At 40.5% G+C, this 133661-nt stretch overlaps 5 protein-coding genes across 7 annotated transcripts in view; 1 reads left to right on the top strand and 4 right to left on the bottom strand.

Annotated features, from left to right (window-relative positions):
* Window positions 1–5083, bottom strand: part of si:dkey-215k6.1 (transmembrane protein 132C) — a 234560-nt gene extending 229477 nt beyond the window's left edge. The window contains exon 1 of the mRNA XM_054610157.1: window positions 5014–5083. Coding sequence (XP_054466132.1) covers window positions 5014–5083 — 70 coding nt within the window. The remainder of the gene's footprint in view (window positions 1–5013) is intronic.
* Window positions 5084–36070: 30987 nt separating this feature from the next.
* aacs (acetoacetyl-CoA synthetase) lies at window positions 36071–72870 on the bottom strand. The gene is made up of 18 exons (XM_054611195.1): window positions 72514–72870; window positions 71176–71279; window positions 69518–69638; window positions 68089–68202; window positions 62522–62619; window positions 60702–60816; window positions 60187–60268; window positions 59779–59932; window positions 56734–56814; window positions 55684–55808; window positions 47692–47756; window positions 45355–45477; window positions 41644–41757; window positions 40674–40799; window positions 40395–40464; window positions 39589–39647; window positions 38925–39127; window positions 36071–38797 (listed from the first exon to the last, which is right to left on the bottom strand). The coding sequence occupies exons 1-18, from the start codon at window positions 72650–72652 to the stop codon at window positions 38660–38662; spliced, it is 2031 nt and encodes a 676-aa protein (XP_054467170.1). The 5' UTR covers window positions 72653–72870; the 3' UTR covers window positions 36071–38659.
* A 7674-nt stretch (window positions 72871–80544) lies between these two features.
* Window positions 80545–105388, top strand: gak (cyclin G associated kinase). Its single transcript, XM_054610808.1, has 29 exons — window positions 80545–80859; window positions 86395–86456; window positions 86907–86966; window positions 87873–87987; window positions 88547–88689; window positions 88913–89038; window positions 90095–90184; window positions 90461–90596; window positions 91183–91295; window positions 93297–93375; window positions 94602–94719; window positions 97349–97398; window positions 97722–97870; window positions 98125–98247; window positions 98422–98555; window positions 98652–98846; window positions 98954–99071; window positions 99164–99243; window positions 99429–99622; window positions 99804–99965; window positions 100187–100353; window positions 100487–100739; window positions 100839–101012; window positions 101118–101255; window positions 101347–101433; window positions 101585–101854; window positions 102083–102231; window positions 102676–102852; window positions 102943–105388. Exons 1-29 carry the CDS (start codon window positions 80718–80720, stop codon window positions 103042–103044), a joined length of 3906 nt encoding a protein of 1301 aa, XP_054466783.1. The 5' UTR covers window positions 80545–80717; the 3' UTR covers window positions 103045–105388.
* Window positions 105389–106349: 961 nt separating this feature from the next.
* LOC129101394 (calphotin-like) lies at window positions 106350–117542 on the bottom strand. 2 transcript variants are annotated; one of them, XM_054611197.1, is made up of 12 exons: window positions 117394–117542; window positions 114655–115266; window positions 110579–110626; window positions 109654–109698; window positions 109130–109435; window positions 108777–108809; window positions 108523–108588; window positions 108123–108215; window positions 107831–107920; window positions 107545–107661; window positions 107363–107444; window positions 106350–107147 (listed from the first exon to the last, which is right to left on the bottom strand). In XM_054611197.1, exons 1-11 carry the CDS (start codon window positions 117436–117438, stop codon window positions 107382–107384), a joined length of 1518 nt encoding a protein of 505 aa, XP_054467172.1. In that variant the 5' UTR covers window positions 117439–117542; the 3' UTR covers window positions 106350–107147; window positions 107363–107381. The 2 variants fall into 2 exon arrangements, with proteins under 2 accessions (XP_054467172.1, XP_054467171.1); XM_054611196.1 differs by having other exon boundaries at window positions 106350–107208; window positions 117394–117539.
* A 14049-nt stretch (window positions 117543–131591) lies between these two features.
* Window positions 131592–133661, bottom strand: part of si:dkey-283b1.6 (uncharacterized) — a 4911-nt gene continuing 2841 nt past the window's right edge. For both annotated transcript variants that reach the window (XM_054611346.1, XM_054611347.1), the window contains exons 3-4: window positions 133647–133661; window positions 131592–133488 (exon numbers count right to left, since the gene is read on the bottom strand). The exon at window positions 133647–133661 is cut by the window's right edge and continues 268 nt beyond it. In XM_054611346.1, the coding sequence (XP_054467321.1) occupies window positions 133369–133488; window positions 133647–133661 (135 nt within the window). In that variant the 3' untranslated portion in view covers window positions 131592–133368. The remainder of the gene's footprint in view (window positions 133489–133646) is intronic.

The following is a 133661-nucleotide window of genomic DNA, read 5'->3' as shown; positions in this document are numbered from 1 at the left end:
GCGGCGACTTCTACCTGCTCAGTGGGCCGAGAGTGACCGGAGCTGATTAAAAACACATATCAGTAAACAGAAAAAACGGGAGAGTGTGACACTACCGCTGAAGGACTGTCATGTCTGTGGAGAACGGAGGCGTAAATGTGCGCACTGAAGAGGACTCCAAACCCAAAATATCTCTCAGACTCCTTCATCTTATGCTGCTTCTTTGGGGTTTTTTTTTTTTTTTGTGTTTTTTTTCTTCCTCTCCCAGGAATAAGTGGGTGGTGGTGTTGCCCGACCTGAATTCAGAATATCTCAGCCCTGTTTAAGTGCTCTTGAGCAAGACAGTGAATCGCATGCGCAGACTGGAACAAAAATGATGTTTTGGCTTCAATCGAGCTTAAAAACAGACACCTTAAAATGTGGTTGTTTGTTTTTTTTCCCCCAAAGACATGAGAACGAATCATGCATTGTATTGGTTGGGATCTGTTTCTCTATACAAAGCCTGCAAATTGTGTAGATGATACATTTTCTCATGGTAATTTCACTTCTATTACTTCCCATATTGGGGGGGAAGCGAGTGAGGCTTCATGAGGACATCCTGGTGAGAGATGGGAGGGGGACAGACGTGTTTTCTTTCCATTTAAAAAAAAAAAAAAAAAAAAGGACCTCATCATCATATAAAAACCTTCAGATCCTCCTCTTACAGGAGACATTCATCTCTGAACCGGATCTCAGGAGCGCAGAAGAGGTATTGCGCACAGATCAGACCGAACAAGAAGAAGTTTGAATATTAAAATCTATGTTTCGTGTGTGTGTCTCAGATGTGCCATCTCTCTCTCTCTCTCTCTCTCTTAGTATACGCGTATGTGTCATTTTGAGGTAATTACTTATTGCTCCACACGGTGTCACGGATACAGCAGGTGTAAAGATGAATTAAAAGATGAATAAAAGCTAAATCTATCGTCGTTTTTGTAACTTATTTGAATATTCCAAAGTGTTACCATGTTGGAGGAAAGACCCGATCAGACTGTGACCACCACATGGCGATCACACATCTCTCAGTTTTGGAGAAAGGCGTCATGACTTCATGCTACTTGTTCCAGTTCTGACACTTCCAGTGATGAGTAGTTGTCCCGTGATTGATCGACGGGAGGACGGAGAGCAAACTTGAGTTTTTCTCCGACATCTCCCTGTTCTAACAAGCACTCATCTCCAAAAGCGCACAATGACGCGCCATTAAAAAGCCAAGGACAATGGAACGATTGCATTAAATATGAAAAAAAAAAAAGTTGAAAAACAAAACTGAAACACATACTGATTTCCTGATTTCCAGCCCCCTTAAGAAATGAAAACGACTGTGTGTTTCAAACAGACAGCAAGTTTGTCCGGCTGCCTCCGCGTGCCTTACCTTTCCACAGGCAGAGAAGCAGCGTCGTCTCCCAGAGGCGACGTCCCAGCGCGCCTCCCCTCCTCCAGACCGGCTGCATCCCTCTTGTCGTTTAAAACAAAAAATAACAAAAAAAATAACAAAAAAAACTCCGCAACTGTTCACAAAAACGGACAGAGGAGGAGAGAGGATCTATTTAATTATAACTTATCTCTTTCCTCCCAGCAGACAGATCACTACCGCATCGGTGCCATCAATGATGAGCTTTGGAATAATAAACTATAAATCCTTCTGGAGTCAGTCATAGGCAATTCCTGTGCAGGCTGGTTTTTTTTTTTTTTTTTTTTTTTTAAATCCTCCCCGAAATAAATGAAAAAATAAAAAATAAAAAGTCTACGATGTGTCTCCTTCAAGACAGAGCCGAGGAATGAGAGCGTGTTCCTCCTCCTCTTTATTTATCCAAACGGGACAGCTTTAAGATGAGGACGCATCACTGTCTCTCCTCTTCATCACACTTTCTCTTTTTCCTCCAAAGTTTAAACCGACCAGCAGAGTTGATGAAGAATGAAAGAAAAAAAAAAAAAAAAAAAAAAAAGTCCACTCAAAAGGCGGGTTTGAGACAACTAAACCCAAGAAAACTCTTAATCACTTCAGATATTTCATAAAAATCCAAATTCCGCTCGCCCGGCAGCAGCTCCGTCCGCTCTCCCTCTTTCCTTCCTTCCTTCCTCTCTCTCTCTCTCTCTCTCTCTTCTATCCTCCGACTATCCTCCTCCTCCTCTTGCCGTGCATGTGTGTGCGCGTCTGGGTTCAACTTGAGAGGCTGTGTACACTCGTCCCCGGGATGGAGGGAGGAGAGGAGCGGAGAGGACAGGAGAGGAGGAGGTCTGACGCTTCCAACCAGCCGGCAGAGGAGGAGGAGGAGGAGGAGGAAGAGGAGAGGGAGGAGGAGGAGGAGGGCCAGCGGAGGCTGAGGGGGCTGGGGCTGGGGGGGGGGGGGGTGGGGGGGCGGGATTTGGGGAGGTGAGTGACAGTTAAGCAGCCAATGGAGGGTTTGGGAATTTATTTGGGCTTTTTTTCTTTCTATATTTGTTTTTAATTTCTCAAGATTTGTTTAGATAGTTAATCATTTATCACTTCATTATGTTATTATTTATTTATTTATTTATTTATGTATTCATTCATTCAAATGTGTGTGTGTGTGTGGGGGGGGGGGGTCAAAAACTCCATACACACACCAGAAGGAATGTTAAAATATGTGTATTTATTTATTTATTTATATGTGATTATTTTCTAAAAGAAAAAAGATACAAAGAGTGAAGAACGCTAAAAAACACGCACACACACACACACACACACACACACACACACACGTTCCTGTTCACGGCAGCTTCTGATGCTGAAACGCCTCAAACAGAAGTTTTAGAAACACCAGCCCAACTCTCTCTGCTCTGCACGGGTCTGCTGCTGTCAGGTGCGTGTGTGCGTGTGTGCGCGTACACACCCACGTGTTGTTGATCCTTCCCCAGCTTCTCTCTGCATTATTCATATCAAGACACACGCTACACCTGTTCTCTCTGTAATCGATAGACGCCACGCACGCACACACGCACACACACACACACACACACACACACACACACACACACACACACACACACACACACACACACACACACACACACACACCAGCTTTCCAGTGGCGTGTGCCAGGCTTGTACAAGTGCACAATGTGATACACCAGGCACCTTGTAATAAAACTCATCCACTTTCTATTGATAGGACGCGTGTGTGTGTGTGTGTGTGTGTGTGTGTGTGTGTGTGTGTGTGTGTGTTGGGGACAGGAGGAGGGGGGGAATAAGCAGGAGAGAGAACATTAAGGTCTTCTTTGAGTCCGAGGCCATATTTCATGCCCGCTCCCCTTTGTCAGCTGAACGTGTGGAAGCTGCAGAGATGACATTGTGACTTATTGAATTGCAAATCAGTCCGTCGGCGGAGGGATGGGAGGATTTCCGGAGACGGAGAGATCCGTGAGCCCGGCCGTCTGTCTGACTCCGCGGCCTCTGGGAGGAGCGACAGCGCCCCCTAGTGTCCCGTCCGCAGAAGAGACGCCAAGTGCTGGCTTTCATCCTTCATCAGCAGCTTAATTAGCAGTATATACAGTACCAGTCAATTTTTTTTTATTTTTTTTTCTACATTGTAGATTAATATTGAAGACATCCAAACTATGAAGGAACACATATGGAATTATGTGGTAAACAAACAAATGCTCAACAAACCAGAATATGTTTTATATTTTACATTCTTCTAAGTAGTGTGAATGAGAAGGTGTGTCCAAACTTTTGACTGGCACTGTAAGTTGTAAAACCCTTGAAAAAAAAAAACCTATAAAACCTCACCATTCCCACTGTAATACATAATATATGAATCTAAAACATGATACAGTACCAGTCAAAAGTTTGGACACACCTTCTCATTCAATGTTTTTTCTTTCTTTTTTTATTTTATTAATATTGAAGACATCCAAACTATGAAGGAACACATATGGAATTATGTGGTAAACAAACAAATGCTCAACAAACCAGAATATGTTTTATATTTTACATTCTTCTAAGGTGTGTCCAAACTTTTGACTGGTACTGTATACTTAATAATCAAGTTGATGTGTTGCTGTTTCCTTGTATTTTTACACTCCAAAACTAACTAGTGTAAACAATAACCCTTGACTGTCATATTTTATATAAGAGGTAATTTATTTATTTAAAATTAAGCCTGATGCTCATAATATACAGTACCAGTCAAAAGTTTGGACACACCTTCTCATTCAATGGTTTTTCTTTCTTTCTTTTTATTTTTTTCTACATTGTAGATTAATATTGAAGACATCCAAACTATGAAGGAACACATATGGAATTATGTGGTAAACAAACAAATGCTCAACAAACCAGAATATGTTTTAGATTTTAGATTCTTCAAAGTAGTTGAATGAGAAGGTGTGTCCAAACTTTTGTCTGGTACTGTAGGTTCAAACTTACATGCCAGGGGGAGAGAAGGAAAGAGAGAAACAAAATAATACAAAATGAAAATAGAAAAACATAAATAAATTGTGATTGTATAATTACAAATATATATCGAGGGCAATGCATGACATCTTTGTTTTTATAGCTTTTTTGTTGTGACAGTAGTTGATGGTTTTTAAATATAATTCAAACTCTTTGTAAAAAACACAAACAATAGGCCTTTGGCTTGTACATTTACATCTATGTACAGTACCAGTCAAAAGTTTGGACACACCTTCTCACGCGTTTTTTGTTTTTTTTTCTACATTGTAGATTAATATTGAAGACATCCAAACTATGAAGGAACACATCTGGAATTATGTGGTAAACAAACAAATGCTCAACAAACCAGAACATGTTTTATATTTTAGATTCTTCAAAGTAGTTGAATGAGAAGGTGTGTCCTAACTTTTGACTGGTACTGTATATGTGTGATCGTCACTGAGGAAGGCCCACGCCGCAGTGTGTTCATCTATGACGCATCCCACATTATTCCTCTGTTCCCTTCACCGTGATTCCACCGTGTGAACCTGACTGAGCCTGCATGCTCGGTTTTTTTCCACCTGTCCTGTTTCGTTGTTCACTCACTTTCCCCAAACACATTTTTCTGGCCCTCCCGGTCCCGAGCCGACTGCTTGGATAACGTCTGGGCAACCATCCGTCCACGTTATGGAGCTCAACCAAATCAGTGCATATTTAAAATAAATATTATTCTAATTTCCCACGATGACACACCCCCCCCCCACACTCCTCAGCCAGCCGAAGCATCCCTGTGACTTAAGCTTAAAAGATCTTTATTTTTTTATTTCACTGCACTATTCCTCTTGGGGCTGCAACCGAAGCAAGGCATTAGTTCAGCAAGCATGTGGTATAAAGTAATGTTTGTAGAAATACTGTGTCTGTATACCAATGAGGCCCCACTGGCTGTTTGGAGGAAATTTGACATATAAAAAGAATTCCCCGTAGGGACAAAAAAACAAAGACTTTCAAAGTAGGAGTGAAAACATTCTGCTGGAAAAGCTATAGTAAGCTTCTATATCTATATCCGTTCTAAACATTTTCAGCTTATGACCCCCCCAAAAGAAAATATCTGAACAAAACACACTCGGGACAAAAAAATGAATTGGGCAATTTGATTGCCAACTACTATTTTTCTTTTTCCACTTTGAGGTTATTTCACTAGTCATTATTAGAGGAAGGCTGGAGGCAGCAAATATTCATTATATCACAAAAACGAAGGCATTCATCACAAAGATTGCAATGTCAGTAACTCTTCATATTCAAAATGTAATTGATGGTATGTGATAAATGGAGAATGATGTGCTTTCTTAAAACTGGTTCTCCGTGTCTTATGGCTGGCTGGCTGCTGTGCTTTTTAACTACCACACTGACACCAGACCAGTGACCTTTCAACCTGTTCTACTTTTTGCTATTCTGTAATGCTTTGAATTCATTCCCAAGAGGAATTATTCAAAAGTAGTGCTCTCATGTTTAAGGTCAGTTGAAAAGCTAGTGGACTGAGTTTGAGTCTTGAGGAAAAATAAGGGTGCAAGTAAGATGGGGGGGGGAAGCCCAACCTCCCTTTGATGCAATTTTTTATTTTCAGTTTTATGAATCATGTGCTGAAAAACTGATCAGTTTCTGGGTGATAAAATTTTCCCTCCTTAATGTGAATTTAAGATAGTAATTAATTAAATTATTGCCAAAATCAAGCAAAACACGAGAGATTTTGGTTTACTTTAAAATCCTCTCGACTGCAAAAATGATTACAATTATGAAGCAAAAGTTCAGGCAGATCGCCGTATGAGTGACAGGAAGGAAGAAAGAGTGGATCCAGCATGATCAGATGAAAAGACAGCAGCTTTTTACTCCTCACCTTTAGACGTGTCGAGTTCTAGTCGTCCCACTTCAGCCATGAGCACAAACACATCACAACAAGTGGAAGAACCCGTCTCTCTCTCATCACTGTCTGTCTACTGCTGTGCTGCACCCACCCTGAGGTGGTGGTGCTCATCCCTGCAGCCGTCTCAGCTTCTCTCCCCATGGCTTCTCAGCAGTGAGATGACCTTTGCACCGCAAGTCACACTGCATCTTCTGTCGCAGGCTGAAAACTCATCTTTTAAACGAAAACACTGCATATCACACTTGTCGTTGCTGAAACACACCCTCTGTCAACAGGATTATGTATTTATATATATTTCTCCTTAATGCTTGTCTTATAGCAGAGGTACATTCCTTCCAAAATCATCTCATTATTCAGTGATAAGGTGATACGAATCATCAAAGTTTAACCTTCTTGGACCTTGACGGTAATAATTGCCAAAATGCTAATTTTGATAATCAAAGGGAAAAAAATTCCAGATGTATTAAAGAACATCTTTGTAGGGGGCAGAGAAGAATCACTTTTTAAGATCACTGACTCAGAAACCAGAAATCATCTACTCTCTCCAAGAAAATGTTGGGGGGAAAAAAGTAGAGAACTTCTATCAAAGAGGCCAGGCCCAGTCAAGCTTAATTTTACACAAATCATGCAGTGACCCACCAGAAGCAGATCTGCAAACCTTATTCCAGCCCAAAGGTCCAGCCAGATGTGTATCACATTTTCAATTTCACACTATTGTTTAGCAAAAGGCCATGGCCACATTGAGTTCCCCATCTGTCAGTGTAGCAAAAGTCTTACCTCTCTGATTGTTCAACTAAAACCATTTGAGATAGAAAATGTTCTCTCAGTTATCACAGATTTGAATGGTCTCACTGGTCAACAGTATTTGTAGAGTTTTGGGCTGATTTATAGGCTTTTTATTAGCTTAGGGAAAACAAAATATTCAATGCGTGAACCCCAGCACCCATCAGCAACCATAAGGGGTGTGATTACTCTGGTCAATATTAAAATATTGTTATGAAGTGGAAGAACTTTGATTTCTTCATACGCAAGAGTAATGTTGAAAGGATGCAGGGGATGTGTGCTGAATCTATTAAGAGAGAGGTCAATTGAACCCAGTTGGTCTAATTCAACTTTCGATATGATTGTCAAGAGAGGAATGTTGCCAACTTCTCATACAAGCCAGAATGATTTACTCAGGGTGTAAGCAGGCTCTTTAAACTAAATGGGAATGACATATGAAGCTTATTTTCAGCTGAAATGCCCAAAATCATTACACTGGATCTTTAAGATGCCTGACATTGCAGACTACTGCTATAAGCTGCCAAGTGGACTGTTCCACAGCGCTGAAAATGCTTACCAAGGGATTTTTTAAACTCAGCAGTTTCTCCTACATCATGGTTAGCACATACACATTTTCTATGGAAACAAAAACTGAAAGTTATTCATCTCAGCTCGGCCAATATATGCCAAAATATCATTATCCGCCTATATGTTTGCCAACAAGAAACGCAAAAGCATGGTCCTGCTCAATTTTTATCTTGATCACAATTTTTTATTAACCAAATATAAAGGATCCTTTCAGGAACGTTTGTTTGTGTTACATGTTTATGTAAAAAGGAACGAATGTAAGTCGATGCATGGTGTGAATAAGTAATGGTTTCCAACTCTAACATACCTCATACCTGTTTAGTTTTAACAGCCGTTTGTATCAACTTCCCAAAATATGAAACATGAACAATAAAGGAATGGTGGAATGAATGAGGATAGACAACATAGGTGTGCGTTTAGACAATAATAAATCATTTTATTGTTGTTCATATGGGATTTGGGTAACTGTGAATAAAAGCATTTACTATTTCTTTGTCAGCCGAGTCCAAACCTTGACAGCAGTGCATTATTTAAAGTGGCCCTATTATGCTTTTCCACTTTTTCCCTCTCCTTTAGTGTGTTATATATATATGTTTGTACATGTAAAAGGTCTGTAGAGTGTAAAACCTGAAGTCCACGCCTAAAAGGAGTTACCCTCCCCTCAGAAACTCCTGAGCTCCTGAAATGTCTCCATTGAATTCTCTCCTTCAGTTCTGTAACTTTATGAGGTCACAATGTTACAGAAGTGACATAAAACGCCTTCTTGCTAGTTTGGCCCTAGCTGACCAATCAGAGCAGACTTTGCTTTCTGGAGGGAGGAGCAAGCGCTACAATGGAGCGTTTCAGAGAGAAGGTGAGAAGAAATGCTGCAGGACAGCCAGGATGAGAAAAACAAGGAGGATTATGAGCATTAACGCATGTAAACATGTTGTAACTGTAACTTGAAATAAACAGCATAATAGGGCCTGTTTAAATGATCGCGTTATCGATAAATGGATGTGATGAAGGCTAAGCTTAGCTCATAATTAGCTTGCCTTTTAGTGCTGCTAATGGAGTCCAAGTAAACATCATGAGGTTGATGTGTAGCTACAATTAGACCTCCACTTCACTGGGAGAAAGTGAATGTGTTGCTTTATGATTATCTCTGACTGGAGGTCAGCACTCAGCTATCTATATACCCCTCCACCAGAGTGTACATACAGTCATTTTCGTAGCACACAGAACTGCAAGGTGAAGTGGTCAGACTGAGAGAAGACACACTCAAATTGGGATCCTTAGATACTGATCTTGGGTCGAGATGGTGTTTGTGTATGAGCGGATGATGGAAAGAGGTTTGTCTGCCGCAGTTGATACGACTTCCATCCTTGTATTTAAGTGCTGAGACGGAGACGATGAGAGAGAGAGAGGAGAGCGATACAGACGGTGCTCCTCTCTCTCAGGTCAAACAGCTCTTGTAGAAATTCTGCCGACACCTTGTTCAGACAGTAGACTCCACTCGGAGGGTGGAGGAAGATGACCGCCACTGACAAACCTCCCAATGTACTTCAAATTCCCTCTCTCTTTCTCTTTCTCTCTCTCTCTCTCTCCCTACTCCTTGCTCCCTCTCTCACCAGTCGAAAAACCAGAGCCATCTCTTTGCTCAGTGGAGCAAACTGAATACATTAGAATCCAATTATGGCGGGTAAAGAGAACTGCTCAGGCTTAGAATGTGTGTGAGGCTGTGTGTGTGTGTGTGTGTGTGTGTGTGTGTGTGTGTGTGTGTGTGTGTGTGTGTGTGTGTGTGTGTGTGTGTGTGTGTGTGTGTGTGTGTGTGTGTGTTGATCACAAATATGACAGCTTATGTCCAGCCAATGTGAGGAAGGGTTAGCATGTGTTTGTTATTTCTTTTTTTGGGTGACACAGCTTGTGCTTCTATGAAAACCATATTGCACATGTGCATCTTGTGTATGTGTGTGTCCATGTTTGTGTTGTGTGTGCGTGTGTCGAGATATATATATATATATATATATATATATATATATATATATGTGTGTGTGTTGCTATTACACAAGTTTTCATGGTGCAATAAGTCATGTGACATATAGGACACCTTTCTGTCTCACCCCAAGTGGTTTCTGTTGCGGTACATCAAGACCACTGTCTGGCTCTGTAAATCAGAGTAGTAGTAGCGCGTGTGTGTGTGTGTGTGTGTGTGTGTGTGTGTGTGTGTGTGTGTGTGCGTGTGTGTGTGTGTGCGTGTGCGTGAGCGAGTGTGTAAGGGAATCAATAACTCTGTGTTGCATTACGTACTGCCCTTGTTCAATTTGAAATTGGGGACGGCCACAGAACTACACTGTCTCTCTCACACAATATAAAAACTGAAACACAGAGAGGAAGAAATGGACCACTTCTGAAGATATCACAGATGGATACACACATCTGGAGAGAGAACACGTTAAAACACACACACACACACACACACACACACACACACACACACACACAACACACACACACACACACACACACACACACACACACACACACACACACACACACACACACACACACACACACACACACACACACACACACACACACACACACACACACACACACAATCCATAAACATGGGTGCATACATACACCATGTTTAGTCTCACTGATGCTCCAGACACACACATGCACACACCAAGATGTATCTTCTTTATTTTCAGTCCGTTTCTTTGTTTCCCTATTTTTCTTCTTTTCTTCTCTCTCCTTTAACCTCTTCCTCTTATCTCTCTTCCCCTACACCTGCCTCCTCCTCCTCTTCCCAACTCGTATTTTTCTCAACCAATAACTTGCCTCTTTACTGGGCTTTATGGAGAGGTCTGAATAGGAAGGAATTTTACACAGTGGACTCAACTACCACACGCACATTGTTTGTAGTAAATTCCTCAAACAATCCCATTCCTTATGAAAATGTTGCAGTTTTAAGGGATTTGCCACTGTTATTATTATGTAGACTAGTACATAATAAGTACTGAAAGCTAAATGCAGGACATTGTATTCACAAAAGCAGAGTATAATTGTACACTGTCTTTATAAATGGCTTGCTGTATCTATTTTCTGCCTTTTTGGAGAATGGAGGTCGAGATGGAAGTTGAATCTCTTTTGTGCATTTTTTTGAAAATGACATTGTGCAGACAAGCTGAGAATTTGGACAAAAAAACCTTTGGTTCTAGGTTAACTTCTAACCTCCTGACTATCATTACCTCTTAATGTGTGCAGTGTTGGTGCCAGTGCCAGTTATAATCATTATCTTGAAGCATAAGAAAATGGTTCAACAGAACTGTGGTTTCTATCTGTACCTAACTTACTGTTGTTCACGGAATACTTAAACTATATAAAAAGATCTTTCTTATAATACTAATAATACCATGATGACAACGCGGTCCTCTTGTCTCCCCTGTACATTCTCTGTCACCATGAACACGCACCAACAGCGAGCTGAGATCAATTACAGAGAAACTCGAACCCCTCCCCACTTCTCCTCTCCCACTACAGAAGCAATTTACTCGCCCACCGTAAATCAATGGAGACAAGTGGGGCTAATTTAGACCATTTGATGTCAATTTGGCCTTGACCCCTCCCCGGCACACACACACACACACACACGGGCTCACTCACACACACACTCGCATTCCACTTAATGACTAGCTGCACTAGAGTTTATTAGGCGGAACCGAGAATCACCTCTCAGTCTCAATGGCAAACACACAGACACTCACACTTATGAACATTCACGGACAAAAGCACTCCTTACACTGTTTTACACACACACACACACACACACACACACACACACACACACACACACACACACACACACACACACACACACACACACACACACACACACACACACACACACACACACACACACACACACACACACACACACACACACACACACACACACACACACACACACACACACACAATGTTGCAAGCCATAACTCGTAGCCCCACTGCCTGAGATTTCCATATTGGTTCTGTCAGAGACGATTTTGTTTACAGTACCCTTTGGATGAAATAACAGCACTGGGCGCTATCAATTACTGTGAGAGAGGGGAGGGAGGGAGATGGAGGGAGGAGAGGAAGGGGACAGGGGAGGAAAAGGGGAGGGTAAAGTAGGAGAGAGTGTAGAAGATCAAGAAACGATGAAAGGTAGGATGGGAAGGGAGGAAAAAGAGCGAGAGGTGAGGACAGAGAGGATGTGGAGTGAGGAAAGGAGGGAGGACATGGGAGGAGGAAGACAGAAGAACAGAGCCAGAGTGAGAGATGGATTTATTTTCTGTACATAAGTTGCCAAAAGTGAGACTAACTTATCTCTGGCCTGACCAAGGTCTGTGAACCAAGGTCCGGAAACAATTCAGTGGAGAAAAGTCACCAAAAACAATAATTCATGCTCACAGGCACACGCAGAGCTGTTCACTCTGAGCTAGAGATGTTGCCAAATTGAATAAGAATGACAGCCAGGTCCAAAATGTGCCCAAAAAATGTCTTTCCCACATTATTCTGTTTGTATATGCAGATGATCATGTATTAAACCTATTCTATTAATTGCTGTTGTCTTTATTTTCTTAAAAAGGTGCAATCCATTATCAATATTTAAACAAAAGGGCTAAAGAAAAGCCCAAATATGAACAAAAGACTGAATATTTATATCAAAGCAAAGTTGATTGTCACGTCACAACTAAATCCAAGTAATGATTTCTGAAAGTCAAAATTAATAATACATTCAGTATCTGATATGCTTTTGTCCAAGGCGAGTTACAATAAATGCATTTGCAGTCTCGATGGAAGCAAAATATAGATGCTATTCAAAAAAATGCATCCCTCCAAGCCAAACAGCAGAGTGTCGAGTGCTACAGTACAAAGGTTGGTTTTTCAGCCTCTGGCAGAAGACGGGCTGTGACTCTGCTGTCCTGACTACCACTGAAAGTTCAATATCAGAACCACTTCCAAACAAATAAAACCCACACTAAAACAAACACCTGTTACTGTGCTCAAGCTGAACATTGGTATATAGGTATAGCAGGAAGGCAATCCAGGCACTCCAAAGAACAAGATACACAAAAGGAAGGAAATCTCAAAAAGCATTTATTGTAGTGGCTCAATTATTTAAAAAGCCAACAAGTTTTGACCACTTCAGGTCTTTGTTAGGGCATTTAATAAACACTTGTGTGGCCTCACCAATGAGGGACTATCACATCATAGAAAAATATGTTCATATTTTCTTCCTTTGTGTTACTTGTTCTTTGGAGTGGATTTATTGCTTGTCTTCTTCACAGGCATAGCTATGCTGGGAATTCTACAAGTCCTTCAAATGAAACAACAAAATATGTTCTGAAACTGCGAGCTCCTGTGTTCCAGTCCAACCTTTTGTTTACAAGATTCAAAGTCACAACTGCTATGGGGGCTAGAGGGCTTTGTCACTTAAATATATATATAAACCTGTGTTGTTTTGGGGAATTTTGCTGTTGTTATTCTTATGGTCCGTCTTCAAGCATTTCAAGATATCACCAAACTGTACGTCGTGATTAAGATTTGTCACCCATTCATTTCAATAAAGAATGTGGTGAGACATATTCTCTTCCAGATGGAATTTGACCACCGCCACACAAGAAATTTGGCTTTGCAAACCTAGCCTCACCACACCTTCAATGCGAACTGATAAAAACACGACTAACAGTCAGATTTAGAGGGATGTCCATCGGTCTTAGTCTGGACTTTTCCACACAGGGCTGTGAGGAAGACTAATGGGGCAAACATAATTACAATTTTATTTATTCTACATGGGTGTGTACAGCATTTTATTTGTCTAATGTACTGAAGCGACCCATTACGCTACTTGACTGGACACCAAAGCCTTGACCTTTTACACGGAGGTCTCAAACCAACAGGCCGTCCCTCCAGCTTGAATGCCAGCGCAGTTCACACACAGCATGCTTTATGCATTTTTGTTGCCAGATTTTGACAGCACCACAGAGAGGCAGAGCAGTGCACCACTGTGAGAAGCTTTTCAACACTTCAATGAACAATCCCTCCAGATTCATGATATCGTTTTACAGATATTTCTGTGCTTAAAGTCTAAGATAATGCTCGCAGGCCCTGCTGTCGGCAAATGTTGATATTCCCCGTAAACCCTGTGGGTGTTTGATTTCAATCTGTGCGTGCTTGTCTTTAAACCACTCGGAATGTCCGCTCAACTGTATGGTTATGGTTAATTTCAGCACAGATTGTGCTTCTGATGATTACTCAAACAATCTTCATCCCACCTCTCCACATAAACCTCTTCGCCCTCTACATGTCTTACTTGTGCTATATGAGCTTTCAGAAATGCTGACACCGACAGAGGGATGGATATAAAGCAATATTTTCAATGTGTGTCCTTCTTGAATCTTGTTTATTTGTTGGAATAACAGAAACCCCTAAAACCACTTTCCAATACAGAATTAGTCATTTTAACATTGCCTTCCTTATGTTGAAATATACAAAAAAGTATCAAACTTGATTAAAGATTTTTTTCCGAACCATCAGCGTCCGCTATTAAATTCTGCAATTGTCTGATACAACAACTGGGACTTACTTCAAGAAATATTAAACATTTGTTTCTACTTTGCCTGTTATTTCCTGCTGTCTGCCTTCAACAAAACACAGTTGAGGGCAATGGCAGGAGTTGTAGTTTTCCATAATTTACCGTATTTTTAACCTACAGTTAACACAAACGCAAAGTTAACACAAACACAAAAAAAAAAAAATCAAATTATCTCTCTGCAGAACAAAAATATAAAAAATATCTCTTAATGCAAGTGAAGAAGACAGTGCACGGGAGTTTTTTTGTTCTATATTGTCCTCCTCCTACGCACCTGTCGACCTACTGGTGTGCAAAAGTTTGCTCTTTTTAAATGATCTCTCTGCAAAATACAGCATGCAATCTCAAAGTATAAATGGGTAAAAAGGGTTGAATTGCATTTTTAAGCCCAAAATACTCATTAAACCAAGATTTTGTGAGGCTTATTTAGTTTTGCAAGACTTGTATTGAAGCTCACACTGGTCTGCACCTCATTGTGTGTAGATTCTCAATATTTAAAATAGCCTAAGCACTACAGTGTCCAGGACAGCTACAGTCATTTCTGCTTCACACGTTGGTGTCTGTCAACAGCATTGATGAATTAGCTTTGGACACGTCATATGTGTCATTTCAAACAGGTTATACAATAGCTGATTGACAGTTCCCTCCTTCACTGGAACATCAACATGAACTCTTCCTTCATGTGACTAAACGAAGATGTCACACACTAAGTTGTCACCGGGGGTTTATTGACGATTTTCCAGCCAGCAAACAATAAGCCAAGCAGTTGCAGGATTGTGCGCCATTGTATATCTACAGCATCAGCTTTAAATCCTCATTAATGCGCTTTGAGAGTTCTTTCAGGTAGTCAGTCATGTGATCGGCCAACTGTTGAAAATGAGCTAAATTAATGCTCAAGTGGTTGTTCCTTGATTGGAATTGTATAGTGATAGCTGAGCTTGAGGTCTGGCTGTGTACTGAAGATTTATGATTGAAAGATTGTGTTTACTATATTGATATAACAGCTAAGTTTGACTTGTTCTATATGGTGAAAGGGGAGATAGAGTTTCTGTCAGTTACAGTACAAATAATTGTTATAATGAAAGCTTCCTCTGTGCGTTAATTATCAAAACTTTCTGGCAATTAATGCACCCATTTAGAAAAAACAAGAACAAAAAAAAAACTACAGACAAAAAGGGACATCGGGACAAATGTAGAGAATAAGTCTGAGAGAGACATATCACACATTTCAGCATATCACAGATATACACACATTCAGCCGGAGAGCTTTCTCACATACACACACACACAATGTCCTGAACTGGATAGCGATTCGAACAAACATCCAATTTGCTGGGCAGATTACCCAGGGGGCCTCGCTGTTTGCCACCTGAAAGGGGGTGGGAGGTGACTCATCAGCAAGATGCTAATATCAATTTTTACACACACGCGGCCGGTAAATATTAATTCTCGACATAAACCCGCCGCGACTGGCAACTTAATTACACTCATTTCAGTGTGATTGTCCCCCACAGGAGCACAAAAACACACACCCACACACACACACACACACACACACGCACTCACACACACGCTCAGCTAAGACAATTTGGCCCTAACACTCTGAATTAAGGATATTGTCATATTGGATAATTTCCCCTGCGTGAGTGAGTGTGTGTGTGTGTGTGTGTGTGTGTGTGTGTGTGTGTGTGTGTGTGTGTGTGTGTGTGTGTGTGTGTGTGTGTGTGTGTGTGTGTGTGTGTGTGTGTGTGTGTGTGTGTGGAAACAAAGACAATTAGTCGCCGCAGCAACACAATGTTATTCTAACAGATATTCTTGCTTCGTGTTTGCAGTGATTCAGGTCACATTTTACACATTTAAGTTCTAATTTCCCCTTCAATGATGTACATTGTCTGACTGCGACAATAGATTAAATACGGAATTGCTGCAGCAATCACAGAATGATAATGTAGCATAAAATTGAGATTCCCAATAAAAAGAATGAAACACTTGTTGAGCAAACTCAGAAAAGGTTTAATGTGAAGTCATTTGAGGAAGATTGCAGGGAAATGGCTTTCTACTTGTGTGAAGTTCCAGCTCCAATTATTGAAATCTTTGATAACCAGTTTGAGTAAAATTCTGTTTAAGTTCCATTTAGTGGATACTTTCCAAAACAAATTACTCTTTAAAATGTATTCTCTGATCGACTTTGAGGTCCACATAAAAAAGGGGAAGGAAGACACTTCACTAAAAAAGACCAAGGGATTCCTAGGAAGAAACCCAAAAGCGTAAACCCCATGTGAGTGAAAATAGGTGCCAGTGGGTAAATGAGAAGGGTGAGAGTCTCATGTGGGATTCTTGCAACCCTTTTGCCGGACAGAGTGTTGATACTGGACGATACTGCAAAGTGTAGGTATCATGTCAAAGCCTAAAATAACTTATATCTACAGCGTGTGCATTGCAACAACAGTAATGTTTGTAAAGGTGAGTTAAAGTTTATGGGAAATAATAAGTAGGCAAAAACCCTGACGTATACATGGTTAAGGTTATTAGTGAATGTCACAGTGACATGGTGTCATATGTCCTATTGAGTGGTGACGAATGTCAAGACAGACTCCTAAAAAGACAGAAACAGAGAATAATAATAATAATAATAATAATAATAATAACTTTATTTATATAGCACCTTTTAAAAACAAGGTTTACAAAGTGCTTCGACAGACAAGCCAGCAAAACAGTGCAATAGAAGAAACATTAAGAACAATCGTTAGGATAAAAAACTAACGCATCCATCCATCCATCCAGAAGTAGGAATTGTAAAAAGAGAAGTTAGACAGACAACCACTCACACTCACATTCACACCTACGGGCAATTTCAGAGTGCATGTCTTTGGAAAAAAAAAAAACGCTGACAAGGGAGAACATGCAAACTCCACACAAAAGTTGGTGTGCTGCACAATAGCAATAGACCATAATGGACAATGAATGATAACCCTCAACCTGTAAGTTGTTTTGGTTTAGTTTCTGTCTGTGTTTAATTGTCAGGTAGGAACTGTGTCCTTTCTCTGTAGTCAGCAACAATTGGCACCATGCTAGTAGCTGGTTTAGCCAAACATAAGGCCATATCATCACTTCTACTCTAAAGGTGTCACACTCAAAGTGTATAATATAGATCCTGATCAAAGTTAAGTCATGAAATCTAACCATCATCCACTACCTCGATAGATAAAGGGTACACTACTCTTCTTGACCTTGGATCTAAATTCTGCATTGCCTAATCGTCCGATATGGAAGCATCACGGTAGCCGACTGGTTGCAGCACAAGCCCAGCCTGATCCAACAGCACATTACCTGGTGGTGGCACGTAATGGAACCAGAAGCAACCAGGAGACCTGCGTTCTTGTCCCAAAGTGTTTTAGACTTTTTGGGACGTTACTTTTGTGACAATCGTGACATGTTTACGTATTTTAGATAGTTGACGTTCTTACGTTTAGCCCAACCATTATGTTTTTCCTCAACATAACTAACCACAGATCCCAGCTGATACTGTGAAATTGTTGAAAAGTGCTGTAAAATTATGAATAGTCAAAACAAGTCTGTGCCGTTTGACATAGAGGGCAGACAAGAAAAGATCAGCGGCGTTTCACATTTATATATGAATCTGCTTTTTCTGGTTTCTGTCATCAGTTCACACCTGTGATAGAAAATGTCACTGCGTTATATTTTCGGTCTCCGCTTGGCCAGTTATTCAGAGTTTGTGGAGCACACTGACCCATCACAAGTCAGGAAAAGGGCCAAGCTATTTAGTTTCAGTTCAGTGTTTTAGATAAAGTTGTTTTGGATCCAAACAGAGAAAGATGAAAGATAAAGCAAACGAATAAGCCAGAAAGAAGAAAGGGTAAAGGGACAAGGAGACACAGTGAGACGTAGGGTATTTAAATATATATAGATACAGAGGCAGACAGGCAGATGGAGAGAAGAGCGAGCAAATCCGAGAGAGTTAGCGATGGATGGGTGCTGTGATAGCAGTGAAAGTGAGCAGGACAGGAGTTGTTTTGAGCTGGTTGTTTGGACAGATGGCTGTCTGTGTGCTAATTACAGACTGAGTGCTTGACACTGAACACAATCAAAGTGGAAACTAGCTTTATTTGTTCAGCTTCACCCACACAGGCCCGCACACAAAAAAAGACAAGAGACACTCTCATACGCACAACAAACACTAATGAAAACAGTTTGCCAATGCCACAAAAGAGGCACAAGCAAACAGATACAGAAACACACGTTTATACACACAACGGGGCGCAAACAGAGTCCTGCACTGAGGCAAATCTCCGTGTGTGCACAAATGCTAGAGGACAACCAGATCACACGGACCTTCTTGTGTAATTTCTCCTGTAAAACTTAATTTTAGATCCTTTTAAAAAGACGCTTCATTGAAGGATTACATTACCTCCTGGCTGGTCACTGTTCTCTAATTGCCCTCTCTTAACTTCTGTTAATGCAGAGTCTTTTAATCGTTTCAGCTGCATGCTGGGTAAAAGAAAACGCCTTGGCAACACTAGCTGGCTTACTGAAAGGATCCACTTTTTATCTAACGAGTATGTTTCAGCACAGGGCTGGGTAAAAGGGTTATATAATCCAAAATGTCAGATTTTTGGTCAATAATCCAATGAGAATGAAAGACATGATTTGCCAACCTCTAAAAAGGTGCTGTACATCAGACATAAGCTTTAAAACAGCACACATACTGAACACACATTTTGAGAATTCCTTAAAACACAATTACCTTCATTAGCAAGTTAATAAACAGCAGTTTTGATTATCTATCAATTGTTGAATTAGTCAAGCAATGGGCCTCTCTACGCAAACTTATCACCAGGCCAAGCATCATAAACAAACTCGCACACATGTAACATGAATTATACAATGTGTTTTTGATCACATTTGAATGTTAAAGGTGTGACGAAAATGACAACACGCCACTCCGACATACAGATATGGCCCTAGTCATGTGCGGTATATGAGAGTGCTCGGGGCACCATACAATCTTTTAATACTTTTATTTTGAAATATTACAAAAAAGCCCACAACAACATAAGTAACCTATTCAATAGTTCTTATTATCGATTATTATTTGTATTATGGCACCCGCAGCATCTCCCGGCACATCACACTATGTGACAGCTAATAAATAGCTAGAGGTGACGTCAGTTATTCCCAATTTTAAATTCATGAGGGTAAATTGGAAAGACTATTCAGGTGTTCGGGGAATGGCCTACAACATAATTTTAAGAAATACCATTTTTAAGTTTGATCTACATAGCTTGAACTAAAAGACTAAAACCTTGCCTACAGGCCACCACATTCGTCAGGGCCGGTTCTTGCCGACAGAGCACTATGTTAGTGTTGTGCACAGTTTGATCATGTTAAGCAATGTCCCCTCTGTGAAAGATGTGGCACTAAATTTAACACTTGTCTTTTTCATATATGCCATCCCCCAAGCCTTATAATAGGCATGTCCAATGTTTGAGCCTTATACATCCCTATCCATCCTGTTGAATCTTGTTAACAGCAAATGTATTCTTCATAAATCGTTGAATAAAAGACAATAATTCAAAATGGCAACGCTCAATAACATTTGATACATACACATGCAGCGTTCATTCACTAAAATGGCTGCTGAGCTGGCCCAAATAGACAGCTAGGCAGACTGATACATTAAGGGATTTATTGCCAAAGTGAAGAACAGTATAAACTTACAGGCAGGTAGGTATGGGAATCATGAGGCAGGCAAAGGGTCAGGAAGTCAGTCCAAACAGGAACACAGGAAATCCAAAGTCCAAAAGATCAGGTTCAGGTTCAGACAGGCAGGTAACAATTAACAGATTCCAAGTGTCAGGTAACAAACTGCAGAAAAAAAAAAAGCAAGAAGCACATGGCAACTTTGACAATCCGAAAGGGAATTCATGGAAATGGGCTGGTTAAATAGATGCAGGGCGAATAAGAAAAGTGGGAAGAGGTAAGCAGGTGGGTTATTACAGATCAGGGGGGAGTGGCTAAATGTGGGAGTGGGGTGACTGGGACAGGAGAAAAAGTCAGAGGGCATCTGGTGGACGGTAATAAAATGGCTCACATACACATTTAGAGTCTTAATGTAACAAATGGTTATTTTCTATAAAAAGTTGATTTCAGAAAAGACACTAAAATTTTAAACAAAAAAAAAAACATATAAAAGAGCAGTTTATACCCCAAAACTGCAACCCAATCCAAAATCCAACACTGATTGTGCTACAGGTATTTCCCCCTTTGACCAATTTCATAAAAATGGATGATTCAAACGCTGATAGATATTTCATGTGTACAGCACAAACCATCATTGCACAAAATATTTCAGACTCCCAACTACAACAAGCCATGGAACTATGAACCCTTGACCAATTCCTTCCTTCACCAAGACTGATAAGAAGATGCACTAAGAGCAACCTGAGGGCCGATTACCATGCTGCCAAGCGCTAGAGTCCCAAATACAGGACAGAAAAGCCCAAAACAATTTATTCACTCACCCCCTTGCAGCTTTTGTAAGACAACATCGATATTCCACCACAAATAATAGGACGATGAAGAACCATAACTGTCTGAAGAGGTTGTGAAAATGATTGACAGCTCTTACTGTCAGAAGAAAAATGTTTTTTTTAATCTTGAAACTGTCAATAACCTGTACAACCCTAATACACTCGCACAGGTGTATTCAGTCCTGGTTTATTAATCCTCTGCTCAGGTTGAAGTTAGCTGGAGCCATAAAGAGATGGCTCTGGGTGGAGCTATACTGAGGATTTGAAGAGGAGGGCTCCAACTGAATATACTCAAAAGAAGTACCTATAGGTGAAAAGGGAATTTTAACTTTCAAATGAAAGAAACTTTATAAGGTTGTTTGAGGTTAAAATGATCAAAAACATACAAACTGCATTTTCTTCCTCCTCTCTTTTTCATCTGTCCTCTCTCTCTTCCCTCTAGCTCTATCTATATCTCACTTCCTCTCTCCCCGCCTCCCCCTTTTCTTTTCCCCTCCGCCTATCCTTCCAAGGCCATGTGTAAGCTTGTTGAAATTGCAACCTACACAACACATTCCCACATCGCTCCACGGCTCAGTCACCTCCAAGCAGCCTCATTATGAGACAACATAACGAGCTGGGCCTTAACGAGCTTAACGAGGACCTAACGAGGTGTTGGTGTCTGTTGTTACCGTGACGTCTGGTCACACCTCGTCAGGCAGGCCTACAATACATGGTGCCAGACACCAGATGTTGGGTTAGTTTTTGTTTTGTTTTGGTTTTTCCAATTGTAATATAGATTTAGATTAAATATTTATTTAATTGAAAAAGTGAATTTATCTTTAACTGTTGGTCTGAACTTTTTGTATTTACTGATTTCACATTTGTTTGTTTGATTGTATTGAATCAGAATGTTTTGGTTGAATTGGGTTTTTAAATATGAGTCATTCGCACTTGCTAAGTGAGTTATTGCAATTCCCAAGGACTGTTTGCATACGAGATTAATTATCGTGTTACCTGGAGCTAGATAATCGCTGCCAGATGATTTCACATAAATATTTGATTTTTCTGGGCTGCAAAATGATGGGCTTCAATGAATCAAACCAGATTCAAATGTTTACAAAAAAGAAGAAAAAAAGACTTCATACTCTCAAATATCAGGTGCCATGTCAGGTCCAAATCTTAAACTTCTTAACTAAAACTTTCAAATCAGAAGCAAGTCTTTACTTGCATCTGTTCAATTCTGTTCAATTCAACTCATTTTGATTTGATTCTATTCGACTCAGGGGATCTAAAGGTTAAAAGCACTCAGTCATCGTCAACAGTACAGTAACCTGAGGACTTTTGCTCTTTTCTGTGACCTGTTTAAAAAAGCCCAACGCACACAAATAAAAAAAAATCATATTACTTACGTACTTTGTTGCATTATGTCATCAAGAGTAACATACCTCAGCAATTAGATGCAGGCAACGATAGAAAAAATGACTCAACAACCCTCACGTGGCTTTAGGGATTACTGCTGTTGAGAGAATACTATCAGGAAGATTTCAAGTTGATGGAATTGAGAATAAGGAACCATTTAAAAAAAATAATCATACTGTATGTTTTTGTATTCTGGCGTACTGATGGTGCTCCTAGTAAGATAATATCTATCTCTAAAAGGAATCTCTCACTGTGTCTTAGTGTAATAAAATAGATCTTTTTTACGGCTTGAGTTATTTAATGGGCTTTCGGTTCTTTTGGTTATCACAGCATTGCACTCACCAAGGTAATCACTGAAATCTAGGAAAACAGCAACAACATTACAAGAAGTCTGATGAGGCAAGAAACACGAGCAGTCAGGCCAACAAACAGGTTGAATCCAGATTAAGTAAAACCAAATGAGAGCACTCTGGAAATGTTGGAAATAAACACTGATTGTACAGGAAATGATGCACAGTGGAGAGCACGCTAGGTCAAAGTTAAGAACACATATTTATGTAATTATCAACACATACGTGGCAAACAGAAAGACAAGAATGAAATACAGAAAACGCTAACAAACACAGGAACGATGCAAGTCATACAACAACAAAAGTCTCCAACGATTGCAACTAAATACCCCTTTGCTCACTCCTTCCTTTCCAACACTGTGGTAACATGAAGTGCCGAGGGAAAAACCAGTCAGACGGTGGCCCTGAGGTAAAACGTAAAAGGCTTTTGCTAAAGCCAGTGTTTGGTTTGTCCTTTCGGGGCTACAGTAGAAACATGGAGGTGCAACATGGCAGACTCCTTGAAGGGTAGACACTAAGGGCTGATTCTAAGCTAATGAAAATATAAATATTCTGTTTCAGGTGATAATACACTAATGAAAACATAGCTATGAATGGTATGATCCATATCCCCAAAATATTACACACACTGGTCCTTTAATTTGTAGAGTTCAGCTCTTTGGCCATTTAAAATGAAGCCAAAATTACAAAAACTGGAAGTGAAATTAAGTTAAGATGTCTTAAAATGAAGTTATCCAATCAGCATCTCCAGTGGATATGCCTTTAGAAATAACTAGAAACACCCATAAAGCACCATATTTCATAAGTGCTCAGTTTCTGTTTCCTTAAATTCTTTATGACAGCCGGTCAAAGAAGTTGGTCATGTTCAAAACTTTTCTGCCAGCCCGTTTTATTCGTTATTTGTTTTTGTTTTTTAGTGAATGTTTACTGGAGTAAGACAGACCGTTCTGTCACCGCTGACAAGCCCGCGAGCCTGGCTCAGACTGAGCCGGTAATCCTCCTGTAAGAGCCGTTAAACCACCACAGCTGCGACAGGCAAGCTGCCACCTGAAGCCAACTGGACTGTCTCATGCCACACACATGGAAATCACACACACACACACACACACACACACACACACACACACACACACACACACACACACACAGATATACATCCTATAGAAAGACAAACAAACACACTGCTCTCTTTTCGCTCTCATCCAGCGTCTTCTGCTTCCGAGTGTGTATTTGTATCGTTCACGCACACAGGATCAGCCTCATGATACACATTTAAGTGTGTGAGAGAGCAAAAGTAAAACAGAGCAGAACAGAGTTCACGGTTCATGATTTCTGTTGTGTTTTATGTGATAAAAACGCCCATGAGGGAACACACTCTCTGTCCTAATTGTGTGTGAGTGTGTGCACGCGTGTGTCTGAGCATATGTGTGTGTGTGTGTGTGTGTGTGTGTGTGTGTGTGTGTGTGTGTGTGTGTGTGTGTGTGTGTGTGTGTGTGTGTGTGTGTGTGTGTTTATGAGGGCAGTTTAAAGAAACACAGAGAGAGAAAGCAAAAGCCAAATAAAAGGGTAGAGGGGTGAGATTAGGGGGATAAGGGTTTACCTGTTTATTTATTCATTTGTGTTAAAACACACACACACACACACACACACACACACACACACTTGGATCCAGTCCAGGAGTGCCAGCTTGCTATGAATAATCAGTGAATGATATTGTTCGAGTGTGTGTGTGTGTGTGTGTGTGTGTGTGTGTGTGTGTGTGTGTGTGTGTGTGTGTGTGTGTGTGTGTGTGTGTGTGTGTGTGTGTGTGTGTGTGTGTGTGATAGAGAGAGGAAGATACAGAGCGAGAGAGAAGGATGGTTACCGCCTCGTGTAATCCCACTCAACAGGAAACATACACTCCTGGGACGGGACATTTTGGCTGTGTGTGTGTGTGTGTGTGTGTGTGTGTGTGTGTGTGTGTGTGTGTGTGTGTGTGTGTGTGTGTGTGTGTGTGTGTGTGTGTGTGTGTGTGTGTGTGTGTCAGCATGTGTGTGCCCTCCCTCCTAGTGAAGTGGGGACACAGAGGATTCTTGTTTCTGAGTAAAGGAGAATTTAGCGGTATAAATAAAAGGTTATGTTTAGCAGAACCCACACACAAACACATAACGTCAGCTTTCAGCTCCTTTCATTTCTTTTTATTAAAGCCAAATATTTCTGCATTGTGTGTCCTTTTATCATAATTACAAACTGTGTAAGCCAATTTTCACACTGGTTGGAACAGTGTTATGAAGCTTGAATATGAACTGGTTGGATCTGAAAGCAGGAATAAACTAAATAATGACTCCGTTTTGAGCTCAGCTGAATTTTTGTGAATCAAATTGCTAATTATGATTTCAATACAGGGGCCAAAAGCATAATGTGCCCCTTAATAGCCCACGCCATGTTGTCACTTTGTCTAACATCTACACAGCTGAGGAAAACAGACAGACATACAGAGAGGCTGCATGCATGCAAACATGCAAGACGAGTTCATCAGTCTTTGTTAGGAGACTTCTGGTCGCATTTGTGTCTCTGATTAGATGTGCCTATTTTCAGGGCTTGTTTGGAGCAGTTAGCGGATTAGTTGATTAATGAGCTGGTGAGACGAGATTGGATAAATTGACAGCTGTATAATGTGTGATCATTTTATCAGCCAGCTAGCTGATCGTCTGGTCTGTTATTCAGATGTCATTGCAAGATCAGATCAGAGTCAGTGAATCAGTTGATTCGTCAACCAACCAGTAACTCTTCATGTTTTCTGTTCACCACACAGGTTTACTGAAACCAACTGGCATCAGTGAATTGGAGTTTTAATCAGGATACTGTAGTTGCATGAGGAATCATTTTAGAATTAGACATTTGTACCTGTGGGCATCTGTAGTTAGCTTAGTCATACAATAAAAGCAGTAAGATTTGGCTACAACATTCAAGTTTTAATCATAAATATGTTCAATACATAACCCTTCTTTCATACTATTTGTGGCATTATGTATTTGCATTCTGGACATGAGGCAGATGACCAAAGTCGATGCATATGCGAATGGCACATAAAGCATGCAACATGCAATCATGGGTTCAATATTATCAACTTATGAAGCCATTGAAACTCAAGTATGACATTCAACATGTTTTGATAATGTATTTTATACAATTGGTCTACCTGCAGCAGTAGGGAACTGGATCACCAGCTCCAGATTCTGGATCTAAGAAGGGTACAACTCTGCCTATAAAACGACTGAATGGGAGGAAATCAGTATCTTATATGTCATGCTATGGACAACGTATATGTCAATAACGAGTAGAATACCTCTAAGATGCTCACGCACACATTTTAATGTCAGGGTGGTGTTTATTAGATAACTGCAACAGCCAACTTAATAATGGGTCCAACCTTAAATCAGCACTAAAATGAAAATGACCAAACCACCTTGTTGTAAACAGACACATTACAAACACTTACAAAAAGTAACATTTTAAAATCTAGAAAGGAAAATTGAGAAAGGCTTCAGGGATCATCTTGTCCTGAACATGAGCGAGACACTTAGCCGTCCTGGTTTACAATGCTGTTGGTTCATACGCCCAACCGACCCAACTGCATATTTCATTTCATTTTGCATGTATAATGGAAGTTAGGAGGCACCTGGAATATGAATCTGTACACTTATCATGCAGTCCCAAATCTATTGTGAAAACTAAATATATTTTAAATCATAAACTAATGAAAATGGCATGCATTTTAACTGCTCCTTGATATTTACAGAATTAACACTGAAAGAATGGAACTGTAAAAGGACAGTTTAATGACTGGAAGTGCAATTTAAAAATATACAATTCAAGAGATGAGCGTGCTTTAAAATAAATGGAATATCACTTTTCATAGTTTTCTGATAGTAACAGCACCACTTGGGTTTATTTCGTGACTTGATAAAAATGTATCAGCAATGAACATCTACGTCCCCTAACAATAATAATACACATAATTCATGACACCCAGAAGGGCAAGTGAGACCGGCAGAGCCCACTACCTCCTTCAGGCATGGGAACATCATTGTTAAACATTAAAATCCTAGAAACACCTTAAACCCTCCCTTCATGCTCCTCCTAGCCCTTCTCCTTTCCTTGCCCTTCTAGATCCTGCCTAGTCTCCTTGGCTATTTCGGAGCCAATTAAAGTTGTTCCTCTGCCCGGTTTTCGGATGGCCGAATGAAGTGGATGGCCTTCAGAATAATCCCAGAGAGAGGAGGGTAAGGATAAATTCACAACAGGTCATGGACGAAAAGAGGTGGGGAGATGTGTGAGGTGTGTCTGAGAGAGGCATGAAGAGAAACAGAAAGAGACAAATAGATATAACTTAGTTTCTTCTTTTAGGATCCTCCTAAAATAATAGAAACTGTTCAGAAGTTTTGCATCTGCCTACAGATATGATGGGAAAACATGCTGAAGTTTAAAGATATACGTAAATCCAATCTGGAAATATTAGGATTTACTGTGGATTAAGACTTACTGTGAAAAAAGAGTCATTTCTACGGACATGTTTCTGAAGCACCACACAAGACTGGAGACATTTTTTTAAGGGCATTTTCTTGTAATTCTGAGTGTTTGGTGAAGCATAATAAATGCTGCTATACATGTGTTCCATTGCAAAACTGTGGGCAGTGCAATTTTGTGTTCTGGTTCCCTGGACTCCAATCTCTCCACAAAATGTGGATTTACTTGTCATATTTACATCATGATTTGAAACAGACTTAGGTATGACATATTGCATTGCTTTTGATATGGTGCCTGATTCAGTATATAAGGATTAGTTGTCTATCTAGCAATGATTGAAGAAATGATCCTCGGACCGAATTCAGGTATCTTGGCTTAGTTTGGAAATGTCTCTCTGGGGCATGCAACCATATTCAATAAAATCTAGCTTTTTCTTTAACCTGAACTTTGGATCTTGAGGGGCTCAGAAGATATTATTGGTTTTTTTATGGCAGTCTCATGTAGATCTACCTGAGAGGGAGAATAGCCAATATACTTGTCACATTCAGCATGTGCATGGTATTATTGTCCCAGTTTCTGTTTTCCTCGTGGTTTCAGAGAGGATGTTTGTAGGCAGTAGGATTCACTAACACCTGTCTTCAGAGGGTCTGATGTCTTGAAACTTCATCAGAAAGGTAGGCCTGCAAAATTGAAATCTAACAATAGATTATAAAATTTAGTGGTGACAACAGTGTCATCGCTCAAACGCAGGCTCTGAATCAATAACAGAGCTGTCGCTAGCCAACTGTTTGCTGAGCCTTTAATTCGTTTCTGTCAGCAGCACACTTATTAGCATCAGTCAAGATATTAGAGGCCCATAAAAATATTTGGTTTCTAGGGAGAGAGCAACCAAAGCACTCCCAGGTTATGATTCTTTAGCCCTCTTTAATATCTTACATGGAGATGCAATCGATCCCGCTCGGAGTGCTGAGGTGAGGCTCTTCCCACAGTGAGACCACGATGTGTTATATAAAGCAGATTAATATCGCCGCCATATTCAGACTTCCAATAATGATTTCTCAACCTAATTTAGAAATCCCTCTGCTGCACTAAATGTGTTTTGGTCGCTACAGTGGCATAAAGTTTGTGCGTCTGACTGCCTCCGGGATGTCTGTGTTTATGTAGTCAGAGGGTAAAGTATGTGATTGTGTGTGTGTGTGTGTGTGTGTGTGTGTGTGTGTGTGTGTGTGTGTGTGTGTGTGTGTGTGTGTGTGTGTGTGTGTGTGTGAGTTTGTAAGGAAGACAGAAAAAGAGAGACAGACAGCTTCACATAGAAAAATCATAATAGATGACAAACCGCGTATGCATGTGGGTCTGTGTTCACAATGTCAGAATGTATTGCTGACACAAAAGTCATTTGATTCAATGTCAAACACATCAGCATGAAATAAGTCAAGTGATGATGTAAAACAAGACAGAAAAGAACAGATATCATGTTAAAAGTAAATTCACCACATGCTAATGCTAATTACATGCATCAGGGGCCGATAATGTTTTTTTTGTATCTTTTGCCATATCTGCATTTTGCGTGCTGGTTCAAGCAGAAGCAGGCCTGTGAAAAAAATCACGTTTCTCATCGGTGCTGTTCAGTCACTTCAATTTCATGCAAATATGCACATCCTGTTCAACTCAGTAGGTGACCAAATGTGGATGCAGCCACCATGTGCACCGGTGTGTGTGTGTGTGTGTGTGTGTGTGTGTGTGTGTGTGTGTGTGTGTGTGTGTGTGTGTGTGTGTGTGTGTGTACCATGTAGAATGCCCACATAAAACACACTTAAGATAAGATAAGATAAGATAACAGGCACAAGGATACAAATGCATGCACCTTCATGTTACAGCAGTTAGCTTTGGTTTGCAAAAAATCACCTGTTTTACTTGCTGAAGCTGTCTGGAATGTCAAAATTAAGGACTTACAAATAATGGGACACAATTGCTGTGGTATGCTAATTAACTTCATCAAATTAGCTGTAAAAAAGTGAGCATGAACAGGAAGTATTGTCAAATTCTTTAAATAGCCTCTAGTGACTTTAAGCTTGACTCTAACAAATCAGACCCAGGACAGTTGGAGACAGCAAAGGACAGAGTAGGTGAGAGTAGAACACAATAGGAGAGAAAGTGCATGTGTGTCCATACCGGATATACAAACTGGGTGTGTGGAGTATACACACCCGGTTCTATATGTGGTAATGTGTTTGTGAATGTACACAGGGTGAGCAAATGTAGAGTGTGTGTACTGTATGTGTGTGTTTAGTCAGTGGGTCAATATCAAGAGTCGAGCTTTATCCCTGTGTAATCCAGCTACCTTGATAAAGGTGTTCTGTTTGTGTGTGTGTGTGTGTGTGTGTGTGTGTGTGTGTGTGTGTGTATGTGTCTGTGTGTGTGTGTGTGTGTGTGTATGCAATGATCAAGTGTGTACACGCACATGTGTTAAGTACACACACTTTATCCCAGTGTAATCCACTGACCCTGATGAGCAGAGATGGGAGAGGGGTATCTCACGTAGGTTTGCGTGCGTTATGAAAACATTTCCCACTTACATCTTCTTGTGAAATAGATTGCAATCAAGGACACAGATCGATGCTGATGTGGGCTAACGGACTAAACCGTGGGAAAAATCAACACGACTCCTCCACTCACTTCACTCTTATTAACGAACACATTCACAGACTACTGCCAAATACGACTTATAGGAAGTGAAGGTCATCTTGAAAGTCTTCAGGGACAATTTTTTTTTTTGTTTTGGGTTAAATTTTTTATGAAGATTATTGGGTTACAGTTAAAGATTACTCATTAATATTTTGTTGTTGCAATACACCAATATGGAAAATCTTCTTGTGTTTAAAGACACAAATATAGACAATGTTGGCTCCTTTTATGGTCAATTGTTAAACCATTTACCTCAACGATTTAAACCCAATCACAAGTTGGCAAAATATGGTCTCTCTTTGTGGAACTCAAATCGTGACTGCAGAAACCAGGTGCTCTCTCTCTCTCTCTCTCTCTCTCTCTCTCTCTCTCTCTCTCTCTCTCTCTCTCTCTCTCTCTCTCTCTCTCTCTCTCTCTCTCTCTCTCTCTCTCTCTCTCTCTCTCTCTCTCTCTCTCTCTCTCTCTTCTGCCTGCTGATTGAGTTTTTTGGGGTCTTGGTGTGTTTGTCACCTAAAGTTATTGTTTTGGATTGGTCTTGGTCATTATTGTGATTTTAGATCGATCTTTGGTTGTTGCCTACACTACACAACGCAGTTCTGGCATCATGTGGTTGTGGTTAAATTATACTTAACAGCTGACGTCAGTGAAAAACTACAAAGTTATATATTCAGGTTATTGTTGACATCTTCTTTTAAAGTGTAAAGGGCACAAACAAGCCTGATCCATGCCACTGCAGACATGTGAATTTCATTTTTTTGTATTAAAACATTGCAAATTTTCCGTCATTATTAAGACGGTGCACTACTTTTTCTGGGTAACTTTTGTTAACAAAACTATATTTCTCTCAAGGGAACTGACTGTAGCTCTGCTGTAGTTCTTCCATTGTGAAGTAACTGGCAGCTTAGAAAAGCTATACTTTCAAAGTTTCTTCTTCAACGCCGCCTTCTCTACTTCCCTACCACTCCTCCCATGCCATTCATTCATCCAACCATCTATCCCCCTGTCTGTCTGTTTCCATCTGTATCCCTTTGGATGGATCCAGCTGTATCCATCTGTCAATCAAATGGGAAATCTCAGAAGCCATTGATCCGATTTTGACAAAACTGGAAGGGCACCATATTATTTTGTTGAAATTCCAGGTGTGAAATGTACTGAAAACAGCTGGTGAGGTGCAAAAAGACAGTTATACATTTATTTTAATTGTACTGTATTCTACATCTAACAGCCTTGTCAAGCTAACTGTATCACATGGATCAGTGGAAATAGATTCTAATGAAAGTATATTCCAAATGTTGAAACATTGAAAAAGTTTTTATCAAGAGCCCAATTTAGTAGACAGAGCGTGCAAATTTGTAGGAAAAAGCCCGAAATAAGATATTATATAAGCCGTTGTGTGACACACACACACACACACACACACACACACACACACACACACACACACACACACACACACACACACACACACACACACACACACACACACACACACACACACACACACACACACACACAAACTGATAGGAAAAGAATGAAGGTGTTTGTCTTGTAAAATTGCCAATATGCCTCCCACTCATTAACCTTTTTTCATAAAAAATAATCCCAACATGTGAGGAAAAAAACGGTATCACATTTGAACCAATCGGTCTGTCACTTAACACTCACACTGAGAGTCTGCTGTCACTTGTGAGAGCCAGGATTTTTAGGGAGTTAAACTGACGCACTTAGAAAGTCAATGATGTCTTCAGAAGCCAGGAAGGAGACTCGCTACAGACACACACACACACACACACACACACACACACACACACACACACACACACACACACACACACACACACACACACACACACACACACACACACTGCACTCAAAAGAACACAAATCAAGCTGTGACTGTGAGGGAGTGAACGTCGGTAGTCTCGACAAAGCAGGGAGCCACCTACAGCTGAACAATCCCACAAAAAAAGACTGAGGAGATTGACGGGTGGAATTGGAGAAAAATCAAAACGCTCATGGCGTTCAGCCCATACGGCTTATATTTGTGACTTCAAATATGATTCATCTCATTCTCATTTTGTCTCCCTTTTCCTTTACCTTCTCTTCAGTTGGTTCTCCCTTTTTGTCTCTCAGCGGCGCCATCTTGCTTCACTTGTCTCCAATTGTTTGTTAGACCGATAAAAATATCCTGCGTGATCTACTTAAAAATAAGGCAGCTTTTTGCACCATTTCATTATGAAGATCAAGAAAGACTAGTTTTATTATAAACGACTCCATTTTTGTATGTAAAAAATATATTGGCAATACAGTCAACTTCATTTTATTACCAAAATAAAGCTTGTTTTTTGCAACAAATTAAAACCATCCCTTGAAAAGTGTTACCAAAGTAGACTAGCATTTCCAACTACTCACCTCAATTTTCTGCTGATAGAGTTACTTTCTCCGTGTGGACAATTTTAGTAATTTAGTGACATACTTAACGTTCCGTCGGTGGTTCAAGTCTTAACTTCTTAGTCACTTAGTCAGAGGCCTCATTCGCATTTATGAACTGATTTGTGCACAAATGACGGAATCAGGACTGCTATAGTCAAACCCAACCCACAACACACATGGTGTAACTTATGGCTTACTTCCCATGGCTCCTCCTATTTTGCAATTAAATTGGAACTGAGAAAAAATTGCAAACATTTTTGTGTTTTGAACAAATACAGATCAACTTCAAACAAGATATTTCCATGTGAAAATACAAAAGACATTTCTTAATGTTAATATCACAGATTTGTTTATGCTACATTTACATCCGCTCAGCGTTATTTCTTTCTTTCTCGCACTGTTTTTTTTACTATTCTCCTGATTCTCCCTTCCAAGCCTTCGACTCACCTCGTCTCTCTCACTGCGGCAGTTTGAGGAAAGCAGACACAAACATGGAGACGGAGAATTTAAGTACATCAGATGGTGCTCTTTCCATGTGCAATTTTGTTTTCTGTCTAAAAGTGCAGAATTATGACTCAAGTATTTATTGAAAAAAACAAAAAGGAGAACCCAATTTAAATCCATTTGCGATTTGTTTCAGTATCAACTCTAAATGATACCTAAAGACAGAGGAAATAAAAAAGCATCATAAAGATCTGAGCAAATGGTGCAGTTACGATTGTACTTTTCTTTACATTATGCACTGAACATCATTTATTTAATGGAACAAATGACTGAAGGTTGTTTCAGTTTACAAAGTAGGTCAGACTGACTCCTGCCGACTCTTTCAGTTCTCTGGGAGGTTTTTCATACAGGCAAGCAAGTGGAAATGTGACTTATTTCATATCAGAGCATTAAGAATTGGTAATTTGCACAAAACCTGACAGTAGGTCTGGATATGGGTGGTACGAAAAGTGACAGAGAACAACTGCAGAAACCCCAGAATAATAACAGTGTTCCACATGCAACTAGAATAACTAAAAGTAATGCAAGCTTCCTCCACTCGTCGCATCTTCAGAGAGCTGAATAGAAACTCTTGAAAAACTGTAGTGAAGCATCAGGAAGTCTGACAGTGCTGCTTGAGAGCCCTTGTGGGGATACGTTGATGTTTTGTACTTAAATTGAATACTTTACTCTGTCTCTGTCAGTTATTGTTCAGATTCAATGAAATGTTTTTCTAAATGAAACTAAATGAATGTAGGAGGTTTTCACATGTTGAGAGTATTGAATCCTTTGCTCGGTATTGGAGAAGAATTCAATTACCCTCAAGGTTATCACTTCTTTGGATTTTTGTATTTTATTATGTGTTTATCGGTAAAATAATGGAACTAAAAACATTTTTGTGTGGAATAAAATAATATTTTTTAGCTTAAATTTGGAGTAAATGGGCACAAAAACAATCTGAAACGTATCTTCAACCTACATAATGCTTCAAACTAATGTGTTAGTGATGTGTCATGGTCTACTTATTCAATTCTGTTAATTCTGGACAAAATTCTGAGAAATGAATTTACAAAATAGTAGCTTCAAATGACACATACCAATTTAATGCACTTCAGTTGAACCCGTTGCTACCAAATGTTCCCCTTCCCTCTGCTGTCGTGTACAGAGGTTAAAGTTATTGATTCGTTGCATAACTCAGGAATGTTCCATAAGTCGCTCTGATCCATAAGACCCAGCAGGCATCACTCCATCAATATCTGCATCTACCTCCTCTCCTGTCTTTTCTTCAACCTGTTTCCTGTACACTTTATATTTACACATTGACATTCTGCACAAAGGCATTGACACATAAAGAGGGTTAAACCAAATGTACTGTGTGTGGAGTCTGACCCCTTTATTGCAGCTTGATGTAGGACTCTCTCTTTTAGCAAAGTGACACCACACACTCCGTCATATTTACTTACATCTGGGGGCTCTCTGGCACAAAATAAATCTTGTTTAGTTGGCTTTTGAACAGTTTGAGGTCAGAGACCTTATCAAAACCTTTCATAGGATGAACAAAGAAACACCAACTCCTGAACCCCAGGTTGGGAGTGTACTGTACCACTGTACATGTGCAATCAATGGACTTTGATAACCAGAGATTTTTTATTTCTTATTAACACTGCTAAAATCTTCATTTTATCAATTCATATCTGTTGATAATTCATAGCCTAAAAGAAACATTGAGATCATTTCGATCCAGCTCTGCACTATGGCCTGCCGGTAGTCGCCCTGACTTCACACATTGGTCGGTGGACAGTAGTTTGAAGCCTTGAGTTGGGCTTTTCTGGCCTGCGCCATCTTGGTTTTTTGGAACCAGAAGTGAGACGAGAAGGTGGAGCTAATACAACCGCATGCTGAATAAGACATTTTTTATGCAACAAAAATGTAAAAATAACTTTCATGAACCGAAATCACACTGTGAAGGGATTATAGTTATAAGACAAAAACACGGACAACCCCCAGACCAGACAACGCAATGATAGCGGCCTGTCAGTAACACAGCCACACCCTAAAGCATACCCTACTTTGTCATAATTTAAATTGGATTATAATTGACTAAATGAACATCATGATGCATTGAAGAGAAACAGGCAATTGAGACCATAAACTTGTTTTTACCATGTTTACTGAGGTAATAAATCAAGTAAGAAGAAGTGTCATTTTCTCATAGACTTCTATACAATCGGACATCTTTATGCAACCAGAGGAGTCGCCCCCTGCTGGCCAGTGGAAATACCGCACGTTTAAGGCACATCCACAATGGCTTCACTTTTCAGAAGGACGTCCCTTGCTCAAAACATCGCTTTGGAAAGAAACAGAAACTATGTCCAATGTATTTCGATTGTGTGAGTAAACTTCCATGCTTGTACTGGCACAGTGTTTTTAATTACATAATATATTCACCTGGGAAGGCCGAGTCAATCACCTTCCAAGCCAGTCAGTTTATGCATTTAATTTTCCTCAGTTTGGAAGAAAAACATTAACATAAGCACCACAGGTCAGTTTATAACATAATAACTTAGAATAAAAAGTCCATCATTAGTCTGTGCAGTCTCAATTTACATTTCAAATTGATTGCACCGGGAGTGAATTAACCGCCAACCCCTGTAAGTACAGTGTACAATCGAGACAAATTCAAAGCCATTTTCTGGTTTGTGATATTCTCTGTTATGAGATTACTGGGATGAATCACACAACAACAGACAGCCTCTCTGAGGGACTGCATGGCACTTACCATTCACGTTCATCAGATGGTAATTATTTGTGAATTTGGTAAACACTTCAGCTTTTCATTTGACAACATTCCTACATTCAACCCACACCGGTAATCTCTGCAGCCCTCCCGTCTCTCCCTCTCTCTCCTCACCCTCCTATCTCCTCTACTGAGCCGACAGCATGCCAACTAAACTTTCTCTCATGTTTGAATGACTGAAGGTAGGAATAAAAAATAAAAAAAATAGTTAGTGAGACTTTTTACACTGAGGGACTGGACTCTAACCAAGTCTCGCTGTTTTTCTATTTTAATATTTTCCTCACGGTTGCATTTTGAGGTTTGGCTGACTGTCAGGTCTGAGCGTTCACACTTATAAAGGTTACAGGGAGTTTTCAAACTGCCGAGTTTATTCGCAAAGGAGCTGTCTGCCAAAATGACTGACTTTGATGCACTCACCAAACATATATATATATATATATATATAGTATATATACACACACAATTACTCAAACACAAATGATAACGTGATACTATGTTAATGGTTAACTTTTGATGGGTTTGTGTCATAAGTAAAAATTTCAGTTAAGCTGTAAAAAATAAAAAAAGTTGCCTCTGTCTCCGGTGTACACCTTATATGTGTTCTGCGTCTAGGAAGTATGGAATAAAGAGTCTCCCAGTTTATCTTAAGAAAACAGTGGGGATTCACTTCCTCTGTGTTAATCTGCAACACGTATTAAAGGCTGAAGGTTTTGGAACAGAAAATTGTTTGTTTGAGCTTTTGTTCCCAGACTGGCTTTTACTTTATTGGGTAGCTGACAGAAGTCAACCAGGAGATGCATTCCTGCACGCAACAAAACCTCCCTTGATACACGACTTCAGTGGTGTCTTGTGCAAATATTCCCCTGAAAAGCTCTGACTGAATATAGCCAAGGCGTGCAGATGAGAGGAGTTCACATCTATTCACGACTCTGTCAACTTCCAACATGAACTAGACCTGTAAACAATGAACATTCTCATGATGTTGTGAGAAAAGAGCAAAGCGACTGTAGAAAGACACGCGTCACATCGGATTCAATCAACTTTATCGCAACACCAATATAAGTAAAAATTACATTGATTCTCTAAAGGCAGTAATGAAAGAAACACATACAATTAACTTATTTACATGTGACACACCCAGGACTATTTTTTGCAGACTGACAGAAGCATTTGATGAAAAACCGGTAAACCTGCATGAATGCTACAGAACAAAACAGTAAATCTGCCATTTTACCCAGATTTCATAATGACCAGATACAGTAGAGACAGTACTAAAGTGCAGAGTGGACAGTATGATCCCTGTCCCTATAAGAAAGAGCCTATGCATCTTTGGGATTTTAAAAAGGTACCCTGTGGAATTTCCTATGTTTTCTTTACATTATTTTTGCCCAAAATCAATTGTATCTGCATCCTTGAGGCCTATAAAAAAATCTCAGCATTAGAAAAGCTGATTTACATTATTGCCACCTGTTAATCAGTGGAATAGTGTGGCATCATTGGAGAAATATATATCTTGTCGCCTGCCAACTCATGCAAAAGTCTCAAACTTAATGGGGACCCAATCATCAAAAAGGCCACAGGGTACCTTTTACAGAAGACATTAATTCAATCTGTGGGCATGACATTAGAGATGAACTGCAGACTTTTCCAGTTTGTTTTTTTACATTCGTATCTGTAAATGTTTCAAATAATCTGGCAACAAGACTGAATAAAAAATCAAATAAGAAAAAAACAGTCCAGTTAAAAATATGTTACCCCTGTATCAGTATAAAATGCTTCCTCCAGCTTCATTTTCCTTCAAAGATCAAATGGTCCAAACAGGAAATGAAACCCAAGTGATTTTCCGTGCTACTAGTGACCAAAAGCACTGCAGTTCATCTTTAATAGCATGAATTCACCTTTTAGGCTTTTGCCACACAGCTTTAGGACATTTTTATATAAATTATTTAGCTTTCCGATACAAACCAAAAACAGGCTGTACCGTAGTTATTAGGAAACATTTTTTTCTTAGTTATGACAGACATGGAACATAGGTACGGATTTAATAAATATAGGCTTTTGTGGTGAAATAAACCTTTGCTCACATTCCGATCGCACACTTGACCTTGGCTGGCTTGACCTTGACAAATGAGGCCCAATGTGACTTCAAACGTTCAGCTGTAGAGAGCTTCATTAACACATGCCTTAATGGCTTGGGCGGAATGAAACAGAGTCAATTGTTACAAAGTCAAAACATTGATAGGATTTGAAAAACGTGTAATATCCAACAGGTCAATAACCTTTTGAGGTTGGGAAAAGTTCAGTAAGTTTAGTTTTATCTTGAAAACCTCCATTTTATTTATTCAAACCACATCTCCTGACGTGTTACGACTTACCTCTTAATCTGAGACTCACTTTGTTTAACAGGTTTGGGTCACTCTACTCAAATTCATAATTATTATGTTATCATCATTTCACAGTCCAAAATATATATATATTCATATATACATACATTTGATGAAGCAATATGCACCACGTAACAATGATATGGTGATATGAGCTGAAGCTGAGATGTTAATCCCAGGTGTTTGTGTGTGGTTTTGGTTTTTTTATCAGTCTGGGACCCACTCAGAACCAACACTGTGATTAAAGCAGGTGACACACACACACACACACACACACACACACACACACAGAGAGATATGGTTCCTCACTGGCTCATAGCAATCACAATGTGAAGCCAAAGCAAAGCGGCGATAAATTACACTTCTCTATTATGGGGTGGCTTCAGAGCATGAACTTATTAACAGTTGGTGCTGTGAACATCATATCATATCCAGAGCAGAATGGAGCATCCCACAAATGACTTGAACAACATGGCAGACTACGAGCAGCTGCTTGATCGCTTGATTGAAAGCTAGCCAATGGAGCAGTACGGCTCTCGTCTGCCTGATACCATAGACCTATTATTATTTTTTAAACATAATATTTGTACCATTGTTTTACTTTAACGTAGGCTTTTAAGCCACAAGGTGCCTCTGTAAACTATCCCAGTGCATCTCTCCCTGTCCCCTGTTAATTTGAATTAAGTTAAATTAAAAACTACGCTGAATTCTTGTCAGTTGGTTCTCTCTTTGCAGATCCTCTCTCCAGCTCAGCGGAGCCTCATCTCTAATAGTTTTGCAGTTCAGGAATGTTCTTGTAGAGGTCCAGTGAATCGGGGTTGGAGAAAGCTCCTCTTTGCGCCACCTCCCGTCCAGCAACCACCTGCTTCACAGCCACCTCCACCTTCTTGCCGCTGATGGTGTACTGCAGAAGGGGATGAAGAAAAAGGGCTGTCATTCAAGCCGGAGCTGACTTTTACAGTTGTAACCATCGGGGCTGGATAATCTGACAGCTGTGTTCCTATCTGATTGATATTCATATTTCCTCTTACTGGAATGTCTCTGGTCTCCAGCAGCAGAGCGGGGATGTGCCGGGCGGAGAGAGCTTTTCTAATGGCTCCTTTTATCTTCGCCACCAACTCCGGACAGAAGGGCTTACCAGGTGCCATCTTTAAGAAGAGAATAACTCGCTCTTCTCCGTCGGCATTGTACTGAGGAACGCAAAGGCTGTCCGTCACTTCCTCGAACGCCTCCACTGCAGAGAGGAAAAGGGAAGAACGGAAAGGGCAGAGCAGAGGACAAGGAGACAAAACGCAACATGAGGAGAGCATGTGAGAGGCAAGCAGGGAAGAGGAGGTGAGAGGTTAAGGGAGTGAGGGAGCAAAGATTAGAGGAGAGGAGAGAGGAGGAAAAGGGAGAGAACGGAGAAAAATGTTTCACCACTTACAGCTACCAAAGTAAGCACAGACATTATATATTCATTTTGTCAACAAGAAGAAATTGGGCTTTTACCACATTCTGTTATCTGAACAAATAATGATAAGTGAACAAAACTTTAAAACGGGATGGAATATTTTTTTTTTCCCCAACAACATAAAGAGGACCGTGTTTCAATTTAAGCTCCCAAAAATGCTACTCCTTTCCATTTCCTTTCATCGTTTTCAACCTGTCTTACACCCACACCCTGCACCTCCGTCTGTAACGCTCAACACTCACCAATGTTGTAGAGCTCTGAGCTGCCAAACCGGACTCCGTTGGGGTTCAATGTGCCGTCACTGCAGAACAAAACACAAGTTCAAGATCCAAAAACTCTAGGTTCTGTCTTTGAGAAGCTGTCTTGCCACACGTGGAGAAAAGAAAAAAAAAATTATACCAGCATACGGAAACAATTTCAGTTTCTGAAAACTTGTGATTCTTTCTTTCTTCATACATATGCAATATGGAAACTTTATGTTTGTTAAGTTATTTGTTTCCTTTCATGAATATTTACATATCTTCAGTTTATCTCCATTTACCCTGAAAGAATTTAATCCTGTTTATGTGTTTTTTTAAATAAAGCAACCTACATTTTTGCCATAAAGGAGCTTAAAGGTCAAGTGTTTAAGATTTGGTGGCACTCAGCAGTTAGGATGCAGTTTGCAACCAACTTAAACGTCCCCTGTTTGCCAAGTGTGTAGGAGAACTATAGTGGCTGAAGCAAAAACACAATAACATGCATGGATCAATCTAGGTCCAAAGTTTTGTTTTTCTGTTCCCGGCCGGCTCTGTGAATAGAACCGACTCCCCGTGTAGATACAAACGACTCATTCTCAGGCAAATAAACCACACTTATTATTATTTTCCATTTCTGCCAATAGATCCCACTAAATCCTACACGCCAACAAACTTTCTGAACAATATCATTTATTACTTATTTTTAACCAGTCTACTGGCACAGTATGTGCGCATGTGTAAATAAATGAATCAATTAAAACTACAGTGATTCAGAAGCTCTCCTCTGAGAAGAACAGTTATTAGCTGACCTTCTGCCCAGCATGACAACTCCTCCTGTCTTTGGGTTGATTTTGCAGTAATCTCCGTGAGCCCACACGCCTAGAGTAAAAGAATGTGGTAATAGAAAAACACACGTATAAAAGAAACGTAAAACCATTATTAAAAACATGCAATGATAAATAATAGCAGCTGAGGAAATAGAAAGTCAAGATTTGTATGCAGTATAATAATATAAAATATGTTGGATTATTTTTATATATGTATACAGTATGTACGTTTGTATTTTCATAAGATGTTTCTGTACTAACCGGGATATGCAGAAAAGTACGCTTTGTGGTATTTGCTGCCGTTCTCGTCGTTCCAGAAGTGTGTTGGCTGACAGGGGATCGGTTTCAAGCAGACAAGCTCCCCGCTCTCTCCCCATACGGGCTTACCTGTCCACACACACATTTCACAAGAACAAAAGATAAAGTTAGAGGCTTCGGAAACACACACAAAATCTCTTTGACACACACACATTCTCAGATATAAAAAAAAAAAAACACCTGCTAATGTATCCCACACTCAGAGAACCTGATACACGTTATTGTGTGGTTTCACACAGACTTCACCTCCTCCCTCAGGAAGGTGTTATAGGCTTAGAGAGCGACTAAAATAATCCCAAACTCTTCCTACAAAACTGCCTTTAAATTATCCCTCAATCCACTCTCCTTTGAGGTGGTGGAGACACGCCAGTACAGCCTGCAGCTGGGATCGGGAGCTGGGGAACAAGGGACTCAAATCAATGAGAAAAAACAAAGAGGGCTTTGAAAACTCCCAGCAAGATAAAAAAATCTCTCATTTTTTGGTTTGGATTGTTAATGAAAAAAAAAAAAAAAAAAAAAAAGTAATTCCCTTTGGTTGTTACCTGCATTCACCCAGGGAAAGTTCACTAATTACTCTCCGAAGCAATGGCTAGCTTTGAATGAGTGCCAATGCATAACGGTACATCAACATATGGGAGCAACCAAGCATTACCACAGTCTCGTTCTGTTAGCTACCAAGCAGATGGGAAGTTTGCTCAAGGTTTGTTAATTGGCTTCCGATTAATTTTACTAATTAATATTTTCTAGTCCCTCCTTGGATTCAAACTAGCAACTTCCTTACATCTTCTACATGATCCCTGTGTCAATATAGAATGTAGAATGCTCAATAAATCTCTTGATGAGAGTTCTGAATGGAGATAAAAAAGCAACGATAATCCATTCATAAGCAACACACACACACACACACTCTTACCTTCAAGGTTCCAGGCTTCCACAGCAATGCCGAGGTTTCTTGTTTGGATCTCACCCCGATACACTGGAACTGTTGGGTTCTGACCCATGAAACAGGACACTATGTCAGTGCCGCCTGAGCCGAGAGATGGGAGGAGGAAAAAAACAGACACAGAGGGAGAGATTTAGTTGGTTGATAGTCTGAAATAAAACAATTTTACAGAGGTTTCTGGTCTCTTTTAGCAGGCTGTATTCACACAGTACTTTTATCCAAAGCGCCCTTACAATTTGCCTCTCATTCACCTATTCACATGCTCACACACAGATGGCAGAGAGATCCATTGCAAGGAACAATTTTTATATTACAGAGCCAGGGACTGAGACACCGACTCTTCAACTAATGGCTAAAACAAACATATACATATATCAATATAATGGCTAAAACATACATATATACATATATATATATATATATATACATATATATATATATAAACATATATATATATATATATATATATATATATATATATATATATATATATATATATATATATATATACATACATATATATATATATATATATATATATATATACATATATATATATATATATATATATATATATATATATATATATATATATACATATATATATATATATATACATATATATATATACATATACATATATATATATATATATATATATATATATATATATATATATATATATATATATATATATATATATATATATACATACATATGTATATATATATATATCCCATTTTAAAGGCCGTACCCAGCAATTGTTTGGCAAATTGGTTCGATCAATTACTTAAATGATGAATCTGTCATCAAAATTAGAAATAAGTAATCATTTCTGCACTAATAAGGTAATGATATGTTGTCTGTGGGGTTATTCTGTACCTTAGTGGAAAAAAAAGGTCAATTAAAGTTTTGATAAAGCTGAAGTTATAACAAAAAAACCACTTCCCAAAAATCCGGTGCAAATGTTATAGTTTGTTTATAAACCTGTGGAATAAGGTACCTATGTAAAGTATCTCAGTGACCACACATCTGAGACATTACTAAACTTAGTATTGGTATCAATCTTGCATTACGACAACACAAACTGGCAGTGTTAATGCCCTGCTCCACCTACATTGACCTATATAGGAACTGAACACACAGTCTCTCTCTCTCTCTCTTCCTCTGGCGCACCATCCATTTGTCTCTTCCTACCTTCCAATCATCTACTATTTCTGACACGTTCTATTCATCTCCCTTCCGATTGTTTCAACTCTACCTCCCCGTTTCGTTCCATCTCTGTATCACAGACTCCATCCATCCATCTTGTTTGCTTCCTCCCAACTGCTCTCTGCCCTTCTACCACTCCTTCTCTCTCTCACACTTTTATTTCTGTTCTCTCTCTCTCTCTTTATTGGGCTTTAATTGGCTCCCAGGAGGAAGTGGAAACTTTGTCTTGTGATTAAACACGCACACTTATAGAGGGAAGACACGCAATTATTTTATTATAACACTCGTTTTAATGGGTGGGTTCCCACACACAGACACAAGTATATTTTAAGCCAAAAGCCAGTATAGCTTTCTTAAGAAGCCTTCCGTCATCAGCTATTTAGTGTGAGTGTGTGTGTATTGTGTGTGCATACACAACAGGGTAACTTGTCACACTGATCTCATGTTTCAAAACAGAACTGACTACACTGAACACTGAGGAAAAATATTTTTTTGAACTCCCCACTTTGTGTGTATATATATATATATATTTGTGTGCATGTGTGTGTTCAAGTCTGCTTTCATTTTTGTAGGTGAGAGTACTTTGAACATCCCCTGGCACAGTTTTCACAAAGCCACCAACTGAGACAGAAAAAAAACAACCAGTTAACCTACGCATGGATTCATGAATTCCAAAAAAAAATGAAGTCTTAAAAGAATACACATGATAAAAGTCACAGGTAGACTTCAGAAACACAAATTCAATATTTGTGCAGACGCATGTGCATACGCAAACACAGTAAACTCAACCATGCAGCGTAAATTAAAAACAAAAGATGAGGGGTATTTCACTTTTTCTTCTCATTACTGAGAAGGGAAGAGAGGAGAAGAGGGGAGAAGAGAAACGAAAAGGGAGTAGAGGAGTGACATATGGGCTGTCAGAAGGAGGTGTATTAGGATGGAGGAGATCCAGCAGTGAAAGTGTTAAAGTCCCCCAATGAGGAGCAACGGGGGGTCGACATCCCTGCTGACAGGATACACACACACACACACACACACACACACACACACACACACACACACACACACACACACACACACACACACACACACACACACACACACACACACACACACAGAAATCTTACATAAAATGAAAAAAATGTGTACACTGTATAAAAATGTACGCATCAACTCACACACGTTTGCAGACACACACACACACACAGTCACACAGGGTGAAATCGGCAAACGGGTCTATCACATATGCCACCGTGACCAGCAGTCAGTCCCATATGCTGTGATAAATCCCAAGAACACACTCACGCACACACACGCACAGCGAGTGTTGAACTCGGGGGTCAAGGTTAGGTCGGTTGGCAGCCAACAGAGTTGAAGCCTGGCTGTTGCCCTTGGCGACAAGGAGGAAACTGATGGGGCACGACCTGCTGTTCCCAAGAATATACGCAAGGACTCATGAAGTCTCTAAGAAAATGATTCTACTCCTCTATTGATTTATTACCTCAATAAACATTGAAAACATTTGTTATTTGTCTCAAACGCTAGTTTCAAGTCCTCTTTAATACAGCAGGATGTAAATTAAATAAGTTATGATCCTATTTAGAGTAAAATAGACATGCTTTAGGGTGTGGCTACTTCTCAACTGACTGTACCTCTCAGTGATGATGCAAAGTGAAGATGATTGTCTGAAATTGCTGTTTTAATTAATTATAGAGTGAAATATTAAGTGTTTAATATGTAGAGAATGAGTGAATGAGGAAGCGACAAGACACACTGGTCATTACTATTGACATAATCACTTGGTTTCTACAAAGGTTGTCAGCATAAAAAAGACAGACAAGGGGAGACATTTTAAAACTAAAAATGAAAAACGTAAAGAAAAATATATAAATGTAAATAAATCAGTAAGCGTACTGTGCCTCTTTTTTTGTCCCCAGATTTCTGGTTGTCATTCACAGTGTGTGCGTGGTGCAGAGCTGCCGTTAGTCCGTGCATCTGTGACACTCCAAGCTGCTACTAAGTGTGTGTGTGTGTGTGTGTGTGTGTGTGTGTGTGTGTGTGTGTGTGTGTGTGTGTGTGTGTGTGTCTCCATAATACGTCAGTCACCCAGGCTGTGCTAAATGTTAAACGTTTCAGGACTCGCATAGAGAGACAGATAGCATTCTACTGTCCTGTCAACATAACAATGGGCTGAGAGGGCCTGTGTTTGTGTGTGTGGTGGCGTTGTGGGTGGTGTGGAAAATGTACAGTTCTATGAAATGTATTCTGTTCCAATTTCCTTTGTATCCTCCAGTCCCCTTTGTGTCGCAGATGCTTTGCTGCTCTATTTTGCATTTGTGTGTGTATCTGCAAGTTAATGGAGTACACGCCAACAGCATTTGGAAAAGCTGCTGCTATTTTATACCCATATATTGAATTTCTTTGGAAAATAATGATAAATTGTGTCACGGCAGAGTCATTATCAGTCACCTGAGATGGAGCCCAGCAGCACGTTGCTCTTGATGCAGCGGTAGACGTAGTCGTAGCTCTGAGGTTTGAGAGGAGATCCAGTAGACAGGATGGTGTGGAGAGACTGGAGGTTGTGCGATTCCGCTGGGGGAGGAAGATAAAGGGACAAAAGATTAATCAAAAATGGCATAATTGACTGCATATTTGAAAACACCAAAAAGTTAAGAATCAAATATTGAAAATGGACAATTACAGTTGACATTGTCAGTTTTTATAATTCAGTATTTCAACCAAATTAAAAATCCACACACACACACACACACAATGTCAACCTGTTCACAGCTGTGGCTCCATGAACCCCTACGTGTTTTGGGAAAGCAGTTTGCCACCCTGATGTGACACAGCACACGAGCTTGCATGTAATACCACACACACACACACACACACACACACACACACACACACACACACACACACACACACACACACACACACACACACACACACACACACACACACACACACACACACACCTTTAGCCTTCGTCCCCAAGCATGTGCTCTGTCACACACATATGCCCAATACACAAGCCAATAGCCCCCTGCAAACAAAGAAGCTTCCAGCAACCGACCCTCACCCCATAAAAACACACACACACACACACACACACACACACACACACACACACACACACACACACACAGTGGGAACTCTTGCTACCCCCACTATGCCTCCAGGTGTCCGGTCCAAATGTCAGCCCAGGGAAAAGGGCCCCTCCGCTGGGGCAGCTAGTGAAGAAGCTCCCCCTACCCTTCCCAGCCCACTGGAGGCATGCTTGCGCATAGACACACACACACACACACACACACACACACACACACACACACACACACACACACACACACACACACACACACACACACACACACACACACACACACACACACACACACACACACACACACACACACACACACACACACACACCTCCCTCTGCCATGCCCTCTTTCTCTAATAAGCATCCAAACATACACACACACAGTGCCAAACGGATCAAGTGGCTGGCTGACTGAAGGGGATGGAGCAGAGAGAGAGAGAGAGAGAGAGAGAGAGAGAGAGAGAGAGACACAGACACATTTTGTTTTTCGTGCCTTCCTGTTTAGCAACAAAATTGGAAATGTGTGTGGTTAATTTACAAGTTGCAGACAGAGAGACACACAAAGCAGGCGCCATGAATAAAGATTTGTGGTGATTATAACAGTGCACTGGGAACTGAGACACACAGCAACTGTTTATGCAATAAACATCGGTTGTAAGTGCTAATTTAATTTAGGAGAGGAGAGGAAATAGGAGAGGAGAGGAGAGAGGAGAGAGGAGAGGAGAGAGGAAAGGAGATGAGAGGAGAGGAGAAATGGAAAATACAGAGAATGTAGAAAGTAAAGAAATGTAAGGACAAGTAGGAAACAGCTAAGCCTTTTGAATTAGTTATAAGTGGTAATTTACATGAAGATGAGGAGAACAGGAGGATACTTTGAGACTTTAGATGAAGGGATGAGGAGAAGCACACAAAGAAGATGAGAAACAAAAGAGCAAAATGTTTGATATATAATTATGGAAACTAAATGCCAGCTTATGTAATTCAATATAAGTGGTATTTCTTTGTCTTTTTACCCAGAGAAATAGCTGCATTGTCGTTAGCGTGAATCAGGTATAAAAGTTGAGTTATCATTACAATTTACAACAAATTGAGGCTGGAGCCTTACAATTATTTAAACTAATCTTGTGCTTTTTTTTTTCTATCACAATATCATGTGTGTAACTTTGCAAGAGAACATAGCAAAGCAGCAATCATTTTGACCTGCACTCCTGAAGGGTCATAGAAATAGCGAAGAGAGAACGGAGCGTCTGAAGGTTAGCAGGGAGGCTAATAAGCACTGGCACAACTCTGATTATGTGTGGAGACCTGGTTCTCTCTCTGGAGAGCAGTGACACTAAAAGCAATTAGTCGGTCCTATCCATGACTCGTATGAATTATCACAACAGCGCTTTTATCCATTCGGTTCAGTGTCAAACACCAGAACACGGCGCAAGCTGTTGATTTATGCCGAAAATGGCATAAAGGACATTTCGAGTCAAACAGCACTATTATAATGATTATTGTGTCCATCTGCTCTTATTGTTCCACGTTCTATTCTCATATAATAGATGTGAGTTTATGTATGTGTGTGTGTGACAGTGAATACATTCCTCTCTGGATTTCTGCTTGTTATCTGTGTGCGTCCATGTGTGTCTCTGGATGTCTGTGTGTGCATGCTCATGTAGGGGTGTACATGTTTGTAGTCTGGGACCTCGACTCACCGGGTTTCAGGTTCCTCTCCTGCAGCACGGACAGCCACTTGGCCCCGGTACCAAAGATAGTGATGCTGGAGGAGAGAAAAAGATGGACAAAGCCAGAAGAAAAAGATGGAAATTATTTTCTTTCAAGCATACCAATATGAAGGATCAGCGAAGCAGTCTTTTTAGTCCCAGTTTATTATTTTTGGGGGAAATAAATCATCTGCGTCAGCGTTGCCAACAAAGCCCTCCTACATGCATGTGATGTATTCTACATTGTGACAGCAGAATGTTTTAACAACAGAACCAAATTAGCAAACATAATGAATCATCCTCTAGGGTGGTAAGAAAAAGTATTGCCAAATTTCATGACAATCTGGCTGTTCATTTTTTAGATATTTTACTCAATACCTAAGTGTTGGACAGATAAGTGGATGGACGAACTGTGTGACGTCGTGATCCTTTAACATCGTTTGCGCTCGGAATTGTAGATCGAGCCCATTAAAATAAAACACAGCTCTTCTGCAACATATGGTATTATGGTTTAGTCCCCAACTAGCTTGCCTTCATCTGGAGGGTGATGAATATTATAGCGCTTTGTCAAAGGGTGTGATGGAGTGTTAAACTTTGATGGCCTTGTGTTTGAAACTCTTTCTGTTCTGCATCTTCCCAGTGTGGATGTTTTTATATTTTTTATGTCACAGCTGCAACTTGAACCCCCCTTTTTGCAGAATGAGCACAACAAAATGCATTTCTGCAAACAAATGCAGGAAAATAAACCGGTAGAATTTGAGTGTCGGTGAGAGTGCCACACCATTTCCACGGTTGCACAGGACTGACCATATACAGGTGTAACATTATGTCACCTGGCACTTTGCTTGGGTAAACTGACTTCTTCACTGACATAGGATTGGACGTCACATTAGAGCCTACTCCATTTTCTATAAATAACTTCTATTCTTAAGTGTGTAAGTGGTAGTAAAAAGGAAGAATTTGACACCAGAGAACAAATTCCCCTTCAAAAAACAAACATGAACATGAGATTTTTGTTAAATTGATATATACAAAATGGTCGGAAGGATGTTGGGTGGTGGAGCGGGCTGATGCAGCAACTTGCCTGTATTGGCAGAGTAATGGTAAGAAGGGAGAGTGTTATAAAAGGTTTATACAACTGTATAAATATGATTGGATGGTTACATTTCAGCTGCTGAATGAGTCACTGGTGGGGAAGCATGAATGAATGACCTGAAGCTAGCATGACATCAATGCTCAGCCTGAACTGACTATGCTCCATTTGTTGCCCTGAATCTATGCATGGCAAGGCATCATTTCAACGTCTGTGTGCTGAATGTGAAAAAATATATAGGCCAACAGTTGAACAGTGTTTGCCCTTAATCCCATCTGCTCCAATGGAGCTGCTCAGTGGCTTGGTTGTACCGGGGGAGCTCCCAGGAGAAGAGAGTGTGTCACTGTGCAAATGAAAAGCAAGGTGATGCTGAAACAGAGCTTGTGTGCTCAGTCAAGCCTTCACGGATAGATAAGAAAAAAAGAAGGAGAACAACTGATTGGGAATTGACTTTTCAACTGAACAAACAAAAAAAAAAAAAAAAAAAAAAAAAAAAAAGAGTCCTACACAATAATGGTCAGTCTAGCATAAGAGGACAAAATGTCTTCTTTGTAAATGTTCTACAAGGGATTAGTTCAGAGTAGACTGTATTGACAGGATGTTTGCACACAACAACCCTCAAATGCAATGATGTTGGAAGGTTGCTTTTCTTCTGTGTGAACGGAAGCCATCCTGACAGCTGACAACAGTTGGACAACATGTGGAAAGCAAGAAGTGACAAAACGTCACATCTGTGTTCCCCTGTGGTTTTAATTCTAAAACAAAGGGCCTTTTAAAGTCTGCCTCCGTCGCTGGCTGTGTTTGTGTCTATGTCTGAGTCTTCTAAAAGTTATTTTTGTAGACATCAAATCAATCAAACTGCCTCCTATCACTACGGTAACCATGTCCGTCAATCAAAGCAGATCCAAAAGGAATTGGTCTTTGGGAGACAAAACAACTGTCTGTTGCTTGACTGGTAAATAACCAGGAATTGGGTTTGAACTGAAAGATGTGATTTGTTCTCACATGTTCAAATCGATAAGTGCTGTTGATAGGGTGGAGGAAGGAGTGGAGGCCAGATGGGGTGAAAGGTCCAGGATACATGCATTGGCCTAATGCACGTGCACACATACACACACCAGCTTCCATGCTGCCTATGCATGCCTCACCCTTTGTTCCCATCCGGCCTGCTTAAATGTCATATCTTGAAAGTTTACATCATAGAATGTGTCACTTTACAGAAAAGATCGAATCTGATTCACTGAATTCATATCTAGATGTAGTGAGATGCTCGTAAAGGACACTGTGGACTAACCCGACTGGAATTTTGGCTCATCCAGCAAATCAGATATGTGATAAATGAGGGTACTTTATCACACTGATAGAAAAATCCCCAAAATACCATTTTGACTTTAAACTGTCCCACTCATTGATTTACAGCATTGTCCACAATGGCCTAATACACCAAGAGATATATTAAAGGGATAAACACTGTTAACACATTTCTATCCTCTCACAGTTCTATCACCATATCGCCTTCCCTTTTATCGATGAGGGTTCAAACTGTTTGAATATTACAACATTCTGCAGGGCTGCTTTTCCGAATCTTTTACCCTGTCTATATCAAATCATTTTATAATATTTTCTATACTGTATCGCAAACGTATACAAGGTCATTTCCAATGGCTTCCATTGCATTGTTATTTCCCTTCGTAACATATTGGATACATTTTTGCTTCAATAGGGAAAAAAGATCACTTAAAAAAAAAAAAAGGTACTTAGCAGTTGTCAGCATTTACAAAACGAATAGTATAGTTAAGTCAGTGAAATTACCAACTTCTCAATTTGCTTGACCGTCCATATTACTTAGCTATTTAGTCAATCAGTTAAATATTAACTCTATCACATCTATTTCTAAATGCTGTACTTCTGGGCATCTAACTCCATCTTCCAAAGTAAGGAAATTAGATTGTAGTGTGTACAGTAAACACGTTTTTTTTTTTTGTAATAAAAAGGTATATATATATATATATATATATATACATATACACTCATGGTATGTGTATATTTGGTAATGCTGGATAAATATGCTCTAGTCCTGTTCTCCACATTCACATTACAGCCATCAGATAAGGCAGATGACACACATAAACTCAAAACACAAAACCCCCATTCATCATCTTCACACACACACACACACACACACACACACACACACACACACACACACACACACACACACACACACACACCCCCCCATTCACATCTGGTGGCGGTTTCATTGCTAGCTACCATGGAAAGGGTCACTCTATTCTGATTGGAGGCAGGTGGCCAGGTGTGGCTGCTAATCGGGTGTTTAGGATGGAAGGTGGACGAGTAGCTGTGAGTCTCAGTTTGTGAGTGTCTGCCTGTGTAAATGCACGTGTGTCTGTTTCAGAGGAGACATGTTGCTGGAAGCTACCGAGCCAATAAGAGACACTTGAAGCCAATCAGACAGAAGAGCGCCTCCGAGCAGCTACGGCGTTAATGTGTCTCTATGCGTGTCATGATGTAGCAATTGCAGTCCCACTTGTCAGTTCATGTTTTCTAAACTACTCTGGCACTTATCCTCCGCCCTGGAAAGAATTGTAATATGAAAGTGGACCGTGGCTCTGCTCTCAGGTGTCAGGAGTCAGGAGGAACAATTTGAAAACCACTGTTTGATGGTGTAATTGTTTACCGATTTGCAATTATAAATTATGTAAATTCTGCTTCTCTTCAGTCGGTAACTGTGAGCATGAATGCTAATACACTCAAACTCAATATTAAAAGTGTGGAGAACAACATCACTTTTGAAAATCAATAAATACAAAATTCATTGCCTTGTATACAGGAGGGCTTGCTCAGTATGGTAGACTCCTCGGTTTCCATATCCTGTCAACAATATTTTTGGTGTTTTTAATTTAAATGAATTTTTTTATGACCCCTTCCTCTCACAGAAAGGATGCTGATACTCAGCCCCCCCTTCAGGAATGCAATTTCATCTCTCTGAGTTTCTGAAGAGACGGACATGTTAAAAATGACTTTTCCATCTTTCTGTCATTTAGAACTGTGAAGCTCTTTCCGTTTTGTTCAGAAATGTTTTCGTTTTACAGTAAATCGATATGCTGCATGTAGCACTTAAATATCGTTTGGATGTTGTTTAGCTTGTGAATAAATAATCTTTGTGAAATATTTTTTTGAAGAGTTGAGTCTCCAGTTAACAACTTCCAGACGCAGCTAGAAGAAAAGAAGGTTATTTAAATGAGTATGCCCACATTTCTAAAACTGTAACTGAGCAGGCGTGATGCAATCTGCTGAACCATATCTGTAGTCATCTCCTCCGAAGAGGGTAACTGAGAATTCTACATTGGCAAGGGACAATATTTCTATTATAGTTGGTACAAAAGTACGGCAGGGATTCTTTTTTTTCTGACATGTCAGCTCAACACATACTGGACAAAAGATGGAAGAGGCAAGAAGATCCTCAGAGGAAACCGAGGAGCCTCCAAAGTCCTGTTAAATCATGGAACCTGTCACAGGTATAAATGTTGTAACCTTTCGCTTGCTTTACCCAGGAATGCTGCTGCTTTAGTTTTCACTACGGACACCTCAATAAATCTCTCTTTCCTCCATGAGACAGGGAGGAGAAGTTGTGAGATAACTTGTGAAGATCGCAGCCTCTGTCTATAGTATACTTAGTGACATTGACATCCATGTAACTAAATAAAAACATTAAGTATGACATGTTCAGTCTTTCTCAAGCAGATTCTCAATATGTTGTGAAGCACAGAAAACTACTGCAGAACTAACAATAAACAAGTCTTCCGGGAACCTCCTAATGATTGAGCCTCAGCTTTTACTTTTTACTTTTCTCAAAAGCAGCAAATCCGCAATAATCCATTAAAGCAAACAGAAAGTTTTTGGGCAAAATTACAGTACTGCTTCTTTCTCATAATGGAGAGTGCAATCTTTCAAAAACAATCTTTAAAACAGACTTAAAACTGTAAATGTCAATTGTTAAGCGTGATGCAGCAGCAAAAGTAGATATTACAATCACACAACTAACAAGCAAAAGTCAAAACTACAGAGGAGGCCTCAATGTCAGTTTAAAACTCTCCAAGGCTTGGACAGATTTTGCCAGATTAAAATGTCCAACCTCAATTCAGAAGACGAGTGGTGTAAAAAAAAAAAAAAAAAAATGTCACGTCAGCCTCTCCCAGAGGGTTTTTTCCACATAGCGTTAGGATCTGAGAAATGTGTCTGAGGTGGCAACATCAGCACTTAATTGGTTCAAAAATCTTCTCACAGTTTAAAAGGTTCTATGTGCTCATCCGTCATGTTGACAGCCCAGTGAATAATTTTGCCAGCACTTTTCCAACCTTGTTCAATCAATATTCCTCATTTAAATTATTCTCGACAAACAAGCATAGAAGTTCACAGACTATAACATTTATGTCAGCAAAAAGCAACAAAACAACCAACCATACAGCATTAGAAATGAGCACAATCGAACAGTTCCCTGTAAATTGGTAATTCAAATGGCTTGTAAGGTTGTGAAAGAGGCTTGTTATCTTTGAGCTCTAGTTTCTGCAGTAGAAGTACTTTTTTACTCTGCATTTTGGGCTCTATGACTCCCACTACTCCCCACCTGTGTCAATTTACTCTCCCCATTACTCCCTTCCTTGCTGAAGGCAATTTGCCATCCCTGCTGCACTAAAGACGTGTCAGTGGTATAACTGCCTCAAAACGGCCTCTTAATTTTGCTGACCACAGTGCTTCGTTTTCATTCTTTAACCACAGGTTGACCGCCTTGCTCTAGTGGCCAGGTTGCTCAAAGCACACCAGGTTCAGTTTCATAGTGGCCATTAGGGTGAGAGATTTCCTAAAATTATATATTTTTTTAAATGTCAAACTTGTTTCTTTTGTTACAGCGATGTTTTTAAAATATCCATGAAATTTGCTGTGTCTGAATACATTCAAAGTTGTCTTCCCCCTGCTGCTTTATGCTAGCGGAATGTGTGTACAATAAGTAGGTTAGGTGTAAATGTTGCGTGAAATTTTGCCCTGAAATTAACAAAATAAATGACAAAGTGAATTCATTCAAAGGCTAAATATAACAAGCGCTTAATCTAAAAAAACATAATTAAGGAAAATAATTGACTTCCTCGGGGCAGAGCTCCTACACTAACCATTATACCTTCCTCAGATGAACACAGAGGTAAACAATGGAACACATTCAAATTGAACCAAATAATGTCCTGCTTGCACACAAACACTCTATACACTATATTTTCTTTGACCTATTTTTCATTGCGGCTTCCAAAAGACAATAGAAGATCAATACTTATGGTGGTGATGGTGAAAGTGGTGGTGCGAGAGGTTATCAGGACATCTACCAAGATGATGTGCTGTAAATATCCTCTGTGCTACTTTGGAAAATACTTTTTGAAGGATGAAAAGGAAAGGATTTATTTATATAAGGTAGGTGGGTGTGGGTTTATATAGCGTCTATTCCTAGTATCACGGGACAAATACTCCTAATCTTTTCTCACCATTGATCAAACCCACTGTTATCCCTGTAATTGTGTTACCACAAAATAAACTTCTAACGCAAACACAGATGTTGCTGCGGTAAAGGGGAAAACGTTTTGTTTTTTTTACAGATGAAATCCTTCGTTTTCACACGTGATGTCCACATTGTCTCCGGACAAGTTTAACCTGGGTCATCTACATTTACAGCATCACCATCAATCTCAATCACGACACGCTCAAGGGATGGCTGACCTGCTGACTTAAAGTAGCCTGTTCAGCCGACTATAACACATCAGTGCAATTTCAGGACGACAGCGAAGCAGCTCATCTGTGCTAATCAATAAGGAAGTTGGAGTGTTTTCTATGTTTGAACTTTGAGATTGATTTCTTTTTAAAGTTATGTGAAACTGCATCTAGAATCACGTTTTGTCCGAATCTCAATGCATTTCCTACATAAAGTAGAGTAAAAACCCGGCGGCATGACATGACATGACAGCTTTTGGAAAGTTTGAAAAGCCCGTTTTAATCTTCCATTGGGTTTATATTGAACCATACACCAAATAATAAAATTGCTTATCTATGGCATAAAATGAAGCATGAATTATTATCTTCATTGCCCACTCTAAACACCATTCCTTTATGTTCCGTTTCCTTTACCACCGAGACATCCTTTTCCCCTCTCTTCTCTGTGTATGTATCGTATAGTGTATGATCGGTCCCCGAGGGTCTCCGTTCTCGAAGCATATTATAAACAGCAGAAATCTTTATTCATGGGTCTGCTCTTGTGTGAGTGTGTGCACAAGTTGTCAATTAGGCAAACACATAATCAATTCTGTGGTTGAAAACAAAACCTCCAAGGAAAACTTTACCCTTTGCTCGTGCTCTTTCTCCCCCCCTCTGTCTGTGTATCCGAATCCCCCTTTCTCCTTTCATTGTCTGGTTTTTGTCTGTACTCTCTATGTCCGTCTCTCTGCTCTGAGATCCACAAAACGTTATATTAAAAAGAAACGTCCTCTCTCTGCTTGGTCTCATGTCAGGGCACCGTTTGTGATGAAAATGCAACATGGGTAAGACTGCAGATTGATGAGATTTGTGTGTTTTTATGTTTTTCATAGACAATTATCACCTAAATATGAATGCAAATGGAGGCTTCATGACAAATTATGTTTCCAGAGGGCAATTAAAATTTTGGGTTTAAAATAAAAAATCTTCTTCAAGCAGAAAGCAAAAAACTGCACAACAACAGTCATTGTCTGTTTTGTCAGCCTCTCCTGTTTATATGTGTGTGTGTGTGTGTGTGTGTGTGTGTGTGTGTGTGTGTGTGTGTGTGTGTGTGTGTGTGTGTGTGGCTAACTCACCCCAGCTGGTCTGTCAGGTTCCATAGTACATTGGGTGTGGGCATTAGTGGTGAACCGTCATATAAAACCACAGAGGCTCCCACTGCCAGAGCAGACACCAGCCAGTTCCACATCATCCAGCCGGTCTAAGCACAACACACACACACACACACACACACACACACACACACACACACACACACACACACACACACACACACACACACACACACACACACACACACACACACACACACACACACAGGTCAGTTTATCTGGCATAAACACTCCTTTCTCATCAACATGGATAAATGGGTAGCAAAATGGAAAAACTCATGCGGACTGTGAGTTATGTATCTGTTGTTCACATAATTGCGTTTCTCTTTTTTCTGCATGCTGAGTTACTGCTTTGGCATCATCCCCGATACCTTTGCATATTGATAGTAACGTTAGCTCTACAGACAATTGTTTGCGGTGCAAATACAGTATTCACTGTGTACAGTATACCCTGTGTGAGGCCCTGATACGACTCCAATGAGTGAAACGATTAGACAGTTAATCGATAAGCCGATCGACAAAAAATGAAGATACAATTCCGATAATCAATTAATCATTGAGGTCATTTATCAAGCAAAAATGCCAAATATTACCTGGAACCCACTTCTGAAATGGGAAGATTTGCAGCATTAAAAGTGTGATAATGGCAGAGATGCACTGATTGAGCCGCTGCCGCTCAAAACCGGCCGGTCGATCCCACATTAAAACAATGTTCCTCTGTGTTTACCATCAAAAGGAGCAAGAATCTTCTAGGAACAACTGAAAATAATGCAAAGCTCTGACCTTCAGCACTCAATGCTGCTCATTAGACAAGATCTGTTTGTGTGTGTGTGTGTATGAATGTGTGTCCTTGTGACCAAGCTCATGACTAAAAATACTCCACAATACTAAACATTCCATCTCTGCTGGTAACTGAGATGAAACAACAAGGGAGCGGTAGAAACCAACCCAGATCTTTAACATTTATGGTTAAATGAGCACGTTATCTTTATTGTGAAAAGATTGCGGACCTACCGTGGTGTAGTAAATGATGACATCACTGCTGGTCATATTGCCATGGAGGATGTGTTCTTTCAAGTGCTGGATGAGCGTGCCCTACAGAAGCCAACACACAAAGTGAGAAAGGGAGAGAGAGAGAGATTAATGTTTTCAGGTGTTTTGTTCATACATTCATTCATGACTTTGACATTTGATGTTTGCTACCGCCTGTCTGGATATTGTTTATTAACAAAAGTAACACAAATAACAGTGCTGATATGTTACACATACATTTTCTTCACATAGTGCCAAAGACACCTGCCTAGTAGAGGCTGTAATTAAAATACTCTATGTTCAAACGCTATCAACTGCTGCAGTTCCCGTTTCCTGCGCGCCTGCTCATCGCTAACTGACTGAAGGGAAGTGAAGAAGAGTTTGGCTGTAACGTCAGTATATCCAGCATCCCACAGCAAAAATGAACACTTCAGTCAATGAGTCACGGCCTTTAAAGGTTTGCTGCGGACGACATGCCCTGAAGTCCCCCCGGTGCTGAACAGAAAACTATTGCTTGTTTGTTGATATTGAACATGTTGAGTGTCCAAATCGCTCCAACTTTACTCTGCACGTCCTTGGGTCCCCTCGCAATACATCCACCAAGTGTGAAGTAGATCAGATGAGCAGTTCTCGAGAAATGCAAAGGACAACACACAAACGCATACAGACAGACATTCCCTGATTTTTGGAAAGATGATACTCCTACAGCACCACCTATTAGACAAATGGGACCAAATTTTGCAATGGTCACCCAACATCATATCTACACGTCCACCATATGTGGTTGAAATAGCCCAAAGCTTTCAGGGGACATCTTATTTGTAATATAAGCCCTGCCCCAAAGCATTGGAGCAAACTTTGAGGGCCAGCAAAAGCAAAACTGAATGAAACATCAAAAATCTGAAGTGGAAGTCGTTTTTTTCTGGCCTGGTTCAGAGATGTTATTTACAAGATTTGGTTAGGAATCAACTGAATTTGCTGGTGTAGCAGGGGAATGACAGATTTGGACAGAGTTCAAAATAGTGGAGATTAGATCTAGACGGATTCGTCTGGACCCACAGAATCCAGGAGAAAAGATTAATGTTACGGAGACTTGTGGTTGAACAGTTACACAGCCAAAATGTAAAGTCTGCTGTTATAGCTCCACCATCTGGCCATATTGCACCAAGACTTGGGTCTCCAGCAATACCCAAGTGTGAAGTAGATCTTATGAAGGGTTGTTGAGATATGACAAGGACATACCGACATACACACAGCCAGACAGAGATTCCTTGCTTTATAAATATATATATACTTATTCTAACAGTTCAAGAATCCAATTCTCAGTGGCCCAAACAAATGTTTCCTACCAAAACTAATACCCACAAGCACTTATTTTGACAAAAAGGGTGATTTGTGTTAAGTTGAATGGTCCCACAGTCACCGCCCCTTCACAGTTGGATATGTTGTTGGATACGTTTTTATTGCTGGTGGGGAGCATAAACTGTAGTGTGTGTGTGACTGTTTGTGTTTCAGTTTTGAGGCTTAATGTATACGTTCCTGTTCGCATAAACAGGTTTTCTCTGTGTGTGTGTGTGTGTGCATATAGTCTTTGGCAGGACTCAGCTGCCGTACCCGTCCTTTGGTGCGTGCCATCTTGCTACTGACAGCATGTTAACAGAGCTGTAACAAAGCAGAAAGCGCAACAGTGCCGGGGCTAATTGGTGGAGCCAGAGAGGACCGCCAGCGTCGCAATACGAAATGTTTTCACCAACGCAGTACGGCCCAATTATCGGCGGCATGGGGAGAGGGATGGGGCACAAAAGAAAGAGATGGAGAGGATACAATAACAGAATGGGAAAAAAAGGAAGTGAATCGAGAGAGGGGGGGGGGGGGGCTAATGAGAAACTCTGAAAAAGAGGGCTAAGTGGAAAGAAATGTTAAAATGTTAAAGATAGGCAAGTAAAGGATAGAAAGATAATGTGAAAGACAGCGTGAGTGTATCAGAGAAGAGAAGAGAGAGGGAGAACATTTGGTGAAAATGTGAGAATGCATTTGTTTGAGTGTTTTAAACCATTCTGCTTGTGGAGTGTTTGGGCCTTCAAAGTGCAGTGGACCTTTTAAAAAATCACACATTCATCTGATACTCCCCTTCACCCAGATGTGGAATGTAGCAGGAAAAAAGTGCCATTCATGCTCCTGAGAGCGGATAACCTTTATAAAGAGCTGCTGATGGAGGTTTGCTGCCATCTTGTGGTGGGAAATGTAATATAAACTAATAAATGACACAGGCATGCAGTGACTTCTTTTTCTTCTTATGTGCCAACCCAGCATGTTTACCATAACTAGATCTCTGTGACAGCTAAAATATTGTCAGAGTGGGAACTTCCATTAGCGTTTACAATATTAATCATATTCTAATGATCAAAAGCTCCCGACAAGATACTTAATGGACCTTGTGGTCTACCACCCGGATCTACCACCCGGATCAAGATCATTAGATATGATCGAAAGCTCCAGCACAGCGAGAAGAAATGGGCCTTTTCGGCTTTTTTTCCAACTTAGAATATGGGTTTCACTGAACAAATTTAACTACTTTCCTCTCCTTCGTCTTTTCTCGTCATTCATCTACCTGAACACTTCTTTATTCTTGAAAAGTTCACCTTCTTTTCAAATTGTTCATGTGTATTAATACAAATTTTGCGCACCGAAAAGCAAACTGTACATGTGGGCCAACCAAGGAGAGCTCTGCAAACAGATGGGAGCAGCGTGTGCTAATGTGTGTATGTGTGTGTGTGTGTGTGTGTGTGTGTGTGTGTGTGTGTGTGTGTGTGTGTGTGTGTGTGTGTGTGTGTGTGTGTGTGTGTGTGTGAGAGAGTGACAGCTGCGATCCATATAACTCTTATGGAGCAATTACAAACAAATGTGCAGCAAAAATGGAAACAGAAGTGTCACTTTGTTGCCGTTTTAGTGTCCGCTCATCAAGGAGAAGGGAGAGCGGTTCATAGTGATGACATGGGGATAACTGGAAGCCAATATTTTTCTTACCCCAGCAGAGTGGACCATGCATTTCGGTGCTCCTGTGGTGCCAGAGGAGTACATGATGAACAGAGGATGATTGAACGGAAGCTGCTCAAACTCCAGCTGAGGGAACTGGTCAGCCTCGCCACGGCCAGATGCCAAGAAATCATCTATAAATACACTGTAGAAGAAGAAAAGAAAATGAGTCAAAGAAGAAATGAAAGAAAAGACTGATACAAAAATATGGACAAGAGAGTACATGTCAGACCTGCTCTCAGTCTGACAAAAATATCTGTTCAGTTTTATCACTTCGGTCTAGTTGTTTCCACAGACACACACACACACACACACACACACACACACACACACACACACACACACACACACACACACACACACACACACACACACACACACACACACACACACACACACCTGTTGGGTATCTTGGAGAGGTCGGTCTCTTGTTTGGAGCGAGCGTAGGGAATCACAACCACTCTCTTAAGGTCAGGCAGACCTACAGAGACACAGAGAGAGTCTGATGCTTCACACTGTAACCTTATGAAAACCAAAGACAGTTCCCAGAGGAATTCTAGCGTTATTTTTCCATGAACATGTAACACATTTTTTTTTTTTTTTCCAGTGAGGGGCTTTAAAGATGCTTAGTCATTCTCTGGACACTCCACAGGTAGCAGATGAAGAAATCCTACTTCATACTTTACCTCTATCAAGCATCTGTTATACACTCATTAAATTTAGAACACGTATTCTACTCTACTGGTATCACGCTTTAATGGCTAATCTACTTGTTAGCAGAAATTCCTCCAAAATTTTAATTACTGAATGAAATCTCTGTACAGTCACTTTAGCAGTTTGTTTTTTTATCAACAACTAGTGGAAGGAGCCGAATGTCTTTGGGAGTCTCTATAGTGAATTGATGGTAGTCCAACCTTTGACAACACTGATTAGCTTCTCCATGTGGTCATGTGTTTTTCCGTTGTAAACCACAGCAGCAACAGAGAAGATCAGCTTGGGCTGGATTTGAGAAAACCTGTCGAGGACACCCTGAGAGAAAGAAAAAAAAAAAGAGAGAGAGAGAGAGAAGTTTAAAATAAAAAAGGAGAACACTGGAGTAAGCAGACAGGAAAGGAAGAGCAAATGGAAATCCTTAATTTACTGCAGTAAGAGCAGTATGTGGGTACCCGGAAGTGAACAACTTAGTCTTGTGTTCAACAATTTCTCGTTAAGTACAGATAACACCATTACAAAAGTGTAAGCAGAGAATGAAGGGAGCAACGGAGGAGATTACCTTGAGACAAATGCATTTAATGAAGACTCTGCACAATACATAAACCTTTATCTTGTTACTTAAAGAGCAAACAGGACAAAACATATATGGTTCAATCAAACAATTTCCTTCTAGGGCTGAAGACATATTTTCATGTTTTAAGTGTAGTTCTCTGATCTGCCAGATGGGGCAGTAGCACACCAGAAATAAGAAACCGGGACCAAAATGACAAAAGGTCCCTTGAGGAAGAAGCTGCTGAAGGATGAAGGCCCATCCCCAATGTCCCCCCCCCTAAGGACTTAAACCCTGAACCCTCTGGGACTTACTGACGTCACCTGGTAAATGGTTTAGTATGAAAGACTGTAAGGGCTTTAAATGGTGTAAATACAAATGGGACAGAACTTTGCTGCAACATATCACGTTACCATGACGTCAACAAATATTATGTTCAGTTGCGGGTATTCATTTCTATTTTTTTACTCCATGATTTGAGTGTCCTCCAGGCGCTTTAATCACAAAATGAGAGGTCATTTCAAATAATCTATTTACTCGTTTGTGTCAAAACAGCTTCAATGACAAAAGGAAATGTTTGATGAATAAATCTGTGTAATGTAATCTCTGCTTCCATTATTCTGATTTCATGTTCCATTTTTAATCCTTAATGTATCTAAATAAGAGTAACTTGCCAGGCTGAACACACATGTGCCGTCCTCTTTGTACGTCTCCATGCTTCCACTGGTAACACCGTATTAAACATCGAGTTGCTATGAATTGTCGGTTTAACCCTTTGGTATATTCTGCAGAAATGCGGACTTGGGGAGGGAGTTCATAAAGGGCTGAAAATGTCTACGAGAGAGCCCTCAAACACTCACTGATTTGACAGTGGGACAACCCTTAACCCTCAGGGGGTTTCCCGGGGAGCTTGCCTTAAGATCTGTGACTCCACTACTAACTACACTACTCTCGCTTACTCTCACACGATATGTTGCCTGACAGATCTGATTCCGGGGGCCGGGGGCGGCTGTGGCATAGTGGAGAGCAAGGTAGTTCTCCAATCAGACGGTCGGTGGTTCGATACCCGGCTTCGGCAGTCGATGTGTCCTTGGGCAAGACACTTAACCCCAAGTTGCTCCTGAAGGCTTGCCATCGGTGTGGACTGGATGTTGCATGAATGTTAGTTAGAGTCTGATGGTGGCACCTTGCATGGTAGCCTGTCATCAGTGTGTGAATGGGTGAATGATATGTAATATACTACTGATTGTAAGTCGCTTTGGATAAAAGCGTCTGCTAAATGACTGACTGTAATGTTTTTCCTCTCTGTGTACATGTTTGTGTGCATGTCCAAAATACGAATTGATAAAAAGACCATTGACCTAGTACAGTTTAGCACTGTAGATGGATGCATTAGCTCCAGGATTAGGAGACATAAATTGCTGCTGTGACACTAGTACTCAGGAAATAACGCTATAACAGATTCCTTACGTTGACCCCAAAGTCGACCGATGTGGAGCTCCAAATGGCTCCAATGCTGGCTGCTGCCAACATGGCCTCCACTGCATGGATACCGTTGGGCAGGTAGCCTGAAGAGGAGAGAAGAGGAAAACATTATGTTTAAGCAGCAATCTATATGATTGATTTAATCTTTAATGGCAATAGATGTATGTAGACTTTAAAAAGTGAGTATTAAGATGGCTTTTGATAAACGTACAGAACTGCATAAGTATAAATACATTTCATCATGCGTCATTGGCTTACTCATCCTAGTAGTGTGCATTTACAGAAAAGTACTTCTGTATGTTATCATCAAATTGCCCAACTGCACCAAATTGATTGTATTTCCTTAAATTAATAATGCAATGTTGTTGCCCAGACCAGACATCATATTTGACTTCTGAGATAAAATATAGCATAAAAAAATACTTTTACTCAGACCAGTGACATCATATTATGACGTTTTCTGTTTTTACTCTGTTAGATTTGATGTCATCAAGGTTACTTGATATCCAGCAGTAGCAACACGAGTGCAATTGGATTTGTTACGTGGTCTCTGTCTGATAACTTCAGGACAGTGAGATGACCTCCTAACACAGGAGGGTATCTCACTGAGAGAATTGTAGAAGAAGAAAAAGAAAAACAGTCCAGATAAAAGAAGGAGAGAGAGAAATATGAGAATGTAAAATAGAGAGTGGAGAGTTGGAGAGAATATTTCATTCTTAACAAGCAGGGCTGAGCTCATAACTGCTGTGATATACTCCTTAATCAATACAGGGGCCAAAGGCAAGGACATGTAAAGTGTTTTCACTGCAGAGTCCGACAATCAGAGCTAGAGACAGAGAGAGATATCGACAACTGCACCATGGAAAACAAAAATACTAAATAGGAGTGCAAACTATTGAAATTCTTACCATGATCTGATAACCATACATTTTCTAAAGGGAGCAGTGTGTAGAATTTAGTGGCACATAGCGCTGCATTTGCTGATTGCAACCAACTGAATACCCCTCTGCTCACCCCTCCATTTTCAAGACTGGGGTTAAGAGCCACCTAGTGCAATACCTTGGTAACGCGGCACAATATCAAAAGCTGTCTGGAAACCATAGTGGCCTTTAGATGACGTAAAAAAGCGCAAAAAAAGCAGAACTCCAAAAAGAGGATCCGCTACCTACTAAACATATAAAGGGGTTGACTCTAAGGTAATGAAAACACAATGATTCCTAATTCCAAACAATATTGAAAACATAGTTATTAATGTTATGTTTGATTTCGGCAAATAGGTCCCCTTAAATCCTACACGCTGGCTCTTTAATTTCAGTCAGTAGCAATTAATACAATTTTAATTTAACTGCAATGCTATCATGCCTCTATTATCTACTGGATTTACTTAATATACAATCAATCTGAGATGCCTGATGTCAATGCAGCCCTTCAGTCGTTGGCAAAAGTTAAACTAAACCACACAATGGATGGGCGAGGCTCTACACAGGAGCTCTCGTGTTCTAGACACTGGGCTGCTCTGTTGATAACAAATATCTAATCTAAAGTGATAAAACAATAACACAGCCGGTAGTTCCAGTAGAGCCCCTCTCTCTGGTCACTTTCTATGAATCAACACTAATCAGGGTTTTATTGGTTGCTCTGCTGCCTCCTGCTTACCGTAACCAGGAAGCTGATCTTTGCTGGATGACATCAGACAGATCACCATCCTGCTATTCTGGTTCAACAGACATTCTCATAAGTCATTATCTTCCCCTCAATGGACCAGCAGAAATAGCGTCATGGATCATGATCTTACTACGACACCTGGCTCGACTGCCTCCGTGGCTACTTTCAATGAATCGCTATCTCACACATTGCTGCTCCAATCTGATTAATCATGCATACCGCTATAAAGCTTTTCATGTTATGTTGATAACCACTGTATGAAAGTCCACTTGACCCTTAAGGATGTTAATTGGTGTAGTAAAAGGCAGCATTACAGTGGTACTGTTTGAACATGTGGTTACTGTTTTCTTATCCCACCAATTCATGAAACAGAAATGAATTTCAAAAGGACTCAAAAGTATCAGGAGAAACAGAAAAAAACAAACATCTTTGTTGGATTAAAATTGATGTTTTAGCCCTGTGAGTTAAGCAGTAATTTGATAATTGGTTACTAAACCAATAATGTGACCTGTTGAACACTGGGTTTGAAATAAGCTGAGAAAGAACTTGCGTGACTTGAATACTTCCTGGCCAATTTCTTGAGAACTTACCCTGGAGGAAGCCAGTTAACCCCAGGGAGGATACTCTGTGGTAAACTTTGAGTAAACCCGGCAGTTTAACTATTGAGAAAATGAATAAAGTTGTAGCTTAAAGGCTTTTTACAGTTGCCATGTAGAGTTTTCTTATAAACAAACAAATGTGTTGTTACATTCAGTGTGACCCACCAAAACACATTATTATCCTTTGTGCTTTTATTATTATTAGTTTTTTTATTAAATCGTGAATAGTTTTTCATCCATCTTAACTTAATAGCAGTTTATCTTCACTGCCCTTGCGGACATTTGTTGACACAGTATCACCACCTAGTTGCCTTGGCAATACTGCAAGGATTTAGCAAGGACATTTTAGGAGAGGACAATAAACAAGTTATAATAAACCAGAGTTATACCACATTGACCTCACAGGTGAAATGTTGTAGAGCTAACATAACTACCACTGAAAATCACAACAGCCTGACTAGTATTTCAGTCTTGATCCTCGTCCAAGTTCAGCACTGAGATGCTCCAGTTTAAAGTGATAGAATGTTTGTGGTCGGTACAAACTACTTCGTCATCTGGAAAACTATGGGTGGAGTTAGTTAGCAACTCGTATTATTACTATTATGGCCACATTTGGAATAACACATGGCAGCAATAAACTAAAGAAAATCCACAGCAGTGTGTGTGTGTGTGTGTGTGTGTGTGTGTGTGTGTGTGTGTGTGTGTGTGTGTGTGTGTGTGTGTGTGTGTGTGTGTGTGTGTGTGTGTGAGCATCATTCGATTCCACATCCAATCAGGGCAAGGAAGTGTGCGCCACAGCAAAATGTGTTCCTTCGGTTAACTGTCTTCTTTAGTTCCAGCTCATTTTGCATAAATGTACAATGGTGTATTTTCAATTAATTAAACCATTTTTATTTGCTTGTTCGATCTTATTTCAAGTGACAATGCTGCTATATTTTTGTTTTTATAAACGTGACTTCGGATGCGTATTAGTCAACAGTAAAAGACTGTGGTGGCAGTGTGTGTTTTTAATAGTAAAAAATCCTGGATGAACAGTGGGCGTGAAGGCTAGATACAAGCTTCATAACAAGCTGGAGGGTGATGTTTAAGATGATAGGACCGAGGGGAAGAGAGATTGGAAGTGAAGTGCACGAACGGGAGTATAAAAAACGTGTGTGTGTGTGTGTGTGTGTGTGTGTGTGTGTGTGTGTGTGTGTGTGTGTGTGTGTGTGTGTGTGTGTTTGGTTGGGTTGGCTCTTTTATTGCTATAAAGCTTGGGTGGTTTCATCAGCTAAGTGCTTATATATCTCCTGGATTACACACACTGACAAGGTCTTTTAGTTACAACCAGGGGACAAGGACATCTCTGTCCTGAACACACACAAGTGAGCACACACATTCAACAACACACACACAACACACACACACACACACACACGTCTTCCTGTCAGGAATGTAATGGGGAAAGGCATGAGGAAGATGGAACCTCTCTCTCTCTCTCTCTCTCTCTCTCTCTCCTTTTCTCTCCTCCCTCTCCGTCTCTCCCTCTAGTCTTTCTAATGAGATTCCCACAGAGCTTAAGTCACTTAGCTAATGGCTTTCCCTACCGCAATACCCATCTTTCCTCTGAGAGCGCACACGCACACACACACACACACACACACACACACACACACACACACACACACACACACACACACACACACACACACACACACACACACACACACACACACACACACACACACACACACTCTGGTGGTTTCTGGACAGCAGCATCTACTTATGTCACACTGCTGATTCAAAACAAAAAGCAGGAAAAGGTTTGAGCATATGAGGGACAGATAATTTAGGTTCCCTTTATGTATTTACTTAATATGTCAGAATTGGCTTCAATTAACGCATTCTCTGGACGCTCAAATTTATATTTACATACAACTGATTCTGTTCTATTAACTCATTTGTTGTTTTCAGAAGTTAGAAGTGTTTTAAGATTTTGGTCCTATAACACCTTCATTATTTGCCAAATTCTGGTTCAAAACTCTTGTTGTTAAGGATCGGCAGTACAACCCAGAAGTTTTTATCCACCCTGAATTATTAAAAAACAAAAAATCAACAAGCATTTTCTTTTACCTCGGAGCTACTGTGCCTGTTCTCTGCCATCTTTATCCAGACAAACTGTTTGTTGCAACGTGAGCAGAAACAGAAGTTGTTTCACAGAATGAAAGGTTCAGACATCAGAGATGCTACAACTATATTTGACAACCTCTGTGTAACTGAAGCCGCGGATGCTGACAGAGCACAAACACATCGATACACGTCGCGGCGTTATGGTGAGCACACAGAATGAAACAGAGACAGTGATGGATCAGACACTCTTGCTGCATCTGAGACACAAAGTAAAGGCATCGTATAAACCTCCCCTATACCCAAAGGCTTGTTGAACTACTTAAAGACGCTCTGGTAATAAACAAAAAAACTAAAAAATCAAAGTTTAATCCTTTTTTTAAGATACAAGCCACTAAAATGATCTGTTAAGTAGCTGTGGGCGAGACATTGTTATTACATTATGCTAACTCAGTCCTTGTAAATTACTAATATTGAATGAAGAATCATTTTAGTACGACAAGTAAAACCCCTAACCCGGCGCTGCGTGTTAATCTGGATGAATGTACTGTACAGTGTGGAGTCGCAGTAGAACATGAAACTCAGCCATTCCTCCTTGTACAAATATGAACTTTGAAAAAACTAAATGGAGACTTTCAGTAAAAGCTGCGACTTGTGCCAATACAGCAAGCCCTCCTTACCGGAGAGCATAAACACAGACAGAACTATGGCAAAAGAGCTCATGTCTTACTTACAGTAAAGTCCTTACAGTTCAAAAGTTTGGACACATCTTCTCATTCAATGGTTTTTATTTTTGTTTTGTTTTTTCTACATTGTAGATTAATATTGAAGACATCCAAACTATGAAGGAACACATATGGAATTATGTGGTAAACAAACAAATGCTCAACAAACCAGAATATGTTTTTATATTTTAGATTCTTCAAAGTAGTTGAATGAGAAGGTGTGTCCAAACTTTTGACTGGTACTGTACATTGCAACAAGTTTCAAATCAGAGAGAAGTAAAGAAGTAAGAAGGAAGGAGAGAATGAAAAAGATTGACATATGAAAGCAAAAAGAAACAAGTCAGGAGGAGAGCAATTAGTCTATCTATCAGCTGCTGGTCAGTAATCAACCATTCCCGGCTGACAGAAAAGATGATATAAAACATTGATGCCATCAGGTCATAAACTTGAGACTCACCTACGACCCTGTCTCCAGTCTGGACGCCCATCTTCCTCATGGCTGCAGCAAACAAAGCCACGTCACGCCTCAGCTCCCCAAACGTCACCTTCACAATCTCATCGTTTGCCTCCGCTGGTAGACGCAAAGAGAAAGAGTGAGACGTTAGAGTGAGACGCAGGCACAGAAACAGAGGTAAATATGCACATTTCATGAAAATCTTGTAAAAGCTACAGAGCTACTTTCACATATTTTGATTGGTTTAGACATTTAGGCTTGGTGCACCGCTTTGTAAATATTGTTTTTATTTATTTATTGGTTGACATAAATGCCAATAAAACCCCTGAACCCTTCAATTGCGAAGCATAGGAAACAAAAAAAACCAGGTAGACAGAGGAGGAGACATAAATATAGAATGATAGTGTGGCAGGAAAGAGCCAGACAGGGACAGTCCTCTTTGTCTCTCTAAGTAATAGTTTATTGACATTCACAGAGGCGCCACAGCATTGTGACCAATGGGCCTTCTCATAATTACATTACAGCTCCTGCAGAAGGTTGTGCGCGTGTGTGCGCGCGTGTGTGTGTGTGTGTGTGTGTGTGTGTGTGTGTGTGTGTGAAAGCCCAATCCCCCTCATGTACACACAGTCATGGCGATAAAGAAGTGCCTATCCATTAGTATGTGACAGATCTGAGAGATAGCAGAGGGAGCAGCAGTAAATCTATTAACAAAGTGACGTTTGCAGCCTCGGGCTCACCGCTGCATCCATTCTGGGATTAAATCCAACCTCTGCTCTGTTCTTTCACGTCTTCCTGACTTTCTTTCTGTTTGCGATTGCAAATCGTAAATATGAAATAAAAGAACATGCATATCAGGAGAGAAACACCACAATCCCTTACGAAATAAACTGGGAGGGATAAACCCACAGCTTGTTAAAAAAAAAAAAAGAAGAGCTGCGAAAACATCAGACTGCATTAACAGTAAGTGAGGCAAAAAAAAATATATATATCATTGAAACTGGATTTAAAGACGTGTTTACGAGGGGAAAATAAAACCAAAAATGAGTGATGTGTTTTGTGATTTCTGTGCACTGCCTTGGTTGGGGGTTTGATTCCTACTAGAGATCAATAAACTCATCATTCAAGGTGCTGCACACTCATGTACAGTACCAGTCAAAAGTTTGGACACACCTTCTCATTCAATGGTTTTTCTTTATCTTTATTTTTTTCTACATTGTAGATTAATATTGAAGACATCCAAACTATGAAGGAACACATATGGAATGATGTGGTAAACAAACAAATGCTCAACAAACCAGAATATGTTTTTATATTTTATTTGATTCTTCAAAGTAGTTGAATGAGAAGGTGTGTCCACACTTTTGACTGGTACTGTATTTTGCTGTATATTACACAGTTTTTATAATCAGCATGATATACTTTGTATACTTACTTGCAGCATACAGAGCTACTTTGTCCTGGTCTGCATGTTTGAGCAAGTTCTCAGCGTAGTTCAGCCGCGCTCCTTTAAACCACTCTGGAACATCAGAGATCCGTTTCGATAAATCCACCACCTGGTACACACCCATTGAACACACACACACACACACGCACACACACACACACACACACACACACACACAGTGTTGTCGTTGACCAAGGAGACCAGGCATTTTGAAACGTTGGTGCTTTTGCTGGCAGAGACTGAAGTACACAAATGGGACTGTATGATAAAAGGCCACTGCTTTACATACTGATCAAGCCTATGATGCCTCTGCCATGGTAACAGCTGCTTGTGTTACTGTACTTGAAACAAAAAAGGAGAAACAATATGTCATAAGAATCCATGGCAACACTGGGGATTTAATAGCTAAGCCTACTGTGCAGCATTGTCACAAAATGTTTGATTGAATGGTTAATTGTCTCCCGTGCAATGTCTGCTGGGAATGCAAGCCTACCATAGGGTTAGGTGGGAGAAAAACAATGCATGCTTGAAAAAGAGACGTGGAATGTGTTATCCATGTGTACAAATTGGGTGTGTTAATAACATGGCACAGCACCGTAACCCCCATACACCATTTATTACCTCTCACAAGCTAACACATGAGTGGCTTTATCTTTAAAACTAAGCAACATTTGGACGGTAAATTTAATAATAAACAGACAAATTAAGATTATTTTAAAAAAAATCAGTGATACCTCCTTTTTCCAACTGGCATTTTAATGTAGCCTTGTTAAAATAAGTGCAATTCTAATGTCAACAAATGCCATTATAAGTCTTTGAGTTCAGTCAGGGCGGGGAACAATCACAAGCTATCAGCGAGAAGAAATGTGTGTCGTACATTTAAGGTGCATTTATAGCAGCTACTGTCTTTAGATATGCTTTTTGGTTTATGAATCAGCTATCTTCAGAAGAGATGATTGCCTTTCCATAGAAAATAATGATGAAGGAAGACTTCTCACCAGCTGATAGCTCAACAATAAAGTTATTTATTATTATTTATATACTTCACTGGGTCACATTCACTATTTTCTATCCTAAAATCTCCGCACAGAGGGTCTGATTTAAAACGATGAACTCTTTCATGAAACCTAAACACTGCCAGCTCTCTCGAGAACATGTCGTTTCCAGACAGCTCAAAGATTGGTATGTTGATACACAAATGATATTCATGCTGCACAGTATGCAAATCATGTGTGCCAGAAATAATGCTTTAGGCCCTGGGCCATTCTCAAATTTTTGTATTAGCTCAACAAATAATGGCCCTGAAACCATCACAACCCATAATAATAACTTGTGCGCATTGATACTCATGGGCAAACTCATGTTCTTACATACTAAACGTTGAATAATCTCTTCATTTTTCTTTACAGTGTAACATAAAGGGGTTTGTAGGAGGTATGACAATAAAGGAGGTAATGTACTAACTAAGAACCACAAGAATGCAGATGAAAATGACTACCAAAAAAAAAGATGTTGGCAATATTCTATTCTAGTTTTTTCAGATTTCAGTTTTTAGTTATCCTTCTAATAGAGAAAGTGGCTGTTCAATTTTCGGCTCAAATATAAGCCGTTCTCCTTCGGGATATCCCAGCAGAGGTTGGACTCACCTCCTCATATGGCTTGGAGCTGACTACGCCACAGAAGCGCCACACTTCTCCCCAGAAATCTGAATAACTGTCCGTCGACCACTGGTACAGCTCATTGTAGTTGACTAGAGGACAGAGAAGCAACGGTTATTACAGATTTATTACCAAAAGAAACGAGTTTACCGGTGTGGCTTTCCTGCTCAAGCGTATAATGTCAAGTTGATACATTTGGCTAAATACAAGAAAAGATCAGACATTAGTAACAAGTACATCTGAAGCAAAACAAGATGAGATTTATCTTGCAACCCTTAGGATATCCTGACTACCAGATATGAAACCACTGATTGAAAATGAAAAGTTGTTCTCTCCATCAGCTGCTGTGATAACACACTTAGCCAATACATGATGAACACTAACAATCAGTACGCCTGGTTAAGAAGAAAAAGAGATGTTTCATAAAGAGGAGAGAAGTGAAGGGATGAGAGAGAAGTGAAGGGATGAGAGATGTTGGTCAGCAAATGTTTGGGAATTCAACACAGGTGTTCAACTCCATTTGTGACATCATCAATTATTTCATTTTTAATTTAGCAAAAAAGGTGTCAACACTGACCCCAACCTCTCCCAATGACACCTCTCTCTCTCCCTCCCTCTCTCTCTTCCTCCCTTTCTCTCTCCCTCTCTCCTTCTCCCACTCTCTCTCTCCCTTTCCCTCTCTCTGTCTCTCTCTCTCCCTCCCTTTCTCTCTCCTTCTCCCACTCTCTCTCTCCCTTTCCCTCTCTCTGTCTCTCTCTCTCCTTCTCCCACTCTCTCTCCCTTTCCCTCTCTCTCTCTCTCTCTCTCCTTCTCCCACTCTCTCTCCCTCTCTCTCTCTCCTTCTCCCACTCTCTCTCCCTTTCCCTCTCTCTCTCTCTCTCTCTCCTTCTCCCACTCTCTCTCCCTTTCCCTCTCTCCCTCTCTCTCTCTCTCCTTCTCCCACTCTCTCTCCCTTTCCCTCTCTCTCTCTCTCTCTCTCTCCCTCTCTTCTCCCCCCTCTCTCCCTCTCCTCTCTCTCTCTCTCCTTCTCCCACTCTCTCTCCCTTTCCCTCTCTCCCTCCTTCTCCCACTATCTCTCTCTCTCTCCCTCTCTCTCTCTCTCTCCTCCCTCCCTCAAACACCCTCCGGATCAGGTTGTGCAGCATTTCCCTCCTACAGCCCTGTTTGTGCTCACATTCTTTGGTGATGATGTCACAAACAGATCCTTATAATAAATAAAAAAAAGAATGAAGTGGTGAGTAATAATTATTAATAGTCATACTAGTCTGATCTTTAATAATACTGTCTGGGTCATCCCTCCCTCCCTCCCTCCCTCCCTCTACTCACCCAGATTAAGGCCGTAGTCCCTGTTGACCTGTATCCTCAGCGTGTCCATCTGTGTGTTCCTCTTGGAGTCCGGGTACCACAGCACCTTGCTCTCCATGTCCATAATCTTCTCGCTCTTCCCTTCCGTGTCTTTCGACATCTTTTCGTCACGTCCCTTTTTCCCTTTTTCCTTTTTTTTTTTTTTTTGTTGCTGTGTGTCCTTGTCTGACACACACACAGGTTAACACTAGCGCACTTCTGGCTGCAGCTGGAAACCGTCCCCGGGGGTCTGAGGGCTGGTGCTGAGGTTAAACTAGATCCCCGGCTGTAGCTGCTTACTGGTGAATGGCTCGGTGGGGAATTACGGCGCTGGACTGCTAAACGAGGAGCTCTCTGTCAGAGGAGAGCGTGGGGCGGCCAGGGGAGGACGTGACGAGACCACGCCCTGACGTCATGACGCAGCGCAGCGAGCAGCGTTCAAGAGCGCAATGGGTCCAAATGAACATTACGTTTTACATCACATTTACATTACATTACATTACATTACATTACATTACATTACATTTACATTACATTACATTTACATCACATTTACATTACATTACATTACATTACATCACATTTACATTACATTGCAGTCATTTAGCAGACGCATTTTTATCCAAAGCGACTTACAATAAGTGCATCTCCTTTCTTAAACAAGCATCTAAAAGCATAAACCAGAGCAAAAGTATAGTGCAGAAGCAAATTAATACGAAAACAATAATTGCAACAGACTAATACGAATACAATAAGTGCTACAGACTAATACGAATATAATAAGTGCAGTAAACGAATATGAATTCAATAAGTGCAGCGAACTGATACGAATACAATAAGTGCAACAAACTAAGACGAATACAATAAGTGCAACAAACTAAGTACGAAGTACAATAAGTGCAACAAACTAATACGAAAACAATAATTGAATACAATAAGTGCAACAAACTAATACGAATACAATAAGTGCAACAAACTAATACGAATGCAATAAGTGCTACGAGGAACAATGTTACACATAAAAACAGAGTCAAATCAGTATATATTTTTTTTTACAGTATACAGTACCAGTCAAAAGTTTGGACACACCTTCTCATTCAACTACTTTGAAGAATGTAAAAATATAAAACAAACCAGAATATGTTTTATATTTTAGATTCTTCAAAGTAGTTGAATGAGAAGGTGTGTCCAAACTTCTGACTGGTACTGTATAATTAAATAAAATTTTCCAAAAATGTGTATGCAATTCCCTTATTATGTGACTGAAACTTTTTTTATTCTGACAAAAGTACTATGAAAGTAAAATATCATAGGTCTTTATCCAGACCCTTGCTACAAAAAAAGTCCTTGTATCCTAGCAAAATATTATCATAAATTGTTGAACTTAATGACTTTATGTTTCCCCTGTTAAAACTTTAGAAAGAATTTTGTGATATTTTACTACAATGCATTGGTGAAATGTACGACCATTTGCTTAGGTACTTGTGCTTAACTTGATCTAAACTGTATCTCTTCTTTTTTGTCACAACGGTAGCCAAACCCTCCGAGTTATGTAATCTCATTTCTGTGTAAGTATGCCAATTAAACCACAACCTCTTCCTGTCTGTCTTTGAAATATGCCTCTGAAAAAAGCCAAAGTAACCCTGTAATGGCAATACTGAAAAAAAAAAAAAATGATAGTTTGTCATTATACTGCACATGCTAGCCGTTTATAATATGAGATTATTCATGTGCAAGTAGAAATGCATTTGCTTTATTAGAAAAATAAATAGATTCCTTGGGTTTTAGAATTCTTTGAACCCACTGACACACAGTCGTTGCACACCCGTAGAAATCTTGAACATCCCCCACAGACCAGTCCCTCAAAATGAAGGACTTTGATTGGTCCTCAGCTCGCTGGCTCCACATCAGCCGACGGATCAGTCTATGCTGGAGGCGTGCCATCGCTGCTGGACTAGCGTGTCGTTTGACCAATGGCGGGCTGGTGTTGATGCTTCAGAGGAGGCGTATTAGCCAATCAGCGAGCATTAAGGCAGGCACATTTAGAGGTGTGCCCAATCAACGGGAGGCAAGAACGACCCTCCTCACCGTCTGATGATGCCATGTCAACTTTGATTCAATCCTTATAAGCCTTCTTTTGGTTAAGACATGTTCTGTCTAGTCTTGTCTAGTTTGCATTTCTGTATGCACATAATTCTCTTATCTTATGCCATTTCACAAGAAGGACACCAAAGTATTTGGACACTTTTTGAATAAAACCTGATGCACTTATAATTTGTGGAGATTAGTATTACAATCTCTCTCAGACGCCATTCCAATACCAGTTTCCTGCACAGTTTAGTCATCAACCAAGTGCAAATGGGGATTTGCCATTGACATCAGGCTTATATAAAATTCCACCTGCACATAAAAGCATAATTGCAGGCTTCTTTGATAACAAAAGCATATAAAAAAAATACCAAAAAACGCCTATCAAGCTAGCTGGCGTTGCTAAGGGAGGTTAATAGAACATATTTTGTGATCTCAGTGTTGGACATTGGATTCAATTATACTCATTCAGTATTAATAAACATTTTATTAACAGTGCTGGTGAATAATTACAATCAGTCCCCTCTGCCTCGGACCCAGAGTCCAGATTGCAAAAACGGTGGCCTCATATCTCACTCCGCCGAGCAAATATGTGGGTCAGATACACGCTGTGAAATCACACTGTGTCTTCAGAATTTTTTGTCAAGTCATTATTATATGGTACGTCAACCTTTAAACCACACGTTTTGACTATGCTTTTATCAAAGGGGCTGTGGTAAGACCTTGATTAAAGCCTCATCCAAAACATGGGGAAAGGATGTAGGATATGATGATACCACTAATAGGTGGGTGTGATTATTTCCATTGTGTTGCACAAACATACAACTGAAATGAATCTATGGCTGGTGCACTATGAGGACCATTTAGAAAGGTTCCAATGAATGTTAAAGGATAAATAAGGGAAGCAGCTAGTATTGCTCATGGGCTGCCTGTTTACCACAAACGCTAGCACAGCAACAAGTATATATTTTGTTTCTTACCAACAAAGTGGGAATGCATGATGGCTTTTTAAACAAACATTTTTTGGCCACGACATCCTTTTTTTTGTAAATCTCAGTACATTCTGATGAGTAAGTGGTGTATTTAACAGTGGCTGTGTTAGATTTAATCTATATTAATGCAAATCCATTGCATGCCAAAAGCAGTGCCTTGACCTTTTTCGAGTTGCAGCAATAAGCTAAAGCTTGCATAGACACCATGAGGCCTTTGAAGGCTTGTTTTAAAAGAAAAACTCCCCCACAAACTAATATTAGTTTTGGTGTCACCTCTTTAACTATGAATGCATTTCATTTTCTCGTTGATTGTGACATTATGTGACATTATAAGTCAGCCTTCTTTTAAAAAGATTTCAAACCCCCAACCTTTAGATGACATTTAACTTCTTTAAATGTTATTGTAACTATATGTTGCAATCTCACTGACAAAACTTCTTGCCACTGATTTGACTGATTCTGACTGAAATTGAAGATGACCTGAAATGGACCTTAAAGCAAGTCTCTGTTTAATCCGTTTATCCAGAAACTACCTCTAACCTCAGCTGTTCTGCCAAATTCACATTTTGTAACAAGCAGTAGCGACATCAGTCATTATGTTTCATCATGGAATTCTTTCCCAATGCCTGCTCTTTGGACCCAGTCATGTTCAACATGTAACTGACTCATTCATACTGTCATTCCTGCATTATTTTTTGCAATATGTTGCATTTTGCAGAATGATTTAGTATATTGCACAATAGTGTGGCACATGAAGGAGAAGTAACACATATTTCTTATTGATTTAAATAAGATAAGATAATCCTTTATTAGTCCCGCAGCGGGGAAATTTACAGGATTTACAGCAGTGTAGAGTATAGTGCAAACAAGAGACATGGTAAAAAACAAGATCAAAAACAAGTATTATAAATATGCAAATAAGTAGTAAAAACAGTAAAGAATATTAAATATGTAAAAAACACAATAACTGAAATATTATATATACAGACAGAATAACTATTATATTGCACAGTGTATTTATATTGCACAGATTTTTAGTAGACAGATGCCTATTTGCTTTCTTTGAATCTCAGACTGATCACAGTGAACCTTTAGTTTTACAATAAATCCACTTTCTTAGTGTCAGGCCGATTTTTCCGCCATCTTTGACAAGTCCCTGAGCTCCTCGCTTTGACACTGTCACTTTACCTTTATATAGCATACATTAACGTACTGTTTTTACACCTGTTTACATCTCTGTATGTGTTACTACTCTTTATGCATATTAATACATCCCTGTTTACATTACAGTTTAATCATTTTGCAATGACTTTCTACCACAAATATTACTGTATGTTTTATATTATATTTTATGTTATATTTTATCCCTGTCTTTTACTTTGCACTATTTCATGTCTTGGATTCCTTTATTTTTACCTGTGTGATTTTTGTTTTATGCATATTAAATGCATATTGTTGGAGCGAGCCTTTTGCATTTGCATTCCACATAAGCTTATGTTGATGAGGATGGTTGTGTGTGTGTGTGTGTGTGTGTGTGTGTGTGTGTGTGTGTGTGTGTGTGTGTGTGTGTGTGTGTGTGTGTGTGTGTGTGTGTGTGTGTGTGTGTGTGTGTGTGTGTGTGTGTGTGTGTATGTTGAATATATACATTTGTCGACTGAAGCATAACGGTGTTGGTTTTTCTCCACCCACTTGTTTTAAACCATTCATACCACACACATTGACCTTGTCATATTCATCATTTTCTCGCACTGACTGTATTGTGTATATTCTATCTATTATCTTTGAGTCCAGGGAAGTATTCCAGAAACGAGACACAAATCAGGGATTAAAGACTCTAGCTAAATTACTCTAAACCACAACAACCTTCACAGCCATAAAGAGTAAAGCATCTCTTTAACACACAGATTGACGACTAATATGGTCTGTTCAATAAAAGTAATTAAAAAGAAACATAGCCAATAACAAAACTTAAGTGATGAATCTTCTTTTTTTATGAAATAATTTCAGTGCAATCTTGGGTTTGAAGACCAGTGATGAGATTGAACTTGTGTGTTGACGTCTTTGCTTACCTTTTCTTATCTTGTATTGCCTGTAATCAACTGCTACATCTCCGTTCTCTTCTGCCTCTGTGTGAAGGGCGTCCTTAAGTCTTGTCTCTTCTATTGTATTCTTTTTCGACTCTGTGGTGGCATCAGCCATTTTTTATGCAGTGGTCTGCTGGAGCAGCAGCATCTCAGCAGCCGACAAGAAGAGACTGAACAAGCTTGTCAGGAAGGCCAGCAGTGTGCTGGGGTGTCCACTGGATACGGTGGAGGTGGTGGGAGACAGGAGGATGATGGCCAAGCTGTCATCCCTGATGAACAACACCTCCCACCCCATGCAGGACACCCTGGCAGCTCTGTGCAGCTCCTTCAGCCACCGGCTGCTTCACCCCCGGTGTGTGAAGGAGAGGTACCGCAGGTCCTTCCTTCCTGCTGCTGTCAGGCTGCACAACCAGCTCTGCTCCCAGCAGACCACATGACACATGACAATAAAAACACTGTGCAATAATAGTTAAAATAGTTTTTTTCTGTCTGTAAATATTATATTTCAGTTATTGTGTTTTTCTACTGTTTTTATTGCTTATTTATAATACTTGTTTTTTTATTTATTTTTATTTTTTTTTTTTTTTTTTTTTTATCTTGTCTTTCTTTACTATGTCTCTTGTGTGCACTTTAACTCTATGCTGCTGTAAGCCTGCAAATTTCCCCGCTGTGGGACTAATAAAGGATTATCTTATCTTATCTTATCTTATCTTTTATTTATTTATATGCGATTCTCATCTAGACTATTTGTGTACTTGAATTCTCATCTAAGACTTTATTTGAAATGATCTACTTGAATAATTGATTTGTATATAAAATAAACAAGTTAGAGGGCTTGCATTGATACAAGCCTGGGCTTTAAATAATTGTATTCCTAACATGGTGATTCAGTCATTTAAACATTCACTGCTATAAATACCTGAATGTCACTCTGTGTGGAGGAGGATCTTAAATCAAATGCATAAATTTGACAGATATGTATCCAGTAGATGGCGTGCTAGTACACAATATGTGAACTGCACGAATACTGTCCTTGTGTAAATCCTTGTGTAAATCTACAGGTGTGTTTGTAGATTAGCCCCACAGCTATTTTCTGTAATGTGAAGAATGTTATATGTTATAAAGTTTCACACTACCATGTTTGTTGAAATCATAGTGTGTTTTTAAAGAAACATGAATTCATTGTTGCAGCAAATGTGCCATAACTGCATAGTTATGACACATGTGCCACAATAGTTTAGTGCCATAACCCTCTGCAATAATCAATAAGAGGATGAAATAAAATAAAAAGTGTTTCATTGCCAAAACTTGTTTAAAAAACAAAATGTGTTGTGGATCTCGTGCGTCTTAATACATTTTAAGGTAGCTCTTTATCATCATGTACTCGCAATATGCCTGCATTTAAGAACATGTACTATGTTTTAACACACATTGAATGATATATACCATAAATGTCATAATCCATCTACAGCACCAGTCAAAAGTTTGGACACACCTTCTCATTCAACTACTTTGAAGAATCTAAAATATAAAACATATTCTGGTTTGTTGAGCATTTGTTTGTTTACCACATAATTCCATATGTGTTCCTTCATAGTTTGGATGTCTTCAATATTAATCTACAATGTAGAAAAAAATAAAAATAAAAATAAAGAAAAACCATTGAATGAGAAGGTGTGTCCAAACTTTTGACTGGTACTGTATAATTAAATAAAATTTTCCAAAAATGTGTATGCAATTCCCTGATTATGTGACTGAAACTTTTTTTAGTTAAAAAATATATATATATATACAGTACCAGTCAAAAGTTTGGACACACCTTCTTATTCAACTACTTTGAAGAAATCTAAAATATAAAACATATTCTGGTTTGTTGAGCATTTGTTTGTTTACCACATAATTCCATATGTGTTCCTTCATAGTTTGGATGTCTTCAATATTAACTACAATGTAGAAAAAAATAAAAATAAAAATAAAGAAAAACCATTGAATGAGAAGGTGTGTCCAAACTTTTGTAAATACTATTTTTTTTTTTTAAATATACAGTACCAGTCAAAAGTTTGGTGTATAATAAACTACAAAAAATAAAGAAAAACCATTGAATTGTATAATTTCCAAAAATGTGTATGCAATCCCCTTATTATGTGACTGAAACTTTTTTTATTTAAAATACATATATATATGTACAGTCAGTTTCTTATTCAACTACTTTGAAGAATCTAAAATATAAAACATATTCTGGTTTGTTGAGCATTTGTTTGTTTACCACATAATTCCACATGTGTTCCTTCATAGTTTGGATGTCTTCAATATTAAACTACAATGTAGAAAAAAATAAAAATAAAGAAAAACCATTGAATGAGAAGGTGTGTCCAAACTTTTGACTGGTACTGTATAATTAAATAAAATTTTCCAAAAATGTGTATGCAATTCCCTGATTATGTGACTGAAACTTTTTTCATTTAAAAAAAGAAATCTAAAGTATAAACCATATTCTGGTTTGTTGAGCATTTGTTTGTTTACCACATAATTCCATATGTGTTCCTTCATAGTTTGAAAATTAAAATAAAAATAAAGAAAAACCATTGAATGAGAAGGTGTGTCCAAACTTTTGACTGGTACTGTATACAACATGTTTACCGACTACCTGGTGAATTATAATTTAAAATATTTTTTTCATTCATTTTTAGTTACATATTGATGTATTTCTCTCCACTGCAGGAGACGAGCATCTTCTTTTCTTCATAACTTTTTTCCCCCCTACATCACATGACTGAATCGTGCTCCTACGTCATCACCCTTCCCGGAAGTCAGCGCTGGCGATGGTGGCGGCCTCATCAGCAGGAAGAGGATGTTTGCTTCAAGTGAAATGCTGATAACACCCGATTAAAAGACTAGAATAACAGAGTGAACTGTCATCAGGGGAGGGGTTTTTTTTTCTTTTCTGCTGAGTGTGCTCGGATTAGACGGTGCACCCCTTTTTTTTTTGTACCTGGACCCGGCCTCCGTGAGCCCGGATAAGATGTCCCTCTTCCAGTCGGCTCTGGATTTCCTCGCCGGGCCCGGCTCGCTCGGAGCGGCCAGCCGGGACCAGAACGACTTTGTCGGACAAGTCGTGGAGCTGGGTGACATGAAACTGCGGATCAAGAGGGTGATCGCGGAAGGTGAGATCCGCTAAAACCGGAGAAACGTGGATAAGATATCGTTAGATAGTTGAGCTAGCCGAGCGAGCTAACAGAGGCTAGCACAGGTGAAATAACAGCGTTTTTTTTTTTTGCAGCTGCAGAGCTGTGAGTCACCAAGTAAACACCAGTTGTTGTTTTTATTGCATGCATATCGAGCATTACATATACTTCACATATTGTGTATGTGTGTGTATATGTGTGTGAAAGTGATGCAATCATGATAATAACTGCAGACACACAGACAAGCTGCATGTTTTCTTCTCCTGCAACCTGCAGCCAACAACATGCATATTATTACCCAGAAATCCTCATTGCATGTGTGTAGGCTAGATGACAAATTACCAAAGAAAACAAGAAATAATTCCTAGAATTGCTATAATAATACAATAATAATAATAATAATAAATGATTACTAATTTATGCAAAATAAGAAAACTGTTGTGTTATAGATGGCTACTGACTATTTTATTTCCCCCCCCTCAAAAAAAGTGAAAACCTGTTGCCTTTTTATGGGAATATAACTCACAAAGGCATCATATTAAAAGTCTTAACAGTCCTTCCAGTACACATTGTGAGTATATATAATCATAACTAACCATTGTCAGTATATATAATCATAACTAACCATTGTGAGTATATATAATCATAACTAACGCATACTATTTTTTTTGCCTCAAGGCAAATACCACAAGAGATGGAGCAGAAAGGCATGTGGTGGTAGAGTTTAAAATGTATGTGATGACAATGTTGTTACCAAAATGTTCCCTCTGAGGCCTGTGAGATGGTGGTGGTTTGGAATACATTAAAGAAAAAATAGCATGTGTTAGTTATGATTTTATATATATATATATATATATATATATATATATATATATATACTCACAATGTGCATTGGAAGGACTGTTAAGACTTTTAATATGATGCCTTTGTGATTTCTATTCCCATAAAAAAGCAACTCCACCTCTGTCATGGTTTTCAATTTTTTGGGGGATAAAATAGTAAGTAGCAATCTATAACACAGCTGTTTTCTTATTTTGCATAAATTAGGAATTATTATTATTATTATTATTATAGCAATTCTAGGAATTATTTCTTATTTTCTTTGGTAATTTGTCATCTAGCCTAGACACATGCAATGATGATTTCTGGGTATTATGTATGTTCATTTTTGTTCAAGTTCACGTCCCTTTATCGGGAGCAACACAATGGTTTGTGTGTGTGTGCTTCATAGCTAATACCTACAGCGTCCTAACAACCATCACTACTTCTTAACTGGGTATGTTAGGGAGACACATCTAAGCGTCTGCAGAGTTTTTCTGAGTTCCTTCATTTGACATGAAGAGACAGATTGGTTGGGAGCCGGTACTCTTACTTCCCTGAATGCTCCGTCTGATCTTTTCTTCATGTGTTTCTGGCCTGGGCTGCAACAGATGAAATGTGTCGATGATGAAACCTGGTGAAACCTCCTTTTTGATTTGGCTCTCTCAGGGGTTCTGGAAGGTCTGCATCAGCAAGCTTTTGTCTACACGATACTTTTGAAGTTTGAGTAGTTTGTCAGTTAAAAGTTTAAATATATCTTTAAAAAAACAGGATCTTTGATATATATAATTTTTAGTATCTTCATTCTAGCAAGTTGAAGATGTATTGCATTATATATAAGATATATTATATCAAATGAACCACACAAATACCATTTGACTGTGTTAAATCATCCTATGCTGAAAAATTCAAAGGAAACACTATTTTAGCAACAATTAGTTAGAATGTGTCGGCGTGTGAATCTGAAATAGCAGCCTTTAATTGTTTGCAGGCAAGATCGTGTTTCTTCTTTGTGGGAACAGGGATTCTTGATTCTTTCCAAACGTTTACAATATGTTTTATTAACATGCTGTGGGATCAGTTAGGCCCAAAATAAGTATGTTATTGTTCAGAGTTAATAGAGTTTTAGCATGGTCAGACCAGTAGGTCAGAGTTTAACGCATCCATGGTTTGGCTCCAGTGGTTCAGCAGGCAAACTTTCTCTACTTTTTATGTATTTTATTATTATGAAATTCCTACAAACACATTCAAGCAAAAAAAACAGAAACAAATAAATGGTGAAACAACTTTTTGTAGCTAAAAAAAAACCTTAAACAAAGTTCACCTGTGTGGCACTTAGTACTCTCAACTAACTGCTAAAAAGCTGGAGTTTGAGGAAGAAGTGTAACAAAAATCAGATGGACATTGAAGAAGTTGCGTAGCCTCTTTGCTGTGCGAGCCATCTCTGTCCACTTTACTTGGAACTTGCTGGCTAATTGTGACAGATTGCGTCATCACCTCTAGTGCAAGGAAACCGTTTTAGATAGAAACAGTTTTTTCTTTGTAATTCAGAGAACCCATTATCACTTTCTCCAACTCTCTGACTCATTTTGAGGTATTCGGTGCAAACTGCATTCTAAATGGACGTGCAGTAAAATAATGCCTTTTATTTTAGATATAGTTATGCATATGGTAAAAAAAATATACCAGCAGATTGAAAAAATGTCAAAGTAAAGGCGGCAAAAACATTGATTAACGGGTTGATTTTTGAGTCTTTAAAATTTCCGAATATAGTGTGAAATGCCCATCATCCCATCATGCAACCTACAATGATATTAACAGAGAGAGGTTTACAATTGAGAAGCAACAGTTAATGCTTTACATTTTTGCTCGATAAATGATTATTTAACTGGTTGTTAAAATTGTTGTCTAACTTTCTGTAGATATACCATCAGCAATTTTTTTTCATCACTAATTCCACTCTGATCAACAGTATATAATCGCTCTGTTGTGATTGAACATCCTCAGCTATGATATTTGGTTGTAGAGAGATAAAAAGGACACACACAAGAGTTTTTAAATCAAAGCCGACGGTACAACTCCAGATCATTTTACAACAAAACCTTTACCCATTTCAAACTCTCATCATGCTCTGTGAAAGGTGTCTTTGTTGTTTTTCCACAACAAGATCTTTGGAGCGAGAACACAATGGATGGCTGTTACCAGATGGTTCTATGTTTTTAGGTCCATGACTAGTTTGTCTGTCTACTGAATCAGCCACTTGGGCAGTTGGGCCACACTCATTCAAGGTCTCCTCCACTTCAAAGAATCTGTTTGTGCAGCCACATAATGCTGTTGGGTAAATTTAGGAAACCAATGTGATGTGTTGCTGATGAAAAGAGGTCATCACACAAGTGGTGGTTAACATTATTGTTTGTTGTATTGAGCAACCACATTCTCCGTATTCTTCAGGTTAGTGAGGCTGAGATTGTTATCCTCGCATAAGTAAACAGGGTTTTTTTTTGGAACAATGGCAGCTTGCTGGATTTCCCTCTATTGGTGTCTATGTCCTCCTCTGAGCAGGTGAAACAGTAGACAAGAGAGGTCTCTTTATTCAAATCTAAAGTGGATATGCTTGGTTTCATCACGTGTATTCCTGTAATTATTTACCACAACTACACAGAATGTCCCCTAGCCAGATTTAATACATATGGGTATGATGGGATAAGGTTTTTACCATTTTCAGTACTTTTTTTTTTTTTGACCGTATAGGAGCAAAGGAAACGGAGCCTTTTAGTTTTCAGTCCCTCCCTATTCTAGTGCAAGACAGAAGAAGACATGGGATCCCCAGACCAGTGACTTTGCTGTGCATTCTCAAAGCAAAGTCACTTGCATGGCACGTTAATGTTGCTCTAATGGACAACAAATGATGTTCTTTGCGTTTGTAACAAAGTCGAAGGGAGATCAGGGACTTAAAAAATGCAATAAAACCAGTGTTGTCTATTAACGCTAAAGGAACGATGGTGCATGAACGTCATGCTGCTGGTCTGAATCCCCGATGAGAAAAAATAGCAAGACTGTCAAAATAAAAGCCAGTGGGCCCACCCGAGGAATCTCCCCTTTGTAAATAAAGCTTTAGAGATTAGAATCTTGAGAGTCTCCCATTAAGTTTTCACAAAGCAAAGCAAGCTTGGTAGTTGATTTACTCATCACCGTGGTAACCCCCCCCGGCCCTGTTTGGACTGTGACTTGCTAAATACATAGACATACACGGGCACACTTGATAACACTGTGGCTACTCGTCCACTAGCTACAGTGGCTTTTAGTATAGATGTATAAAATTGTTATGATTATATATTTATAGTTATTATCATATTTTTAACATTGCGGCAGTGTACAGCTTGTAACTTAACTAACCTTTGACCATTGGCCAATTTTAAGTGACTAGTCTACTAGTAGCACTGATTTGTTCCATCAATTACATCGTAATTAGAGCAATTTTAGTGCTGTTCTATTAAAAAGAAGTGTGTCCAATTTGAGAACAGTCTGTCCAGCTGTATGTTCTTATGTGAAAGGTCAGAGAGCGACTGATTCTGTTACCCCCATAACATGCTCTTCCATTTGAACAGGCTGCGCAATACCAAGGCTGTGGCCCATCTAAATGGAACAGAACCATTATTAACGTTACACCTTTGTTTTCCCCACATTTTGATTTTGTGAATGGCTGCTGTGAAAAGGGCCCATACCGCTCTCATTCTTTCCGCAGCGTTGGCCACATAGTCACACCTTCAGTGAAAAGGCTGAAGTGTTATGACCGAGAGGTGGCTTGTGTTGTCTCGTTCTTGAGCAAGGCACTTAAGCTCCAACTTTCTCCACTGTGGCTGCTCAACAGCAAACGGATAAGACTGAGGTTATACTTTGCAGCTTCCAGCTTTTAAATGTTTATGAGCGTGTGACTCAGAGCGTTGCTGGAGGATTTAGTGCTCTCTGCAGTCATAAGGTAAATCTAAATGATCCAGCTTCCTGTGGGAGAGGATGGGATGTGTGGTATCATGCCGGTGTTATCTCCATTTATCCATTTTTTTATCAACATACCTTAGAACTGCCTCATGTGACATAACATAAGGTGCAATAATGGGCCTCTAAGTGCGATATCACAGCCATAATCATGAGCATTCTGTATAAATCACGTACTGTCACACTACTTGTACTTCAGATGTGATACAGCACTAATCCCACTTTGTTTTGCAACTGCTGCACAGAAATTTCCCCTCGGGATGAGGTTTAATCTGACCGTAAAATGGAAAAACCCAACACTGAGCACTTAAGCACAGTAAAATATCAGCTATTGGATATGTTCCCATCGATTTTGGTGCCTTTTTGTATTTTTTAGTGTGTGTGTGTTAATTGACTGCACTTAGTGATGTCACAGAGCAGTGACATAAAATAGCAGACATTCACATAAAGTGTGTACTTTTCTGTCTCGCACATTAGAGTACACTAATTATACCAGAACAAATCAGAAAAGTTGACGTTAAATGAGGACAGTATCTACAGTAAAATGAATAACAACACATTCTGCTCCGAGTCACACAATTACCACAATACATTACACTGTTTTGTATCATTTTAACAGCTTAAGAGTGCATGTACTGTTCATGCAGATGTAATTATGAGTAATGACCTCTTGGATTCCCTCTGGTTTTTTTTTCTCAGGTGGATTTGCCTTTGTGTATGAAGCCCAGGACATGAGCAGTAATAAAGACTATGCCCTCAAGGTAAGATTAAGCTTTATGTCTTATAAAAAGATCACCCGATCACAGAACAACAACAAACTAGTGATGCACTGATACAACGTTTTCCCTCCTGATACCGATACCTGGGTTTAAGATATTAGTACGACTACTGATACCAGTGTTTGATTAATACGCTGTATGCCTTACAGTGTTTTATGTATTAAATTTGACTTAAACATTGCTTGCTTTCCTAACTTCACTTGACTTAATACATAGAAATCGTACACCAGCAACTTTGTAAACAATCTTCAAAATGAACGGGAATTAGAATTGAAGTTTAAATAATTAAAACATATATATAAAAATTAGACTTCCAGTATATAATGTATATAGTGTAAACACATAAAATTGAATTTACTAAATCGGCCCCATTGGCACTGGCCTGATATCCTGATATCCATAAAACCAATGGTCTGTGTGCTTTTGTTTCAGAGGCTGCTGTCCAACGAGGAAGAGAAGAACAAGGAAATCATACAGGAAGTCTGCTTCATGGTATCCTTATCATTTCGAGACCATGATGAAAAGACACTTGTTGTGTTTTTCTTATGAACAATATAGAGCATTTCTGTTTTTTTCGCACAAAGCAGGGAGCAACATGTGACTAAGGAAAGTTAAACTGTAAGCCATCACTTCTCAACACTGTGGAATGCATCTCCAGCGTCGTATACTGTCATTACTGGATGATGTTTAGTTTACTGCCAACACCACACAATGTCAGAATGCGCAATACAGGAAATAATATATATTTACAGTGTTTAACCTTATAATAACATTGTGGATTCATAAACACAGACTGCCATGTGTCCTTAAACGCTCGTCATGAGGAAATGATAAACAGGACATAATGAATAATTCTGTTATTCTCTGGTTTCCAGGTTTAAAGATACATTTGTGGAAATTAACGTTGAACCAATGAAGCATCCACTGTATTTCAATGTCTCTGGAGTGGATTTATTTTATTGAGTTACAGTTTTTATCAATGAGAAAACTCAGTTAGTGAAGGGAACAAAAAAAAAAACGTTTGGCAAACACAGCAGATGAAATGCTGGGACATCTCTTGTACTGTTGCACAATAGTTGTTTCATGCTGTGTAGCACATTGTGAAGGCACAGGCTTCTGGTAAACAAAGCTGTGTTCCCACTACCATTGCAACATTTCTATCTTTTTAGAATTTAGTAATTTGCATAATGGTTAATGTCGCCGATGCTGATGAGGCAGAAAAAGAAAGTCTGAAGGCAGCAGTTAATTCTTCCTATCACCCCATAATGATCTAATAATAATAATAATAATAATAATAGATTCTGAAATGACTGACCTGAAGCCAGGCTTGATACAACAGTAGTGTTTCTACTACTATAGTGTTTGTGCTGTATGTTCCTTGACCTGCTTGCTCTATAGAAAAAGCTGTCCGGTCACCCCAACATGGTTCAGTTCTGCTCTGCTGCCTCCATCAGTAAGGAAGAGTCTGACACCGGACAGGCCGAGTTCTTGATCCTCACCGAGTTGTGTAAAGGTAACTTAACATTCAAACACATTTTTTTTTCTTCACTATTTTCTACTTTGTCTTCTCCCTTTTATCTTTGTTTACTCTTTCATTATTGAATCGGTACAAATGAATCCAAGTTCAGGGCCCGTCATGTCCATTCCCTACTTACTCTGTAAAAAGCACTCATGATGAAACGGTTTCCCGTCTGCGGCCTTTCAACTTCCTGCTCTGCTTCCTTTCTGTTCACTCTGACTGTTCATTTACAACAGACTTCTTTCTTTTTTTTTTTCTTTCATTTTTTCCAGCTTAGTAAGCAACCTTACTTATCCAGGGAAAAATTAGGTATTAACACTATTCATTCACTTATTGTTTGTCTGACGCACCTTTCACTATTTGATTAACTTTTTTTTATTGCAGGATACAAGACTTTTCTTCTGCAGTGTCCCATTTTTTCCCCAAATTAACTTACAATCGACAGACAAAAAGAAAAAAGGCATACGTATTGTGACAGGTGTCGCTTTCACTTTGACTTTCACTTTGTGCCTTGTTCGTTCATTCGTCTGCTTTTTTATCTCTTCTGCCTCAGGTCAGCTGGTGGACTTTATAAAGCGGGTGGAGCAGAGGGCTCTCCTGTCATGTGACACTGTGCTGAAAATCTTCTACCAGTCGTGCCGCGCCGTGCAGCACATGCACAAACAGAAGCCTCCAATCATACACAGGGACCTCAAGGTTTGTCCTTACTTTTAAGTTGAATGAGTGAATGATGAAGTATCCATAATATGCAGCATAAATGAATTAAATACAACTCCTGATTTTGACTACAATTTGTAAAATAACACTATCGGAATCACAACTTGCTGTAATATGAATTGGAGGCTATAATGATTTCTAAGTGGTAAATAAATGTGTATTGACTGACATGCTTGTCCACTACTTACTTGATATCTTGCAGATTGAGAACCTCTTGATTAGTAACCAGGGCACCATCAAGCTGTGTGACTTTGGCAGCGCCACCACAGTGTCACATTACCCCGACTACAGCTGGTCTGCACAGAAGAGGTCCATGGTGGAGGATGAGGTACACACACACACACACACACACACACACACACACACACACACACACACGCACACACTTAAGGTTTATCTAATCGGGGCACATCTTATTCAAAATAGTCTTGTTCTTTGAATAATATTGAAATAATCTTCAATGCAGTTTTTACAAATGTAGACTTAACATATGTAGAAGTTGTTTTGGACTACATGATCACAAAAAAGGTCAGGATTTGTTAGAGAATTCATTTTCTTTAGGTGTTGTTTATACATGGTTTGAGAATATGATTCACAGACAAAATAATTAGTAATTGCATAAATATTTCACACAACACAAACATTCTTATTTGAGGCACTCGTAGTTAAAATGTTGTCACAAACACAGCCAGTTTTCTTGGGGTGCATAATATTTGCTCTAATTTCTCTGTGAAAGTCAGTTCTTCAATTGAAAGGGGAAAAAAAAACTTATTCATTATTTACAGTGGATCAGTGACAATTCTGATAGAAACCAGAAACGTTTGATTGAATTACCAGTTGAGGTTCAGGAAGCACCGCTCAATCAGGTTAATTATATTAATACCATAACCACACACACACACACACACACACACACACACACACACACACACACACACACACACACACACACACACACACACACACAGGAGCTTTGCCACAGATGACCTCATTTAGCAGGACCCCCGAGATCTCAGCTACTAAATGTAATAAGCTGGGTGTCTATCCGGCACCTGTTTTTAGGCCAGTAGCACAAAAGAGATGCTCGAGGGAAGAGCTTTTTATGATGGAAAATCTGAGGTTGGCATGTGTTTAGTTTAGATTTTAATAATTTGTGCCTTGAAATCATCCTTAGCTGTCTGTATGGCAACACATGACTGTGTGTCTATTTTATAAAAAACAATCAGATAAAGATTTCTCTCAGAAAAATATACCTAAAATAGGTTAAATGCAACATTTACCAAGATGATATGGATACTTGGCTCTGTTTGTATCAACTACAAGACCCCACATTAGTCCAACAGCTGTGTTTACTATGATATTTATTTTTTTCGTCTGTGTGCAGATCACAAGGAACACCACTCCAGCGTACCGAACGCCAGAGATGATTGATCTCTACTCCAACTTCCCCATCAATGAGAAACAGGACATCTGGGTCAGAGCTTGTTCCTTTTTATTTTGTGTCCCTTAATTGTCACAGCTAATCCAAGATGATCAAAGATCAAAACATACCGTTTTCTGATCGGTTAAAAAAAACCAGCTAAAGACTAATGTATTTGGTTGGGACATTTTTAGACATTAGGCAGTCCTTTCTCCTGTCGTCTTTGTCTTCTGACAGTGTGTGTTGTCTATTTCACGATTAGCTTTCTTTTCTGATCATTGATAATGGCGTCTTGAGAGTTTGTTTTTGTCGTTATTATTTCCCGTGCAGGCCCTGGGATGCATCCTCTACCTGTTGTGTTTTAAGCAGCACCCTTTCGAAGAGGGTGCCAAGCTGCAAATCGTCAACGGGAAATACTCCATTCCTCAGAACGATGTCAAGTACACTGTGTACCACAACCTCATACGTACGTACTTTCAGTCTGTGTCTTCTAGCTTCTGCCTGCCTGTCCCTTTTATACTTCCACCCCTTTATTTCTCTCTACTCCTCTTGCACTCCAGTCACAGTTTGGGATTTTACCTTTAAAACGTAACGTTCATATAGACACACAGTAGAGAGAAATGTGAAGTTGAATATTGGCTGCACCACCAGTACCGTGTTGCAGCTAATCCAATTAGGTTCAACAGCTCCACCTGCTGGAATAGGTAAATCTGTATATTTCCTGCAAACAGTGGCACAAAAATATAGATGATAATTCACTTCAAAATAATAATTTTTAAATAGTACATTTTTATTATTTTCATTATTCATGTTGATTGCTGTGTGATAAATTACATATTTTTATATTAATTAGTCATATACATCCTTGATCTCCATTATTAAATTAAATTATATAAATGTTGTCTTGTTCATGAATTGCTTCCTTTGTACGTCTACATGTTTTTGTCATCCTCATAATTTGTCTCCTCAGATTTTTAACATTTCCTTCTCTGTTCACTGCACCCCCTCCTCCTCCTCCTCCTCCTCCTCCTCCTCCTCCTCCTCCTGTCCAGGTTCCATGTTGAAGGTGAACCCAGAGGAGCGTCTGTCCATCACAGAGTTGGTCAACCAGCTCCAGGAGATAGCGGCAGCACGCAACGTCAACCCCAAGTCCCCCATTACTGAGGTAGGTGTGTGCATGATTGTGTCCCGTGCTGTTCTGACGCTATATTTAAGAAGTGATACAACAGCTAAATATTTTTCCCCCCCATCAAGTTGTTGTGCCATCACTGCTATGCTGTTCTGATGCTGTTTCTGGAGATATTTTGAGAAGTCATTGGTTTCTTGACTGAGGTTAAAGCAAACAGATAGCAGCTTCTCAGAAATGATCACCACTGAGATGGAGCAAAATTTATGGCAGTGTTCTTCCAGCCAAGAGATGAGATAAAATACATTTGAAGGTGCTATTCTTATCTGTTACCGTCTATTAGTGGCTTCTGCTTCAGGCATCTGTTTTAAGCAGGTGACAACTTTCACCAAGTGCATTTTGGAGTAAATAAGACACAATCTGAGCCCGTGAAGAGGCTATTAGTTCTTCCACAGTGTGTGTACATACATGCATGCACACTCATGCACTCTCAAATTGCTGTTGGGGTTTGCACTTGCTCAGGCTCACAAGCAGCCAACACCCACGCTCACACATAGTGGCTCAAAAGGAGTCTGTATTCTCCATCCGAGGCTCCTCTCTTCCCAGCTGGCTTGGCTGTAAAAAGACAGAGCGACAGAGAGGTGGGAAATGTTGTAACTGAAATTAAAAACAAGCATGAAGTGATACACTACAACACTTCAGTAGTAAAACAGTATTTTGGGTGGCGGAGTGATTCTTTAATGACCTAACACCCACTGTAGCTAACTCAGCATAATCAGATTTAAGATTTAAGATTTAAGATAGCCAAGGTTTTGGAATAGAAGAGCATGGTGGCTGGTCATGACAGACTAATCAGCCTCTTATGACTCTTAAACACTAAATCCTGGTACTTAACACCAAAATCCGCAGCCACAGTTGTGATTTAACAGAATGAAAAGCTGATTTCAAAGTCAAACACCTCCAGGTTTACAGTGAATCTTCTATCTTCAAACAGTTTCAGGGATGCAATGTACCCATGACTTGTTATATAGTATAAAGTGTATGTATTCTGAATCATACTTCTATCTAAGTCAAACTATGAAAACTTATAGTACTTTTAGTATTTCTTTCTTCTCTTTTCTGGAAATGATACACTGAAGTACACCACTAAAGGAAAATCTATTTTTAATGTTCTTTAGTACTGCAGATACTTGCTTCTTCTGTCTCATTCTAAGTTTATGCCTTTGCTCAGAACACGTTTGTAAACTGAAGCATTTAGTACTTCTCTACCCCGATTCATTTCTTACCAAACTGAATCCTGATAATGTTGGTAAATGTGTGCAGAGTGAAGGCAGATTTGGCGATCGCTGATCTGCTTAGGGGTTAAGAAGGGGTTTCCCTCCTGGATATAAGGAGATTATAATCCTCCACCTTCTCTCCTCCTCCTCCTTTTCCTCCTCTCTGACTGTGAGATGGAGCAGAGAGGAGTGAGAGCAGAAAACTTCTGAAGGAAGGGAGCAGACATGGAAGTGAAATACTGAGAGGGAAATAGGGCTGATCTCTGAGGGGAAGCGAGACGCAGAGTCTGTCTGGCTGCTTTAATGAGACCCAGCAACTCCTGTTCAAATTATTTATTTAGCGCATCTGACACTAACAATTATTTTAATGCGTAATGTGTTGCGATTGTGCTTCTTTTTGGGATTCTATTGAACGGGGGATTTTGCATTTTAGGACAAGACCTGTTGCTTCACACTCGGGATTTGATTGATGCTCTTTTTCTGTTCCTCTATTCCTGGTCCCCTGACTAGTACTTTCTATCTATTTTTGTTCTTTCCTGGAACGTTTTGTTTCTATTTTTCGTATTTTCTTTCTATTTTTTAAGATGGCAATTTTTTGCATTTCTAAGGAAGATTTGTTTTGAACATCTTCGGCAAAACGTCAAGTGCTGGCTGTTTTCTTAGTCTTCGTTGTGTGGACTTGCCTGTTGTTGACTTACCTGTTATAATGTTGGGTGGGTACTACTGTTGGCGCCCAGTGTATGACGGCTATGAATGTCTGCAGCTGCTGGAGCAGAACGGAGGTTTTGGCAACAACGGAGCGCAGCCACCCATGCAGATCCAAAACGTCCAGAACAATTCAGGTACAAGTTTGTTTTGGTTAAATATATATTATGTTCTCTTTGGGGTTGGGACTGTGTTGTTTTCACTTTAGGTGACGAGAGTGAAGTTGAAACCTGTATGAAAACAGAGCAGTGGTGTTATGTCAGCGTCCCGTTTCTAAAAGTGAAATTTGACAACTTATTGATTTGCTTAAGGACAACCTATAAACCCATAATGCACCTGTGGCATGTCCATATGCTGCAATATAAAAAAAACTGGCAAAATACATTTTGTTACTAAGAAACAGCCATGCAGCTGCTTTTGAAATTGTTCTTCTGAGGTGTGGCTGAGCAATACAATTTAATTTCACTAAACTGCTCTATTTTTTTATTACCCCCAATTTCTAATCAGCCTGGTAAAACATTCTAACACACCTCAGACATCACCCATATATCTAAGACCTACACATGGTCATAAGTAATCTGGTTAGTTCCCATAAAACCATCCGAACTTGAAAGTCTCCTCCTCCTAAGAGCAAGGGGGGTCATGACCAACAGTCAGCAGGTCAGTTCCATGATCCTCATATGTGTTACAAATTGTGGTGACTGCTGGTGATATCCAAACCCACAGTATGTCCCTAGCAGATTAAAGCAAAGCTCTATAAATTGCTTATTCTTCTATTTTAAGGATATTTGAATTGAAATTAAGAGCACAAGCTGAAAGTACCTGGTGAGAAAGTACTTTTTCTGTTTTCCATCTGTACTTCTATCTATTAGCATAATAGGCTTTTCTATACACACACATGCAGGTTGCTTACTGTGACAGCACATTAAGAGGATTTCTGCACGTCCAGTCAACCATCTGTCCAAAGGCAGAATATGTCTGCTCTCCCCCTTGAGGAGTGGCTCCAGCCCTCCTGTCCATTCATACTCATCAGATCTAGGCAATACATGATGTTGAGTCATCCACCTGTTGTTGTTGTTGTATCTCAACATCTGGCAGTTCCACTACAGCAGGAAAAAAAATATTTTACCCACTGCATTATTTACATGTTTAGGTCCATTCATTGGATGATAAAACATTTTTTTTTTTAAAGATTACAAATTTTGCCCACTGCTTAGTGCAAAGATTGCATGAATGTTCTTGATGTCATTGTGGGTTAAACTGTGACCCTGATTTATCTCGCTCAACCCAATGTCAGTGCCGTGACAATGTCAGGAAATCTATCATTTCAACATTCTCTCTTTTTCCCCCACGATGCCTTTAGGCATCTACGATCCTGATCAGTCGGGCAGCGGGCTCCTGGATATCTTAAGGGGAGGAACGGAGCGCTTCCTGACCAACATAAAGGACACTTCCTCTAAGGTCATCCAGTCAGTAGCCAGGTACGGCGCTCCAACCTTGTTACCATTATGTCATTTTTGTATTTATTGTTGTATTTATCCATTTTTTTGTTTTCAATCTCATTGCAGATCAGTTAGCACTCATTGTGTTGTTTTTTTTCACATAACCTGACATGTGTTGCTGAATTGATCTCATGATTCACATTTTGTTTGTGTTAACTTTGGAGTTGACTGAATACTCAATTTAACTTTTCACATTTTACCCTGGCTACTTTAGCTCCACATGTGTATATTTGTTACTTATTTAACCCAAAAAAATCCCACCACCGCGTTTGCATTGGTAATCATTTATTGCAATTTGAGGATGGGGGAAAATCAGCTGACTGTAGAATTTATATTGAGTGTATGTAAATGATGCACTCGTAGTCTGGAATTGTTGTAGCGACATTTTTCTAAACAATACTGTTTGCAAATTATCCGTCATTGTGTTTCATCACGGTTTCATTAGCCTGAAGTAAATGTAGATGATTGTACACCTGCAAATTGTCCACCCTGCCCTATGATTTGCATTTTTTTAAAGGAACATTTTGCTCCTTGGCTGTCTGGAAGACTTTTTAATTCTGAAACTCCCAGATAAAGACAGACCTTATTTCCAGTTATCTTTCTTTGTTGTTTATTGAACAACCACTGACATAAGAGTAAGTCAGTGAATGTTGGGATTAATATAGGTCCACTTTGCTGCAAAAATGACATCATCGTTGAGAATGATTGTTGAGTTGAGAATAAGCAAAGTGTTCCTTTAATAGCCACTCTTTCCATATCCCCTTAAAGTTTGATGTTTCATTTGGTTATTCTTTCGTGGGTTTGTTCCATTTGTTTGGTGGTTTTGTTTATTTTTTGTTGCTTCTTTTCTCTGTCCCAATCCCTCATGGTCCCACTATGTGTCCATCACCTAGCAACCCAAGGTAAATATGGGTCGGTGAAGTGCGTTAACTCATGCGTCGCTCTGTGTGCTCCTGTAGTTTGTGTTTGATTTAGAGGAAGAAAAAAAAAACCTACTAAGCCTTTTGCTGTGCCGTGTCCGCCATCAGCTTGCTGATCCTAACATCCCACATTTAATAATTCAGTGGAATGAATGCAGAGCCTGACGTGAATGGACAGATGAGTATCATTTATAAGAGCGAATGGCAGCGGCAGGTGATTGGATACCGGGATATCCGTCAATGACAATGCAAGTGAAACGTATCCTCCATGCATGGTACAGGAAATGAAAGGGCCAGTCAGTAACAAGGTGCAAATTAAAGAGCTGGTGTTGGTGTAGCAATGATAACCCTTGTTTGAAAGGTGCATTATACCATCTGCATGAGACAATTCTTTATAAAACTAAAACCAGAAAGCAGTGCAATCGCTACACCCCTCAAATTTTTGTGGTCTGTTAAAAAGCTTAATTTAGTAGCTTTTGTCATATCGATCATATAATTTGTAACAACAAAAGTGTTTTGGAACTTTTAGCTGTTTAAAGCAGACAGCATCATCAACAGCACAGCCTATTTTGATGGTTCTAAACCTTTTTCCTCTGATGTAACCACTTGCCCTGTCAGGAAAACTCAAGTACCTCCTCAATACCTCCATTATTTACAACCATTCCATTACTTTAGGCTCACTATTTTCATCCATTACTCTGAGCCATGTCAACGTCAACATTTATACATTACTTTAACCTAACTGAACTATCTATTTTAACCCTTTATCAATTAATTTGAGCTAATAATTTGAATCATACTTTTAGCTGTCTATTACAACTATCGTCTCTGATCACTTCCTAACTTTTTATGCACCTGCACAACATGGCTTTTAATTGTTAAAGTATAAACACCAGAACATATTAATATTTTCAAAATAAGTTGAGCTATTATCTTTCCGGGTACCCCAAAGCAACTCCAGATGTACCTCTGGTTGTGGATCACTTGCCTATATGAATGAATGAATGAATGAATGATTGAGTGTCTGGTATTTCAATTTGATACGACTCCACTGCTAACCAAATCATTTTCAGCTATATGTGCCTGAACCAGCATCACCTGTCTGTCCTGACACTTTGCAGATAAAATTGAGTGTCATCAGCATAGAGAGATTCATTTCTTTGCTTGGCCTACAGGTTGTTTCTGTGTACTCAATTTAGATTTTTAGTGGGAATAATTTTTTGCTGTTGTCATTGTTCCAAAATGATTTATGTTGCTGTAAAATCCAATGTAGCCTACTTTCTACATTATTTAACTGCCAATTATACTTAACATCAAGGAGCTATTAGCAGGTATAGTCCTCCTGGGAGTATTCCCAAGCAACTGTAAGCATATGCCAGATGCATGTGCTACAATTTAAAAACGGAGAAAACAAAAACGTACAACCTTTTAAAGTCTAATTTGCATGATTGTGGGACAGCATTCATTACAACCGGTTGAAAAGATATCAGTATATCCTAAATAATACAAAGCTTTTTTGTTGCTGAAACCAGTTTGACGCTATCAAGCTAGCAAGTTTGTAAATTGGCTTTATTTATGTCTTCCAGACATTGTCAAACTGTTTATTTCATTTTTATTTATTGTAGTGAGCTTAATTTTTCCCCTATATCTACTCCTTTTAATAATTGCACTTATTATTCCTCTTACAGCTACGCCAAAGGGGACCTAGATATTTCCTACATCACCTCCAGAATAGCAGGTAGGCATAAAACCCTTCGTAAGACTTACTTATACATTTTTAACCATCTCTTACTTCATAATGTTGTTAATCAAGTCATTATTCTATACTACATGATGAAAATGACATAAATGATGACAGTGATGTGATATAATGTCTTAGATTAACATTTTGAGAAAGGGATAAACCTTTGATGTAATAGTTACACATGTTTTTCTGTCTGTCTGTCTGTGTGTGTGTGTGTGTGTGTGTGTGTGTGTGTGTGTGTGTGTGTGTGTGTGTGTGTGTGTGTGTGTGTGTGTGTGTGTGTGTGTGTGTGTCTGTGTGTGTGTGTCTGTGTGTAGTCATGTCCTTCCCAGCAGAAGGGGTGGAGTCGGCGATAAAGAACAACATAGAGGACGTCCGTCTGTTCCTGGATTCACGTCATGCTGGCCACTATGCTGTGTACAACCTCTCCAAACGATCCTACAGGCCTTCTCGATTCCACAACAGGGTATGGTGTGTGGGTGCATATCTGTGTGACATTGCCAAACTCCTTTGTTTGCTCAATATGTCATTGCTGTGAGTGGATTGTTTGTTTACTCTTAACAGTCAGAGTGTCACTATGATACATGGGTTTATTATTGCCACAGTAATTGCTTTTGCTAAAGTAGGATTATCCTTTCGCTTGTGTGCAGCTAAACAGCGTTGCTGTTGTGTTCAGGGGTGTGTCTTAACGTGTGTGTGTTTGTGCGTGTGTGTGTGTAGGTTTCAGAGTGTAACTGGCAAGTGCGCCGTGCCCCCAACCTCCGCAGTCTCTACAGTGTGTGTAAGAACATGCATCTATGGCTCAAACAGGACCAGAGGAACATCTGTATAGTTCACTGTCTGGTAAGTAATCTCTCGCCATCTACCAGATACCTACGTTGACTGATGACTTAGGCCTTCATGCATGCTCATATTGGGAGAAGTCATGACTCAAGTAGATGATGAGGAGAAAAACAAGGAGGAGGAAGACACCTGCAATATCCTTAACTTCTACCTTTTACCTTTTTGTCTCTGCAGGACGGCAGGGCGGCGTCGGCGGTGGCCGTTTGCTCCTTCCTGTGTTTCTGTCGCCTTTTCACCACAGCCGAGGCCGCTGTCTACATGTTCTCAATGAAACGCTGCCCGCCTGGCATAGCACCCTCACACAAGAGGTACAACCATAGAAAAGATCCTCAACAACCCAAAATGTATCTGGTAAACAAAAGCGGGGAATAAAGGAGCCTGATCTGGTTTTTGGTTTGTTGCAGGTATATAGAGTACATGTGCGACATGATGGCTGAGGAGCCCATCGTCCCGCACAGCAAGCCCATGATAATCCGCTCCATCGTCATGACACCCGTGCCGCTGTTCAACAAGCAGCGCAATGGGTGCAGGCCGTTCTGCGAGGTTTATGTCGGAGACGAGAGAGTCCTCACCACATCACAGGAGTACGACAAGATGAAGTAAGTTCATATACGCTCAAGAATGACATTCAGCTTTCCCTAAATATAATAATTAAAAGCAATGTCCCTATTAACAATTATCTCTCTCATTCGTTTGCTCTTTCCAGGGATTTCAGGATGGAGGATGGAAAAGCAGAGATTCCCCTTAATGTCACAGTACAAGGAGATGTGCTGGTGGTGATCTACCATGCAAGGTCCACACTGGGAGGACGTCTACAGGCCAAGGTACACACACGCATAAGTGCAAAGCAACAAATCAACTGTCGGCACATTCTTGACGAATAAAACCTTATTTTAAATGTTATGATGTGTTCCAGATGGCGTCCATGAAGATGTTTCAGATCCAGTTCCACACAGGCTTTGTGCCCCGAAATGCGACCACTGTCAAGTTCGCCAAGTATGTACATCATTTTAAGAAAAGCAAAACTTTTGACCGAACAAGATCACTGTCGTCCAAAGCTTCAAATGTCTTATTGCCTTTGCAATAATGTCAACTACATCAGATTTCTTCTTCTCTAATTAACTCTTGAAATGTACTTCCTCCATGAGTTCCTGTTTCCAATCCATCTGTTCTTCTGCCAGGTACGACTTGGATGCCTGTGACATCCAGGAGAAGTACCCAGACTTGTTCCAGGTCAACTTGGACATCGAGGTGGAACCCAGAGACAGACCCAGCGCCAAGACCCCTCCGTGGGAGAGCTTTCAAACCAAGGGCCTCAACCCCAAAATCCTTTTCTCCTCTCGTGATGAGCAGCAGGAGATCCTCAGCAAATTTGGTAGGTGGCATTGTTTTATAGAAGCCAAGCTCTGGGGTTATGAGAGTTATGCTTCTCCATTCATCTGTTTCACTTATATATCAGAAATCTTTCTTCTTCTCTGCCTTCAAGCCCACTGGATGTGTGTTTTTGTTTCTTCTAATTCACATATAAACTAAACTTAAAACCTTAATTACTACAGGTAAGCCCGAGCTGCCTCGTCAGCCAGGTTCCTCAGCATTTTATGACTCAGAGTCGCCCCAGCCGGCTCAGACCCCAGAAGGCTCCACCGCAACAGAACCAGAATCTCCTGTGAGCACCGATAGCAACGCCAACAACTTTTTCCAGACACTGGATTGGGAAGGTACTTTACTCGTGTTATTGCTGTGATACTTGTGGAAATCATCTTGATTTGACCCCCGTACAAGCCGTAGTGTTCTAGTTATTGTCTTTAATTTTAAAAGAAGGGCACAATTCAACTTAGTTTTCTTTCTGCGTTCATTTTCCCAGAAAAAAATAAAACCATAAAATCCTCCTTTATTAGGTGCCTTAAAAGTTCCACTAACCAACCTCTTGTATTTGTAGATGTTGGGTGCCCTCAGGATGCCTCAGACAGTCAGGGAGGGGGTTCCTTGAATGACCAGGAGGACCTAAGTGATCAATCAGAAGGAGAGTCCTACTCTTATTCTGCCCCCGGTGGGGAGCCGCTGTCACGTGACCCCAGCGAACCCCTGTTTGATGCTGACTTCCAGGTGGGGAAAGTCTTGGACGGCTGATTATATCAATACATTAAAACTTCCTTTTAAATGCAACCTGTGTTTTATAAATAAGGAAATACTTCATTCCTCCAGCATTCCATTATTTTTTTCCCCATTCTCCTTCCAGAACTCCCCTCCTGCAGACCAGGAGTCTCCTGTCGGTGACACAGCTGACCTCCTGGGGTTGAACTCCGACCCCTCCATGGCCTCAGCCTCCTCCTCTGCTGCTCATCAAGGAGCCCAGGGAGGAATGAAAGCTGCATCCAGCAACAGCGACCTCCTCAACGACCTGTTTGCCCCCCCTGCTGGTCAGACAGGAGCAGTGCAGGAAGACTTGTTCTTCAGTGGGCCAGCCGGCGGGGCCACACCAGACCCAAAACGTGAGCACCGAGGCTTAAAAACATGCTGACTGCATCGTTGCAACAAAAAAAAAAAATTCTAGTTATCCTTAAAGCATTGTCCTCCCTCTCTCTCTGCAGCCATGGGCGACCTGTTTGATCCGTTCGGGATGGGGTCTGGTTCTGATGCTGGCGCCACTGTGGGTTCATCTCGGCAGGCCTCCGGACCGGACCTGTTTGGAGACCTGTTGGGTTCTGAAAGTTCAGCTCCCAGTAACCCTGCTCCTGCTTCAAACGCAAGCCTCTTCAACCTCAGTTAGTACATCAGCTGTTGTGACACCACTCGCGTTATGAAAACATGCAAACTAAACTTACTTGGGCATACTCTGAATATATATATTTTTTTTTTCTTCCTAACAGATAAACTGGTGAATGATACCCCTAAGATGACCTCATCAGCCAGCCAACCAGACCTGCTGGGTGGGTGGGACAGCTGGGCAGCTAGCACCACCGCGAGCATGAGCACCACCGCCAGCAAACCCAGCTTCACCAACACGGGTGAGAGAAGGAACATTATGTAAGGGGTTTGAGGATGACTGGAAATATGAGAAGTCAGTTTTGTACTAACACATTTTTACTGTGTCTGTAGCTTCTGGTGTTGCATCTATGTCGAAGGCCAAGTCTCAGACCTTTGACCCTTTTGCCGACCTGGGAAACCTGAGCTCCAATCTACCAAGTAAGAGGCCTGGTCAGATATCCAACATCTAATGGCACTACTGCGAGCATTGAGCTATAAAGGGAAAAATGCACTTAAAAGAAAGAAACATACATGCATATAAATCTATACATTCATCTCAAGTTAATATCCTTCCTCCATGATTTTGCAGGTTCCTCCAGTGGTAATTTTTCGGGGCCTTCTTTTAACGCAAAAGCTGCTTCCTCCTCTGCTAAACCCCAAGCCCAGCCCTGGCAGTCTGGGAGACCCGCCTCAGCCCAGAGCAAAGCCTGGATGTCTGGATCAGGACCCGGGACGGCACCCAAAGCATCCTCAGCCTCTCAGCCCGCGGCCACGCAGCCCACCAAACCCAACTACAACCTCAACTTCACCAGTGTCATCGGTGGGAGAGAGGACAGGGGAGTGCGTGGGCCTACTTTCGGTAAGAGACATTTGTTTCAGGAGTTAGGAATCATATTTATGTGTGATTTTCAAGGTATCACTCAAATATTACTCAACATCTAATAGAAATGAATAAATGTGATTAGTTATAATATTTAAGTACAGTATTGTGTTGATTTTCTGTTCTGTATTGTGGTGCAAACTCTTCTTGGGAATTCAGCCAAAGTTCTCCATAAAGACTTTTGTTGTGTTCTGTGTTGCTACGCAGGCTCCAAGCTGAAGGTAAAGGAGGATGATTTTGAGGACCTGCTGTCAACTCAGGGTTTTGCCTCCAGGCCTGATAGGAAGGGACCGAGGACCATCGCTGAAATGAGGAGACAGGAGATCACGAAAGACATCGATCCACTTAAATTACAGGTAACAAACCGAATGCATATGCAAAGCACGCTGAAAACACATTCTTTCGGTCTATGAAATGTGAAAAGTGAAAGACCAGTGCTTGCTTGTCTCTCATTACCACCACTGAGGGGCCCTTGGGCCAAGCTCTTAACCACCAGTGGTTGCACTGGGCACTTTCTAGGTGTTAATGTGTTTTTAAAAAACTGATCTTGGTTAAAGAAACATAGCTCTTTGTGAATATAGTTTTAATTACTAAATAAATCATCTCTGTCCACTGTTTTATGCACCATATGGTTTTACTAGAACAACATTGGGAATGAGTCCCCTTAGATAGACCAACGTGGCACCTTTTTGTTTTACCACGCGAGCTGACTGTAGCCTCCAAGTGCTGCTCAGTGTCTGTGCCTGCTGACATGGGGGGAAAAAAGTGGTAAAAGGTTTTGTTTTGTCGTCATGCTGCAGATCTTGGACTGGATTGAGGGGAAGGAGCGAAACATCCGAGCGCTGCTGTCAACTCTGAACACTGTGCTGTGGGAGGGAGAAACCCGCTGGAGGCCTGTGGGCATGGCTGACCTGGTGTCACCAGACCAGGTGAAGAAGTACTACAGGAAGGCTGTGCTGATTGTCCACCCCGATAAGGTACGGTATCAAAGTTACATATATGTCAACCCTGCATCTTAACCGCCCTTTTATTGTTTATTAATGGGCAAACATGTGCTCTCTCCGCAGGCGACAGGCCAGCCTTATGAACATTACGCTAAGATGATCTTCATGGAGCTGAACGACGCCTGGTCAGAGTTCGAGAACCAGGGATCCAAAGCACTCTTCTAAAAAAAAAAAAAAAAAAAAAAAAAAAAACCTGGTCTGGATCCCAGCTAGACCAGACCGGACCAGACCGGACTGGACTGGACTGGATTTGGCCTAACCAAAACAAGGGTTAGACTGGGCCAGATTGGACAGGACTGAGCCCACATTGGGCCTAAAGGGAGCGCAGAGCCTCTGAGAGGTGTCCTCTCTACCATTCCCTTCACTCCCTTCTTTACTTTCTTCTGTTTCTACAGTCAAGGAAGAAAAAAAAAAAAAAGGACCTTCTTGCCTCATGTCTGGCTGTAGGGGAAATGATTTCCTCACTGGTTCATAAACAGCCAGTTAAATTAAACATTGTGATAGTTCTGAAACTCACTGCCTACCTGTACGACTGCCCGAGTGGTGCTGCAAACATCTGGAGGGAAGAAAGGGTGACAATCACATGAAGACGAAAGAATGGAAAAGAATTCTGATGAAACAAGCTGATTATCGTGACAGTGATATTCAGATAAAAAGATTTAATGACCCCCCCACACTAATAAAAAAAAAAAAAAAAAGGCTGGTAAATTTTGGCTGTGTGGCTGGTAAGTTTGTCGTTTGTGCCTGGCACTTTTGCAAACAAACCAGTCATTTTTGCTGACTGAACATGGCTGTACATTTTTCAGCATGCCAGGCGATCTGGAAGTATTGTTTTTAAGCTTTGTTGCCTCTAAAAAAAAAAAAAAGTGAATGTTGCAGATGAATCATACAACAAACCAGCTACAGCAACCTAACGGACACAAGAAAACGTCTGCCCTGCCTCTAATGCAGAAGCAGGATTGAAATCTCCCCATGGATTTTTGAAGATAGATCTGTTGATAATACCCATTGATTCTTTGAAGTGCTACTGCTGCTGCTTGGGTTTGTTGTTGAGACATTTCCTCTTCAGAAAGACAAGACTATTGCCTGCTGAACACTACTAGTGCTGCTTCTACCATTACAGTTCCTGCTACACACACACACACACACACACACACACACACATGCACACTCCTCAGATCGATGTGAAAACCTGCATCCCAAGCTTCGGACATAGGAGCTGAACTTGTTTTGGAGCCCCATATAAACCTAAGCGGGCAGTCTGTTGTTTTTGAAGTGCTCTTTAAAAAGTCCCACTCAGGCTATACTGTGTAGCTAACTGCATGATCTGCCACAACAAACCTCTAAACAGCAGTAGGTAGGTGTGTTTGATTTCCAAACCAGGGTAGTCCAAACGGGCGGGGGCTCTTTTATTGAAGTGCTCTTTTTTTTTTTGGGGGGGGGGGGGGATTCTTGTAGCAGAAGCAGAGAAGAGTCCACCGGCCTGATTACGCTGGGTGACGGTGCTTTTGAGCATCTCTATCATCACTGTCATTAACCCCTCCCTTTGTCTCTGTAAGCCCCGCCCTCCCCCAGCACTTAGTTCAGTGGACATTGTTTTGTCAGTGCATAGGAGATGGAAAAAGTGAAGGAATGAAAAAAGAGAATTTGGTGATTTAATCTGGTTGCTCTTAGTTCTACTCTTTATTTTTTGTGTGTGTTTTTTGGGGCGGGATCATTCTGAACTTTGAGCTATTGTCAGTAAATCATCACTTCAGTGTAAATATAGAATTATTATCATCCATCAAGTGGCTTTGTTAAGATTACAGCCTGGGCTTTGAGCTTGTCTGTGTGAATGGTTGTGTGTATGTGTGTGTTTCTTTGGGGGAAGATAATGAAACCTTGTTGGACTTCATGCTTTCTTGTCTGCAATCACAATATTTTATTTTCTTAATTTAATTCTGTTCAGCCTCTTCCACACTTCAAGCTAATGTTTCTAACTTTTGCTTTACCCCTTTATTTTTTATTTTTTACATTTAACCTCATGGACCAATCAAATCACCTGTTTTCTTATTTATTATGTTGTTTTTTTTCCAGGGAGGGTAGTGGGTTATAATGACATCTATTCATGCATATTTTTGGCACAAGTGAAAATCTTCAGATAATATATAAGAGTTCTGAGTGCAAATTGTTGGTTGATCACAGTGAGCCTCTTTGTTGCCGTTTTCATTCCAAAGCATCTATTATTACGATTGTGCTTTTACAAATATATATCCTCTCGGTTGTTAATCTGTATGTGTTTTATTTGTCTTTTTTTATTTTTCCTCTTGCTTGTTTTTTTGTTAAAATTCCAACATGAGGGGCCAGTAAAAAAATAAATAACTGATGCTTGAAATTATCTGACAGTATCATAGTATAAAGAGGGAGGATCGCAAAACCACACATCAGCAGTGTTTACTGCACCAAATTACATCATACTAATATGAATGTAGATTTCCATGCAAAAACAAATTAAAAAAACCTTGTGATTTGGGGCAAATATGTTCTGTTGTCGTTATTTTGAAGGATTCAAAGTGGCTTAACATTCACATCTCTACTACTAAATGTAATTAGTCAAGGATCATAAGAATGTAAAGGAATAGCTTTCAGTTTGCTTTGGTACTGAATATACTTTTTGATGCATCTCATTGCAGTTCCAATTTGAAACATCTTCATGTAACTTTTGTAATCATTTCAATGATTTACTTTAGAAACACAGCCCATCTGATACAACTAAATAGTAAAAATAACATTAAAAGCTGAAAGTCTATAGTGATTAGTTATTTAGTAGCAAGCCCACTTTTATATTCACACGCGGGGCGGCTGTGGCACATGAGGTAGAGCGCTTGTCCCGTAACCACGAGGTTGGTGGTTCAAACCCCTCTACCGGCAACATGCCGAGGTGTCCTTGAGCAAGACACCTAACCCCAAGTTGCTCCCCGGGCGCTTCATTGCAGCCCACTGCTCCTCCGGGATGGGTTAAATGCAGAGAAATAATTTCCCCATTGTGGGACTAATAAAGGCTTAATTATTAATTATTATTATTTAAGTGATACATTTCAAGACACATACCCAACAAGCAAGCTTTCAATAATATACCTAAATCTTATGTTACCTGTGCAACAGTGGGGCTCAGCCATTACAACAGAAGACAGATCATTTGTTGCCTTCTTCAGCAACAACTGTTGGTGATCTAAATAATTTGATGAAAACAGTAATGCATTTGTTGCATAACCAAAGTATAGCATTTTAGAGCAAGCGACAGATTTAGTTATTGCCAGTACAGAACTGACCTGGAAAATTAAGCCTAAAAAAATAATTTAAAAAAAAAAAGAGACACAAGTTTCTCTTAAGCCTGAGTCTAAGATTGATACATTTTGTGTGCGTGAAGTAGGAAGTAAAACAAGTACTCGTGCATTACAATGAGTTACAGCTTTATTTCAAAAGTTGGACCAACATCAGTTCGACAGTGATCCTTTTCACCAGATCACTAACATTTCCCCTCCAGAGCACAGATTTTGAACACAAGACTGTAGCACATTATATTGTCTATACAAAATGAATTAAAAAAGTGAAAGAAAATTAAAAAGAAAAAAAAAAAGTATCTCAGCTCAACCCCTTAATCTGTTATTTTCCAGTGGCCATAAAACCTAAAACTCTACCTTTAGGATGTTTTTTTAGCATCACCCTTATCTTTGTGTTGGCACTTAGTTCAGTCAGAGAGGAGAACTAGGGGACAGAAATGGTCTAATGACTATAAAGAGGTTTGTGGGAGTGTCTCCGAGGGTAAAAAGAGCCTTTGAAATGTGAAGAAAGAAAACCCTAAAAAGTAGTCCCTCCCACCCATATGAACAATGGCCCAAGTACAACTATAGCCACATTCATCGACGCAACAGTTTTAACCTGCATTGAGTGTATGTGGTGTTGAAGCCAAATGCTGGAGAGATGAACAGAAATATCAGGCACTGCCAGTTCTCTTGTTTTTGGAATCTCCATCTCTCAAGCACATCTGCTTCCACTCTTAATGCAAATTCACTGTACACGTTGTCAGGAAGGAATACATATTGAAAACGGAGCCACAGTGTTTTGGGTAGCATCACTGCACACTTGCGACAATAGCCTGTTCTGCTGCCTTGAATGCAGTGGGTTTTTGGCATGGTGACATCTGGTTTATGGTGTTTTGACAGGAACCGGGGCCAGAAAGGCACTTCAAAGTGTGGATGTCTTTTTGGGATTTCCATGCGTAAGCCCTGAAAAATGAACAAGATCAGCTGTAAAGCTTTGAGTCCTCCAAAATGGCCAAAGGGGAATCTGGAGACAAAGGAGACATGGGCCTAGTTATTGGCTGATGGATATGGTTAAACCGAATCATTACAAAAAGGTTCGCAGAAGGAAAGATGAAAAATGAATTTAAAATAAAATATATGTCAATATTGTGGGAAACTTGCAAGACAAAAATATCTACCGAGTTGTGTGCTGTGGATCTAGCCCTCAATGGAGACCTCTGGAGTGATGTGTCCATTCAGCGCTGACTCCACTGCCATCTCCTGAGGAGCAAACCAGACATTACAAATCAGGTTAGTGACCTTTGTAATCCAAATGTTGATAATTACAGCAATAGATTTTTTTTTAAGCGTTGCCTCTTACCATGCTGCTGAGCTGCACTGACTCCACAGCGAGCTGCATCTGACATGCCAATTCACAGATTTCTGGCTTTGGCGCCTCTGACAGCGCATCCAAACATGTCTGCACAGCAGCGGCATCCTGGGAAAAAGAAGGGAAGAGAGGTGGTTAGAAAGTCACATATACGCTTAAAATAATCAGAATAATTGAGGGAAGTAACAAAGACTTAAAAAAAAAAAATGTGTCATATGTTGTCTAATACGGTTATGTGTATATTTCTAAGAAGTGCCGTCTATATAGAGTAACTCACAATGACCATTTCCTCTGCAGGGGCAGCAACAGGTTCAGCGGGCATCACATCCATAGATTCTAATTCGACGTTACTGGCTTCGACAATTTCCTAAATATAGCAAGCAGAGAGAGGTGACTGTTAAAAGCTGAGCGTGGAACTTGCACAAACTCATAACATGCAATAAACATGGCAATAACATCTGGAGCAACAGCTCATGTTAGCTTTGCTCTTTTAACTGGAACTATTCTGATCATGACAATGAAGTGGCAATTGCAGTGATTTATGATAAATTACAGTTCGCAGTTCTCACCGGCTGGACAGCAACAGACTCGGCAATGGCGACATCCACTGCTGGGACAGATTCTGTGACAACAAAGTCATCAACCATGCTGTCAGCAATGATCTGGGTGAAGAGAGGCAGAGAACAAGACATTTTAGGATGTTCAACATACCAACACACACGACATCAACTAAGTGGATACTAGGAAATTAGTAAGCATCCAGGGAGAAATAGCAACTAAGCCTCTGAACTGAATTGTAAATGGCCTAAAGCAGAGTGCATTTGTATTGATGTACACACCTATACAAGATAGGGGTGTTGAATTTGTATTAAATTAAATATGAGAGATCCTAATCAGACTTTACCATTTGTCATCAAAAAAGGGTCACATAATATGTAGAAGCTAATAGTTTCAGAGTTTAGGTTTTACCTCTTTGACTTCAGTTACGGGGGCTTCAGCCTCTTCTACCAGAGCCTCAGGGACGGTGTCTGGCACCTGGGAACACAAAAGATGCTGCCATGTCAATATTCAGCAGATATTCAACATTTTTACTTATGGATTACCATTTATACAAAAAAATAAAATAACTAGTTAATCAAAAGACTCAAAAACAAAGCCTCTAGCAAGAGTGAGTCTTAGGAAGCTAATGAGTAAACCATATAATGGAAAAAGAAAATACTCACCACTGGCATTTCCACAGGTGCAGCAGGGGCATCCTTTAATAAAGAAACGGCAGGAAACAGTAGGTCATTAGTCTTTGCTTAATGAAGAGCCATGGCAGAAAACAGATGTAGCCATTCTACTTGCTACAAATCCTAACTAGTGAATTTTTTTTTTAAATATATTTTGGTTAAGATTTACAGCAAAACAGAAAATGAACGATGGGAAACTTTCACAAAAACCACAACTGTGCAAACCACATGCTGCTCAAACACCACACCATCGCACAATAGAAATGTATAAACTAGATCATTCTTGGCAGATAAGAAGAAAGAAGTTAGAGAGAGGAGGAAAGTAATCTTTATCAACGTGGCACCTCTGTGATAGCAACAGGCTCAGCAAGGACTTCTATTTCAGAGTCATCCTCGCCCTCAGCCGGGGCTGCAGGACAGACGACAGCTTCGGCCTCAGGTATCTCTGCGACGACCTCCACCACCGATTCCACCACCGATTCTGTAACCACTTCCTCTGCAATGGGTTCGGCTTCAGCAGGAACTTGGTCACTTGTAGGTGCTTCAACCACTGGTTCTTCAATCGCTTCAGTTACGGGCTCTGGTACGGCGATATCTTCTGTGACTGCAACCTCAATGGCTTCAGCCTCTGGCTCGCAGACATCAAGTGTCTGCACATGCAAAAGCAACACGGCACACATTGAAAAACCATGCCACATGCAACAGGGGAACGAATGGGGCAACACTTAGTTCATATGAAGCAATGATCAACAAGGTTTCTCCCCCTCGGCAAGAATATAATGTGGACAAAATGATGACATTGCATGCAACACAGAGTCTATACAACTATAATATGAAGCCTTGCTGTCAAAAAGAAGGTCAGTATTACCTGTACAGCCTCTGTGGTTTCAACTATAGCGTCCTCTGTCTGAATCTGAAGAACGAGAAATAAAAACACACTTAAGCAAATGGATGCATTGGTTGATGGTTAAGAACATAAAAGCAATAAGACAATGGCTGTTTAACAGACCTAACATTGGATGTTTTCTGCACTGAATAGAACCTACAGTTAAGTAATCAACCCTGTTTCTGAGGGGCGGTTCCATAATTGCAACTTTCACACCAATTGCACCGCTTATGTCAACCCAAAGCTCTATTAACTGCAAGGTGAGCGTGACTGATCAATGTGCTGCGTTATACAACAGAAGGAGCCCTGGGGAAGGGTGGTTGTTATTTATGAGGTGTGAAGATTAAGTCATAGAAACACATTTACTATTGAAAGGGTTGACTTCTGTTTAGTTACTGCTGCTGAGAACTTATAAAACAGACGTGGAAACTCTGAGTTACTCTGGTTTGATGCATGTTGACGCCGGCACAGCTGTTTTGGTGTGACAGACGAATGAAAGCCCCTTTACCTTAATGTGTTAAAGGCTGATGTGTTTTCTGTACTGGATGAATGTACTGCATTATGTTTTAGGAAGGGGCTGCATGCTTAGCTTGAACGGACAAAAAAAATACTTCTGAACATTGGCCCAAATACAACTCTGCAGTGCGCTGCTACCAAGAAGAAACTTTGGGTTTCCAAAAGGACACACTTCATGAAAGCCAACCTTACGCAACACGTTAAGTTGTCGCTAAATAGTTGTTCCAATATTCAAAGCAGCTCTCACTTTGAATGCATCATGCTTAGTTGTGCTCCACATACTCATTCACCCTTGTGTAATCTCCCTCTGGCTGAAACCAAAGAGATGAACTGCCTGAGCAAGTTCGAGGCTTGAAGGTAGGTGTGTGTGTGTGTGCAGGTCTGTTCTCACCTCGATCTCAACAGGGGCTGCTACTGGGGCCTCAACTGGGGGAATGACCTATGAATGACAAAAAAACAAAACTGGTTATTTCACGAGTCAGCTACACCCGAGGCATTCTCTGAGAGTGGAGTACGGCTGTAATTTGAGTTCAGGAGAGGGGGAGGAACAGGCATACGTCCTAAAGGAATGTTTCAACCAGTTGCAAACTGGAAAAGTTGTACGCCCCATTCTATAACCCAGTTCAGATTCAGAAAAAAAAGATGTAGTCACCCTATTAAGCTACCTTCCGCAAAATAACCCACACTGCTCTTACACTACAACAAGTTTTTATATTTTTTATGTTACAAAACACACCATTACCTCTATAGATTTTATTTTTTTTTCCTTCTCGACACATGTCCAGATAACAGAGGGCACTCATGTTTTCTATGCCAGGGCGACTTTCTTAGCCTTGCCACAAATTATGTTTGGAACAGTTGGCAGTAACCTAAGTGGCCACTGGCGGCTCCCACTCCATCCAAGTGTGTTGAGCCATAGTGGCAGTAACAGGGAGCAGCACATGAATAATGCAAATCTTTCAAGTCCAACAGTAAATTATTTACACCGTCTTGTACCAGACGGTCTTGAATGTAGGACAGGTCTGGTGCATGCTGGCTGCTACTTCTAGTCATCCATTGACCAAAAAAAAAAAAAAAAAAAAAAAAAAAGTCCTTTTATCACAGAAGACTATTCAAAGGCTTGTTGTTAAATTGAGTTACTTTATCACTTACACCTCTTTCTATGCACTACTGGGAGTTGAGGAATCCTGCTCCCCAGGATTCTACCAACTTCTTAACCAAAGCCAAAGGGTGGGGAGAAAAAAAATGTGCACATAGTTGAGTAAATATATATACTCCAGCTATAGCCTGGGAGGGGGAGGGGGGGGGGAAGTAAAGGAGGGAGGGAGGGAGGACTATAGGCTTTCCTTTGCTCGACAGGAAAACACACATAAAGCTAACACACCCCCTTCAGTTTGCCCCAGTACCAGAACACTTTGTACCAAACTGATCTTACTAAGAAACATATCCAGCTCAAACCAAAGCAGATCTAGAAACAGCCAAATTTTATGCTGACCATTTTAAACCCAGAGGACATAGTGTACCTGGAATACAAGGATCTATGTTCTCCAACCAATTGTACGCTTTCAGACACGCATACAGTTAAGGGAAACAATTTCACAATCTTGCCAGGCCTTACCTCTACTTATTTGCAAATATAGTAAAACATAAATTTATAAACACTTTGTTAAATCATACTCATTAGGTTCAAGAGGAGTTGTCAAATACATGCAAAGCAAAAAGCCCTATAGGGCCCCAGAAAACAAACTCGTGTGTAAAAAAAAAAAAAAAAAAAAAAAAAAAAAAAAAAGTGTGAGGAAATGTGGGGAGGGCCCCATGTGTGAAGGAAGGCTGGACACCGGTGGGAGGAGGGGTGGTTGGTCCAACATGCTTTGCCACATGGCAACATCATGTTTTTAAACTAAGTCTGAATAGGTGAACAGTATCACTTCACAACATCTTTGTCACCCGCAGTTTCCTCAAATGTGATAAAACAAGATCACATCATTTTTTTAAAAACATGCTGTACTTTAATCTCAAGTCAACCCCTCACAAGACAGAATACAATAGATTTAATTATGTGCAATAACCCAACTTTCCTGTCTCCTACTAGCAAAGTCCTAATGACAAAACAATGGCAAAACTGTGCGTGCGCATGTGCTGTGAAGACGAGCCAATTAGGGCCCAAAGGCCACATGGGGGGGTGGAGAAGACAGAAGTGAAAGAGGGAGGCAAGAGAAGGGGAGGGAGTATTGAAAGTGGAGACAGAGAGGAACAAGTGGTGGGAGGGAAGGAAGAGTGAATTTACAAGGGAGAGAGGGGTGAGGGGCTGAAGGGGGCAGGGCTGCAGGAGCACCGAGGGATCCAATGGGTACAAAATGTTCAGTCTCAGCAGTAGGCACACCAGTCGCCTACGGCCACAGAAAAATGCAAAAGGCCTGAAAATCAGGTGGTGGATTTAAACTCACCCGAGTCTCCGTGATGACACCGAGAAGCGGAGGGACCGGCTCTCTCCGGTCCCAAAGCCAGCTGAACACAAGACCCATTTCTGCCCGCTCGGATTCTAATCAACTGTCCTAATGGTGACCAACCCTAGCAAGGTGTCACAGAGTGAACACTTCCTTGCAGTACTGAGGGCCCTAAGTGTACAAGGTGTCTGTGAGCAAAGTTTTCATTAAGTGACGATCGGGAAAAAAAAGCTTAAAGCTTAATTAATCAAAGCAAGTAAAACATTACTTGCACCGTACATCAAACCTGCTACTGTATGCGTTTGCAATTAAAGCTCAAGCACCAATTTTCAGTTTTGCTAAAGTGCATATGTGTTTGGGAGCATCTGAACGGAATATGGCACTCCTGCCGGCAGTGAAGGAGCAGAGTAGAAGGGGAGGCAAGACGAGAGGCAAAAGAAGGTACGCGTGGTGAGGTGGGAGGGGAGGGAGGGGCAACGGGGGGAGGGGGAGGGGGTGTTTGGATACTGCCATAGCTTACATACAAAATGGGCTGTCCATCCACAAGAAACCTCTCTATTGGCCTTTTATTGCTGAGTAGGCAGACAATCCAAGCCCGCCAACTATCCATTATGTACATGCAAGTGGATGGGATGAGCCAAGTATTAATGGAGAACAGTAACACCGAGTTGGCGCAAATGGCCACACGGCTAATGACACCTCCTGTCTCCTCTTACACTAGACCTGGGCAGCGTCCAACATGCTAACACATGCATGTGCACCATATGCAGTCATGGCTCAGTTACTGGGAGCACAGTTAGTGCACATGCACACACCCCCCCAAACCGAGGTTGGGCACATGCAAGTAGAGTATGTAGCTTGTGTGTTCATATTATTGGTTGAAACAGAACATTCTGTTCCAAAGAAAATTGCATGTTGGCTGTATGGCACAACAGTGGCTATAATGTCACAACTTGCAAAAAGTAATTCTATAGATTTTGAGGGTAAAAAAAGGGAAATTGGCGTGTGAAGAGCAAAAGATATGTTTGGGTAAAGGCTACAATTGCCAAACGCCATGGAATTCTATAATTAGAGAAAAAAAAAAAAAAAAAAACCTCTGCTTTTGCATCTTCATCGTCTTTAAATCTCAAACCAACTTCATTGAGCACAATTTAACGAAAAAATGTGTTACATCATGTGTAGCAGATCACATTTAGACCACGTTTCTTGCAGCACAATAATAAAATGAAGGGAATGCCACTATAGATTACAGTGAACCAACACCCAAAACTATTTAAAACCTAGGCACATTTCAAATAAAGGCTACTTCATGACACAGGCATGTTCTAATGTAGGTGATAATGTACAACGACTGCTGAACTGGCTCTGCCTTCCACCTCTTCGCTAAATGGAACATGTTGTTCCCTCCATCGCCTGCCCCCCACCCCCACCCTTCTCACAGAACAAAGCCAAAGCACATACTACATCAGCTAACAGCATCTAAATAGCCACAATGTATGAATATTGATCATAATAGATAGCATGCAAAATTCACAATTTTACAGTCATTGTAATGTACAAAAAAAACCTAGATATTGAATGTTGATTGCCCCCTTTAATATAATGGGTGCTGTCATGTGCAATGGTGTCAAACAGAGCTGCGATTTGTTGCCCAACACTAAAGGGAGTTGCGCATGCGCACTGAGTGTTCGTGTTGCTGGACATTTGTAGGGAAATAAACAAAGAAGGCAACCTGAAGATAATGGGCCTACAGCTGTTTTTATTTTAATATCCAAAAGGGATTTACAGCCAAAACATCTGTTCAATAAATACTGAAAAAGCTCATATGTTGATTTTCTGAGATGTTTTGTAATGAGGGTGATTGGGCTACTCATTGTTTTTTTCAGTTTGGCAGTTTTACTTGTACGACTTCACAAATTTGAGATAAAGATTTTGCTGACTATGGGATAAAAAATAAAAAAAATAAAAAGTTGAGCGTCTGCATGTGTTTAAAAAGAAAAGGAAAAAAAGCAGTTCTTACCTCAGTCACTGGTTCTGGTTCAGGAATGATCGGTTCAGCCTCCTGCACAATCGCAGCCTCAACTTCAACGGCTGGAGTCTCAACAACCAGTGGTTCTTCAATGACCGGGGCCGGGGCTTCAACCTCAACCTCTGCTGGAGTCTGTTCCAACACCTCAGCCTCCAGCTCTGGTGCTGCTACCTCGACTGGGACGGGCTCCTCCACAGGTACTGGGACGGGCTCTTCCACAGCCACACAGACTGGCTCCTCCACAGGTACTGGGACAGGCTCCTCCACAGGTACTGGGACAGGCTCTTCCACAGGTACAGGCTCTTCCACAGGTACTGGGACAGGCTCTTCCACAGGTACAGGCTCTTCCACAGGTACTGGGACAGGCTCTTCCACAGGTACGGGCTCCTCCACAGCCACACAGACTGGCTCTTCCACAACTGGTTCTGGCTTAACAATGGGGGCCTCCACAGTTGGGACAACAATCGGAACTGGCACTGGGATCCTTACCGGCACCGGAGCTTTTTTTGTTACCGCAGGGGGCGCACTCACTGCAATTGCAGGACTCGCTTTGACTGGCGGGTCTCCTGCATGCTGCTCTTCAAGTGCTCTCCTCTGGGCCTGCTGCAAGAGGGGAAAAAATAAATAAATAAAAAAAAACATTAACATTGGGGTTAATGATTAACATCATAACAATGAGAACGGTTTTCATGCATTTAACATTTTCTTTAGTACTACTAAAGAAGTTTAAGGTAAGTAAGTATTGATAATGCAAGTTAAAGAGTGTTAAATAATGACAATCAAGTCACACTAAATGAACTTAAAGGTTACGAAATTGATGCAAATGGAAGTTTAGGAGTCTGAATGCTACAGAGACCCGCGTCGTGTTTGGATACTGGTTTTGTTTTCAGCCAGACTTCTGTCTGCAGGAATACCAGGCATGCCAGCCAACATGTTTTTTCAGCTCCGGACAAAACCCCTGTAGGCTTTAGAGATTTTAGGAGTCCGCACCACTGGAGGGAGAGGGGGGTTGTGTAAATGGGAGTAGGCCCTTGAAAAGCTAGTTAGATAAAGGGAGTTAATTAGTTGAATCAGAGTCATCCTGACAGGTCTGGTGAAGCGGGGATGAAAATCATGCAAGTCAGCAGCTCTGATGGGTGCCCCACAGGCCAGACAGTGGGCCTAATCACATTATAATCAGGTTACAATCACTCCCTGAAAATGCTTTTGTTGGAGTGGCAGCCAGAGAGCGCATATGTATGTGCCCGTCCAGCACGCCACCGTCAAAACAACCCCTCCCTTATCCCCCCCCCCCAAAAAAAAAGCTTGCCCCATAAGTCATGAACAAAGTGATCTACAACTTTAAACCAATCATGGTCTTTAATTGTGTTGTTCAGGCTTTGTCTCGGAGGCCCAGCTACTCAAGATGCCTGCATACAAAGAGGCTAATGAGGGGGAGAATTCAGCTTTACTGCCCTTTCCCCTTCCCGTGCGCTGATATCTCTGGAATTGGTGCTATCTGGAGCTGTAAGGGACTTCAGGGGGTTTTGAGCAGAGTGTCACTGGCAGACTCAGAGATTGTGCAGACTCCATTCTGGCAAAACTAATGAGACATTCCTCCACTCTACTTACTACCAAATACAGTTGTGTGGTGCTGAGAATTGGGGACTGGCCAGAGAGAGGTTTAAAAGGAAGGGGGGCCCTTCCTGAGAAGGAAGGCCAAAAACTACACACACCTAGAAGTCTTCAGTGTCTTGAGGACTGGGCCTCACGTGATCATTTAGTAAAGTGTAAATTAGATGCAAACAACTCATTTCATTGGAAAAGCAATAATAGAGAACAGCACTCCTGTTTGGGCACCGTATGTGCAGAAGTATATAATAAAAAAATATATAAAAAAAATAAAAAATAAAATCCAAGAGGAGGGGGAGGGGGTTAAGAGACTTGGCATTTACCATTTGCATGCTGCTTCGGCATGTTTTGAATTATCATTATTTAAAATGTGCATAGCAGTGTAGCATCATCATCATCATCATCATCATGTGAAGTACTGTACAGTGTGTACCTGGGGGCATGGGAGATAGGTGGGCTTATTATTATTTTATTTTTTTTTTTTTTTTTAAATATGATAGTCACGTTAACGACTTTTGTTTAATAACAATAACCCAAAGAATAAACCCAAATATATATATATTAACCTGCCATTTCCAATCCCAGCATTTTCTATTCCATCCTGAGCGTTGAGGACGCACGTGGCACACGAGTGTTAAGGCCAGGACTTATAAACTATCTTTGTCTCTCGAACCTAAAATGCAAAAGCAAGACGCGTCCGCGTTGTCGTGCACCATGAGAGGGATGGCGAATATCTAGGCGAGCTTTTACGCACAAAGGTTGGAGCGCAACTTGGGAGTTTAGAGCGTCACAAGAAACGCAACAACACCGTGCAAAAGAAACCTTGCACTTTTTTTCACTCTTGATATTTCGAGCTATGGACACTTCATTTTAATTGTAGGTGCAAAACACGTGTTTTTAAATACTAATCAGCTATCTTTTCGGGAGAAAACAGTTTTTTGAAAGAAAAAAAAAAAAAAAAAAAAAAAAAGAGGCAGAGTTAAATCAACACCACATGTTTTCGAGAGAGGAACGCGTCCAACTGCTTTGAGTTCATTTCCCAATCAATACAATTTAGATTTGACCTGTGATGAGCTTAAAAAACAACTTAGTGAAGAAGGTGCGCCTGCCACCACTTACCACCCTCCTCATGCGACGCTTGTTCTTCTTTCTCTTGCTGGGCATGGTGGTGCGTGGTGTTGGTAACAAGCAAAAAGACTGAAGAAATGGAAAGAGCAGAGAGATCTCGAGGACAAAGTGGATCTTTATAGAGCCCCCGTCCCTCTGTTACCTTTGCATAGAACCTATAGGAGGACCGGGATGAGAGGAGGGGGGCGTGGAGAGACCGAGGGAGAGCCAAAGCGTACACACCCCCACGGCACACACGTGCACGGGCGAGACAGCTCAGCGAGATGATTTAATCAGAGTCGAGGCTGGATGTTATGCAACCACTCCATCACAGAGAGGGAGAGAGAGAGAGTCACTCCATCACAGAGAGGGAGAGAGAGAGAGTCACTCCATCACAGAGAGAGAGAGAGAGAGAGTCACTCCATCACAGACACAGAGAGAGAGAGAGAGTCACTCCATCACACAGAGAGAGAGAGAGTCACTCCATCACAGACACAGAGAGAGAGAGAGTCACTCCATCACAGAGAGGGAGAGAGAGAGAGTCACTCCATCACAGAGAGGGAGAGAGAGAGAGAGAGAGAGTCACTCCATCACAGAGAGAGAGAGAGATAGAGTCACTCCATCACACAGAGAGAGAGAGAGAGAGTCACTCCATCACACAGAGAGAGAGAGAGAGAGTCACTCCATCACACACAGAGAGAGAGAGAGAGAGAGAGAGAGAGAGTCACTCCATCACACAGAGAGAGAGAGAGAGTCACTCCATCACACAGAGAGAGAGAGAGAGTCACTCCATCACACACAGAGAGAGACAGAGAGAGAGAGAGTCACTCCATCACACAGAGAGAGAGGGAGAGAGAGTCACTCCATCACACACAGAGAGAGACAGAGAGAGAGTCACTCCATCACACAGAGAGAGAGAGTCACTCCATCACACAGAGAGAGAGAGAGAGTCACTCCATCACACAGAGAGAGAGAGAGAGAGTCACTCCATCACACAGAGAGAGAGAGTCACTCCATCACACAGAGAGAGAGAGAGAGTCACTCCATCACAGAGAGAGAGAGAGAGTCACTCCATCACAGAGAGAGAGAGAGAGAGTCACTCCATCACAGAGAGGGAGAGAGAGAGTCACTCCATCACACAGAGAGAGAGAGAGAGTCACTCCATCACAGAGAGAGAGAGAGAGAGTCACTCCATCACAGAGAGGGAGAGAGAGAGAGTCACTCCATCACAGAGAGAGAGAGAGAGAGTCACTCCATCACAGAGAGAGGGAGAGAGAGTCACTCCATCACACAGAGAGAGAGAGAGAGAGAGTCACTCCATCACACAGAGAGAGGGAGAGAGAGTCACTCCATCACAGAGAGTCACTCCATCACAGAGAGAGAGAGAGTCACTCCATCACACAGAGAGAGAGAGAGAGTCACTCCATCACAGAGAGAGAGAGAGAGTCACTCCATCACACAGAGAGAGAGAGAGAGTCACTCCATCACACAGAGAGAGAGGGAGAGAGTCACTCCATCACACAGAGAGGGAGAGAGAGTCACTCCATCACACAGAGAGAGAGAGAGAGAGAGTCACTCCATCACACAGAGAGAGAGAGAGTCACTCCATCACACAGAGAGAGAGGGAGAGAGTCACTCCATCACACAGAGAGAGAGAGAGAGAGAGAGTCACTCCATCACACAGAGAGAGAGAGTGTGGTCTGTGGGTTGGAGTAGTGCCACGCCCCCCTCTCCAGGATCAAAAATATAGGTTTGGACTCGAGCACATGGCACCAAACGGACGCACGTGGTCTAAAATACATGTTTGTTATCTACTTGTTATCCTCTCTTGAGTGTTCCACGGTCAGTTTTGTAACATAACCATGCTACAAATCAATTTTAAAGCATGTTTTCTTGAGAGAAACCAAACAATAGGAAAAAGCGCACAAAGAGCTTCTCTTCCATGCAAAACAACGCGTGCTTCTGTCAACTTTACTGAATTCATTAAAATCCTGTTTCCCCGAGAATAAGCTTTCATTGTATGTGTCTCCCTCCAGGGAATAGAAGAGAAAGAAAGCATGCAGCCTACATGTGTTAACGCCCAACGCCCCCCCCCCTGCACTGCATGAGCTGTGAGCACACATTGTCTCCAACTCCTTGGGAGCAGCCATACTGAAGGATTTGTGCTTTGTTTTTCACATGTAGTCCTGAAAGTGTACATTGAATTACACAACAGGTTTCTATACTTCACATATATTTCATTTTTGGGGACTGAGCCGAGGATATGCAAATAGAGTTGACTCTCTACAACATGGCAGTCATGGCCTGAAGGCTCGCAACTTGATTTACGCTCCTACAGTGCTCCTGTGAGTGCAGATGAATTACATACATACAGTGTCTCTACGTGTCACAGCTCATCCATGTTGAACCGGTGATCTTTCCATTATAGTGGCTGTAGCTCAGGAGAACTTCAGCAGAATACAGCTGCTGAAGGGGAGGCTTCAGTGTGACCTTTTCAGCTACTGTATAGTCACTGTGATCACTGTGTCACCAGACAGCAAATCTTGATATAATGTTGAATTATGAAGTGTAACTGGGATCATTACAGTCAGCCCCATCATGGTTGTTGATAACAAGATTAAAAAGCCTATTGCCATTTTAGCAGACATGTAAACGAAACAACAAAACTGTGGATGAAAAGTTAACATAGAATGGAGAGTTTGATATCAGTGGCCCTTTTGGATACCACTGGTTGCAGAAACAAAATGGCCTGCTGGTCGTGTCGAAGGATGACCTGTGATCTCACCTAAATCATATGGTTTGGGCTTTCATCAGTCTTAGCTGGAGTTTGTGAGCTCAGTGCTCACATAGCACTTCTACATGCTATTTTTGATTAGTTTTTTAGGTATGTTAAATAAAAGTGTTGGACCATTTGAAAGTTTTGCCTGTTTTCTGACTGGGCCACATTGTAATGAAATAAACTTATTTTATCCTCTGTTTTTGTTTCAGTTTTTGTAAAATACACAACCTACTGTAAAGCCACCACATGAGCACAAAATGTCTTATTCCTGAGAGAAAAGCAACAAGAAGCAGTGGAAATAATGGCCGCTTGATGAAAAGTCAGGGGATGAAATGATTCATTAGGATTCATCCGTGAATGTTTCTACCAAATTTCATGGAAATGTACTTAATCTTTGTCAAGACATTTCTTTCTGGATTTGTGTGACAATGGATTTATCCTGTATATTGTACATGTGATCCAGACAAACTAACAATGCTGTATGTATGAAAATAGGGGACAGGGTTGAATAATTCATTTTGTGTGTGTATGTGAGCGATTTAGGGTTTATTTGTTTGGTGTAGTATGTGTTTGTGTTGGAGGAGACTTCAGTTAAAGAATGACAGACAGTCTGTATCAAAGCTAAACACAGTCAGATTCTACATTTTATACATATCTCTTCCTACTTGATTTACAACCTGAATGTTGCAGTCACATGCAGATTCCCAAAGTGCTGCCTTGCAAATGGCCCAGGTCCAACTGGTGAATCTTTTTTTCCCGTGAGCAGCCATTGTATTGTGATGTAAAAAGCTAAAGTTAACCTCTTTGATATTCCAATTGCTTCAAGTGTGAACTTTCAGGAGTGTGAGTTTCAGGTACTAAACATTTATGTCTATCATTCTTTGCTATGACTTGCTTTTCTTTTATGTTACTTTCAAATCTTGATTGTAAGTTGTATGTTTAGCAGTCAATAACTCATCACTGAATGTTCTGGTGGGATGTTTTACGAAGTAGATCAATTTTTAAAGAGAGCACTGTCATCAAGTTAACTCAATCAGACGGGGTTAAGTATTGCGACATGTTGCTGCTAATTAACTTAAACATGATACAGTTATCTGTTAACTTTAAGACGTTATCATCCTTGTCACAACAGTTTCCTCTCTCTTGGCTATGATCAGTTAACTCATGGGCCAAAAATAGGTCTAACACAGAGGTATTCTAACTATCTGTAATATCATTGGATAGCATTGTGTGCAGCTTCACCTCTCCAATCGTTAATGACTCAACAGTGTGGTATTTCTTGAATGGCTGTAACTCTTCAGATTTAATCAGTGGGGGCAATGCAAAAATGGTTGTGATACGTTAAGGAAGTTTGCTGCACTTTATTACTGAAACTGTTCTGTTAAGAAATGAGGATAAACAATTACGTTTTCATCTTAACCACTGTGAATTTGATAAAATATTCTGTATGTTTTCAAAAGGTTACATCAAGTACAAGCTCAGGATATATAAAGAGTTGAAATGCAGCTAAAATCTGCTGTTTAGTTCAGGGCTGACTTCAAGACATTGGTTATATATTCAGCAATTTCTACACCTTGAACAAATATGTCACATAAGAATGTATTGCTGCCGAGCAGAGTCAGTTAAGCAGGTTTGTCAGGTCATAGAGCCGAGGGGCTGCTGCTCATTCAAACACATTCAGTTGAGGAAAGTTTACTGATGTTTGGGGCCCTGCTGAAGGTAAGAGAGGGTAAGCCACATTACAATCGACTGTGACCCTGCATATAAAGCAGTGTTGTCACTCAGGGATGAAGTGAAACTGAGCTAATTGTGTTCAGAAGCATGCTCCACTGGTGCCACAGTTAAACACAGTCAACAATCTGATCTTATCTTCTGGCCGATGATGAGGATGTGGACCTATGGACAAACCTCCCCTCCCCCTTTAGCTTGCAGCTTGTTTTGGTTTCATGTATAAAAAAAACAACTAAAAAAAACAAGGCACACCCAGTTGGAATAGATATGCATAATTACGTTGTTTGTAATGGTAATATTTAATGGCTGAACACAAATGGTCCTGGTAAATGGATTTGAGAAACAAATGTCTTTTGCATGAAGCCCAACAGATAGAGCAGAGAGCTAGCTGGTTGATGTGAATTGTTGTCACTTGTGAGTGTGAAAAAAATCACTCAGACATGAGTCATTACAAAACAACAGCTGATGGAATGAAAGGAATTCTGCAGAAACAACAGGGATTTCTTTTTGTAAATATGCAGGAAAAGAAGAACATAGGGTTGTTGTTTTTTCAGCGTTAAACACAAGATTATTTCTTTAAAATATTTGTCCTCTGGGACTTACTGTGTAGTACCCAGGGAGAATAATACTGATTAGTCTTCTCCTGAACACTGCAGGCAACACAGCAAATGTTCAGAAACTTTGTCGGTGAAGAATTATCATCTTTAAATAGAGAGATGATGTTTACCTGTGCTTAACTGGGTTTTCACACACACACACACACACACACACACACACACACACACACACACACACACACACACACACACACACACACACACACACACACACACACACACACACACACACACACACACACACACACACACACACACACCAGGCGAACACTGGAATGTTGTTCGTCAACAAACACCCCTCCCCAGGTCAACTCCATGGTTACCAACACTGGCCCATCAGTGCAAATGAACACACACACACAAAGTCAAACAAATATTACATATCTGACTATTTTCAGGTTTGGGGTTTTCAGACTTATCGTCCTTAGAGATGCATTTAACCACTACTAGGCAGACTATACATCAATAAAGACATATTTACACATTGAACGAGATACTTTGAGCACAGTTTATATTTAATACACACAGGAGAAAAGAGGCTCCTACTGTATGTATTTTCACTCAGCAGGGATGAATAGGCTCACTTTTATTTGATATTTTTCAATCTTTTCATGATTTATTTGGGGATTTTTTTCTGTTCTCCAATGATATTTTTGGTTGAAGCCAGAGGGGAGTATATATTGTCACTAAGTTCAGCTGTGCAGGTAAACAAATAACATTAACAAGCCGGCAAGCAAACCTAATTTACATAGAACTTCTAGAAACAGGAGTTTGAATAGAGAGTACTTTAGGAAGAATACATGAGCTGAACATTACTACCTCAAGTTAGTGTTATATGATGAATTTCAAAGATATGAAGGCATACTACTGTAAGCATTGGTTGCTGTTTGAAGAAAACTGTTGTTAGCAATAAAATTAAATCTCTTAATCAGGCCCCCATTTTGAAGTCACTGTAAAGCTGGGTATTACTTGGTAAAGGCATCCAGCAAACTTATTATGATGATGATAATACACATAACAGTACTTTCCTTCCTGAGATCTGTTACGTTGCTTCACAGACCCTTGTAAGATGATATCTATGACATCTGACCTACTGACAGAGGAACCTCTCTGTCCCTGAAGAGCAGCCAACTCTGCAGTTTTCGTGTGACCCCTTACATTCCTGAATCCTTCCAGCAGCTGCCCAATCCTTCCAGCAGCTGCCCAACCACAAACACAGTTACCTGGTGTATAATCTGAAAAGGTGCAACTTTTTGTTTTAACATGAGGGATGATGTCAGGGGAGAAATGTGATTGTGATCATTTAAAAAAAAAAAAAAACCCAAATACAAGCCTTTCCATCCTGCAAAGACTTTAAATAAAATATTTTCTTTGAGGGGCAGTGGAAGGTGTAAGAGCAGGTTTTATGATGAGCTTTTGTCTGAAACAAGTATTTAAGACTCATTTCTGAGAACAAAGGGCACCTTTAACTCTTATTTGATCATGCAAATTTTATTCTCAAGACAACCAATGGAATCCCACAAACCAATTGGGTCGAGCAGTAAAGCCAGTTTTACCAGCTGTTTGCATAATGACTGGACAAGCATGATTCAGCTGAGTATCTTATTATCATTTGATCAGCTCAAGTTAGTCCAGCTTGGCCAGCACAACAACCATTACCATACTAACCAGGGTGGGTCATGTCCTTCCCAGTAAGTGATGACAAAATATGCACATGAATCATTATGTTTTACTATATAAATAAAATCATTATTATTATTATTATTATTATTATTATTTATGTTTTCCATTTTCGTGTTTGTTTTGTTTGAGTGACAATACCCTGCTGCTTATTTTGTCTGCTTTACAAACTGTCTTCCATTGTAGGTTACCAGATGTTTTAAGGCACACACACACACACACACACACACACACACACACACACACACACACACACACACACACACACACACACACACACACACACACACACACACACACACACACACACACACACACACACACACACAAATAGAATCTGGTTGACAACTTTTTTTGTTGTAGAACATTTGGTAAAAGAGAAGTTATAATCACTCTGCAATGGATGGATGTCGCTGCTCACACAAGAAATAGATCCCAAAACAAACTTCAGCAGTTGAATTGAGAAAACTGAGATCCAGTCGAAGAAAACCTTGTTTTTTAATGTAGCATTCATTGAAACGAAAAGGTTATTTTCCCTGACACATTTGTTGTTTACCCAAACAGGTACAGACTGAAAGACCAAGCTTGTACAGATGGTTCAGAGTTGGTTAATAAAGATCCACTGCCCCAGTGGTGATGAAGGCCAGACAGAGATTGTAGTGCAGGGCAATACTCAGAGAGACCGTCATCAGACAAAGGAATGCCAGGGGCTCTCCAGTGTCTATTCATATCGCAGGGCTGTGGGGGAGGGGGGATACAGAGAATGGGAGGAAGGTAAGGGAGAGATGGGTCATACTGGTAATAAAAGCAACTGTCCTCAGCTATCATTCAGCAGAGAGCAGATTTGCAAACACAAACACATACCTTCAGCGTGCTCTCTTTTCTTTGATCGACATGCTCACATGCACAGACACAAAAAAACATCCCATCCATTCCTTTTCATATTATCTGTGCTTCCCTCTGCATGTGCAGCCCTCAGGGGGTTTTCTTCCTCTAAATCTAGTCCAGGATCCCACATGTCTCTTTCAGAGCAGCACTATTCAGACTCACCAGAACTCATTTAGACAATACTTTGTCTCAAGAATGTCACATCCAAAATTAACTTTTAGTTTAATAAACAGTGATTACCATATTTTTTAAGTAGTTTAGTGGTTTATTGCAGACTGGCCTCTTAAACTGCCCATGTGTTAAAGGTCTTTAATACAAATGTACAAACCGTATTATTATAACCCATAAAAAACACTTTTCAAATTCCAGTCCACATCACAAAGACTATAACATATCCTGCCAAATGACTGAGAAAAGTGTGAAACATGGAAACAACATCTACATTTCCCTTTAATGTGATTCTAAATAATTCATTAAGTGTGCGTGTTTAACTCAACTGAGAGAATGCACCAGAATTCAGAAGAGTCCTTCGGCGCAAGCAGATGCCTTATGGAATTATATTTGAGGAGAGTTACTGATTATCAGCTGTTTTAGATAATCATTTTGGCTTTAACCATAAGACTTATAGGGTAATGCTGTCTAAGAAGTACATAAATAAGGACAGCAACTTGATTTCTTCTTTACATTTAGCAGTACTAATGAACCAAACTCAGAACCACAATCAGGCAAAAGAGTTTCACCTGTGAGTGAGTGTGGAAAGGAAACCCAATTCTTATTTTTGGTCAATAGAGGTACCATCTAGATATGCAAGCCTCAGCATGTATGCTTTATAGTTGAGAGAAGGGATTTAAAAAAAATCTTTAATATTATTATAAACTTTTCTAGATTTGTGAGGAAGACAAATGTATGTACATTTGATTTTATATGCAAATATGCACAAAAACTGGTGTACACGCATACATCTACATACATGCATGTGAAAACAAAGCAATATGATAATAATTGTGCGATATTTTTGATTGACTAGTTCAGTTTATACCTTGTCACTTCCCAGCTGCCTTCTCTCTGAAGAATTACTGAATTAAAAACATTAAAAGCATAAAATCAGCCAATGAATCACTTAAAGCATATCATCAGAGAGCTCAGGTGTTGTCTTATGAACTAAGCCAGTGTGATTATGACATGTCCAAACATTCCACAATACATCTGTTGTTTAACACATGAGATTGTAACAAAGTTGTACTTTAGAGGACCACAGGATGGTCCACTAACGAGAAAGAAAGTGCAGGCAGGTGGCGCAACAGGTGATACAGATGAAAGATGCCGTTGTCCAATAGGACGGTGACCTTTTCCGATGCTGTTTGCTGCTTTAGAAACACAAGAGGAAATACTCTTTGGTCTGTACTCTTTTACTTGCAGAGATTTACAAATACAAACAACATTACACTTATTCAAAAATATGGTGAAAACAGCAAATGAAATAGTTAAAAGAGGTTTAACATAGAGGTGAAAGGTTAGCACATCTGCTTATAGAATATATATATATAAATTGATTGTCTGTATCTCTCTCTATATATATATATATATATCCATCCATCCATCCATTTCCTTCCCCTTGTCCGGGGCCGGGTCGCGGGGGCAGCAAGCTAAGGAGGGTCCTCCAGACGTCCTTCTCCCCAGCAACACTTTCCAGCTCCTCCTGGGGAACCCCGAGGCGTTCCCAGGCCAGACGAGATATATAATCTCTCCAGCGTGTTCTGGGTCTACCCCGGGGCCTCTTACCAGTTGGACGTGCCTGGAAAACCTCTAAAGGGAGGCGTCCAGGAGGCATCCTGATCAGATGCCCGAGCCACCTCAGCTGGCCCCTTTCGACGCGAAGGAGCAGCGGCTCTACTCCGAGCTCCCTCCGGATGTCTGAGCTCCTCACCCTATCTCTAAGGCTGAGCCCAGCCACCCTACGAAGGAAGCTCATTTCGGCCGCTTGTATTCGCGATCTCATTCTTTCGGTCACTACCCAAAGCTCATGACCATAGGTGAGGGTTGGAACGTAGATGGACTGGTAAATCGAGAGCTTTGCCTTATGGCTCAGCTCCTTCTTCACCAAAACGGTCCGGTACAATGCCCGCATCACTGCTGACGCTGCACCGAACCGCCTGTCCATCTCCCGCTCCATTTTACCCTCACTCGTGAATAAGATCCCGAGATACTTGAACTCCCTCGCTTGGGGCAGTGACTCACTCCCAACCAGAGGGTGCAATCCACCGTTTTCCGGCAGATAACCATGGCCTCAGACTTGGAGGTACTGACTCTCATCCCGACCGCTTCACACTCGGCTGTGAACCGCCCCAGTGCGTGCTGAAGGTCACGTTCTGAAGAAGCCAACAGAACCACATCATCTGCAAAAAGCAGGGATGTGATTCTGAGGTCCCCAAACCGGAAACTCTCCTCCCCCCTGCTGCGCCTTGAAATCCTGTCCATGAAAATCACAAACAGGATTGGTGACAATGGGCAGCCCTGGTGGAGGCCAACACGCACTGGGAACAAGCTCGACTTTGTGCCGAGTATCCGGACACAGCTCTCACTTTGGTCATACAAGGACCGAATGGCTCGTAGTAACGAACCAGGTACCCCATATTCCCGCAGTACCCCCCACAGGACTCCCCGAGGGACACGGTCAAAGGCCTTCTCCAAGTCGACAAAACACATGTAGACTGGATGAGCAAACTCCCATGCACCCTCCAACAGACCTGCAAGGGTAAAGAGTTGGTCCGCTGTTCCACGTCCAGGACGGAATCCGCATTGCTCCTCCTGAATCCGAGGTTCGACAATCGGACGGAGCCTCCTTTCCAGCACCCTGGAGTAAACTTTCCCGGGGAGGCTGAGCAGTGTGATACCCCTATAATTGGAGCACACTCTCCGGTCCCCTTTTTGAAAATGGGAACCACCACCCCGGTCTGCCACTCCACAGGCACTGTACCCGACTTCCACGCGACAGTGAAGAGACGTGTCAACCAAGACAGCCCAACAATGTCCAGAGCCTTTAGCATCTCCGGTCGAATCTCATCCACTCCTGGCGCTTTTCCCGCTGAAGAGCTTTTTAACTACCTCAACGACCTCCGCCAGGCATATGGACGAGTCTTCCCCTGAGTCTTCAGACTCTGCCTCTTCCACAGAGGACGTGTTGGTCGGGTTCAGGAGTTCCTCAAAGTGTTCTTTCCACCGCTCGACAATATCCCCAGTCCGGGTCTGCAGTTCTCCCCCTGCTGAGCACAGCCTGAGAAAAGCCCTGTTTCCCCTTTCTGAGTCGTCTCACGGTTTGCCAGAACTTCCTTGAGGCCATTCGAAAGTCCTTCTCCATGGCCTCACCGAACTCCTCCCACACCCGGATTTTTGCCTCAGCAACTGCCGCAGCTGCAGCCCTTCTGGCCAACCGGTACCTGCCTGCTGATTCAGGAGACCCCTGGGCCAACCAAGCCCGAAAGGCCTCCTTCTTCAGCTTGACGGCCTCCTTCACCGCTGGTGTCCACCAGTGGGTTCTCGGATTGCCGCCACGCCAGGCACCGATCGCCTTCCGACCACAACTCCTAGCAGCAGCTTCCACAATGGAGGATTTGAACATGGCCCACTCGGATTCCATGTCCCCAGCCTCCCCGGGATGCACGAGAAATTATTCCGGAGGTGGGAGTTGAAGACCTTGCGGACAGGATCCTCAGCCAGACATTCCCAGTTCACCCTCACTACACGTTTGGGTTTACCGGGTCTGTCCGGCAGCCTCCCCCGCCACCTGATCCAACTTACCACCAGGTGGTGATCAGTTGACAGCTCTGCTCCTCTCTTCACCCGAGTGTCCAAGACATACGGCCGCAGGTCTGATGACACAACTACAAGTTGTGTCATCAGACCTGCGGCCGTATGTCGATCATAGACCTTTGGCCTAGGGTGTTCTGGTACCAAGTACACTTATGAACCTCCCTATGCTCAAACATGGTGTTTGTTATGGACAGTCCATGACTAGCACAGAAGTCCAACAACAAAGCACCACTCGGGTTCAGATCGGGCAGGCCGTTCCTCCCAATCACACCCCTCCAGGTTTCTCCATCGTTACCCACGTGAGCGTTGAAGTCTCCCAGAAGAACTATGGAGTCCCCAGTCGGTGCCCTTTCCAGAACACCACCCAAGGACTCCAAGAAGGCCGCGTACTCCGAACTGCCGTTTGGTGCATAGGCACAAATGACAGTCAGAGACTTTCCCCCTGCGATTCCCAGTCGCAGAGAGGCGACCCTCTCGTTCTCTGGGGAGAACTCCAGAACAGCGGCGCTCAGCCGGGGGCTTGTGAGTATCCCCACACCCGCCCGGTGCCTCTCACCCTGGGCAACTCCGGAAAAGGAAAAAGTCCAGCCCCTCTCCAGGAGTTTGGTTCCAGAACCGGTGCTATGCGTGGAGGTGACCCCAACTATATCTAGTTGGTAGCGCTCCACCTCCCGCACCTCTCTGACCTTCCCCGCCAGAGAGGTGACATTCCACGTCCCTAGAGCTAGTCTGTGATGCCGGGGGTCAGCACGCCCAGGTTCCCGCCCCAGCCTGCCGCCCAGCTCACATTGCACCCGACCCCAATGCCTATCCCTGCGGGTGGTGGGCCCACAGGGTGGCGGCACGATGTAGCTTTTTCGGCCCCCGGCCGGGCCCCATGTGCCAAGCAGGCCACCAGACGCTCGCCGGCGAGCTCCCCTACCAGGTCTGGCTCCAGGAGGGTGCCCTGGTTTCCCTATTCTGGGCGAGGTGCCACAACCTTGCATCGTCCGATTCATTGGGGTTTTGTGAATCGCTCTTAGTCTGACCCCTCCCCCGAGACCACTTTCCCTTGGGAGACCCTACCAGGAGCTATTGCCCCCGACAACACAGCTCTCAGGATCACTGGGGCACACAAACCCCTCCACCACAACAAGGTGGCGATTCATTGGAGGAGTATATATATATATATATATATATATCAGATTTTTATGTTTTTGTCTTTTCTTTTTCTTTTTTTAACTAATGTTTATGTCTTATCAATATATATATTTTTTTGTTCTGTGCACCAAACATAGAGACAAATTACTTGAATCTGCTCAAACCAACATTGCTATAAACATTGTTTTGATTCTGATTTCCTTGAACCTTTGACTTCCTCCACTCAATTAAGCTTACATTACTTGACTGCAATATAAACTTTCGGAATCATATTTTCCTACTGATAGCCTCTCACATATTTCCAAAGTAAACACGTTTTGGTATGAAGTGGAATCTCTGTTCAAAGGCTGGTTTGCCTGTGGATATTTGCCAAACTATTTAAACCACCAAGCTGTTAAATGACTCTAGAAGTCGTAAAATACAAAGAATGAAATAGTGGAAGCTATAAGTAATCCTCTAATATAGACATATGCATAGTGGAATATTATTTCTGTCAACACATGAGACAGCATGATGAGCTTTTGACAGACGGTAATCCTAGACTCACTGAGGAAGTGTGGTTTAGCAAAACGTTCTTTCTTTCACCTACCAGCTTCTGTGTGGTTGTAAAGTGTGTGGCTAGAGACAAATTTCACCTAGAATAAATATTAATCACAACAAACAGTGGACACAAGACTACACAGTTGCACCGCCCTCTAGTGTTTAATTTGCACTATAGAAGAGTACCCTATACTTTAGCAGGCCTATGGCTTTGCAGTTGTTGTCATAAAATTACACTCTGACTCTAAAATGAGCAGAGCAAGAGAGATATTCTCAGATTCAAGCTAATGCATCCACACATACAGACCATGATTTAAGCCCTCTTGACATATATAGGATTACAAATCATATGTGGATGTCTGTGATACATACTGGGCCATGTATGTCAGCCTGTCCACACTGGGGTCAGTGATTGTAGACATCTGGCCGTCCTGTGTACTTCACTGAACCACTGCTGCTCCGTCAGAGAAAATGCTATGAATATATGAGAGGTTATAAGTGGATTACCAGAATTTGATAGCTTGATGAAACCACATGAGGTTTGGAGTTATCGTAAACCTATACATGTGTTTTTGCAAAATGGAAAGTGTGCCCATCTCAGTGTCTTTAATGATATCTTTGAATGCAACAGCAGATTAAATAAGAAAAACAATGTCCGCTCTAGTATATCTTTGATTTATGATCCAACTTGTTAAAAGGCTTTTCCTTAAAGCTTTTAGCAGTATATAGAGATTGTGGTTGCATAATAAAGACAAAAACTGCACATACTGTAGATTTAAGGATTTTAGATTCAAGGTGGACTAACCTTTACTGGACAGTTATGGTTATTGTTTCAATAAGTGCCTGATTAACATTTGCTTGGGTCATTATTTTGCTGCAAGAGTGGACTCTGCTGGACTGAAGGAAAGTGATATATGTTTAAAAAGTCAGACCGGTTGACTGTTGACCTTTCCACACCTCCTTGATGTCAGCTGTCTGTGCCTAAATGGTAATATACAACAGAAAGTTATTTTACAGTGCTGTATTTATTGTTTGTTGAAAAACATGAATGATCATAGCATTATGAACATCTTCCATTCACATAGAAATAGGGTATACCATTAAATATATAGACATAAAGGTAGATTTAATCAGTCGATATTTCTAATTAAATTTCCCTTGATATTACAGACATATCTTTGGAGTGACAGGGATCAGCTACTATATTTGTATAATTCACATGTTGTCTTGAGATTTAAACATTTCTGATTTGCTATTTGCTTATTAACACAATATGTATACAGTATGGTCATTGTTTGATTCAAACCTTCAAGCAAAGTCTCCAGAAATCTCACAAAAAACTGCTATATTGTTCTCAGAGCAGGCTGTTTGAACTGAAGTTTCTCATCAGTACTTATTTGGGAAAGATGAAGATATACAGCATAGCTCTGACCTTAAAATACTTACCCTTATACTGATTTTTAACATGCATTGTCAACATATTCATTTTAAGAGCTAAAGTCACTTCAAGTCAAGTTTGATTACCTGAGAACAAGTTGTTGCTTTGGACCATCAAGTTGTTCTGAAAGTTGTTCCTATTTGATTTGAATGCATCATTCAGTCACTGAAAACCATTGCTACATGTTAAAACAATGAATTCATTCATCCAGAGTGTCTCTGGTTTTGTCTCAAGGCTGCTACTTAGTTCATCATTGTATATTGTAGTATATATCAAACACAAATTATAAACTACAAAGAACTCAGAGAGCACATACTTCCCTAAAACTGAATGACTTGAAGACTTGATGCAAGAAAACATTGAGATGTTTTTAAAACAGCATGTGGATCAAAATCTTCATTAAAATACAAATGGCAATAGAGAGTGATCCTGAGTAGATGATAGTGATCACGATGATAGTCATGATGTATGAATTCTGAATTCTGTGAATGAATATTTGAGCTTAAATAAATTATGCCCAAAAATCAAGTGAATCATGAACACTGAGTAATGGCCATTTCAATTGTATCATGTTGCTGTGCCACCTATCGGCAAAATGCTAATAAACATCATAGGATTGCATTGAAATATACTGATAACTATTAATCATAATCCTAGATTGTATATCATTTCGAATTGTCAAATAGGCCACAACTACCGGATTTTGACAACTGGTTTTGCATTTGCAACTCATCAAAATATATAATATACCAATCTTTCCAATCTTTTGAGGATTGAAAAAAATGTAATTTAAACTTTGTGCAGTCACTATTACATGTTGGAAAAAGTAATCCAGGAGGAAACACGACTCTCTTCATGATTCAGGGGAAAAGAGCCAAAACAAAGTGCTTTATATATGGCCACATAGTGGTCCAATTGGATTCACATTCACATTCACTCCTGAATTTACACTTATTTCATAAAAAAATAATTTAAAGTGATTTTTGAGATCCTGCTAATTAAACGAAACAGACAGACATGCAAACAAACAGGACCAAAAGCATAACCTCCTTGTTGGAGATGATAATAACAAGTGGGGGAATGGATCCCATTTACCCAATCAACGTACAAGGAAGTAAAATCTGTTTTAGTGGCTCAGAGAATGTGCTGTCCTCATGGCATTGTAGCTCTAAACCTGGTGCCATTTCTGCAGCTTTTATCCCATCTGTGCCATCATCATCATTCATTTTCACACAAAAAACTCACAATAAAAATAATCTTTTCAACATTGTTTACTCCAGTGCCAGCTCACTTAAGTCCATGAGGCAGTTCAATAATGAAGACTGTCCATAACCTCAGCAGAGGCATAGTGTGATGGTCCTGGCTTATTCTTGTGACTCTGTTTGTGGCTGAACCATGTCTGTGTGAGGTGGAGGTGCGATGGGATACATAGGAACGTTGTGCTCTGTGTAAGCAGGGGGGAGATCATCAGGCTTCAGTCCCAGCTGAAATACACAGAAATGCAAATTTAAAATCTGAATATGAGGAAATACACATTGAAGGCGATGTTAGGCATTATCTTTGCAGTGGATTTAGGTTTTTGGGGACAGGAAGTGCTGAGGGCACATTATTTCATCATTGAGTGCTTTTGTTTTAGAATCACCTCATTGTAGGAAGG

Source organism: Anoplopoma fimbria, chromosome 13, assembly GCF_027596085.1.
Source record: "Anoplopoma fimbria isolate UVic2021 breed Golden Eagle Sablefish chromosome 13, Afim_UVic_2022, whole genome shotgun sequence".
NCBI lineage: Eukaryota > Metazoa > Chordata > Actinopteri > Perciformes > Anoplopomatidae > Anoplopoma > Anoplopoma fimbria.
The sequence above is the reverse complement of the archived record's forward strand: the minus strand, read 5'-3'. Positions and strand labels throughout refer to the sequence as shown.

Coding starts and splice junctions, on each gene's coding strand:
- aacs (XM_054611195.1), bottom strand. CDS start 72,652: ATGTCGAAAGACACGGAAGGGAAGAGCGAGAAGATTATGGACATGGAG. Junction 69,639..71,175: donor GCTCCAAGCCATATGAGGAG/GTGAGTCCAACC, acceptor GGTGTGTACCAG/GTGGTGGATTTATCGAAACG. Junction 56,815..59,778: donor GCATGGTCCACTCTGCTGGG/GTAAGAAAAATA, acceptor TGGCTTCTGTAG/GGCACGCTCATCCAGCACTT.
- gak (XM_054610808.1), top strand. CDS start 80,718: ATGTCCCTCTTCCAGTCGGCTCTGGATTTCCTCGCCGGGCCCGGCTCG. Junction 100,354..100,486: donor TGTTTGATGCTGACTTCCAG/GTGGGGAAAGTC, acceptor TTCTCCTTCCAG/AACTCCCCTCCTGCAGACCA. Junction 102,853..102,942: donor TGATTGTCCACCCCGATAAG/GTACGGTATCAA, acceptor CTCTCTCCGCAG/GCGACAGGCCAGCCTTATGA.
- LOC129101394 (XM_054611197.1), bottom strand. CDS start 117,438: ATGCCCAGCAAGAGAAAGAAGAACAAGCGTCGCATGAGGAGGGTG. Junction 109,436..109,653: donor AAACCACAGAGGCTGTACAG/GTAATACTGACC, acceptor TTGCATGTGCAG/ACACTTGATGTCTGCGAGCC. Junction 108,810..109,129: donor AGCCTGTTGCTATCACAGAG/GTGCCACGTTGA, acceptor TCTTTATTAAAG/GATGCCCCTGCTGCACCTGT.